Source organism: Myiozetetes cayanensis, unplaced genomic scaffold (assembly GCF_022539395.1).
Source record: "Myiozetetes cayanensis isolate MyiCay16 unplaced genomic scaffold, myiCay2020 scf29, whole genome shotgun sequence".
Lineage (NCBI taxonomy): Eukaryota > Metazoa > Chordata > Aves > Passeriformes > Tyrannidae > Myiozetetes > Myiozetetes cayanensis.
This window is the reverse complement of record NW_026087510.1, coordinates 4,350,975-4,472,870: the sequence shown is the minus strand read 5'-3', so window position 1 is coordinate 4,472,870 and position 121,896 is coordinate 4,350,975. Positions and strand designations below refer to the sequence as shown.

Here is a 121,896-nt window from a genome sequence, read left to right as displayed (position 1 = left end):
TTATGCTTTTTTTTTTCTTCCTTTTTTTTTTTTTTTTCTTTTTTTTTTTTTTTGCATCCTTCCCAGACCTGCTGGTTGGATCTCAGTTGACCAGGGGATGAGGGTCAGGCACAGCAAGTCCAATGCAGGAGCCCATGTCCAGCAGATGTTCCTGAGGAGGGTGTGCAGGGGGATGGGGTGTGGTGATGGGCACAGGAGGGCTGTTCTGTTGTTTCCAGCAGGTTGTGAAAAGAAAAGGACGTTAAAACATGCAACAAGGAGGAGAGGATTTAGAGCTTGTTGTGCAGGATTTGTCACATGAGAGAGGTCCTTTCTAGCCTTCATCTCTAAATCCAGAGGATGTTCCCCTCTCCCTGACTAAACAGAGGTAATAAGGTAAGACCAACCCCCATCCCCAGAGCCCAGGAATCCAGAGCCAGGGGATGGGAGAGGCAGGGCCTCAGCTGAGGTGAAACTCTCAGTAAAATTCCATCTGCAGGGAGCCAGGTTGGGCTTTCAGAGCCCTGACAGCAGCACTGGGGACATCTGAATGTGCCTGTGTTGTGCTTAAGGGCCGACATGTTTTTACGAGCAGTGGAATATATTCATCAAAAAGAAGCTGCTTTTTAAAATTTATTTACAGATTAGCAGAAGAAAGGGCTCCATGAATCATTTATCAGACCTGATGTTTTTTTTTCACCCCTTCTACGCAGTGAATAAAGAGAAATCTTGACAGAGCCAGACATTATTCTGCATCTCCAAAGATCTCCCAGTCATCTGCTCAGACAGAGGATGTCAAGAAAAAAAATGATGGGAAACCACCTGGTATCTCAGTGTCTTTGCTTTTTATCTCTCCTCTTAGCTTGCCCCACCCACATGGTATTTTAGATCTGGGTCTGTATTTTAAGGAGATTTGTCACACGTCCCTTTTTTCCCTCTTCTCTCTTTTTTATTTATTTATTTATTTCTTAATGTTCAGAGGTTTTGCACTCAGAGCAGAAATGGAAGCTGCAGTAATTTAGATGCCTTTTGCAATGTCTCTGTGTCCGGTGTTTTCTGCTCCCTGGTAAATGCTCACAGGTTTCACACCCGAGGGAGCAGACGGCATTATTCACGGGCCCGTGCCCACATACATTTGTGTGCCCAGGTGGGTTTACATCTCACGTGTTCCCTCTCTCCCCAGTTTGATTCTCATCTTTGGAACTACAGTGGGGTCTCTTTTGCTCAGCCAGTCCCAATGCTAATGCAGTTCAAGATCTGGAGCGGTCTGCCGTGCAAAAAGGCACTTTCCCAGTATTGCTGTCTCCTGATAAAACCCGAGTAATTCTAGTAAGATATCTCTGCAAATTCCACTGGGAGCCAAAGATTAGATCAATTAAAATGTAATACTTTGCTTTATCCCTTCTAAGTGGTTTGTTTGAGGCTCCTGTAGCCCCCTCTGTTCGGGAGCCCGGCAGTGGGGCTGAGGGCTCACGTCTCTCCCTGTGGTGGCAGCCAATTCCCCAGCCCTGGCTCAGTCCACAGCAGTCTGGCAGCTTCCTAACTAAAAGGCCTGGAATCTCTCCCCCCATGTGCTAAAACCCCATGTTTGTGTTGTTTTTCCAGGCAGTTCCATTGATAAAAAGCTGTTTTCTCCCCGGAGGTTGCATGGGTGAAGGTATTAACGAGGCTTGGACTAGCCCGGGGGCATTTAGTGAGCTGAGTGGCACATAAAATAGAAAAGGGTTGTTGTGTGAACACAGGAGCCTGCAGGACCTTGGGAAGAGAGATGGTGAGCTGTAAATCATAAACTAGACACTCAGCCCTCGGTGATCCTGAGGCAGGAACCTTTTTAACTGCTGCAGATCCACAGAAATCCTCACTGCTCCTGCCCTGCCAAGTCCTCTTCTCTCCTTGAACCCCCAGTGCCTCACCAGGTAAGTGACCGAAGAGGTGGAGGAAGAGGCAAAGGGAATAGCCCTCGTTTTGCTTTGTGTTTTTGGCAGAGGTCCTGAGGAAGGATTTGGAAGGGGTCTGAGTCCTACATAAGCTGGTGGAGATCCCACCAGCACTGGGAACTGCAGCTGTGGGCACTGGGGTAGACACAGGAATGTGGGTAACTGGTTTTGGTGGTTCTGGGGTGACGACTCTGAATGGCAAAGACATTCCCTTGGGAAAAGGAAGGGACCTGTGGGTGAGTCTGCTTGGAGGAGGCTGGCTGGTGGTTAATATGAAAGAGCAAATAAGCAAAGATGGACTTTGGATGATTTGGGGGGTAGCTGTAAAGATCTGGCTATGAAAAGGTGGTGTGAGTGATCAAAGTCCCCTCATCAGCTCATTTAATTTAGCTCTGAAAGTAATTACCTGCAAGATAGAGCGTTTCTCTCTTCTACTTTGCTTGTGCATCCAGTGACGGTGATGAAATTCCTTGCAGTGACTTTGACCAGAGGGAAAGGGTAACTCTGCCCATCAGGAGGAGAGGGAGGCAAGGGAAACAACCCAGTGACCTAGAGGTGTATGTGGGGGCAGACCCAGGAAAAGGAACTGCAAACTGCCATTAGAAGTGGTAAGAAGTAAGTCTGGGCTCATATGTGACACTTGCAAGTCCACTGAGTATCTGCTAGTGAGGAGCTGCAGCTTGAACAGAGCAGGAGAGACAGCACAGTGTGGCCAAACGCCTGCTGAACAGAGGATAAAGCACCCACAGTTCCAGAAACCCCATCAGGGTCTGATGGCCACTAACTGATTGAAAATAGAGAGCTGGGCTCTTCTGGGCACAAAGTGCCACTGATGAATTCAGTATAAATAGGCTCCTCTGGAACTCGACACCGCGCTGGGAAAATCAGCCCTGGATCAGCTGCCTCGGACAATGGGCAGGTTTGTGCATCCTTCAGGGAGGGCTTTTTTTTTTCCCTCCCCTCCAAGGGGGAATCTGCTGTGCTCCATTTGAGTTATTAGTCTGGTTTTGTGGCAGGACTGCAGCATTTCATCCCAGAAAGCGTTCCAGGCGGCAGAGGAGGATCTGCAGCTGTCTGGGGGGGACGTGTGGCAGTCCATCACCAGCACAAAGGGCCACACAGCAGAGGCTCCCCGGGAGCTCTGCTGAGCCCAGATCACTGGGAAAACGAAGGAAGCTTAATTAACAAAAGGCTTTCTCCTCTGCTGTGTTTAGGTCTGCAGTTATCAGAGCGGTTCTGGCAGTTCTCAAAGACTGAAATGACAGTAGTTGGCTGTAAAAGAGATAACTGTCAGATTAGCTGGGACATATCTCTGCTGAGGTTTTCTATATCATACCTATCTTGAAGCATCTCCATGTATCAAAGGGACTAGTTGGCCATTTGCCTCCACAAAGTACCCTTTCCAACGTGATAAATAAGGCTCTGTTACAATGGAAAGACATAACATTTCTTGTTTCTTGACTCAGGCTGTTTTGGAATAGTGGTTTTTTGCACTTTGGTCAATATGTAGAGACTAATTTTTTCTGTTGTTTTCGGTGTCTTGTGTACTGAGTGAAGGGTGCAAGGGACAGAAAATGTGTGTTGGGGTGTAAAGGCAGGGATGCTGGCAAAGCTGGAGGGTGAAAATGCCACCAAGGCACAGCAGGGAGAACAGAAGATGCCGTCCTAGGACACTGCTGTGGCTGCCCCACGCTTTGCTCAGGGTTATTTGTGGCTGTGGTGGCCCCTGTGTCCCAGCAGCAGAGCTATCACACCACCAGCTTGCTGGCCCATGTCAGACTCTGGGCTAAGCCTGCATCCCTTTCCTGCTTGGACTTTGTTGACAGGGAGATAAGGATGAAGACCTGCCAGGCAGAGGAAGGATGGGGCAGGCTTGGAGGCCACAACTGGGGCACCAGCAACACTCGCTGAGGCTTTGGGAACATCCCTTTGGGCCTCCACTCTGCTGTAAAATGGGGGTCACCTGAGCTCTTCCCAACCTCCCCATGTTTGCTAAATACTCTGTCAGACAACAGAACTGGAGGAAATTCTTTGGATTAACGTGTAGGACTGGAGGGGGCCTGGCAAAGTTTAATCTGCTCATGTTTGCAAAGGACTCTGAGAGCGGGTGGGGATTTGCCAAGTGTTTGCTAACATTAATGGTTAATTATTATGGATGCTGGCAGCCCACAGACACAGCCAGCATCGTTCTCCAGGCCTGGAATGGAGTTGTTACACACATAGGATGGGAAGAGGCAGCTTCTCCCTCTGTTTTGTCCTGTTCTCCCAGCCAAAGCCCCATTCCAAAATCAGACAGCAGTGGCACTTCTCTGTCTCATCACAGCAACTAGTGACGAATCCAGGGCATTTGGCAGAGGGAGAAACAGCCATTTCCATGTCTGGGCTCATTCCTGTCTGCTGGTGCCCTTTTTGTCTGGCTGAACAGGATGGGAATCATGGTCCAGAATGAGATGTGTCCGGAATGGGGCAGCAGGTGGGTGCCAGGCAGTGCTGAGCAGCAGGGGCAGATCCAGAGCTGGCTGCAGAAGGGCACTGAGCACAATCCATGCCCAGGTCTGCTGTTCCTGCTGCTCAGGCTGGGTCAGTGAGCACCTGGAGATACCACACTGAGGGGTGACAGGAGCTGGCACAGCAGATCACCTGTGGATTTGGGGGTCTCCCAAGCACACCAGGTTTAGCTGCATCCTGCAGTGAGTGCCCAAGAGAATCCACACTGTGATGGAGAGGGTGAGAGAGCAGCCAGAGGAGCGAGCCAGCCCCGAGTGTGTGGGATTTGATTTGCCAGGCATAATTCGATGGCCGGTCCCATTGCAGCAGTACCTGAGGAAGCTGCCTTTATCTAATAGAAGCCATCCAGAAAATGAAATCAACTGCATAAAAGGCTCAAGGTCCATTTGGTCCTATGAACATGCCCAGCAATTGCCAAATTAGGAAAATCCAATAGATCTTGAAGCGACACCGGCACTGATTTATTTTTGGTTTCTGCGTCCGAATGAGCAGCTTCAATTTCTGAAGTTTGAAAGCTGCATTGTCCCAGTCTTTTTGGCCACTGATAATATTTTAGAATTATGACTGTGGAGTAATGTTTGCTCTGAAAGGTAACTTTAAGGTGCATTAGTCTGGGATAATTGACAGAGGCTGAAGAAGTGATTTGGGGAGCGCTTGTGCGGAACCAAAGATCTTAGTGAACAGTTACCTTAAATTAATGGTGTGGGGAGAAACAGCTTGGAGTTGATCGGCTGGCAGGGGTGCTAAATGAAGTCAGGCTCTAAAGTTATTAGCAAAATATCTCTGAGACAGATCTGCTGGGGATTTACAGTCTGCTTGAGTCATATGGGGCCAAATGTGCAATGTGCTCTGAGCCCACGGGACTTCCCTGCTTGGGAGGGAGCAGGGAGTGCTCAGTACCCATCAGGATTAGGCTCAGGTTAGGCCAGAGTGGCTGACAGGGCTCACACCTTTAACTCCCTCTTAATCCCCACACGGAGTGAAAGGTCGTCTCCCAGCACTTAGTAAATCTCCAATTTTATTTCTCATTATTAAATCATGGAATTGGCCATAAATGTTTAAATTAAGCGAAGGGAAAGAGAGATTTGTGAGAAAATTGAAGTCTCTTTGAGGGGTTGAAGAATAATCTCCGGGGATGAAGAAAAGTTGCGGTTGCTGGACCCGAAAGCGAAAGGATCAAAAAGCTACAGAAACAGAGTAGAAAATTGCTTGGTTTAAATCCTCTCCCTCCCCCTCAAGCCCCTGGTGTTTTAAATATAGGGAAAAGTATTCTGATAAGCAGCAGAGTCTCCCAGATGCTCCTTCCTCTGCTGCTGCCACTCTCTCTGCGTGTGAGCCAGGGAAATTCGGTGACCTCGGTGTGTCCCTGTCCCCAAGTGTGACAGTGACACTCCTGCCCTGGGTACAGCAAGACCTTTTGGAACATTGTTAGTGTGGATTGGGAATTAATTGGGTTTAGATGCCTCACTCTGACTAGAATGAAGCCTGCTTTTATTACTTTTTTTATTTTATTAGCGTAATCAGTAATTAACTGTTTGATTTTTCGCAGACTCTGTTTGGATTCTCCATCTCAGGTAATTTTTCAGGTGTACATGCTCGGGTTTTTTTTAGCCTTCAGACCAAATGACAGTGAAATCAGGGGAGTCTGTGGCTTTTATTCTGGATGTAACACTGGTTCCCTTCTGGCCTTAGGATGTGCAAACCCATGAGCCTGCTCAGACCCCTGTGACAGTGGGTGACGTTAATTAGTGGTGAATTAGAAACGTGAGCAATGAGGGAAGGATTGAGACTGGAAGGTTTTTTTGGTTTTTTTTTTTTGAGGTTGTTTTTCTTGCTGAGGTTAATCAGGCCCAGCTCTGAAAGTATGAAAATAGCTTGGAATGGGTGGTTCTGTCACATAGCAAGGACATGCCAGTGAAGCAGCTCCAGCACTGGAGTATCACTGTTGGTACCCCCTGCACAACCAGACAGGGGAGGAAACAAGGGAAAAAAAGAGGTGATTCCAGTTCCCATGACCTCTTTAACCCTGGGGAGGGGGCTGTGGGAAAAAGGGGAGCCTGCCAGGGAGGGGCCAAGGGTGGTAAAAGCTTCAGCAAGAGGATACTTGTGTGCCAGGGAGGAGGAGACTGAGCCCCAGCAAACTTATTTCACTTGAACAATGAGGCAGCCAACGTGATAAGCACATTGAATCTGGGTTAGTTTGGGCCTGAATTCAAACTGGTCCCCGGAGGTGGAAGACTATACTGTGTTAACAATTCCCTGACCTGTCCAGCTCTGTTGAAATGGGCTCTGAAGTCGGCCAGGCACTTTCTCACACTTGCAGTGCTGACCCAGTGGAGGTTTCCACAGATATCTGTTCTCTCCAGTTTGATCTGTAACTATAGAAAGCAGCCACTGAAATGTGTTGCAAATCCAACTGTGGCCTGTGGTGCCAGTTACCAGCTAAAGTATGCTCTGTCTGCCTTCTAGCAACCAAACAGCACAGGTGAGCTGTGCAAAAAACAACACGAGGATTGTCAGGGAAAGAGTGTGACCTGTGAATGCAATGGAATTCTTTATCTCACTGAAACAGAGACGAGAAGTAGGGGAGGAAGGAAAACCAAATGGAGACAAAGCTCTCTCCAGAATGTATTAAAAGAACCAAGTGAGCCATTGAGAGCACGTGGGGGAAGTTTTTTAAAGGAGTGTTAGCAAGGCAATGTTCATCTGTGCTGGCCTGCACAGGAGTGAAATAAACACTGCATTGAGTCAACAGGGTAAAAAGAGAGAACACCAAAGTGATTTTCCCTCTGTTAGAGGGCAAACAAGGAAGGAAGGAAGGTTAGGAAGTCAGTCAGACTTTCTCCAGCAATATCCTGAAGACACCTGCCCCATGGTTTTTTTATTTAAAAAGCTGCTGTGCACCAATTCCAAGGAGAAGCAGGGAATGGGAGACAGAGGAGCCAAATTTTAGGAGTGGCAACAGCTTGGGGCACATCTGATTAGGTGACATGCTATGATTAAGCCTAACAGAGCTTTTAAGTTTGCAGCTGGGGCTACTGTGGTGATGTGCTGATGGCTCCAGCTCGGTCAATGGTTTGCTGAGCCATCCTCAGTCCAACCCTGGGGCTCCCAGAGTTGCCTCCGTGGCTCAGCATGAGTGGTCTGTGTCCCATGGGTGCAAACCCGTGATGTCAGTCCAAGCTGAGGCGGGGAACACACGGCAGAGCAGGAGTTAAGCCCGTCCCTCACCCCCTGGGCTGCTGCTGAACACATTTTCTGGTCCTCTGCCTGGGTAGCAGCCACAATGCTGCCATTGTGCCGTGCTGAGGTAACAGGACCGAGCTGTCCCGGTGATGTTACAGCCTGGGCACAGGGTGTGGATGCCCTGCAGCCCTTCAGCCATGACTAATGCAGCTCTCCTCAAACTCCCCTGCTCTGGCAGGGAGGACAGGCCCTGCTTCAGGCAGTTGATCATTCCCACCATGTCATCCTGGTCAGAGGGAGGCTCCAGCTCCTAAACCAATTCTTTTCAATTTCATTATTTTATTTGTAATTATTTTATTTACTTATATTTATTTTATTTTTATTTATTTTATTTTTATTTTTATTTATTTTATTTTTATTTATTTTTATTTTTATTTATTTTATTTATTTTATTTTATTTTATTTATTTTATTTTTATTTATTTTTATTTTATTTTAATTTATTTTATTTTTATTTATTTTATTTATTTTATTTCTTTTAATTTTATTTATTTTATTTTTTATTTTTATTTATTTTATTTTATTGATTTTTATTTCATTTATTTATTTTAAAAATAATTTTAATGATTTTTAAATAACTTCCCTTGTTTCCCTCCGCTGGACCCGCTCCAGTGTTGCCTAAAATGAAAGAAAAATTCTCAGGGCACTTTGTTAAGAGCAGGTCTTTAATTAAGGCCGTAATGGGCATAAAATACATTTAAGCACGAGCACACAGAATAACTGTGACAATTTTATAATACTGGCTCGTCATCATACCTAACATCATGGCCCTAAAACTGTACCCCCAGACCACCCTCAGGCCTTTCCCGGGGCTCTCTCTCTCCTCTCTGATGGTTTACTCCAAAGTTGTATCAAGCAGCGTGTGTGTGGTGTTCTCTGTACAAATCGGGTGTATTCGCCGAGACCTTTCCTTGAGAAGGACGCTGAGCGATTCGGCGCGAGGGGGTGGCGAGCTGTGAGGTGCTGAAAGCCGCACTAAAATCCCATATAATGACATTTTAAGGATTTTAAGGACCTCGAGGCACCAGGAGGTGCCCGGGAACGGGCGCAGTGCCCCGCGGGGCTGAGCAGAGCGGCGGGATCAAGTCCCCCCCCTCCCTCCCTTTGACCCTCCCGGCCACGTCTGGCCCGGGGACACTTTGGGGACACCGATGACGTCACGAGCGTCGCCGTTTCCGTGGCAACCGCGCGGGGGGGGTGTTGTTGGCGGCTCGGTCACGTGACCGCCTCCACCGCGCGGCGTCACGTGATGTTTTGGAGCTGCTTCCGGGTCGATGCGGGACGAGGCGGCCGGGCCTGGGTGAGGGGGACGGGGTGAGGGGGGACAGGGAGGGGACAGCGGGGCGACAGGGACACCCCGGCACGCCCCGGCACGCCCCGGCAGCGCGGCGGGGCCGGCGGGGAGCGGCGAGGCCGCCCGGGGCTGTGAGGGGCCTGTGCGAGGGCGGCGCGGGGGGGGCCCGGGGGAGGCCTCGGGGGGTCCCGCGGGCTGCCCGGGGGTGTTGGGCGCTCATCCCCCCCATCGGCAGCACGGGCAGGGGCCGCCCCAGCTCGCCCCGGGGGGGGATTTGCGACGACCCCCCACCACCACGGGAATTGCTGGGCCGGTGGTCCCAACCCAACCCCACCCCTTCTGGGGCTCCGTGGTTCTGTGATTCGCTTCGCTGTCTCTGGAGATCACATCAAAAATAACTCCCCTGAGCCGTGTCTCGGCAGGAGGACCGTCCAGCTCCTTCCAGCCCGGTGTTTTGTGTTGTCCCTCCATTCCCTGCGCTTTGTTTTTCCCCCGTGTACGAACGCGTCGGGACAGTGTTTGTTGTGTGGCTGCTCGGGATCTGCCCTGCAGGCCCTGGAGTGGCCCTGGAATTTCATCAGCGCGTCATTTGCGGGGCCATTCTCCTCCTCCTCCTGGGTTTAGGAACCCCGGGGTTATTTTGGGCTGTGGGTGGCTCCCCGTGCTGTCAGCAGGGGAACACTCAGGGACGTGCACCTCGCAGGTCACCCCCTGCCCTCGTGTTGACAGCATTCCCTCCAATCCTGTCATCCTTGCTTTGCTCCTGGCTCTGGAACAATTGTAGGGATTCAGGGAAGCCACTGATTACAGTGACTGTAAAAACCCCACAGGAGGGAACTGGAAAAGGTGACTGGCACTCCTTGGTGTTTCTGTCGTCTGACAGAGGCTCTGGTGTGCAAAACTGAGGCTTGGGGAGGAAAATGTTGATGATTCAAAGCTGTTGTTGTTAGTTTTACTTCTCAGCTCAGGATTGCTTTCCCACTGTAGCTGAGAACACCAGTTTTTGCCTCTGGTGGGATGTTAAGGTGAGTGGAATTTGCTCAGCAGACAGAGAGGACAGAAAAGCAGACAGAAAAGCCATGTGAAGGGCAGAGAGCTTTCTGCACAGGGGACTTCCAGGATTTCCAGACCAGGAGGTCTGAGTGTGTGTTTGGAGAGCACTGCCTGTCCATGGGATGGCCCTGAGCTCCCAAACCACTGTGGAAAGAGGCCTTTCAGCCCAAAGCCTTGGCTGTCAGTGCAGGTTGTTCTCGTACTGAGTAGAATATTTTAGATTAAATTTAAATGCCTTGTTCCTAACAGGGATTTCTTTTTTGATTCTGGATAGGCTGGTGACATCAATTGAGTTTGAGATATGAATCAACCCAGTTGTTGAGGGCTAAAAATAGTGTGGCTTGTTGTTTTTTTTTAAAGTGAGACCAATCCTTCCAACTGCTATTTGTGATATAGAAACCTTATGTATAAATTAAAAATTATAGCAGGCCTCAGTCATCTTGCTGCTTGCTCTACTGAAGATACCACTTTGTAGGCAGGTCAGCAGCCTGTGCTGTGCCAGGTCCTGTTTCCCTGTGCTGTTCTGTGTCGTGTTCAGATAGGAAGGGCAGGGTTATCTCCCAGCTGCATTAGGGCAGCTGCAGAATGGATTTGGCAAAACTCACCTTTTGGTCTGGCCAGACGATGTGCCTGGCAGTGTTTGGTGACACAGCAGAAAAGGGGACTTTGTAAACAGTTGTCTGAGCAATCTCTTGCCCACAAACAGCTGTTTTGCTCCTTCCCCCTCCTGGCTGCCCTGGCAGGGTGTCTGAGGGTTGGCTGTGGATTCCTCCCAGCCCTCCTGGGAGGTGCAGGAGAGGCCTTTGGCAGCCTGGGGCGTGTTGGAGCTGTCCTGTGAGGGCATGTGGGGTAAGGAGGGCTTGTGATGGTGTGTTTGTGCAGCTTGGGCCCTCTGGTTCTGGTTTCTTTTCAGGAAATGCTTTACTTTAATCTTGAATTTGAATTTGACTTGTTAGACTAATCCGTGCTTCAGAAATAAAACCCGTCACCCATCTGGCTGCTCTCTCTCCTGTGTTCTCAGGCACCACTGCTAGAGGTGATTATTGGTTTGCTGACTGGTTATATGCTCTGTTTTCTCTGCAGAAGTCCAAGAAGGGAGGATGGACCAGCCCAGTGGAAGGAGTTTCATGCAAGTTCTCTGTGAGAAATACAGCCCCGAAAACTTCCCCTATCGCCGCGGGCCTGGCATGGGGGTGCACGTCCCAGCGACTCCACAGGGCTCACCCATGAAAGGTAGGCTCCTGGTCCTTCTGAGCATCTGGGGGGGGAATCAAAGGAAAGGGGAATCACCCTGAATTGCCAAAAAAAGCACCATCACAATGTATATAATGTGTATTATAACGTGTTTCTTGGCGATGAGCTGAGAGACTGGGATGTGACAAAGTTGATGCAGTGGCTGAACTGGTTGCTGTGAAAACAAATGAGTTTCTCTGCAGCATAAAAGAATCAGAATCATGGAGGGGTTTGGTGCACATGCCAGTGGGGCCATGCAGTGCCACCAGCTTAGGTTTGATGCCTGCAGGGGCAGGAGCCCAGTGTCCACAGGAGGGGACAGATTTCAAGCACAGTGAAGAGTCACTGAACCTCCAGCCAGGCTGCTTTTGTGACAGGTGGCTCAGATGAATTTGCAGTGTGCTTGGTCTTCTCAAGGCACCAAATGCTTTCTGACCTAGTGCAGAAATCCCCTCTCCTGTGCTTCTGACCTTGTTGCCTCAAGGGAGTTCAGCCAGATGTGTGTCTGAAGCTCTGTGCTGCTTGTGGATGTCCTTGAGCCTCCCAGACTGCAGAATCTGTGTCACTGTCTCCTTTAAACTAGATCCATTTGACACCCTTTAGTCTTCCCTCAGCTCTGATGTTGGAATTTGGTTCTTGGATTATACAGAGGAGTGTGAGATTCACATTCATCCCACCAGAGCTGCCCCTTCTTTGTGCCACCTCTTGCCCATCGTGATCTGTACGAGTTGTCCAAACATCCACCAGGTCAATTTGTGTCAAAAGCAACCCCAAAGGGGAAAATAACCACAGAAATCAGCTGGGTGAAGTTCCCAATAACTGAGTTTGACAGAGGAGAGAAAAGAGCCTGAGTTCAGCTGAGGATAAAACGCTCTGTGTGTCACTCAAAAAGAACACAAACAGAAAATTGGCCTGATGGAATATTCAGTCAGTGCCCTCTCCCCAGGTAAATGAGCACCTGCTCACCTGAGCTGTTTGGGTGCTGGAAAGAGGGCACATCTTAAAAAGTGACTGAAACATGACCTAAAAGTACATCATGACCGATTCCCAAGGTGCAACACAATCCTTTAAAACCACTGATGAGCCAGAAAACTTGGAAACTCAGATCACTCCAGGTAATTGTCTGCTCCTGGAACCCTTTCTAATCGTGTAGCTGTCAGGTGTTAAGGAGACAGAAAAAGGGCCACCTATTTAGGAAGAAGCTGATTGTTAAATTTTAATAGATTTTGATACTTCTGAGAGGTGGGAAAGCCACGGTGTGTGTGAAGGAGTGTGAGAACTGAGGGCTTGGCTTGCCTTGCCGTGGATTCCTTGTGTTGGAATGGTTTCCTGTTACAAATCTACAGCTTTCTGTCGTGTTTTGGCCTTAGCACATCAAGCTGTGATTGAGGTCCAAGTCCTTGGTTGTAGAACAACCTTGAGAACATTTACCTGCCTAAGAAGGAATTAGAGCGAAACTGAAGCAGAAATGTAAAAGCAGAGTAGAGAGCTGAGCTTTCCCAGGATGTAGGAGTGCTGAACCCTCTACACTGAGCTTGGAAGGGGAAAGCTTAGGAAAGACATGCTTAAATACATCCCTGCTGTTACTAAGGGCAGGAGGAGAAGGGCTGAGTCTGGCAGTGCAGCAAATGCTCCACCTAGCCCTGTGTCCTATCTGCTGCAGCAGATGCCTGGGGAAGAGCACAAGCTCTGGCAAGAACTGATACGAGACACACCATAAATGACAAAGGACTGGCCTGTGGACAGAAATACGTGCAGATACTGAGTGGTACTGCAAGTGTAGAATCAAAAAGACCTTGTGATGATGCCAGTCATAAAACCCACGCTGACCCCGAGCTCCCTCAATCTGTGTCGATTCGGGAACAACCGGCAGATTTATTATTTTTTTCCCCACTTTTGGAGGTTCTGTCACTAAAATTCAGTGCTGACCAGGGGGCAGCTTCTCTTTTCCCCGTGTCCCAGATCGCCTGAACCTCCCGAGCGTGCTGGTGCTGAACAGCTGTGGCATCACCTGCGCCGGGGACGAGAACGAGATCGCCGCCTTCTGCGCCCACGTCTTTGAGCTCGACCTCTCTGACAACAAACTGGAAGACTGGCACGAGGTAAAAAATGGTGGCACCTGCATCTTTCTGATGATTGTCACTGTGGCTGCAAGCTTATGGAAGCTCTTTGTTCATTTGAAGGGGAGAGAGTTACGTTTTTAGTGGCTGCTTTCTCGTCTTTGAGGCTGATTTTTATTTACCTCGACAGCGACCGAGCGATAAATGGGGTGAAATTAATCCAGTTTGGCACTTCATTTACCTTGTGACTTACAGTCCTGGCCTGTGGGTGAAAAATATACATTTTTATGTTATTTTATCGTGCAAAGCACTGGAGCTGGCGTTTCTAACATCAAGAGGTTAATGGGCAGTGCAGTTTTTAACAGAGTAAGAACTGAGGGGGTCCAGGGAATGGCAGCTGATTCCCAGCTTTGCCGCTGATTTTATGATGGTGGGCGAGGTATTTATTCTCTCTCCACAATTAATTTCCTTATCTGCAAGACAGATTTAGTAACATTTACCACAAAGGGTATTTCTGAAGCCTCATTAATTAATTCTAAATGCTACTGTAAAATCCTTCAAAGCACTTGGGCGAAAGAAGCTCGATAAACGCAATGTAATGTGAGTAAAACAATCTCAGTCTGCTCAAGTGTCATTAAGTTCCTCACTGGATTATGCACTCCTTTTATGTCAGTGTTTATTGTTGGAAATAGGGGGGGAAAAGAAGGGGATGTCTTGTGGGGTTTTGTGTCAAACTCCTGTTGGTGTTTGCAGAAATGTCCCAGCTCAGTGGGGCTGACCTCACGTGTTCTCAGCAGCTGGGAGAGCTGCACACAACACTGGTCACTCATGAGCTCCATGTCTGGCACCCTGCTCTGTGTTCACCCTCTTCAGGCTGCCCTGGAACTAAAAACCTTCTGTGAACATTGGCCCTCTCCTGTGAAACAGGATTATGTTTTCATAGCCCATCCACAACTGATAAAAATCTCCCTTAAAAACTGCCCGTGATGGCGATTCCAGATCCCTGGGTGGCCTGTTCCTGTGCTTAGCTAATAACCTCATGGTCTAAACTATGTAATTTCAGCCTCCTGTGCTGCAATTTAAGCCAATTACTCCCTGCCCTGCTCTCAGCAGGCACAGAGGAGCATCCACTGCTGTTCCTTTATACCCTGAAGAAGGGCTTTCATGTCTCCTTTTATTATTTTAGCATAATACTGAAAAAACCCAGTTTTTCCTATCCCATTACATAGGCCAGTTTTGCTAAATCCTGTGTTTTTGTTGGGCTGATGTCACCCAGTTTGTCTGCTTAATTCCTGAGGCGTAGCACCCAAAACATGACATCACCCAGGACGAGGTGTGAAGCGAGGCAGGGTCATTACCTCATGTTTGCCACACTTGAATTCAGTCTCTGCATGAGGCAATCACCCTTTGCCAACAGCTGGGCCCAGTTAGTGACCTGTGTGTGTCCTGGTCTGCCCCATCTCCTCCCATCCCAATTGTTCTGTGGAGCAGAGCTCTCCAGACAGGTGTTCTCTGACTCATAATTATTTTCTGGACTAATGTCTTTCTCCCTGAATGTCAGTTCTTTGACTGTCCCTGAACTGAACTTCCATCCCAGGGGTTTTAGCTGGCTTTGCTTTGGCCTCTGGTCTTGTAGCAGCCTTTGCCACCCGTGGGATCACCCACAGATTAAAAAAGCACAGTTATTGTGGTCATGGAAAATGTAACGAGTGTCATTCTTCTACCTGCTGGCTTTGCATCGAGCTCTTCACTCACAGTGCTGCCCCAGGCACAAACTCAAGGGATGTGTTAAGGTGATGCCTCCCTGCTGAGAGAGGTGGATTTTATGACCTCTCCCAAGGGACTGACCTTCTCTTATCAAGCTGCTCAGGGAGTGTAATGAAGTGAACTGTTGAGGCAAATGAGCAATTAACCAATCCATCTTGATCAGGAATAGCTGCAGTATGAATTACAGGTAGATATCCAGAAGCTCTGTGTTTTTCCCCATATCATTCCTTCAGCTTGTGGTGATCCCCTTTTAGGAGGTGGGATATTATTGCCTGAGCTCCGATTACTGCCTGACACACATTGCTTTCTTTCTCTCTCTCTTTTTTTTTTTGTTGTTGTTTGTTTTCCCTCCCCATTAGGTCAGTAAAATTGTGTCCAACGTTCCCCACTTGGAGTTTCTAAACTTGAGTTCCAACCCTCTCAGTTTGTCCGTTCTAGAGAGAAGTTGTGCTGGGTCCTTCGCCGGCGTTCGCAAACTTGTGCTCAACAACAGCAAAGCTTCCTGGGAAACAGTGCACACCATCCTGCAGGAATTACCTGAGTAAGCCTGGGATGCTGGGTGTAGAAAAAGGGGTGTTTGCTGCAGGCAGGTCAAGGCTGGGTTGTTGAACTCTGTGGTAAGGGATGACAACGTCATTGATTAAAAAAAAAAAGGGATTTTTTTTTTCTTTGGCAGTTTGGGAACTGGCCAGGGGAATGTTTTACATTGTATTAAAAGCTGAATTTGTGTGGCACTGCAAAGCCTGGAGCTTCTCATCCGAATCTAAATGCCAGAGATGGATGGATAATCACCCAAAAATGTGGGAGGTGACCCTGTTTCCTGTGAGTCACTGCACCGTGAATGGTGCAGTGCATACCTGGGCCAGTAACTGAATGGGATGTACCTCTGTGGGTCTGGCCACTTGTCAAGTAATAGTTCATCCTGCTTTTCTCTGCAAAAGGGTTGATTTCTGTGGCTTGGCCATGGGCCACCTTGGCATTCTGCTCCCATGGATGTCCTGATTGGCTTCACTTTGATGACAGCTTTGTATGGCTTTGTGAGCAGAGCTGATGACAACAGAATATCCTGCGTGGCCAACCTCCACTTCCCTGGGACTGGGAGAGCCAGTTCAGTTGTCTGAAAACTTAGTGAGAATCTTTGGCAGAACCAGTGATGTGGGGGGAACAATTACAATCAGTGTTGTATCATAAGTGGGGAGCACTGGGAGCAGGTACCAGTCACTTTTGGAGTTGGTTTGGTGGCTTGTTTGGCACAAATGTGGAAGACAACCCCAAGCAATTTGTCACAAATTTAATCCTGGGAGGCCAGGGAAACACTTGGAGGGTTTTTTTAATCTCTGGAGAAGGTTTGTAGATGGGAGCAGAGATGTAGTGGAAACATTTCCACGTGGAGCTCTCAAAGGTTGCAAATCACTTTAAGGAAGTTGTGTTAAAATCATATAAAATTGAAATATCACTTGTCAAGGTGCTGACATGATCCTTCTGCCCCTGTGCAGCTTGGAGGAGCTCTTCCTGTGCCTTAATGACTACGAAACAGTGTCTTGTTCTCCTGTTTGCTGCCAGTCTCTCAAACTGCTCCACATAACTGACAATAATCTTCAAGACTGGACTGAAATTCGAAAGTTGGGAATTATGTTTCCATCCCTGGACACACTTATTCTGGCTAACAACAACCTCACCACCATTGAAGAGTCAGAAGATTCCCTGGCAAGGCTGTTCCCCAACCTGAGATCCATCAACTTGCACAAATCAGGTGAGAGCCTGGGAGCAGGATGGGTTTTGTTCTCAGGATGATCAGAGCTCCCCTCCCGTGTAGGTGACAACAAGCCCATCCCTGTGGGCTTTGCCAGCTGCTTTGGGTTGTCAGTCATTCTCAAAAGATGAGGCAGAGTAGTGTGGACTCCAAATGAGCTGGCAAAGGTTTTTTATGTGAGTGGTTTCCCCTCTGTTTCACATCCCTGCCTCGGGTGCTCCTGGCTGGAGAATGATAAATAAATGTCTGGCAGTGGAGGGGATGAAAGAATCCCGTCTGTCTTTTATTCCCTGTTTTATCTTGGGTAGAATGAGGGTCTGTGCAGGTGTGCAGCACATATCAAGCTGTCTGTCACCTGTGCTCAGTCATTAGGAACTCACCACAAAGCTGTGCTTGAAGCTGCTTTTACAACTTCAGCCCCAGAGAATTTTCAGCTCCAGAAAGAGAATGAGCCTTTGGAATATTGGGAAGAGCACCCTGTGCTCGGGAGAGCAGCAGCTCCAGGGCTGTGACGTGTTTATGAGGTGACACATGCACCACAAGCTCATCTGCAGGAGCACCTAATGCATCATCAGCTTTTGTTCTTCACAGCTTTGCATGCTGTGCAAGTGCTGGTTAAGTGTCAGGCAGGTAGCAGGTGCTTTATTAACATGCTTTACAATGTAAGCATCAAGGAATCCCTGTAATGAAAGCTTAAAGCTAACTAGAGGAGGAAAAGCCTGTTAAGCTGGATTTGAAAGCACTGTCTCACTGAGGAACAAGTGCTTCTGTGGTAAGTAGTTCTGCAGTTTTGATGCCAGGTATTTAAGAACTCCGGGTTCTGTGTTAGCTTTTTGATGTTTTGGGAGCTGGAAGTCAAGTAGAACTCCTCAAGGAGCATGTTAAACTTCTTGGGTTCTTTACACAAAGCTGCTGCACTCCAAAATTGTGTCGTGTGAAGACTCTGCAACGAATTATGTTGATCTCTCAGGGCTTTACTGGTGCTCAATCCTCAGGTTTTATTTACCCTCCCTGCTTGCTTTGTTATCCCAAATACCAGGGGCTGAAATCGAATTAAAGTCTTTTTCATTAAATGCCTGGATGGCTTCTGGGGCTGTTTTAGTGTTGGGTTGTGAGCAGGAACAGGACTCAAGGTGGTCATGAGTGCAAGGTAAAGCCACTTGATGGCTGTTTAGTGATGTCTGGAATGACATAAACCCTGATGAATTTAATACTGTACAGACAGCATCCCTTTATAGACACAGCCATCATAACTGATGCTGGCCAGTCCTCAGCAGCAAGGCCAAACACTGAGTGATCCATAAAAAACTAAGCCATGGAGATCATCTTTCTAGACTTGGAAAACAGCACAAGAGAATTTCAGCTACTCTGTCTTGTCAGCAAAACAAGGAGGGGTTTTTTCAGCACTTCATGAGCAAAAGGAACAGCAGTGGCACCTGTCATGTGTGTTCTTTTTGGCTGTGTCTTGGATACACAACGTTTTATCTGTGTTTGTTTACACAAACCTTTCCTTCTGAGCAGGTCTGCACTGCTGGGAAGACATTGACAAGTTAAATTCTTTTCCCAAGCTCGAGGAAGTGAAACTGCTGGGAATTCCTTTGCTGCAGTCCTACACCACCGAGGAGCGCAGGAAGCTGCTAATAGCCAGGTCTGTTCCTTCTTTGTTCTGCTCAGCAGGAGCTTGAGCTGACAGTGAACGGGTGGGAGCAGGTAATTGTGGGAAAAAGGAGTAGGAGATGGAGTTGTGTGTGAATTCAGAAAGATTTGGAGCTTGGTTTTGTGGTGTGGGGAAAGCGGGAGGAGCGGAAATGCTGTCTGACTTCTCTGCTTCTCACAGGAGTTTTTGGGTCTCAAACGTGCCTGTGCACGTGATGTGGTGAAATGAAAATGCTTCATTTTGAACGTGCTTGGAGAAGGTGCATGAAATTGGTGTCTTGCTTGCAGGTTGCCATCCATCATCAAGCTCAACGGGAGCATCGTTGCCGATGGGGAGCGAGAGGACTCGGAGCGATTCTTCATCCGATATTACATGGAGTTCCCGGAGGAGGAGGTGCCGTTCAGGTGGGAATTCTTTGTTGTGCAGTGGAGAGCAGGGGCAGGAGGGTGGGGGAGGCTGAAGGAGAGGTGATGTTACCTGGGAAATCCATGCTAACTGTTCCATCCTTCCTCCTGCCTTGGAATCCTCAGTCTGTTTTAGCTGAAGTCGTTATTTTGGTGTGTTGTCTGGTGACCTGTAGGATCACTCCTGAGCCAAATTCGGTCTGACATTCTCTGTGTCAAGTGCCATTAAACAACATGACTGTTCAGTTCATGACCTTCATTGTTTCCTGGCCCCTCTGATGGCTCCCTTCATAATCCACCTGTGTTTGGGAGCGCCCAAAAGCCCGGGCAGATCGTGCTCTCTGGTGCCAGGCCAGGGCATCTAATCCTCTTGACCATCTGGTGTGTGGAATGTGACTGGCAATGGGAAGCTGTCCTCTCGCTGTCAGGCCTGCAAATCACAAGCCTGATGGTTTTTCTTTGCCAGAAAAGTCTATCCAATGACCCGTTCATCTTGGTTAAACTAATGAACTTGGACAGATGCTGTTCAGTTGGTACCTTCTCTGTGCCAGCATCTACTTACTGCTCCTGTTGGGCTGAGGAAGGATCATGGACCATCAGGCCACTGCCTTGATGTGCCTTTTGCCCTGGAACCCTCATGTGCTTTTTGACAGCAGAGCTTTATGGGCCTTTTTTTTACAGAAAAGGGGTAGGACAAGGCTCTGTGTGTGACTCTGAGGGGACAGACAGAGGTGGGGACACACTGAAGGTCAAAAGTATGGCCTGGAATGGATGACAGAGGTGCAAATGGAATCTAGTCAGTGTTTACATGGGCTGGTCAGTGTTCCCCCCCCAACTTCATTCTTAGGTAAAATGCCTCCTATTTTCCTAAAGCTCTGGGTATGTGACCTGCTGGTACAGTGAGGGCATGGGAAGGCTGGAATAGGGGCTGAGGGCAGGGTGTTTTTTATGAATACTGATAGGTTCAGCGATTATAACATTTGCTAAAGGCATGCTGGGGTCAGTTCAGAGGCAAAGGGCACTCGTGTAGTCAGGGAGACAAGACAGCTGGTGATCCTTCTTGTGCCTTTTCCTGAGGACAAGTCCTGGCTTGTAATTTTAGAAGCCCTTGAAGCGTAAAAATCGGAAGAAATATTGGAAGCGATGGCAGCCGAGTCAGAGAATGCAGGGGAGAGGGAGGGGAGGCAGGGACTGTGAGCTCGTGGTGGTGCTCCCAAAATGGATTATTTTCCATAACATTTTATTTCTAAGAAAGCTGTTTCGTGTCTCTGGGCACGGACTTTGGGAACAGGCTGTGTGCACCCACATGGTTGCACATCCCCACACACCACTGGGGTCGCTTTCCAGGTGGCATCTCGTGTAAGAGATCACTAATATCTCACCCATCCCAGAAAACCAGGCTGATTTTGACCAGCCTGCTGAGGAAAATTACCTCCCCCTCTGGTTTCTTAACATTTAAACACTCTTGCTGCCTTTCTCGTGGTCAATGGCCCCTTTGTCTGAATCCCTTCATCTGTGCAGCATTTCCAGGAGACTCCTGCAGCTACTAAAGAGGGTTGTTCTGTCCTGGAGGGGTTGTGTGCCACTACAGGCTATTTTCTAGTGAGGCTGCAGATGGCTGACAGTGTCCCCAGTGCTGAGGGCTGGGTTTCAGTTCCTGGGCCCTTGGCAGCAGCCAAGGAAGGAAACCTGGCATTCTTTGCAGAGGGATTTTGTGTCTGTTTGTTGCTAAAGCTTCCCCTTTCTTTGCTCCCAGATCTGGTGTGGTCTCTCCAAAGGTGGTTTGTAATTAGGATCTAATCAGGACACACATGTTGTTGCTGGGGGGACAGCATCTGCATTGCAGTGCTGCCTGGAGCAGAGGGAGGACACACTGGAGCACGGAAAACTTCCCAGTGGGAGCAGCCCCCCTTGAGACTGCCAAGGTGCAGCTTGAGATAAGCTCTGTCAGGACAACCCCCCCACCCTGCTTTCATTCATGTCTTCCCAGGCTGCAGCTGGAAGGGATCAGGGAGGGAGGGGAATGGAAAGAACAATTTATCTCTCTGGATGCCGTGGGTTAGAGGGAGCACTGAGTGTACAATCCAATATTGGCTGTCTCCTGGCGTGACGTCGCTGTGTCTGTGGGTTTTTAATGACTCCTCTGCTTGTCTGAGCCACTGTTTATCTGCAGACTATCAGAGGCACTTTTAACCAGGCTCAGTTCTTCAGCATCCTCTGCTCTGGCAGCCAGTGTCTGCAAGGGTGATTAGAAAAGTCTCCAGGGTGCCTATTATCGGGGTACAAAAGAACCTTATAAGCAGTGTGCCTTCATCCCTATTGATCTGAGGGAAGCCAGTCACTCAGACTCCTGACTGTCTCTGCAGCTCACATCCAAGGGACAGACTGCAAAGCTGCTTCTGCCTTCCCTCGGCACAAGAAGATGTAAGACAGCGTTGCCTGACTCTCTGTGTGTTAACAGCACATATTTGGGTCATCTTAACCCACTCGTGGTGCTTCTCTCTCTCAGCTTGCTCGAAATTTGCCCCCCTCTTTATCCTCTGCCCACCATCAGCCCAGTTCACTGCAGTTGCCCTCAGTGCACCGATCAGGGCAGTGATTCTGGTTGGCCCATAAGAATTTTTTGCTGCTCTGTGGCAGCAGAGATGGTGAGAGTTAAAGGGCTGCCCCAGAGTGGGCCGAGGGCTTGGAGCAGCAAGGGGTGGGTTCCTCTCTCCCTCTTTCCCTGCTGAGAAATCCTTTTAAAAGGATTCCTCCTGAGAAAACTTGGAGGAAACTGTGCTGCAGAGAAACCCTCCCCGTTGGTGACACGTTGGTTGGCACTCGCTGTAGCTGCAGGTGGGTCAAATATGGGGGGAGTGTGTTGTCTGCTCTCAGCACTGATGGCTTTCCCAAACAAACAGCCCTGATCCTGTCAGCAGGATCCTGTGAGAGCAGGGCACCAGGCTGCCTTTGGCTGCTCTGCCCGTGAGATTTGGGAAATCCTAGTGCGTGGTGGCCCTTACCTCACTTCCCAGCAGACAGAGGGGCTGCTGTTCTCCAGGAACATTCCTGCCTCCGGCACGACTCCCTGGGGTCTCCCAGCCTGCCAGGTCCCATCACTGCTCGACAGGGGCCGTGACACGGCACCGATCGCATTCAGCTGGGCCTGGGATGGGGAACAAAAAGCGCTTTCTGTGCTGGGCAGAGCGGAGGGGCTCTGAAATGTTACCTTTCCTCAGCAGCTCTGCCTTTGTCATTTCACTCCCATTGTGTTTTGTGCTGCCATTCTGCCTCTTTCCCAGCCAGGCAGGGAGATGCAGCCTTGCCTGATGGGAGCAGTACCTGCTGAGGGAGAGACAGACTTTCCATTGCCAGGAATGGCTCCCTGGGATGGACCTTGGGAAGAGAACTTGGCTCCAAGGAGAAAGTGACAGTGGGGTGTGTGGCTCTGCTGGTAAAAATCCCATCTTGTTTTAGAGTAGGTGTGAAGGATCAGTTGGCAACAAGTCCCCTTTTTTGTTGTCACCTTGCAGTGGCTCACCTTGATTCGGTGATCTTGGTGATTGTCACGTTTGGGACCTAGCTGGCCCTTTGGAGAACAGCAGGGGTGTCTGACAGTCAGGTAAACCATGAAGCCACAGAGACTTTAGATTCCACAGGGAACCTAAACTGAGGGCTGTGTCCTTTGTGTGAGCACTGGCCTGGTTCTGGCACTCTTTAGTGAAGTGTTTGCACTGGAGCAGGAGCTGTAAAGTTGTGTGTGGCTTCCTCTCTTTCTTCCAAGTATCTTTTCATCATCTTGCCTGAAAAATTCTGGGTGCTCTGTGAAGTGTCCTGCTGACAGGGGACAAAACAGTGCTCATACCATCCAAATTTATTCCTAGGGAACCAAACTCGAACGAGGGTCAGTGTGATCTCATGTGAGGAACGTTCAGAACTTGTGAAACGTGCACTGTGCAGCTTGCACCATAATTGTGGCACTGTTGGCTTTTCCAGGTATCACGAGCTGGTCACCAAGTACGGGAAGCTGGAGCCCTTGGCCGTGGTGGATCTGCGGCCTCAGAGCAGCGCCAAGGTGGAGGTTCACTTCCAGGATAAGGTGGAGGAGATGTCCATCCGCCTCGACCAGACTGTGGCAGAGCTGAAGAAGCACTTAAAAACTGTGGTGCAGCTGTCCACGAGCAACATGCTGCTCTTCTACTTGGACCAGGAGGCTCCCTTCGGCCCCGAGGAGATGAAGTACAGCTCCCGAGCGCTGCATTCCTACGGCATCCGGGATGGGGATAAAATCTACGTGGAGCCCAGAATGAAATAACCTCTCTTGGCCACACACATGCCCCCAGCACACCCACACACACATGCATTAAGGAGTTTTTGCAAGGTTTTTGTTTCGGTTGGTTGGTTGAGGTTTGGTTGTGTTTCTGTAGCAGGTGATTTCTTAGCCCGGAGGAGGTGCCCTGACGTGAGAACCAATGCCCACCATCCACTGCAGGTGACCTTGAGGTGACAATTGACTTCAGTAGGTGTGTTTCAGTGTGGGCAATACCTTGATGTTTCCTTTGATGCTCCGGTATACTCGTGATTTGGCGTGAATGGTCAGTTGTTCAAGCTAAGGAATGCCAGGGTCCATAAGGGAGACAACAGATCGGTGCAGAATTTGACCTGTTGTTTTCTTTTCCTAAGTTTTTGGTGTTTTGCTCCACCAGAGCTCCCTTTGGCCTCGCTACCCGACTGTGGCTCGAGCTTGCTGAAGTATTTTCTTGCAGCTTGGTGCTGTCTCAACCTTTCGTTGTGCTCGAGTTCACAGACAAGATCTCCAACAGTATTTATTCTGCTTGATTCAGAGCTCAGGTACTTAGTGCATCCACTTCACTCCGCTGGTTTGGTTTCTAGGAGTGCACAAAATGGGGGAAAGAAAGAGAATTTAGCAGAAAGAAGCTTTCTTTTCAGAACACACGCCCTGCATCCACTTGTTTTGGGGGGGAAAAAAGGAAGTTTTGGTGGCTGTACCCGTCTCACACTGTGTCTGCAGCCTGTAGCACTGGCAGGCTGGGGGCAAAGGGACCCTTGGGCATGCTGCAAAGTGGATTTTGGAGTGTGGTGGGATGGGTGTTGCGTTGCAAGGGCTTTTAGAGTAACAGGTCAGCGAGGGGTTGAAGAGCTTCCCCCACTGGCCGTCATCCATCCTGATGCTGAAGAGATCCTCCATGCACTTAACCTTGGGCCAGCTGGTACTGAACGTGGAATGGCTAAAATTCCTCTCCAGGGAGGAGAGGAAGAGTGAAGTTGAAGTTTGTGTTTGTTGCTGTTGCACCAGAATTCAAACCTTAGCACTTTCCCCGGGGCCCCTGGCTGGGGGTCCCTGCTTAGGGTCGGAGCCAGGACAGTGTGTCGGCTCGGACCAGTTCCTACAAGTTGAGTAACAAAGCAACCAGACTCATGTTTGTTGTTCAGCAGGTTTTCACTATTGGCTTCCCCCACCTTGTGCTGCTGCTTAAGTTAGCCCCTGTTTTCTGCTGCAGAGCAGATTCCTGTTCAGTGAAATCCTTCTTCCTTTCTATCTCATTTCCCTTCCCTGCGTCTTCCCTTGTTCCTCTGCTCCCTGACAAGTTGAAGACTTTTCAGATTTCCTAGTTACAAGCAGCTGCATAAAAGTTTTTGAAGCTGTGCAGTGAGGGCTCTAGTTACACATGAACTCCTGACCTTAATTTTGAAATGCTCCCTTGTCCCCACGTGCACTTTCTTTCCCATGATGCTTCTGTCCACATCACCAAGCTCCTTTGATATCCCTGGAGTTGTGTATTTCTCTTCATATTTCACCTAGAAAGTGGGGTGGGATAGGATGGGGAGGGAGTGAAGTGTTATCTCATAGTCTTCAGGTTCAGGATGTGGGGATAGTTCAGAGGGGGGAGTAGTTCCTCATCCAAAGTAAGCATTAAAAACAGGAGGATTTAAGACAAATTATTAATGTGTGCCTCACCCCCCTGCCAAAAAAATACCAATTTCTTGGCCCCGTTGAGATGAGCAATAGGAAAGGGAGCAAGACTTTCCACAGGTAGCATAGAGACCACAGCATGCACCTGCAGGGCTGTGGTACCTGTAAAACTAAACAGCAGGGAGGTAGTGGCAGTGTAACATAAAATGATGCTTTTATAAGCTAGAGCTTTACTGAAGATGTATTTTCCTTTTTGGGCAGTGAAAGTAATTTGCTGCCTTATAGCAGAACTCTTAAGCCAACACTTTCTGTATGATATATATACATACCTACGAATAGGAAAAGTTGTGGTTAATAAGATATTTTGTTATAAAGCAAAGTTTTATGAAGATATGGTTGTTTAATATTAGAAGCCTATTTCAGCCCTTGACCTCCAGTGTAAGTAGGTTGTCCCTGAGTCGCTGCAGTGTCCGAGGTAAGCGACCAAGAGGGATGCAAAAGTATCTCTGACCTAATTCTGTAGAGCAGTGGTTGCCTCTGTGGGTGTATTTATGGCACTGTACCTGCTATTAATGAGATGCTGTAGCTCTTGACCAGCTTCCTCAGCACAATTAAGTGTCTCGGTTTCAGAGAAGGGAATAAACAGAGACCATTAAAGAGCTGAACGGGATGATAAAGAAAGACCCAAGGATGTGCTTTTAAGTTTGTTTGCCCACTAAAAATTGGCCTGTCCCTGGAGGGAATGGTGCCATCACTGCACCAGCTCAGAACTGTCAGTAAATCCTGGTTTTATGTGTGGCAGACCTGGTGGGAACTGGAAGATGGGAAAGGAGAAGAGCTACTGACACACAAGGTCAGCAAGTGCTGGGGATTTGGTGCTGACACCCAACCCAGCTCCCCTGGTCGGGCAGGTCAGAAGTCACAGTATCGACATCACCGCTTACTTTGCCACTTCTCCAGGGTAGGGTTTTTTTCTGGATGATGTTCTCAAGGCATTCACCTTGTGTGCAGCTTGTGGGACGCTCGTGGGGTGGAAACCAAAGATCTTGGTTGTCCTCCCGAGGAGAAGGAGTCCCATCCATAACCCAGAGGCAGTTTATGTGTCCAGGTGATCGGCTTCGGAAAGTAGGACCAAAAGGCACACAACTGATGGGGGGGAATACCCCAGATCCCTTTCCTTTTGTAATACCTGTTGGGAAAGGGGGTGTGTGCCAAGTTAGTGCTTAACAGGGGCCATGTCTTGGGGGAGAGAGGAGAGGGCTCCGAGTGGGAGAGGAGGTTTGGGATGCTGAGAATCCCGCAGGGTCCTGACGTGGCAGGAGGTTTGATTTAAACCCGTGCGGTGTCAGGAGGGGCTGTGCCCTGGTGAAAACATCCCTGGCTCTGCCACATTCCTTGGAGAAAAGCAAAATAGATGTGCAAGCTTCCCTAGCTTTTGTGTCCTTCTATCTGAGGGCTACTTTTTGTCAAGAGCTGTTTTGCTGTTCCTGCTAGTTCATGCATTTAAAGCCTGCCCCGGGCAGTCTGCGCAGCGGGCAAGCCCCTGGCTCGCCGGGAATTAGGTGACAGCTACATACCAAAGTGTCACACGGCTCCGTGTGCCGAGATTGGATGCTGCGCTCTCGTGGGTTTTTTTTTTGGATAACGTTGCTGTTGACTATCGGTGTTTTGACCAGATGTTTCAGGCGGATCGCTTAAGGGTTGGGCGATGTTATGAATATTCATTCATGGCGTGCCGGCTGCCCCTCTGTTCTCCCGCTGGCGTTTGTAACGCGGTTTTTTTGGGAGCTGCACACATCCTAGTGGCAGGTGAGAGCGTGGCCCAGGGTGGCTCGGAGGAGCTGCCCCTGGGGAGGGGCTCCCCATGTGTCCTCGCCTCCTCGGGTCTGGAATCTCTGGCACTGGCTCTGCCTTCCCGGTTGCCGTTGTCGCTTGTAAATGAGATTCTGTAGGTTCTGTTCGTGTGCAGATTTGAAAATGCAAACGAGGTGCTGGAAGCAGCCCAGAGGCTAAAATATGTATTCCTGGCAGCTGTGCCTCCCTCGTTTGGATGTGGCACTTCTGTAGAGAGACGCCTTCCCCAGAGCAGCGTTTGAGGGGCTTCAACCATCTCGGGCCTTTGCCTCTGTGATTGCTTTTCCTGCACTTACTGGAAATTTCAAATATAATTTAAACATGAAGATCTGTTCTTGCTCCCTGTTAATGTTGCATCCATGTGTAATTTCAAAGAAAAAGAACTGTAAGTCCATCTCGTTTTTTATCCTGGTTTCTCTCACGGGGGATATTCTTCCCGCTCCCATGACTTGCCTTTGGTTTGCTCGCAGACTTAGCGGTGGAATTCAGGCCAAATGGGTAATTGGTTTGGATCAGTTCAATAAACTTATGTAAGTTTTTACACAAAAAAAAAAAAAAGGTGTCCTGAGCTTTGCCCTTTTGTGTTGCCCTTGAAGCAAAACGTTCCCCTCGGTCTGACCCACGTGTTTAACTCACACCTTTGGTGCAGTGAGAGCTGCCGAGGTGTTTTTGTGCTGCTGGTGTTTGTGCTGAGAGCTCCAAGCACAGCCACCTTCCCTGTCATGGTGCTTTCTGAAAGGAGAAGGAAGATCTAGTCCTCTCCTGGACTGTATTTCTCCGTGGCCGTGATTCATCTCCACTTCCAGGTGAGGAACGAGGCTCGAGTTCACTGTTATCTGCTCCCTGTCCTCACTGGGACTGGCCTTGGGGTTAAAACAAGTTCCATCCTCGTGGCCTGCACCGAACAACCCTGGGGAGAGGCAGGAGGAGGAAGATGTCCCTCCAGATGGGGCAGAACTCCTGGCAAACTCCTCTCCCAGCTGTGCTGGGTCCCTTGAAATGGGAATGCCTTTGGTTGCTCTGCCGAGATGAAGCAGCCAGAGAACCTTTTTGTCTCATCTTTTGATGCTTGTTTTTTCTTGAGGTCAGGCATGAGAGGCAGGCAGTTTTCTGCTGGAAGGATTAAAAAAAGAAAAAAAAAAGGTGTTTGGTCATTCAGCTCTCATGTGTGTCCAGCACTGCACGGTGGGAACATCCCCTGCCAAAAGAAAATAGTCTGAAAAGACAAAGTCCTCCCCAAAGAGACAGTGAAGCCTAATCAAACTCCATCAGTGTGGTCTTGCCCAGGACCAACAGGACCAGAATATTAAACTGACAAAGGAGCAGAGGGAAACCAATTTTCACCAGTTTTCTCTGTGTTACAAAGCAGAAGGAGAAGAGTCAATTGATTTTCCTGTGGCTGGTGATGTTTAAAATGTATGGGAGGGAAGGGGAGAGCCAAGGGTGCATGGAGTGGCAGGCTGGAAGTAATGGGTCCCTTGGAATATCAGTGCTGCTATCCCCTGCCCTCCTAAAATAGTTGTGGGTTTAGAAAAAGTGTACAAATGAAATTAAAAATGAAAGATTCTTGTTAGCAAGGCCACGTTTGGAGGATGAAGAGGAAGCAAACTCCAGGATTTGCTGTGGAGGTGGTTTGTTTCCTGGTGCCCCTGATGTGCTGAAGGAAACTGCTGATGTAAGATGCAGCACTTTGGGGGTGAACTTGTTAAACACACTTCTAGGAACTCCCAGGCTCTTGGGGGAAAAAAAAAAAATCTGGGCTTCTCTAGTTCTTGCTGGGCTGCTGGCATTCCTGTGCCCTCACAAGGGGCAGGGAGAGGCTGTGCAGGGAGCACAGGAGGAATAAGTTAACTCCTATCAGGGAAAATAGGGAAAATAAAAGGCACCCACCCAGAGAGTCAGAAGGGAAAATCGTTGTGCCAGCAAGGAAAGCCTCCCTGGGAGATTTGGAGAGAGAACACTGGACTGGGTGAGTTTTTTTTCCTTTTCCACCTGTAAAAGCAGTTACAGAAAGTAAAGCAAGACCTGGATGGCAAAGTAGCTCCATTGAAAGTTCAGGGCAGCGCCTTTGAACAGCACTTTGAGCCTAGCACTGCTTAATGCTAATCCTGTAACTTTATATAGATGGGCTTTTTTTTTTTTTTCTCCTTTTACACAAAGGAGGAAGGGGCTCAGTTCTTCTGAGGGTTGGGTTTTCTTTCCCCTGAGCAGCCCAGCAGCGAGCCCAGCCCCGGCTCACTGGCATTTCCATCTCAATCCGCCTGAAGGGGGTGAGCTTTTGGGGAAGAAAGAGGCTCCTCTCCCTCTCCAGGCCAGAATCTGATCTCCAGATTAGCTTGCTGCTTATCAATAGAGGCAACAGTTGTGATTGCAACTCAACACTGCTCCAGCCCTGGAAGAGCATTGGTGGAAAGGGAGTTTTCAATTGGGAGAGCAAGGGACTGAGCCATCCTTTCAGTCCCCAGCAGGAATTGGCACGGGAGGACCGGCATGCATTCTCCATTGACATAGGACTTCGTCCTGCTCCACCAAGATTGGTCTAAAATTTCAGACCTGATCGCTCCTCTAGTCCACAAAACAGGTTGGTAATTCTTTTTTTTTTTTTTTTCCATACCTAAATGATTGTAGTTTCGAATGGGATATGATAAATGATGTGTTCTTGATGAAGTCTGTCATGTTTGCCGAGTGGTGCCAGTCTTGCTCTTGTCCTCAGACTGCCACACAGTCTCCACTAGTCATCCTCTGCCTGCTCTCTGTTAATGAACCCGCAGAATTTACAGTCCTGTCATCCTCCTTTCATCTTTCCAAGATAGGGAATGTGGCAAAACTTTTCCTTGGTGGAGGGGTTTTTAGTCAGTGGCGAATGTGGTGGCTGGAAGCAGGCTGGGACCAGCGCTGATGTGACTGCAGCAGTGAACAGGGAGGAACTTTCTGTCCGCTGTGTCCCATACTTTTCAAGCTCCCAGAAACTGGAATCAAGTGGGAATGATGTGGGACAGATGATGGGGTGTTCCCCCTGTGCACTCTATGTGTTGTGCATGTGTATCTGTGCCTTTAGGAGGTGTTGGATCTGCTGATCCACAAACCCCACAAAAACAGATCTACGGAGAACACAAAACACCGCTGGCTTTTCTAGGCAGATATTTGAAGCTGGGAAGGTGGAGAGGCTGATGTGAAAGCCCAGGCTGTGCACAATGCGTGGCTGTAGGCTGGTGTGTGAAGCTGGGCACGTACTTTTCCAACTGGGCACACACACGCTGGGAACATGGGAGACCTTCCCGGGAGCCCTGCCCGTGTGTGATCGCGGAATCGACAGGCGAAGAAATCAAAGCAGGTGTTTTAGCAATATTTTCTATTGGATTAATAATGAGTAACAAATTGCATTAGGCACAGAAGGAATTAAAGCTGGCACGGGGTTTCTCTTTCATTTTCCCAGCCCTGTGTCTGCTCTCCCTCTCTCATTGATCCCTGTGCAGCAAGGAGGTGCCCAGCTGTGTAAATGTTTGTGCTTCCTCCACGCTCATCCGAAGCAGTAAGTGGTGGCTGTGGTAGGAGCCAGCACAGAGGATTAGTCAAACAACAGGGCTTGAGATACCCTTAAGGATGTGTTCTCCAACCGCTGTGATGTATGTCTGGGTTTCTTTCCTTCCTGTAGGATGAACAAACAGTCGTTCCTGGGAACCTGCGTGGCCCTTTTGGTGATAACAGCCCAGCAACGAGGTGAGAATCTCCCTCTCAGGTGCCGGGAGGCCAAAATTCCCCAGCTCTGCTGTGCCCAGAGACCCCAGAGGGGGTGGAAAACACCCCAGCTCCTCGGCTTGGGGTTGTATAAGGACCAGGGGGAACTGAGTGTTTCCCGTGGGGAGGGACAGGCTGGGAATTTTAAGAGACGCTTGTGCATATCATTTATATGGCTGTGTGTGCACGTGGAGGTTGTGTTGGTCTGGCCAGTCACTATGAAATCAGTTTGAAAACACTTTAGTGTTAGGACTGCTGAGTAGGAACAGCAGTGTGGCACCAGCAGTGCTAAAGAAACTGGAATTAAGGAGTGTCTGCTGTGTTCCCTGTTTTAGAAATCAGCAAAATCCATGTCTCATAGCTATGCCTTGGCTGTAATAACTTTTCAGGTGTGTAACAGCTGTGAAATGACTTACTTTACTACCTGTCAGCCCGAAGTTTTGCCGTGGCCCTTTGGATATATCTGTGAAACCAGGCTTGTGGCTTGGAAACCATCACGTGCCACCTCCCTTTATGTCCAGAGGGGCACTCAGACCATGCAGAGGTCTCAGGAAATCAGGCAAACTGGCCCCATCTGAGGCCCCTGAAAGCCCAGGAAGTAAAAGCATGTCCTGAATCAGGGTGAACAGAGCTGGGATAGTTCAGATCCTGTGGGCTCGTGTGGGCCGAGATTGAATGTTGTGAGGACAGGGCATGGCTTTCCTACACCAAAATGGGGAGAGGGGAGGGGAAAAAGCAGAAAAATCCCCATTTCCTCTGTGAGGAGCACGCTGGAAACAGGGCATGAGATGACAGCAGACATTGCCTGAAGGACTGTCTTCTCTCTATCTCCTTCCAGCTCACACCATGGGGAGTCTGTATCCATTCTGGCAGAACGACACGAGAACACCCAAAGTCGATGATGGAAGCTCTCCCGAGATCAAGATCTCTGTCCCTTTCATCTATTTTGGAGTCCCCTACAGAAGCATTTATGTAAGTGGAGAAACAGACCTTCCCTTTACTCTTTTCCTTGCCATTAGGCTGTATTTTAAATGCTCTCTCCCTGTCATCAGGAACTGGAAGATTTATTAGCAACTACCTGACAAGTTCTTAGATTTCATGAACTGATAGGTTTTATGATTAAGAAAGTCAAAGGTATATTTAATGGGATAATGTCCATGGGAAAGGAATATAAAAGGCAGTAAATTTTCTTTGTAGGTGATTAAATGGTACAGCAAAGCTAAGGGCTTGACACGAGGGACATTTTTCCTGTTACATGACAAGAAACAAGAAAATGCAGAGACCTGCTGGGGAGGGGGGAGAGGGGCAGCAGTTTTCTGGGTGCCCGAGATGAAGACAAAGTGCTGCTGCTCTCAGGTGGTGGCACAGCAAAAGCCTGGCTAAGGGGACACCAACTCCTCCAGGCTGGGCTTGGACATCATCACAACCTTGCGCAGGCACCTAAGTCAGCCTGAAATCCTCTCCCCCCAGTCCTCTGATTAACCAGCGGGGTTTCTGCCGCCTGCAAAGCCTCGCTCAGGCCACGTGGGTCTCCCGGTGCAGGTGAACAACAACGGGGTGATCTCCTTCAACGCCCTGGTCAGCCAGTTCACCCCCGAGGCCTTCCCGCTGGCCGACGGCCGCGCCTTCGTGGCGCCCTTCTGGGCCGACGTGCACAACGGGATCCGGGGGGACGTCTACTACCGGGAGAGCACGGACCCTGCTCTGCTCAGGAGAGCCTCCAGGGACGTCCGCAAGCACTTCAAGGACATAGCCTCCTTCTCTGCCACCTGGGTCTTCATCGTCACCTGGGAGGAGGTCACTTTCTACGGCGGGAGCAGCACGACGCCGGTGAGAGGGTGGTTCTTGATGGTTCAGTGTGTGTCTGTGTATCTACATATCAATTGTGTAATTGTCCTTTGTGTGTAAAATTGAGTGTGTTTCACTGTGCTCCTCAGTTCCCCTCGGGCAGGGAAGCACCGAGGTCCTTCCACCTTTCTGTCTCGTGGGAGCCTCGCTCCCTGCTCTCAGATCTCCAGGGAAAGCATCATCCCCTCCTTGGTGCTGGCAGGCAGTGTGTCTAAACAGGGCTCTGACACCACTTAGGGGTGTTTGGCTTGATCACACACTTGTACTTAATTTTTTTTGTTAGATACAAATGCAGATATTTGTGATGACAGCTGACCTGCCTGCAGGGGAGACCGGTCAGACTGGCCAGAGTCACACTCGTGACTCAACCATCTTATTTTTGAGTTATGTTGTTGTTGAGGATGGGGATGGCAGTGTGGTGGTTTTTTAGGGCATGAACAGCTTTTAAATATCTGGTTAATATGTGAGCTGTGATTGCAGCTGATGTTGGGAGGTCCATGCTGGACTCCTGGCAGCTGAAGGCTTGGGCTACAGATGCAATCCTAGAATGGTTTGGGTTGGAAAGGACCTCAAAGCTCATCCTGTCCCACCCCCTGCTATAGGAAGGGACACCTTCCACTAGACCAGGTTGCTCCAAGCCCTGTCCAACCTGACCTTGAGCACTGGGGAGAGAGGGATCCCAGCTATTTTTTGGGACTAGGCTTGTTTAGGATTAGCAAGTGCCAAAAGCTGGTTTCTTCTGTCTCGAGGAGTTGGCTCTGATAAACAGTCCAGCTCTTTCCCATTTGTTAGAGAAGCTTGAGATTTAATGCATATTTTTTGCCAGTCCTGGCAGCACTTGCAGAAAAAAACCCCACATATATATTTATTTGCAGACAGGAAGCAATATAGTGATTCGTGTATTGCCTGAAGAATTACGTTTGCAACACGATGCAATTTATTTTGTTGTGGAGCAGCCTTCCTGCTCAGCAGCAGCAGCAGCAGCAGCAGCCAGGGCTCGGGGTTGGCACGTGGAACAGCACGATGCAACTGAAGCAGGAGATTCATCGCAATGCAGAAAAGCTGCAGGAAACAATTTGGGGAATGCGGCCTCTGGGACGCTGCAGTTGCTGCCTCGTGATGTCACCTGAATTTAGTTCGGTTTCTGAGAGCCTGGTGAGACAGCCAGGGTGCTCAGGGGCTGTGAGAGAACCGAAGGGGAGGATTTTTGGGGTTGGTGGAAGTTGCAGCCGTCTTACACCCGGCACTAGGTCACCTCCTGCTGCTCCTGAGCAGAGCAGGGTTTGCTGCCCCACCAGAAACTCTCAGAGTGCTCCTGGCTTTATGTGTGACGTGTTAGTGATCTCCCAGCACGGCAGAAGACTTGGCAAAGGTGAGCAAAGTGTGATGGGGATGCCAGAAGTAGGAGGCAGAATCCCAGGGGAAGGATGCAGGAGTGGGAATGGTGGCTCTCCCGCTCACCCCGGTGTGAACTGTGCCACTTGCAGCTGCTGGGAGGCTGCTCTGCCCACACCTCTCACTCTCCTGACAGCTCCCAAAGCCTGCTTTGCCTCTGTGTCCGAGATTCCTCGTGGCAGGAGCAATTATGTGCCTTGGAAGTGACCTCCCCTGTGGTGTGCAAGCAGGGAGTGCAGCCCTGGGCTCCCCCCTGCAGTCCTGAGGCATCCTCAGAGCCCATAATCAAACCAGTGGGTTTAGCACCAGGCTCCTTGTATTGCTCTTGATTAATTAGAAGAGAGGTTATCCCACACTTTGTCCCCTGCTAAAATCCTGCTTGCTCAGAGGCAGGAGGAGCAGTTGTCATGGGATGGTCCCAGTGCAGAGGAAGGGCAGGGATGGGAAGGACAGGAAAATGCAAAAAGCTGAGAGAAGTGATTGACTTTGTTCCCAGTGATGAGCTCTGCTGCTGGATCTGCGTGGATAGAGGGAATATCTCAAGGGAGGAGGCTTCTTCTGCCTTTTTACACAGCTATAAATGGAAAATGGGGGTTATGCTGCCCTCACCACCTGGCAAAGCGAGCTCTTCCCACCTGGAGCCCTGCTGGAATGTGTCTGGAGTTTGGGGGGCTGGAAATGCAGAGTCATTTCAAGGGAAAGGAAGAACACGAGCAGCAGATTTAGCAGGCAGTGAGGGGATTTGGCAGCCAGCAAAGTGCATGATATACATGGCTGGCTTGGGTGTAATCCACCTTTAGCAGTATTGTAGGATATGGATGTGGAAGGGAACTGGGAAGGATAATGCAGCGAGGAATAAAGCTGAGATAGGGTAATGGGAGATAACAGACCTTAACAACCCGAATCCTGCCCATTGCCTCTTCCCCCTGAGCTCATTCTCATGCTGCCATCTATTGGTGTTCCCTTGGATCAGAGACGGGCTTGTCGTCCTCCCAAGTGGAGGAAAAGGCAGGGATAGGAGCTGGTGGAGCCGTGGCAGCAAGCACAGGCATATTTTGGGTCTAATTCAGCTTCTGCAGCTCTTCACTGCGAGGTTCCCGTGTCTCACCCAGGCCAGAGGTGAAAGGACAGGCAGGCAGGGTGAGAAAAGCAGCATCACCCTGTGAACGTGCTCCTGGTTTTCCACAGGTGAACACTTTCCAAGCTGTCCTGATCTCAGATGGAGTGTCTTCCTTTGCCATATTTAACTACCACGAGATCAGCTGGACCACGGGAACAGCCAGTGGAGGGGACCCCCTGACTGGTCTTGGTGGGGTGATGGCCCAGGTGAGGCTCCTGCTCCCGTATCCCTGTCTCTGTAGAACTCTTGGAAAGCTTTCCCAACATGTCCGTGCTTCCTCATACCGCTTCGTCCCCCAGCATCTCCAGCACTCCTTGCATCCCACTGCTGGGCACAGTGGGATGAACACCCCAAAATCTGGTGGTGGCAGCAGTTCCATCTGCCTGAAGGGGGAGGGAGGTTCCTGCATAAGGGGAGTTTCCCTGCATTGCTTCCTCACTTTATCTTGGCCATTCAACCCATACCCCCTTAGATCTATATTTACAAACATATGTATATATACACACCTAGATCTGTAAATATACATCCATTCTGCTTGTAGCACCTGTTTAGCTTTTCACTCACATCCAGACTGCCTGAAAACTGCAGTCCCTGAGGAGAGTTGTTAAAACTCAAGAGGAGGGAGCAGAGAAGCGAGGAAAAGCAGCGTCGCTTTCCGGTGGCCAAGAGGAGTGATGGAATTTGCTCTCTCTTTGGTTTAGGCTGGTTTCAATGGAGGAAATCTCACCAACTACTTCGGCCTCCCGGGCTCCAGGACTCCAGACATAGTGAATATTGAAGAAACAACCAACGTGAACGTCCCTGGGCGCTGGGCTTTCAAAGTAGATGGCAGAGAAATAGACCCGGCCAACGGCTGCAGCCTGAGAGGTAAGGGAGGGATGGCACTGCTTGGTTGCAGATTTTGGGGTGCAGTGTAGCAACAGCTGACACTGTTGGGATCCTAGGGGAGAGGTGCTGAGTGCTCTGGGCTGCTGTGTTTTTGCCAAGGCATCCCCAGAAGCACGAGAGTAGGTGCAGTCACTGCAGTTGCTGCACCCAAATTCCAGTGATAAGAGGTGGCAACAGGAAAGACCTGGGGACAGCAATTTCCTCTGGCCCCCACATTAGGGAAGCTGGCCTTGTGGTCCCATCTCCCTTATTTCTGCAGGAGGAATAGCAGGTTTTCCCTGTACAGAGCCTGTGCCTGTGTCACACAGAGCAGGGGGCTATAAAGGCATCAATCAATGCACACAGTGACTGCACAGGGACTCTGCTGCACAGAGATTACTGCGTTGCCATTTGACCAATAAAACTCTCAGGAGCCTCCACAGTGCTCCAGGAGTCTTTCCAGCAAGAGAGGATTGTCATTTGTGAGTGGACACTGGAGACATGAGGCTTCTTTTTATCCTGGTCTAGGACTGTACCAGGGAAGGCTCCGAGGCTCTTGCAGCCACAGCAGGGTTTTAGGTCCAACTGCTGCAGCCCCTTCCAGCTGCTGACCCCAGGAAGAAAAGGCTGGGCTTTGCAAAGGGGCTGGAAACCATCTTGGGTTTGCAGGTGACAGAGGAGTGTGAGTAAATCCCACCACTGGATTTAAATTTCACGCTGAATGTCTGATTGCCCTCGATGAGAGGAGACGCAGCACGAGGTGTCAGAGCATTACGACACTCCTTTCCCAAATCCCCCACACCAGGGTGGCTGGCATGTGGGTCTTGCTAACGGGAGACATTTGTTGCAGGGAAGTAGAAAATAGCTTTTTTTTATTATTTTTTTTGGTAGGAGGCAGGGAAGAGCACAAAAGTTTAGGAGGGGTAAATTCAGGCAGCACACGGCGGGAGCCGCACGGCTGAGAAGTGTGAAAGATGGCCAGATGGAGCAGAGAGAAACTCTCCCGGGTTCTTGCCACCCTTGTTCTCCCGTCTTCTCTCAGCCTCTCATGTCTCTCACCAGAGACAAACCTGCCTCCCTTTATAGTGCCACGTCTGCTCAGCCTGCGGGATCACTCAGCGCTCCCGCTCTGGCTGGGGTGTGGTGTGGAAGGTACTTATCAGCAGCTCTTTTGCTTTCACAACTACTACGAGCTCTTTCTGAATGGGAGTAAATTGCTCCAGGGCTGCTGGAGGCAGAGTCACTTTTTGACCCGCAAAGTTGTGTGAACAGGGGAGTGACAGAGGTGACAAAATGCTGAAGGACAGCACAAGTGCAGCGACAGTGCTGGGAACAGCCTCCAAAAGGCATCAGCTTTACCAGTGGACTTTCCCTTTGGGAAGAGAGCACAAATGGCTCTTGTGCCCTGCAGTACTGAGGCAGAGTGAGAGTTGTGGGTGTCCAAAATGTGTGGAATAGCCATCAAGTTTTCCAGCCTGTGTGTTGCAGCACTGGCCCTGGATTCGTGACAGCGCTCGCAGCACTCCATGGACTAGAAGAGGATGGACCACACACTGAAAACAAAGCTTGGGATTGCAGCACTTTGCTGAATGGCACCTGCTGGGAGACTGCACAAAGAAAGCGGCCGAGAGGCCCAGTGGCAAAACACTTTGGTGGTGATCTCGACCACAGGGCCAGCAGAGCCCCGCAGAGGAGCGGCACGGTGCACTCGGCTCCTCTGTCTGGAGAAGGGATGTAGCGTGGGTTTTTTTCCCCTTTCTGTCTTTCTAGGGCAGTTTCTCCACCAAGGGGAGATCTTTTGGGACAACGCCAACTGCAGCACCAAGTGCCGCTGCCTGGACTTCGGCAATGAGATCCTCTGCCAGGAGGTGGCTTGCGGCCCCTTTGAGGCGTGTGAGACCAAGGCCAGGTTCTTCCAGTGCGTGCCGGTGGAGAGCAGCACCTGCGTGGTGTTCGGAGACCCTCATTACCACACCTTCGACGGCTTCCTCTTTCACTTCCAGGGTTCCTGCTCCTACCTCCTCGCCAGGCAGTGCTGGCCAGGCTCCCACCTGCCCTACTTCAACGTGGAGGCCAAGAATGAGAACCGAGGCGGCTCCTCCGTCTCCTGGCTGAGGGATATTTTTGTGGAGGTCTACTCGCACAAGATTGTTCTCCCCAAGGGCGGCTTCGGGAAGGCAAAGGTGAGAGCCCTGCTGGAAGGGGAGAACTTGCCAGGCTGGCTTCTCTGAGGTGGCAGTGAGGCTGTGACAACAGCTTGGAGAGCGTGGGATGGCACTTCTGGGCCTCGTGTGTCCCTGGGGAGTGGGCACGGGTGACAAGTGTGGTGGAAAAGCCCTGTGGCTTACAAGTGGCTGTCCTTCTGTGCGTGTCCCTAACCCTAAGACACCATAACATGGCTGTGTCCCAGTATGAGGGCTCTGCTATTTCCTGCGCTGGCTCAGCCTCCTGGTGTTGTCCCCGCAGGTGGATGACCTGGTGGTGTCCCTGCCCGTCTCTCTGGAACTGGGTGCAGTCAAAGTCTACCAAAGTGGCCTATCCACAGCCCTGGAGACTGACTTTGGCCTGCTGGTGACCTACGATGGAGAACACTACGCCTCCATCTCCGTGCCGGGCTCCTACATCAATGCCACGTGCGGTCTGTGTGGGAATTACAACAAAGACCCCGAGGACGACATCCTCCGCTCAGATGGCAGGTTGGCCACCTCCGTGCCGGAACTGGGGGAGAGCTGGCAAGTGCCACATCCCGAGAGGAAATGCTCCACGGGCTGCTTGGAAAACTGCAGCCTCTGCGACGCCGCCACCGAGTCCCTGTATTTCACCCCCGAGTACTGCGGCTTCATCAACAAGACTGGGGGACCCCTCTGGGAGTGCAGCTCGGTGGTGGACCCCACTGCCTTCGTCCACAGCTGTGTCTATGACCTCTGCAGCGCCCCTGTGCCCAGGGATAACGGCACTGGGCTGTGCCAGGCCATCCAGGCGTACGCCACGGTGTGCCAGTCCCTGGGCATCTCGGTGGGAGAGTGGCGGACACAGACGGGGTGTGGTGAGTGTCTGTTTGTGCTGGGAGCCTTCCCCTCTGGAGGAGAGGGGTGATTTCAGGGGTTTGCCTGTGTGTGCACAGATGAGGGGAAAGAAATCCAAGGGAGGGAGTTGGTGGAGGGATTCGTGGGAGAACGGATCAGTCCCTCTCCCTGGCATCAGACTCTTGCTCCAGCAAAAGGGTGGTAGAAGTCAGGTATGAGGTGGGAGCTCCATGTTGCTCTGCAGACAGTCAGCTGCCATGGTGAGAGATGGAGGATGGACTGGGACAGGGACAGGCTGATGGCACACTTCTCAGCCCATCCTCCTCAAATAGCTGCAGGCAGTTCAGTGGCTCTGGAGTGGTTTTGGAGGAGCCCCTCTTGCATGAGAGGAATGGCCAGGGAAGCACAGAGAGGAAATGGAGGGACCAATCCTACCATCAAAATGGAGCTCAGGGGTCTCTGTGTGTTGTCTCTGCTGTGTGTCAGTAGGAACAGGGTAATTGGCCCTGAACTGTGCCATAACATGGTCCCCCTGTTTGTGTCCCCTCCGCCCCACAGCGACGGCCGTGCAGTGCCCGGAGCTCAGCCACTACTCGGTGTGTGCCAGCAGCTGCCCTGCCACGTGCTCAGACCTCACAGCCCCGCTGGCCTGTGCCTCCCCCTGCACCGAGGGCTGCGAGTGCGACGAGGGCCACGTGCTCAGCCGGGACCGCTGCGTCCCCGCCCCGCAGTGCGGCTGCGACGTGGACGGGCGCTACTACCCCGTCGGGGAGTCCTTCTGGGCGTCCACGGACTGCACGGTGCAGTGCCAGTGCGAGGACGGAGGCGAGGCCAGGTGCTTCAACACCACCTGCCCCGAGGGAGAGATCTGCACCATCGAGAACGGCTACCGCGGGTGCTTCCCCCCGCGGGACACCGCGTGTTTGGTGGGGCAGAGCCAGGTGCTGCAGACGTTTGACGGCGTCGCCTTCCCCTACCCGCTGGAACAGTCCTACACGCTGCTCAAAACCTGCCCCGAGAGGCCGGACTTCATCGAGGTGGACATCAGCCAGAAGAAGGCCGGACCTGCTCCCAGCGGGCCGCGCGTGGTGCGGGTCCAGGCAGCCGGCCAGGAGGTGAAGATCGGAGGCACCCGCCTGTCGGACATTAAGGTAAAGGTGCTGCCCAGGGCCAGGGTGGGGACGTGGTGGTTTGTGGTGGGATCGCTGTCCCCTTGGAGGAGGGCTCGTGGGTCTGTGGCTGTGGACCAGACAGCGTGGTGGCAGGTGGAGGAAACCCATCACCCATGGTGAACCATCACCATGTGAGTTGTTGCCGCAGCACCACTATTCCTGTTTACTGAGTCAGGTGTCTCCTGCAACTTGTTTTTTTTCCCCTGGAAAAACATGCTCTGTCTGGGGACAAAAAGCAAGGAAACAGCTGTGTGTCCTCACTCAGAGGAGGCTCTGGGCCTCGGAGGGTGGGTCAGGGTTGGGAGGTGTTTAGTGTAGTCAGGGTGGAGGGAAAAACCACATCACCCTCCCTGAAGCGTCTCAATCTGCTTGTTCCTTGTAGTTGAACGGCTATGACGTGGAGCTGCCCTATTTCCACCCCTCTGGACGCCTGGAAATCTACCGTGGTGACAATGGCACCGTGCTGGAGTCGGAGGGGCTCCTGACCATCAGCTACTACGGCTCGGGGCTCCTGGAGATCCGGCTCTCCACCTCCTACTTCAACTGCACCGGGGGCCTCTGCGGCCTCTTCAACGGCAACGCCAGCGATGAGTTCAACCTGCCCAAGGGCAAATTCACAGACAACCTGGAGCTCTTCCTGGAGAGCTGGACCACCTTCGACGAGATCTGCAACGGGGAGTGCGGGGACCTCCTCATGGCCTGCAACAATGACTCGGAGCTGCTCAAGTCCTACCGGAGCCGCTCCAACTGCGGCATCATCAACGACCCCAGCAACAGCTCCTTCCTGGAGTGCCACAGCGTGGTCAACGTCTCGGCCTACTACAGGACGTGCCTCTTCCGCCTCTGCCAGAGCGGGGGCAACGTGTCAGAGCTGTGTGACTCGGTGGCGCGCTACGCCACCGCCTGCAAGAACGCCGACGTGGACATCGGCCAGTGGAGGAGCTACAGCTTCTGCCGTGAGTCCACCAACGCCTTTAAGTAGCCAGGGTGGGGAGAAGGGGGTTCAGAACCCACCACACTCAGGCAGGGTCTTTTTGTTGGGAATTTGTGGGTGTGCAGAGGTGGAGCAGGTTTCTTACGGGAGGCTGAAATTACAGCAGTGGTTTCTGAGCGTGCTGGAGCCAGCAGGGACACATTTCGCAGCGAAGCGATTTCAGGGTGGCGTTCCAGGAGGCAGCAGAAGTTTTATGATGCGGTGCAGGAGCGTTCCAGAGCTGCAGATGGTGTCTGGCGGTGCTGTGTGCCACCACCAGAGGATAATTTGCATAACACTGGTTTTTAGCTGGTTCTATAAACTTGCCGTTGGTGGGAGAACATTCATAATTCAGAAGAAGCAAATGTGAAAAATCCCTGGTGTGGAAGTACATGGTGGGAAGGCAGTGCCTGCCTCTGCCTCAGAAGTTTCAGGGAGGTGCCTGTTTGGGAGCCCTGTCCTTTTAGGTTGGGTATCAGAAAAAGGTTCTTCCCCCAGAGGGTGATTGGCACTGAACAAGCTCCCCAGGGCAGTGGGCACAGCCCCAAGGCAGACAGAGCTCCAGAAGCATTGGGATGATCCTCTCAGGCACAGGGTGTGTGACTCTTGGGGATGGTCCTGTGCAGAGTCAGGAGTTGGACTCGATGATCCTTGTGGGTTCCTTTTCAACTCAGGATATTCTGTGAAAATAGCAGGATGAGATGTCATTTGGCCCATGGCAGGACAGGGCTCTGATGTGAGGGCAGTGATGGCTGAGAGGAGAAGGGGTTGCAAAAGAAATTGGAAGAGACAATGGCCAGCAAGGTGCTGGGATTGTTTCCCCTCTGGCTTTTTTCCCCTACGAATCAGTCACCACTCACCCCATTCCCACTTTTTGCCTGTTCCTCACCCCGTGGGACTCACCCTCTCCGTCTGCCCAACCCTGCAGCTCTGGCCTGCCCGGAGAACAGCCACTTTGAGGAGTGCATGAGCTGCGTGGAGACCTGTGAGAGCCTGGCCTCGGGCCCCGTGTGCACGGACACCTGCACAGAGGGCTGCCAGTGCGACGAGGGCTTCGCCCTGCGCGGCACCCGCTGCATCCCCCGCAGGGAGTGCGGCTGCAGCTTCGAGGGGCGGCAGCTGGCCACCAACCAGACCTTCTGGATGGACATCTCCTGCCACTTCCTCTGCTACTGCAACGGCTCCGACAACAGCGTGTACTGCGAGAATGTCTCCTGCAAGGACGACGAGTACTGCCTGGAGGAGAACGGCCTCTACTACTGCCACGCCCGCACCGACGCCTCCTGCATCATCTCCGGCTACGGCCACTACCTGACTTTTGATGGCTACTCCTTCGACTTCCAGAGCAGCTGTGAGCTGATCCTGTGCACCACGATCTCCAGGCCCAGGGTGGAGCGGTCGGACACGTTCCCAGCGTTCACTGTCACGGCCAAGAACGAGGACCGGGACACCTCTCTGGCCCTGTGGGTGAAGCAAGTGCAAGTGGAGGTTTTTAACTACAACATTGTCATCCACCGTGCCTACAAATACACCGTGCTGGTGAGTGCAACGTCAGGAGAGGCGTGGTTGTGTCTGCCTGTGTGGCTCCCAAACCACAGAGTGATTTCTTAGGCACCGGGCCTTATGGTCTGCAGGGTTTTCCAAGGTTTGGGAAATGTGGATGCTTGGGTGCTGCCAGGCAGCTTTTGGAGGGAGCTTCTGTTCTGGCTGCCTTGTTTAGGGTGCAGAGGCGAGGCTGATGGGGACCTTTCTCTGGAAACACCAAACCACTCCCCTTTGTATCCCTCTGTGGCAGCTCTGATTGTCACTCCCACTCACAGTGCACCTTGTTTCCTTCCCTGCAGATCAATGATGAGCGTCTCTACCTGCCCCTGAAGCTGGGCCAGGGCAAGGTGAACATCTTTGCCTTCGGCTTTCACATCGTGGTCGAGACCGACTTCGGGCTGAAGGTGGTGTACGACTGGAAGACCTTCCTGTCCGTCACCATCCCGCGTGGCTTCCAGAACCTCACCTACGGCCTCTGCGGCCGCTACAACGGCAACCCCGAGGACGACCTGGTGGCCTCGGGTGGCACAATGGCCACCAGCATCGCTGACTTCGTCCAGAGCTGGGCCAAGAGGGACACGTTCTGCCGCGTGGGCTGCGGTGACCGCTGCCCGGCCTGTGGCAAGGTGGAAGGCTTCTGGAAGCCCCAGCAGCTCTGCAGCCTCATCCCGAGCCAGAGCGGGGTCTTTGCCAAGTGCCACAGCAAGATCAACCCCGGCTTCTTCTACAAGAACTGCCTGTTTGACACCTGTGTGGACGGGGGAGCCATGCAGACAGCCTGCAGCTGGCTGCAGAACTATGCCAGCACGTGCCAAACGCAGGGCATCGCCATTACTGGCTGGAGGAACTTCACCTCGTGCTGTAAGTGCCACCCTGCCTCCAGGTCCTTCTTTTTCTGGGGTGCCAGGGCTGGGGAGGCCCACAACCAGGCAACCAGTCCCTCCCATGTTGGGTGTGGGATCGAGTCTGGGACTCTCTATTCTTTACAAACTGCGTGTGGTACAGCAGGAGCAGGGGTGGAAAAGGGGAAACCTCAAGCTCAGGATGTATCAACCATCCCCCCACTGTTAAGCAGGAATTACATTAGTTGGCTTTGAAGCCAGGAGTACGTGTTTGCTCCAGTGAAGCCGCAGCCCCTTGTCAATGAGGTTGCGATGTGCTCCTCAATTAGGCTCCTGAGGATGGGGACTGCACGCCTCCCTGGCAGCCAGTCTCTCTGGCAAATCAGATGGGAAGTAATTGTCTTTGCTAACAAGACTGAAAATTAGATTTGTGTCGTTTTCCCTTCTGACAAGCAAGCTGGTGGCCCAGAGGCTGCTGACTGGCACCCTGCGTGGCAGGTCCGAGTTGTTCCCTTTGGGGAGCCAGGTTGATTTGGTCCAGGGAGCTAATGTGTGTGTGTTTTGTCCTCTGTCAGCTGTCAGCTGTCCCCCCAACAGCCACTACGAGAGCTGTGTGTCCCTGTGCCAGCCCCGCTGTGCCGCCATCCGGCTCAAGAGCGACTGCAGCCACTACTGCGTGGAGGGGTGTCAGTGTGACCCTGGCTACGTCCTCAATGGCAAGAGCTGCATCCTGCCCCACAACTGTGGCTGCTACTCTGATGGCAAGTACTACGAGGTGAGCAGCTCAAATCCTTCTCTCATGGCGTGCTTTCATCCTCTGGCTGATATTTCTGGGTGATATCGTGCCTGAGTGGGGATGGCAGTCAATCTGGGCTGGTGCCAGGGGGAGAGAGTAGAGGGGGTGTCTTCCAAGGTGTGCTGCATAACAACAACCATCACATACACAGCTGGTGATTTCTATCTGCAAAAATCATCACCCAGTTGTTGGGTGAGGGTGACCCAGGTGTCAAGCACAGGAGGGAACTGGTGGAGGCAGGATGGAGGACAGGGTGGTGGTGACTGAGAAGACTGTCTTTGGTGAGTGCCAGAGTCCAGGACTATATAACCAACTGTTCTAGGTATTCCACTCTTTGTTTCACATTAAATTTATTTATCTGTAGCTACTGGATGTCACTCAGGAGTCTGATGCAGCAGAGTGCTGTGCTGGTAGCATTGCTCATATTATAGCAGGTTGTATTTTGTGTCAGTGCATCTGTTCTGTGTAAGGTGTCTTTGCCAAGCCCCACAACCATAAGGAGCCAGTATTAAATATCAAAACCTTACATTACTGAATTAAATACTTAAATTAGGTAATCAAATCAAACCTTTTGATTGCCTTAGTGAAAAACACGTTACAGGGCTCAGCAGATAGACAATAGGTGACACACTGGGCTGCTATGTCAAGAACTCTGTTTGAGGTGCTGGGGTATTAACAAATAGGTTGGTGGCCAGCAGAGAGCAAGAAAGAGGTCAGGGAGGTGTTTAGCACTGTGTGGGTCCAAGAGGTGAGGAAGGCTGTGATGGCAGTGCAAACGTGCAGTTGTCTCGTGTGCGTGGGTAGCAGAGATGTTGCAAGGTAGGTGCAAACTGTTCTTGGCACCTTCTTCTCTGTCCTCATTGCCTGCTCTTGCTTGTTGTGTGGCAGAGGGGTGTAAACCTTGTCCCACAGAGGGCAGGGCAGGGATCCCCAGCCAATGCCATGGTGTAGTGGACAAGGTGGTGTTGGGTCATGGGTTGGACTCGCTGATCTCAGAGGTCTCTTCCAGCCTGGTTGATTCTGTCATCCTGTGATCCCGTGCTTCTCTTTCAGCCCAAGCAGCTCTTCTGGAACGGGGACTGCACCCGCCGGTGCCGCTGCTTCCGGCGCAACCTGATCCAGTGCGACCCTCGGCACTGCAAGTCGGACGAGGAGTGTGCCCTGCGCAACGGCGTCCGCGGCTGCTTCAGCACCCGCAGCTCCTTCTGCCTGGCGGCCGGAGGGGGCGTGTTCCGCACCTTCGACGGCGCCTTCCTCCGCTTCCCCGCCAACTGCGCCTTCGTCCTCTCCACCATCTGCCACAAGCTGCCCGACTTCTCCTTCCAGCTCATCATCAACTTCGACAAGTGGTCCTCGCCCAACCTCACCATCATCTCCCCCGTGTACTTCTACATCAACGAGGAGCAGATCCTCATCAGTGACAGGAATACTGTCAAGGTAAGGTCTCCACTGGGGAGTGGGGTACTGACTCCCAAATGGAGTGGGATGGCACTCGGGCACTCCCAGTAGTCTCCAGAAGGGCCCTAGACAACTGTTGCTGTTTTCACATCTGGGATGGTGGGAAGCGTTAGTGGGACCATTTTTGAGTGGCTGACACTCACACCCACAAGCAGAGGACGCAGGAGGGGAGATCAGCTCCGTGTCCTCCCTCGCTGCAGGTGAACGGCAGCCAGGTGAGCATCCCCTTCGTCACGGGGCTCTCCACCAAGATCTTCAGCCAGGAGGGCTTCCTGGTCATCGACTCCAGCCCGGACATCCAGATCCGCTACAACGGCTTCAACGTCATCAAGATCACCATCGGGGAGCGGCTGCAGAACAAGGTGTGCGGCCTCTGCGGCAACTTCAACGGCGACCGCACGGACGACTACGCGACGCTGCGGGGGAAGCCGGCGGTCAGCAGCGTGGTGCTGGCCCAGAGCTGGAAGACCAATGGCATGCAGAAGAGGTGAGTGGTGGGGCAGCCCTTCCCCGTGGGGTGGGAGCGGGGCTGGCCACACGAACCCCCCGCCACGTGTCCGGTGCCCACAGCTGCAACGAGCTGCAGTACTCGCAGTACGCCGCCTCCTGCGACAACGTCCAGATCCAGGAGCTGCAGAGCGACAGCTACTGCCTGAAGCTGACGGACATGAAGGGCTTCTTCCAGCCCTGCTACGGCCTCCTGGACCCGCTGCCCTTCTATGAGTCCTGCTTCCTGGACGGCTGCTACAACCACAAGAAGGTGCAGCTGTGCGGCTCGCTGGCCGCCTACGGGGAGGCGTGCCGCGCCTTCGGCATCCTGGGCACCGAGTGGATCGAGAAGGAGAATTGCTGTAAGGCAGCCAGGGGCCGGCTGGGTGGAGGGGAGAGGGGTCGGAGAGGTGCCTGCCCTGCGCTCCGAGGGTGAAGGTCGTGTTTGTGCTCTGCCTTGTGCTGTTTAGCAGGAGTGGTGGAAGATCCCTGCGTGGGCGCCGACTGCCCCAACCGCACGTGCGAGCTGGACAACGGCGGGGAGCTGTGCGGCTGCATCGAGCCCCCGCCCTACGGGAACAGTGAGTGCCCTGGGCATGGCTGTGGGGTCGGTGCTGAGCGGTGTGCTGGGCTATGGGATGTAGGACGGGCAGGGCACACCACAGGAGACAATCCCCACCCATTTCTATTGCTGGTGGTGGGGAGGAGTGCTGGTGGTGATCTGAACTTGTCTCATCTTCTCCTCCAGCCACCCATGACATCATTGATGCGGAGGTGACCTGCAAAGCCGCCCAAATGGAGGTGTCCATTTCCAAGTGCAAACTGTTCCAGCTGGGCTTCGAGCGTGAGGGGGTGCGGGTCAACGACCGCCACTGCCCCGGCATCGAAGGGGAGGACTTCATCTCCTTCCAGATCAACAACACCAAGGGCAACTGTGGCAACCTGGTGCAGGTGAGCTGGGACATGGGACCTGGAGAACTGGGAGTGGGGGCCAGACCTCCACAGCAGCCCAGCTTGACACCATGGTTGGGGCAGGGCCACACACTGATGAGAGCGATGCTTGGGAGCTGCTTTCATGGGTTGAGGGTCCACCCAGGGATAGGAGGAGAACAGAGTTAGGTCTTGTGGAGTAAGGGTTGTGGTTCCTCACCTCACCATTCCATACCCTTTCTGGCCAGGGGCAGTGGAGTGGCAGCAGGATCCTTAGTGTCACACAGCTTGTTTAGAGGCCAAGGTGTCTGTAGGAGCAGGGGAGGAGATGGCTGGCCTCAAACAATGCCCTGTGTCCCCTCTGCAGTCCAACAGCACACACATAGTGTACAAGAACACGGTGTGGATCGAGAGTGCAAACAACACAGGCAACATCATCACCCGGGACCGGACCATCAACGTGGAGTTCTCCTGTGCCTATGAGCTGGACATCAAGATCTCCCTGGATTCAGTCGTGCGGCCGATGCTCAGGTAGGATCCAGGGCCAACTGCACAGGTGGAGGAGGAGGCAGCAAGATCTCCAAAGCAAGGCACCAGTCTAAGCCAGTATTTTTTGTGTCATTAGTGTGATTAACCTGACGGTGCCGACGCAGGAAGGGAGCTTCACCACCAAGATGGCCCTGTACAAGAACTCGTCCTACAAGCACCCTTACCGGCAGGGCGAGGTGGTGCTCACCACCCGGGACGTGCTCTACGTGGGGGTCTTTGTGGTGGGGGCCGACTCCAACCACTTGATCCTGATGCTGAACAAGTGCTACGCGACCCCCTCGCGGGACAGCAACGACAAACTGCGCTACTTCATCATCGAGGGAGGGTGAGCGGCCCGGGGCCAGCATGGCCTCTTGGTTTCCATGGTGTCTGTTGGGGAGAGTGCTCGAAGGGGTGGTGGCATCACTTTTGGATTTTTGGCCAGTGATCAAGGTTTGGAAAGGGCAGGGAACAAGGCAGCCAGTGCTGCTAGGGCAGGATTAATTTGCTTAGAATTTGCTTAGAGTGGAGGTGGCCAGAGGTCCTGTGTGTGACAAGAGACCCAGATGTGCAGAGAAGTGACCTTCCTCATGTTAATGATGAGCAATGGGATGTCTGCAGCAGACAGGGGGATAAGGATCATGGCACAGGCATTTTGGGAAGTGGGAGTACAATGAAGTTGGAAGTGCCAGAGGGAGGTTACAGTGGCAGGGCATGACATCTCTGTTCAGACAAGCACACCACTGTGGGGCTCAGGGTGAGGGGGCCTTGCAGGGACAGGGGAGAGTGGTGTCCCTTGAGGGAGGGTCACAGGAGGGTCGTGGTGAGCATCAGTGCTTTGCACAGGTGCCAAAACATGAAGGACAACACCATTGGCATCGAGGAGAACGGGGTGTCCTTGACGTGTCGCTTCCACGTCACCGTGTTCAAGTTCATCGGGGACTACGACGAGGTTCACCTGCACTGCGCCGTCTCACTCTGTGATTCGGAGAAATACTCCTGCAAAATAGTAAGTGGGGCAAGTGCAGAGGGGCCCAGGTTGCTTGGTTTGAAGGGCTGTGTTGGAGTGCAGCAAGCCCAGTCGATGTGGCGATCAAGGATGTAGCTCTGGGGGTGAGAGCAGGAGGGCTGTGTGGGAGGGGCTCTGCAACCTGGAGACCTGAGCATGGTTGCAGGGTCCCTTTGGGAGCTGGGCTGGACTGAGGGGCACAAAGAGGGCCCAGACAAGGGTGAAGGTGACAGAAGTGGTGTTTATCCCCGCACAGAACTGCCCCCAGCACACGAGGATGGCCAGCGCGTTCGCCGAGGAGTCCAAGGAGCAGATCCTCTCAGTGGGGCCCATCAGGAGGAAGCGTAAGTGTGCGACCCCAGGGAAGGCTGGGGGGGGTGTTTTCTGCCATCCCAGTCTCGGGCAGCCAAGGACTGGGGTCTGGGAGCGCTGCTCAGGTGTCCCCCTTTGCCGTGTGTGCCCAGGATCGGACTGGTGCGAGGACAACGGGGGCTGCGAGCAGATCTGCACGAGCCGGGCGGACGGACCTCTGTGCAGCTGCGTGACAGGGACACTGCAAGGGGACGGCAAGAGCTGCAGGGGCAAGTACCAGGCTTGGGGCAGGCAGAGCAGGGGGCTTCCATGCCCGAGCTGAGGGGCTGTGGGGGTGAGCAGCGTGGGGAAGGTGGCTGGAAGGTGTGGTGTGTCACAGACAGGAGGGATGTGGAGGGCAGGGAGCCAGGTGTGTGCTCTTCCTGGCACCTGAGGGCTGCAGGGCCAATGCTGGCAGATTCTGAGGAGCTGGAAAGGATGATGACAGTGTACATTGTGGTGCAGGGTAGAGTAGATGCCATGGGTAGAGTTTGGGGGCTTGTGGGAGGGGTGCCCAGCAATGAGATCAGGCACTGGGAGGGTGCAGGACCGGCACGATTGGGGGGGCACTCGGGGTGCTGGGGAGGGAGGTACACATTGCACACGTGCCAGGGCCCCAGCTCACATGAGTCCTGTTGTGTTGGCAGCCTCCAGCTCTTCAGGGGAGCAGCGTGCCCAAGTGACCCCTCTGGTGGTGGCCCAGCTGTGGCTGTGGCTGCGGGCGGCTCTGCGGGACCTGACCTCGTAGGGGCGGCTCTGCCACCCCGCCAAAAACTGTTCTCGCGTCAGCCTCAGTCTTTGTAGGGTAGGAGACAGCCCCCCCACCGTGGCCACGCTGCCTCCAACCCTCTGCTGTGAGGAGAGAAGAGGGATGTGACCCGGAGAGAGAGTTTGGATGTGAAGGTGGCACGCGGCAGGCGCAGCGACAGCAACGGCAAGACAGAGCTGGATGTTTGCCCATGGGACTGTGGTTTGGGGGTGGTTTGGTTTTTTTTTTTTACAGGTTTCTATCATTGATGTGGACTCAAGGAGGGGTTTTTGCAGCTTTTCCCCAGGCTTTCCCTTACAGCTGCACTGTAGGTGGCCCACACTGCTGTCAGTGGTGTGGCACAGTCCGGAGTGTGTGTCCCTTTGCACGGACAGCTGTGGGTTTCCACAGCCCTTGGGAGCTGCCATCAGGGTTTTGGGAGCTCCTGGACTCAGCCAGAGGTAGGTGTTGGGGCACAGGCTGTGGGTCAGAGCAGTGCATTGCCACCACTGGATGTTGTGACACCTTGGGACCGTGCCACCCTCTGGCTCTCCGGTGCTGAGGTGTGTGTGCTGGAGAGCCAAACTCATCCCCAGGGGCTCTGGAAGTCTTGGTTTTGTGCTGCAGTGCTGACAAGTCAGTGTCAATATTTGGAAAGAGGTGCTTTCTGGTGGGCAGGAACAAGAGCCAGGGAAAAAGGGGGCTGGAATTCCCTGCTGTGTTTTTGTGAAGGGCCGCGGCAGAGTTGTTCGAGGGTCGGAGCAGGGTTGGGGTCTGCTTGCACAGGGCTGCAGCATTCGGGGTGCCTGGTGGAGCAGCCTTGGGGTGCTGGTGGGTGTGTGTGGGGGGCTGTCTGTGTTGGTGTCTCGTGTTTGTACTCTGTGAAACGGCTGCGTGGGAATAAAAAGTGCTGTAATCCTTCGTAAGCGCCGTGCTCCCGTGTGGTGGTGGCGAGGCCTGGGAGAGGCAGCCCGGGCTGGAGAGGGCTCTGGGCTTGGAAAGAGTCCCTGGGAGGGGTGGGGAGGTGGGTTTTGGGGTGCCAGGCAGAGTCTGCAAAGGGGGCACACCAGAGGTGAGGGTCTGGGTGGGGGCTGGAGCGTGGCTCTGGCAGGTTTGCCGTGGGCTGAAGGGGCAGAGCAGACTGGGGTTGTGGGGCAGGAGGAGGGCAGCTGGTTCCCCTTGCCTCAAGGTGGGTAGCAGGGTGTTGTGGGCCTCTCCTGGCCCTCTGCACCTCATGCCCTCTGTGGTTTAGCTCTCAGTTCTCTCCTTCATCCTTCTCTTCTCCCTCTCACTGCCTCTCTGGTGCCTCCTTCCCCCCTCTCTCTGTGCTCCCTTGCTCTCTCTGTGCCTCTTCACTCTCTGTTTGGTCTCTCCTCTCTGCCCTGCTCTCTCTCTGTGTCCCCCTCTCTTGGTGCTCACTCTCTGCTCTCTCTATGCCTCTCTGCCACCCCTCTCTGATCTCCCTCTCAGTGCCCACCCTGCTGCATCTGCTGGCTCTCTGCCCTCTCCCCATCCCTGCTCTATCTCCCTTTTTGCTCTCCAGGCCTCCTGGCTCTCTCCTCAGTTTTTTTGCCTCACTTCCCCCCCTTCCTTTGTCTTTTGCCCTTTATCCTGGCACCAATAAATGAACTCTGTGGCCAGAGGACGATGAGGAGCGTGGATGTGTCCATACCTGAGGTAGCTGACTCTGTGGCCCAAGGGCCTGTGTGTTTTTCCAGAGGTTGCCCACTGCAGGTGGCCTGTCTGGGGTGGGACAACCCATGGAGCTGATGGTGGAGAGGATCTCCAGGGGCACTGGAGGCAGCTGAGTGGTGCTGGCTGGTGCTTGGTAAGTAGGTAGGTAACCAAGTCATTTATTTAATAGCAGAGCGATGTGATGGGGGGTGCAAGTGGGTTGTGATGATGTTAATGACTTCCTGTGGGTTTTTATAGGTTTTCGCAGGTGTCCAAGCAGTGGTGATGAGCAGAGTGCCTGTCTGCAGGGATTGCAGTGTTGGCCAAGGTCTGTCTCAACCCTTTGTGTGACTTAATAGAATCACAGAATGGTTTGGCTTGGAAGGAACCTTAAAACCCATCCAGTTCCACCCCCTGCCATGGGCAGGGACACCTTCCACCAGTCCAGGCTGCTCCAAGCCCCGTCCAACCTGGCCTTGGACACTTCCAGGGATCCAGGGGCAGCCACAGCTTCTCTGGGCACCCTGTGCCAGGGCCTGCCCACCCTCCCAGGGAAGGATTTCTCCCAAATATCCCATCTAACCCTCTGACAGCCTTTCAGTCACTGGACTGCAGCATCTTGCCTTCACCCTGAGGCAAAGCTGGTTTTGTTACTTGAACTCCAGACTGTAAAACTGGTCCCTGGATGTCAATCTCTCTTTGATCTTAAGCTCTTCAGGTTGTAATTTAATATTTCAAAATCAACTTAATCATACACAGAGGCATAATTAGCAACTATTAGATGGCCTGGGGTAGATCTAACCACGGTGGCTCCATTGGGATGTTGTAAACTGGAATCCTAGAATTTCAAATGCTTCATCTGTGTATTGAAAAATAAAATTAAAAAAAAAAATCCAAACTCTGCTAAACTAAATATTCTAACTATGCATGTTTTCTTTCGCAGCCTTTTGTTGTTCCTTAATCCTTCAGGAGACATGAAAATAAGGTTGAATCAACAGCATGGTGAAGATAATTTAAACAGTGGAAGGAGCTGAAATTGTCTGGAGCAAGGTGACATTTCAACCTTTCTCATGTGTGGAACATTAATGGGTGGGACATTCTTTGTAGGATGTATTAAAACACTTAAATGTGTATATATATATATAAAATATATATTTTTATATATTTTAAAGTGTATATTTCAAAGTATATGTATCTTTTAAAGTGTATGTTTTAAAGTATATGTATATATATGATATATTTTTATATATAATATTTATATGTATTTATCTCAAAGACTAAGACCTTATCCTGACAAATTGTTTCTATTAAAATTCTCTTTAAAGAGGGTGAACATGAACTCAGGCTGACTTAAACAAGACAAAACATTTAATAATCACTAATTACTGTTTATAATTGTAGGAGGGAACAGCCAGTGAAGGGCAGGACTAACTTTTTTCCCACTGGAAAACCCCATTTTGATGCCCCAACTGCTGACTTGGCAGGTGGAATCTGCTGTGAGCTGGGCTTAGACAAGGAAAGTACATCCCAAGAGTTAATGCAGATTTATACAGTGAAGGACTTTTCAGTCCTGCTTCCAAAAAAAGCAGAGTTTTCACAAGCTGGATGTTCCAGGCAGACACTTGGCAGTGGTTTTGAAGAGCAAGGATGATGGAGAGTTGGATCAGAATATACACAGAATAAAGAGCTATGGTAAAATATACACAGAAAATACACAGAATAACAGGAAACAACTGCACCTGGGAAGCAGAGGAAACAAGGAGAAGTAAAGGGTGAAAAAGAGGAAAGAAAACCCCACATGTAAGTGGGTAAATACTTAGTGAGGCCACAGTAACAACAGGAACATCCCTGGGAGGAGAAAAAAATAAAACCACGAAGCAGGTCCTGATTGCAAGAATGAAACAACTCAGTGAGGAGGACATGGATGAGCTGTGCCCTGCCCTTTCTAAGGAAGAAGAAGAAGAAGAAAACACCACTAAATACTAAGAAAAAACATGGAAAAAAAGAAGATATCCTACTCCACCCCTGGCTTTCCTCACTCCCCCCTCATTTCCACACCACACAACCACTGCCCCCCATGGGCCAGCACTCCCTGTTTGAGACCTCGTGGCTAATTTAGGCCAAGTTCAGTAAAGATTAATTTGTTACCTGTGTGATGGTGATGAATAAAGCCTGAGCCTGGCTGTTAATGTGTACTGTCAATGATTGTCAGTCCAGTAAAGCCTGCTTTAAACCTTCAAACCCTGTGGGTGTGTTTGTTTCAAATATATCCCCAAAATGTGCAGCTGCTGAGGGGGAAGGTCTGCAGGGGCAGAGGGAGGTTGGGGTTCAGCTCTACAGGCCAGAGGACACAGAGCAGCAGAGCTTAGGTTGTTCTGCCCAAAATTAACACCATTTTTATCATTCCCAGGTAAAACTGGAGCAGGGGGAGCACCTCTGACCCCCAAATGCTAACTGGTTGACCTAAAGTAACTCCAAAATTACCTAAAATGACCCCAATGACAATGAGTAACCCCAAAATGAACTCAATGACCCCAAAATGAACTCGAGTAACCCCAAAATGAACTCAAGTAACCCCAAAATGAACTCAATGACCCCAAAATGAACTCGAGTGACCCCAAAATGAACTCAATGACCCCAAAATGAACTCGAGTGACCCCAAAATGCCCGATTTTTGACCTAAAGTAACCCCACAATTTTCTGCACAGAGTAAGTTTGACCTACAGTAACCCCAATGACCTAAAGTAACCCCAAAATGAACTCAATGACCCCAAAATGAACTCGAGTGACCCCAAAATGCCCGATTTTTGACCTAAAGTAACCCCAAAATTTTCTGCACAGAGTAAGTTTGACCTGCAGTAACCCCAATGACCTAAAGTAACCCCAAAATGAACTCAATGACCCCAAAATGAATACTTCGAGTGACCCCAAAATGAACTCAGTGATCCCAAAATGCCTAGATTTTTGACCTGAAGTAACTTCAAATTTTCTGCACTGAGTAAGTTTGACCTAGCAAGTAACCTCAATGACCTAAAGTAATCCCAAAATGAACTGAGATGGTAACCCCAAAATGACTCAATGACCCCAAAATGAACTCAGTAGACCCCAAAGTCCGATTTTTGACCTAAAGTAACCCCAAAATTTTCTGCACAGAGTAAGTTTGACCTGCAGTAGCCCCAATGACCTAAAGTAGCCCCAAAATGAACTCAATGACCCCAAAATGAACTCGAGTACCCCAAAATGAACTCGAGTGTCCCCAAAATGCCCGATTTTTGACCTAAAGTAACCCCACAATTTTCTGCGTAAGGTCAAAAAATCGGGCATTCGAGTTCAGGGTTCATTTGAGAGTCTGACTAGTTCATTACAGGAGTTACTAGCGTCATTGAGGCTACTGGTAAGTCAAACTTACTCTGTGCGAAGTTTGAGTCTTTAGGTCAAAAAATCGGTTTGGAGGTTACTGAGTTCATTTTGGAGTTCATTTTGAGAGTTCATTTTGGATGGTCATTGGGGTTACTGCAGGTCAAACTTACTCTGTGCAGAAGGTCTGTGGGGGTTAGCTTTGGGTCAAATGCATTTGGGTCATTGCAGTTCAGTTTGGGGCATTATTCAATGATCATTGAGTTCATTTTGGGGTTACTTTAGGTCATTGGGGTTACTGCAGGTCAAACTCCTGTAGCAGAAAATTTGGGGGTTACTTTAGGTCAAAAATCAGGCATTTGGGGTTACTCGAGTTCATTTTGGGGTCGTGAGTTCATTTTGGGGTTACTGAGTCATTGGGGTACAAATCTCTGTTCAGTTGGGGTTACACAAGTCAGGCATTACTGGGGTCACTGAGTTCATTAGATCTGGGGTTTAGTTGATTCAGTTCATTTTGGGGTTACTCGAGTTCATTTTGGGGTCATTGAGTTCATTTTGGGGTTACTTTAGGTCATTGGGGTTACTGCAGGTCAAACTTATTCTGTGCAGAAAATTGTGGGGTTACTTTAGGTCAAAAATCGGGCATTTTGGGGTCATTGAGTTCATTTTGGGGTTACTCGAGTTCATTTTGGGGTCATTGAGTTCATTTTGGGGTTACTCGAGTTCATTTTGGGGTTACTTTAGGTCATTGGGGTTACTGCAGGTCAAACTTTGTGCAGAGAATTTGGGGGTTACTTTAGGTCAAAAATCGGGCATTTTGGGGTCACTCGAGTTCATTTTGGGGTCATTGAGTTCATTTTGGGGTTACTCAAGTTCATTTTGGGGTCATTGAGTTCATTTTGGGGTTACTTCTGAGGTCATCATTTTGGAGTCATTGAGTTCGTTTTGGGGTTACTTGAGTTCATTTTGGGGTTACTCGAGTTCATTTTGGGGTCATTGAGTTCATTTTGGGGTTACTGAGTTCATTTTGGGGTCATTGAGTTCATTTTGGGGTTACTTTAGGTCATTGGGGTTACTGAAGGTCAAACTTACTCTGTGCAGAAAATTTTGGGGTTACTTTAGGTCAAAAATTGGGCATTTTGGGGTTACTTGAGTTCATTTTGGGGTTACTCGAGTTCATTTTGGGGTCATTGAGTTCATTTTGGGGTTACTCGAGTTCATTTTGGGGTCACTGAGTTCATTTTGGGGTCATTGAGTTCATTTTGGGGTTACTCTGGGTCATTGGGGTTACTGCAGGTCAAACTTACTCTGTGCAGAAAATTTGGGGGTTACTTTAGGTCAAAAATCGGGCATTTTGGGGTCACTCGAGTTCATTTTGGGGTCACTCGAGTTCATTTTGGGGTCATTGAGTTCGTTTTGGGGTCACTCGAGTTCATTTTGGGGTTACTCTGGGTCATTGGGGTTATTCTAGGACACTTTGGGGTTAGCCTTGGCTATTTGGGTCAATGTGAGGTCAAATTCGATCTCTGCAGAGAACTTTGGATTAGTTTAGGTTGTTTTGGGGCCACTGGGGTTGCCTGAGTTCAGTGTGGGGTCATTGGGATCACCTGGGGCCAAGTTCTCTCTCTGGGGACCATCTTAAGTCACCCCCCAAGTCTATCCACTGTGTGAAGTTCTACAAGTTCACCTCACAACAATCCCATGGTCCCCCCAGTCCAGTTTGTTCTCTGATCCTTCTCCCTGCTCTTACCATTTGTATGGATTTTTTTTAATTATTTCCCTTATTTTTGATTCCAGAAGATGAAGTTTCTTCTGCTCTTGGTGCTTCCACCCAGCCAGTCCAAACTGTCAGCTTTGCACTCTAAGTTTAGGATTTATGTCTTACTCCAGTTGACTCTGACCCTACACTGCTGAACATCACACCATGAAAAATACATTTATTTTGGTGGGAACCACGCCTGTGTCAAGAACTATAAAAATCTCTCTCCCTTTTAGCAAGAAGAGCAAACAAGACTGGTTCAGAATAATTTTTATTGAGAAATGATAACAATGTGAAACTTTTTTTTCCCTGCTGAACCTGATTTTTGACTTCTATCAGAATTTCCCTCACCTGAAAATGAAATTATTTTATATTAAGGGTTAAATAAAGATGATTCCATGAAGAATGAAGGGTCTGACTCTCTGCATGGTTTGCTCTGAGATGGGAACAGGAGAGAGCCAGGATTTCCTCAGTGGACAGCTATGGATTTTTCCTCATCAAGATCTTGCATCTGTCCCAGCTGGCTCCAAAATGTGCATCCAACACATGGAATATCCACCTCTGACTGCCTCCAAGATAGGAAGGACCAGGACCTGTTAGAGAGATAAATATTATTTTAGGACAGAATAACATCCTAAAATACCCCACAGTGTCCCTGGACCACCCAACCCATCCTGGACTTTGGTTTATTTCTTTATTGGCAGGGATTTTAAAGCCCCCCAGGGAATTTAAAACTGCACAAGGTTTAAAAGCCAAAAGTGAAATGGTTCTGCTGCACCTGAAAAAATAAAAAAAGTGGTTACAAGAGACTTGACTGCAGGTGATTTTTACTGTTACAAATTCCATTTGTAAGCACTGCTGGTACATTCAAAATGAAATAACTACAGATTTACCGGTGTAAGTGAATTGTAGGTCAAGATATAACTTTTATTCGGCTGCCTTGCTAAAAACCCCACTGGTAATTGTTTTCTCCCTTGTATTTGCACTACAAGGCTCTGTGCATATTTATGACAGCACATCCACACACCAGCAGCTGCACTATTGAAAGAGCTGTTAATAATAAATGGGGCTCAAATTTCCTCATGAATCAGTGTTCCTATTGTGAAACTCTTTTTTTTTTTCTAATGCCTACAACCTCAACAAAATATAATCTTCTGGGCTGGAGGTTCCCTTAATCCACGAGGAAAGCAGTCAAAGGGGTTGGTGTATCTCAACAAAACTGAGCACGGGAGAACATTTTTTGCTCATGTTTGGGGAATAAAAAGGAGAAAATCCAGCTAAAGATCTAATTCCCCTGATTTTAGTGACTGAGGTGGTGTCAGAAATATGTTTTGGTGGATCACTCCACCCCTCCCTCCCAGGGTGGTTGAGATAGAGGCCCACAAGAAGACTTGATAAAAGACCTACACACCTTAGAGCTCTCCAGGTTGAAGTGTTCCCAGTGCTGTGCTGCCCACTTGAAGCAGGAGGTCCCCATGGCTGCAGGAATCCGGGCAGAGACGAGCAGGAATGATTTGAGCCAAGCCCTTGCTGTGCTTCTCTCTTGGAGTCCCTGCCCCAGGCCCTGGAGGAGGAAAAATGTGAGCTTGAGAGGTTGGAGAAGACGTCAGGGAGGAAAAAATTCAGGTTTTCTGGGTGCAGAGGAAAGTAAATAGAACGGCAAAATGGTTTGGGTTGAAAAGGGCGTTAAAAGCTCATCTCATTCCACCCCCTGCCACGGGACAACTTCCACCGTCCCAGGTTGCTCCAAGCTCCATCCCACCTGCCCTTGGGCACTTCCAGGGACGGGGCAGCCACAGCTTCTCTGGCTTCACCCCCGTGGCAGGGGCTGGCACTGCATGAGCCTTGAGGTCCCACCCATCGCGGACCGCCCCCAGGGATGTCCCGGCGGAGGGGACACCGGACACCCAAAACCTCACCCCCAAAACCTCATCCCGGTATCCCCAGGGAAGCTCCGCACGCCCCGCCCCGCCCCCAAAACCCCGCCCAGCAAACCCCTTGGGTCCCGCCCCAAATTTTTGGACCCACCCTCCTAAACCCCGCCCCTTTTTGGCGGTGACATCACCGCCCCGCGGTGGCGCGAGCGGCCCCGCCCCGCTGACGTCACGTGGCGCTACCGGGCGCGGCCACGCCCACCCCGGCCACGCCCCCTTTCCCACCCCCAAGCGCCGCTCCGGGACCCTCGGGCAGGTAACGGGATGGGGGATGTGGGGAGGGGGCACCGGGGACAGGGCGGGGGCACCGGCCCCGCTCCCCGGCTGCGACACCCGCGGGATGTTTCGTTTCCACCGCTCCCAACCCCTTCCGCCACCTGCGGATCCCAAAACTGACCCCCCGTCCTTCCTTCCCCACCCACCCTGCCCGGCTCTCCGCGCCCAGGGGATCGCCCCACGGCGCACGGAACGGACCCCCTGTGCCCCATGTGCTGCTCGAGGTCTGGTTCCCCCCCCAAAAAAAAAAAACCCACATCCTGCTGCCACCCGCGTCCCGCTGTCCCCGGAATGGGATGCTGTCATGCACGCCCCCTCCAAAACAGCAACAGCGGGCAAACGCAGGGGAGCCCCCCACTTTCTGTGCTTTATACCCCATAACCTGGACTTGCCTCTCAGCGATCTGGACAGGCGGCTGACCTACTCTCCCCTCCCAAAAAATCCACCACTGCACCCTGGCTGCCACCCCACCATCCGTGCCCTTTGGACCAGCCCTCCGCTGCCCAGAGCTGGGCAGAGGCCGGGAAGACAGGGCTGAGCTCTCCTGTCACTCCAGCCCTCTCTGTTCCCCGCAGGAGCCACCATGGATCTGGTCCTGGAAGCCGCCGACCACCACCTGCTGACGCCCTACGTGTACCCCGCAGGGTGGCCCGAGGGTGAGCCCTGCCGCCAGCTCCTCAGCCTCTTCGTCATCACCAACCTGGGCGCCCTGGCCCTCTACCTGCTCTTCGGCACCCTCAGCTACTACTTCATCTTCGACCACGAGCTCAAGAAGCACCCCCAGTTCCTAGAGGTGGGTGCCACCCCCCGTGTCACCCCCTGTCAGTGTCCCTCGCCCCATACTCTTCCAAACCGGGCCCGTGCCGTGGCGTGGGTTGTCCCTCTGTGTGTCACAGCCCCCTCTCTCAACCCTCTCGCCCCGCAGAACCAGGTGCGCCGGGAGATCAGCTACGCGCTGCGCTCGCTGCCCTGGATCAGCGTGCCCACGGTCGCCCTGTTCTTCGCCGAGGTGCGGGGCTACAGCAAGCTCTACGACAACATCGAGGACTCCCCGTATGGTGAGACCCTCCCCCCCTCCCAGCCCCCTGCCAGGGCAGGACCTTCTGCCCACTGCCTGGCTGGGCAGCGTGCCCAGAAAATCCTCCTGGGCACCTCCTGCCCCATCTGTTAGTGGAAAACCCAAGGTCTCTCCAGGCCGACATGAGGGGGCACCCATAGACCCTTGCTCAGGGTTGTGCCCCCACTGCTTGGCGCACACCCCTCTCCACAAAAGAGATCCTTCCCTTCCCTGGGTGCAGCTCCTGAACAATCCCTGCCTGACTCGCTTTCCCTGAGTCACGTGAGACTGTCTGACCCTCTCAACACATCTCCCCAAAACACCTGACACAGCTGGGGCATGTCTCCCACCACGAGGGCCACTGCACCTTCCTGACCCCCCTCCTGCCCCTCTCGATGCCCACTCGTGCCCCCTCTAACACCCCTGCTCCCCTAGGCTGGTCTGGCGTCTTCCTCAGCATGCTGTCCTTCCTCTTCTTCACTGACTTTGGCATCTACTGGATACACCGGGGACTCCACCACAAGCTGTTCTATAAGGTATGAGGTGGGATGGCAGTGGGATGGGGTGGCAGGCCCTGGACAAGGGTCCTTGCCCTGCTCTGGGGCCGTGTCCAAGCTGCTCCTCCCAGGGGTGGGAATGGTGGAGTTTGACCCGGTCACCTCAGCTCGGTCCACAGCGTGACGGGAGCTGAGGTGGGAACGTGTCCCTCTCTCACTGTTTGGGTGGTGGTGGCCCAAAGAGCAGCCCATTGGGCTGCGAATCTGGGATTTTAGGGGATCACCTCCCTCGAAAGGGGCCACCCTGACGGCACACCCCGTCCCCGCAGCGCTTCCACAAGCCCCACCACCTGTGGAAGATCGCGACGCCCTTCGCCAGCCACGCCTTCCACCCCGTCGACGGCTTCATGCAGAGCCTGCCCTACCACGTGTACCCCTTCCTCTTCCCCCTGCACAAAGTCACCTACCTGGGCCTCTACATCTTCGTCAACGTCTGGACCATCTCCATCCACGACGGCGACTACCGCGTGCCCCGGTTCCTGCGGCACGTCATCAACGGCTCCGCCCACCACACCGACCACCACCTGTACTTCGACTACAACTACGGGCAGTATTTCACCCTCTGGGACAAGATTGGCGGCTCCTACAAGAGCCCCACGTCCTTTGAGGGCAAAGGCCCCCACGACTACCTGCGCAAGCTCCGGGAGAAAGACGCCGGGGCGCCCAATGGCCTCCCGGCCTCCAAGACCGAGTAGGCTCCCCCTGGCCTGCCCCCTCTCCAGGATGACATTCCCTGGCTGGATCTTGTCCTGTTCCTCCCTGGCCACTTGTGGCTGTTTCCCCACGGACAGAGAGCCCCTGTCCTTGATGGTGTGACCAGCGTGGGGCGATTCGTGCTGAGCCCGACCCTGACCCCAAAACGGCGGCATCCGGCCTCGCTCTGCACCACAGATCTGCCCTGTTCTCCCTGTTGATTCCCTTCCCAGCTACCTTTGGATCTCTGTTAAGGTCCCCTGCGCTGCTTTAGTGCTGTGCTGCTGCTTTACAACAACAATAACATGGCACAAACAGGACAATAACGTGGCACAAATAGGACAGTAACACGGCTCGTGGCAGGGTCCCCGTTTGTCTGCTGTTGCCATCGTGGAGTCCATCGGGACAGGCTGTATTTTGCAAAAAAAAACAAAACAAACAAACAATGCCCACCTTTTGGGGGTGTTGTGGGTCCTCCTGATGGCTCCTCGATGAGCCAGGGCTCGGTGGGACTCCTCGGAGGGACTCGACGCGCTGTCCTCCTTCCTCTCGCCTGGGGACGTCCCGTGGGGTGTGGATGGGACACAGCCCAGAAACAGCCCACCTGTAGGACACAGAGGTACTTTTGAGTCCTGCAGGTCCCTCGAGCTCCCTGAGAACACTGAGGGAGGAGGAACAGACACCTGGATGTGAGGGGCAGGGGCTTCTCCTCACTCGAGGGTTCGTGGCTTGCCCTCCTGAAGGCCCTGGGTGTGTCCTGCTGAAATCTGGTCCCGCTGCCTTTGGGTTCGCCCCGTGTTCAATAAATCTCACTTGCCAACTTGGCTGCTGTTTGGTCCCTTCCTGTGGAAGCCAGTTTCTCCCCTGCAACACCCGTGGCAGGCTTACCCTGGGCAGTGCTGGCAGCAGGTATGTGCAGCACCCCCCCCTCCCCTCTTTATCTGAGCAGGGTTGGGGACAGTATCGCTGAGCAGCCTCCCCATCTGCTCCTCCTGCAGAGGGACTCAACCCCTCTACTCTCAGGGTATGGGTGAGAGCCACAGAGGCCCTGCTGACACCCCTGTGTGGCTCCAAGGGGGTGAAGGTCCTGGCACTGGCTGGGCAAAAATCATACAGGGGACACTGGCTGCCCATCCTCCTGCCACGCCCGTGGGAGCTGCGGCACAGTCAGAGTGGCCAGAGCCACCTCCACTCCCCCAAACCTCCTTACACATAACCACGTCCCTGCACGGTGACTCCTGCGATTCCTGGGCAGGGTGTGGCTCCAGGTCACACCACTCCACCAGGTGACAGCTGTCCCATGTCCTGCCAGCGCCATCCCACACCGGGGCCAGGCTCTGCTCTCACCTCCCCACGTGCACAGGACCCCTGGCCTCTGTTTGCTCATTAACCTGGAGCCCAGAGCTCTGCCCAGGGGTCAAGGCCAGGCCCAGATCGAACACAGTGACAACAGTGCTGACCTTGGCCAACCCTTGGGAAGAGTCCTGGACTTGTCATCAACCCCTCCTCCCACCTTTGCTAAGCCCAGTGCCTGGGCACTCCATCCTGCAGCCCCCGGGGCGAGTGGTGACCCCTCGGCACAGGGATCCTTTCAGGAAAGTAAACCCCTATGAATAAAATAGCATCAAACTCGTGGTGCCCAACACCACAACGCCTGAGAACAGGGGAGATCGTGTCCTCCCGGTCCCACACGTGCCACGCCGAGGCCCCTGGGACAGAACACACGCTCCGCGGTGGCCTCGGGGCGCTGTGGCACGGGGAGATGCTGTTCGGCGTGGGGGGACCCTGGTGCTGCTGCTGCTGCCACAAGGTGGAGGTGTTGCTCGAGACACGCCATCGCAGGAGCTGCACCTGCGTGGATGGCCTTCCTCCTCCTCCTCCTCCTCCTCCTCCTCCTCCTCCTCCTCCTCCTTCTCGCCACCCCAACGTGGGGCAGGAGCAGCTCTGCCAGAGCACACTCGTGGGGTGTCCCTGCTCCTGTTCCACGCCCCCCATCCCCACGTGCCTCACCTGGCTAAGTGGATTTCCCCTGAGCCCCAGCTTGGTCTCTCTGTCTGCAGCATTCACCGTCCCACCCCACAATGAGTGTTTGCTTCCCTCCCTTCACCTCCCAAGCGATGCTGCCCCTCACAGCAGGCAGTGCAGGCTCGTGGGGCCTCACACTGCACACTGCACAGCATTTTCAGTGACGCCCTGGGCACAAAAGGTGACGAGCACAACAATCAGATGCCTCTGGTGACAACCCTGAGCCCTGCAGGAAACACCTACACACCACCACCCACTCCTGATGAAGGCTCTGAGGCCAGTGCCATGAGTGGGATAATGTCTTCAGCATCCCTGTTTTACTGCCTGACTCCAGCAACGCACAACAGGTCCTTTAAACAGCTCAGTCCTCTCTCTCTCTGTGAGGAATGGCAGTTCCAGCCCCTCAGCCCCCTAAACCCTCCAGGATCTCCAAAGCTAAGACAGGGAAAGGTCTCAAGGAAGAGGTGAAAGAAAACCAGGGGGCCAGGGGCTCCTTGCCTTGCTCTTGGAGTTCACAGCTTTTACTGCTGATGAAATCCAGATGGACTTTAAAATAAACTCTGCTCTGTTCCCTCTCCCCTCTACGGCAGGAGACGGGCTCTCTTTTCAAGAAACAAAAAATACCTTTGGCAAAGGAAACCTGTGTTTCCCTCCACAAAGAAAGAGCCATTCATCTGCAAGCATTTACCAGCTTCAACCAGGGAGCTCCTGGCTGCAGCTCTCTCCTCATGCCCACCACACTGACCTGGCTGGAGGGATCCCACGGGGGAAAAAGGGGACCCTTCTTGCTCAGAGCACCAAGCAGAGGCTGGGGGGAGGAAAGCAACCCCCCTCCAAGCACCCATTTCCTCCATTTAGAAACTGCTGCAAAGCCAGTTCCTCATTTCCTACTATTTCTTGTTCTGTTCTTCCTCTATTCCTTATTTTTGTGTTCTTTTTGGGTCGTTCTCACCGTGTCTGCTCCGTAGAGAAACTGGCTAAAGGGATTCCCAGGCAATAAAACTCCCTCATTGACTCTGCCCTTACCCACAGTGACCTCCAGTCCTCCAGAGGGACATTACACCGAGTCAAGACCTCTAAAAGCTTTATTAGGAGGGCTTATAATTGTATTGACTCGATAATTGAAATACACTAACTGGGTTTCTAGGTGAAAGCACCTCGGGGAGAGCTCTGGACAACATTCCTGCTATTAAAGCAAGTGAAATAAGGGGGAGCAGAACTGTCTCGGGGCTGTCCATGGGATTTATAGGTTCCCACTCCTTCCCTGCTGGGCCACATCCATTTTCTCTGATGATTTCCTGACAGCAATAGAAATTCTGGAATGGTGCACAGCAGATGAGGCAGAGGAACCCATCAGTCTGTTCTCAGCACCCCTGAGACACCAGAGGCCAGAACACAGGTAAGACCTTTTCTCAGCAGCAAGACTATGCCCAAAAAACCACCTCTGGTTTAGGGAGACAAGCTGGGGCTGAGCAACAGGCACAGCCCAACTCTCCTGTCATCTCCCACAGTCACTTGAGCCCCAAATCCTTGTTCTCCCTTCCCACCCCTGATCTGTAACACCCAACACATACATGAGCCCCAAGGAGGGACAGGGCAAGAGGTGGGAAAGGTGACAGGAGGGCCTGGAGGGGACCCTGGGGGTCTCTGGCTGCCCACTCCCACCAGCAGCCTGGGTTGAGACAACAACTCACCTTCCCAGCTCTGCCCAGGTGAGAAGGCGGCAGAAATTGAGATAAAGATGCCTAAGGGCTACCAGAAACATAAACTGTGAAATTTGTGCCTTTTCCTCTCTCCTCTTGACATCTATCCACACCTTCACCTTCCCATCCAGAAGCAGACACAGCTCTTTATCCACCCAGCCCACCCTCTGAGCAGCAAGGACCTGAGCCCACATTGCCATGGTTCTATGTTTCACACCACTATGATTCCATCAAACCTCAGCCTGGACACTTGCACGGGCAACTGAGCTGCTTCCCACTCATCCTGGGGTGCTTTAGGCCCCCATCCTGAGCTGGGTGGCACGGGAAAAGTACAGCAAGGCTTTTTTTTTTTTTGGAACACCTCTCTCATCCCCCGGAGAGAAGCAGCTGCAATGGGTTTGTTTATTTCACAGAATCCCAGAATAGTTTGGGTTGGAAGGGACCTTAAAGATCATCTTGTTCTACCCCCTGCCATGGGCAGGGACACCTTCCACTATCCCAGATCGCTCCAAGCCCTGTCCAACCTGGACACTTCCAGGGATGGGGCAGCCACAGCTTCTCTGGGCAACCTGTGCCAGGGCCTGCCCACCCTCACAGCCAAGGATTTCTTCTGATACCCAATCTAAACCTACTCTTCATCACTCTGAAACCCTTCCTCTTTGTCCTGCCACTCACAACCACTTTCACCGACTCCAGCACGGTCTCATTTACTCCGTCACAGTTTCAATCTCATTCGCTTGACTCCTGCGGCCGCTTCATTCCGCTTTTTCACTCCGTTTGACACAAATCAACTCGAACTTATTTCGCTCCGCCGGGGAGGAAGGCGGGGTGGGGGGGAGGAACCTGAGCATCCTCCGGAGAGGAGCCGGGGAGGAAGAGGGAAAGGGAGAAGGAGAGGAAGAGGGAAAGGGAGAGGGGAGGGGGCCCGAGCATCGCCGCGGGGGGGTCTCGGCGGCAGCGCTGCCCATGCACATTCTCTCCGGGCGGCGGCGCGGCTCCCGCTCGGCTCCGGCTCCGGCTCCGCTCCGCCCGGCCCCGGCGGCACGAACATGGCGACACGGAGCAGAGCCGGGGCTGGCCGGGCCGCCCTGCGCCTCCTGCCTCTCCTACCGCTCCTGCTGCTGCTGCCGGCGGCGCCGGCCGCCCGCTCCCCGCTGCTGCTGCTCCGCTCCCCGCATCCCCCCGCCGCATCCCCCGCCGAGCCCCCGCGGGGCCGCCGCGCCGCGCCGCGCCCGCCCGAGCCCATCCAGGTGTACGGACAGGTGAGCACGGGGGGACACGCGAGCCGCCCCCGCAGCGAGCACCGCGTCCCGTCACCCCCCACCCCCGGCCGCCCCATCCTTCCCTCGGGTGAGCGCTCGGGGGGGATGCAGGGAGAGGGGGGCGGAGCGGGTCCCGCGTGGGGAAGGGTCGGTGCGGCGCTCGCCGGCAGCTCGTTCGCCGCTCCATTCGGGTTTTTTAGGGGCTGCTCTCCCCCCCGCCCCCCACCCAGAGCCATCCCGCGCGGGGGGCACCGTCACATTCGCGTCTCCACTTGGCGGTCCCCGGCCGAGATGCTCTCCCGGCGGGAGCAGCCAAGGGCACGCGCGAAGGGATGCGGGGCCGGTCATCCCCGCCGGGAGCGATTCCCTGCGGCTGGGAGCGGGCGGGAGGTGGGCAGCGGCAGCTCTCTCGTGGGGATGATGCTCGTGATGAATGAGCATCCCTGCGCTGGGAGAGCCGGGCAGAGGGAGGGTGACTCCGGGAGAGGACATGGCTATTTGTGAGGCACCGCGTCCTTCTCCCTGCGCTGCGTGTCTGAACCATCCTCCACTGATCCTTGGAAAAGAGGGGGAGAGGAGTTGCTCGTCGCAGGAAAACCTAGAAACTGCTATTTCTGAAAGTATTCGGGCTCGATTCACTGGCAAGTTTTGCTGCCAGGACCATAAAGGCTCCCCCTCACCCCCTCTTTTCCAGGCAACCATCACTTTAGGGGTGATGAGGACTTACACTTGGACTTTTGGGTGCCTGCTATGGAAAGCTTCAGCTTTGAAGAGTCTACTCTATTTTTTGAGTATCCACATGCTCGACAACATTACGCTGCCCCACTTGACCCTCCTTGCTCACTGTGTCCCCTCATGTGCCTAAAATGCTGCTGGGGGAGGAACCAGCCCATAGAGGGACAAGGCACACTCAAGGAGAGGCTTTGAACCTTCAGTGACATTTGCATTTGCCTCCTAGGTTAGTGCTTTCCCTCTGGGTGACCTATAATTTCCCCTTTTTGCTACTAGGAGGATAAGAAGGAGCCAGTCACGAGGCAGGGCTGGCCCTGGAGCTGCTGGAGGGGCACACACAGGGCTGGTGCTGCTCCTAAAGCCCTTCTGTTCCCTTGTTTAGGGAAAAGCTGTTCCTCCTCCCCTTGAAAATCTGCTTCGCCTCCTCTACCTCCTCAACGTTTGGCTGTTTTTAGCACAACACAGCTACCCCATTTTAGAAAAAAATACCATGACACTTGTCTCTCATCTACAGAAAGACATTTGTAGCACTTTCCCTTCTGTCTCCCCGTGGCTTTCATCCAACCCACCTGCCAGGTAGAGCTGCTTTGGCAGGAGCAGCCTCTGTCACCTGGACATGGAGCTGCAGATCCAAGAGGGTGCAGTAACCCTGTCGCTATCCAGGACAGGACTAATGGGAAGCAGTGGGAGTTCAACAGTTTGCCACTGTTTGGGCTTTTCTCATTGCCTTAAGCTTTCAGAGGGGATTTGCCTGGAGAATGGAGCTGCTTTTTGCTGGTAGAATAGCAAACAGAACCTGTTCCTTCTGCTGCTTCAGGGCAGGACACATAAATAAAACCCCAGGTATGTCACCAGGAAGAGTTGTTTGTCACTAAACAACAGTTCTCCCAAGTGCCACAGGGCTTTAAATCAGGGTCTGCTTTAACAAAAGGGACAAGAAGGAGCCTGTGTGTCCCAGCCTGTGTTACAGATCTGACCACACAAATTACTAATGCCCAGTAAGCCGGAATGCTGTGCAGCTCAGTGCTCGGGGGTCTCGTGCCTTGTCACAAGCACCTAACAATCCCCCCTCCCCCAAGTCTCTGGCACTCTAATCCCAGCAGAAAATCATGCAGCCAAAGCAGTCCTCTCTCAGGGACACCATCCTAAGGGGCAGTGCTTGGACCGAGCATCCTTGTGCAGTCCTTTATCTGGGACACATCCTGCTCCCGTGGGTTTGGCAGGTCACTTGGCCATATGCTGGGCACTGGCTCATGCCTGAGACTCCCTGCCCTTCTCTGGCTCTTGACTGCAGTCCTATAACAGGCTCGTGGGACAGCTTAGAGCCCAGGCTGAGCTCAGAGGTGAAGGAAAGCAGCTTCACCTTGTTGCTGCTGTGGGTGATGTCACCAGGGGATGGAACTAAGGAGAGGAAGAAAGTCCAAACCCTTGGTGGCTCCTTGGGAGCCAAACACAGCTTACTCAGCACCATCAGGAACAGGCTCAGAGCCCTCTGGCCCTAAACTCCACAGACACAAGCACAGGATGCTACTTGGATTCCCCACCTGGATCCTCACCCACCGCCGATCCCATCCTTGCTGGGCAGGCTGCAGCAAAACTTTTGGGATCCTCAGCAAGTAACAAGAGCAGCAGCCTAAACCCCTATTCTTTTGTGGCTTTTCCTTGTTTTTTTCTGACTCTGAAGCTGCAGCAACCAAGAGACCAAACACACGACTCTGGAGACCGTCAGCTCGGAGACAGAGTGGGTTTTGTTCGCCCGCTCGGCCCTCACCTCCACGGGACTCGTGGGGAGGGTTACAATGGACAGACTGTTACAAAGCAGGCACTGACACGAGGCAGGACTTTTCTAGGACGCCACTGACAGCAGAGAAGCACCCCCAGGGCAAGACAAGTGCTGCCTGCAGCCCCTTGGGTGCTCTCTAAACCTCTTCCAGCAACCGCCCTGCCCTCCTCTTCCTGGCACGAGCCACTCATCTGGAGCCCACCCTCCTGTCCCCTAACAGCCTCTGTTCTCTTGCCTACACATCCCTACTCAGACCTGGAGACGGGGCTTGGCTCCAGGATTTCACATTTCCATGGAACATCCCCACCATCCCACATAAATCCTGTCTCCTGGGTGAGAACCAGCCACGAGCCGCATCGCCTGCCAGGACTTCGCTCAGTGCAGCAAACAAGGAGAAGGAAAGCGGCCACTTTGGCTGCCTGCGTGTGTGCACGGTCCAAGGGTGCTCTGGGCCTGTGGGGAAGGCTCTGTAGGGACTGTTGTGTCTCAGCCACAGCACACAGTGAGGAGAAGTGTTGGGGTAAGAGGCCAGCCTGGGCCAGCTGGGTCTGAGGGGTGAGAGAGGGGAGCACAGTGACCAAGAGCATTTACACTGCTGAGCTGCTAATACAGGTCTAACCTTTACCTGCAGACATCCCTTTCCCTTCTCTGGAAAGGGTTTATCCAAAGCCACCCCCAAAATCACGCAACTCACAACAAATCTCTGCCTTAAACCACGCTGGGATAAAAGATATCCCACTGCTGGTGGCACCAAGTCTTCATCATTTCCAGGCCGTTTACTGTGACGTGACCTTTCACCAGCCCACCGCTTGACCTTGACACTGCCCACCCCTCTGTGCTGATGAAGACCTCAGATAACCTCCTGACAACATGCAGGCTGGCAGAGAGCCTTTCTCCTTGCAGAGGAGGCAGAAAGTGCTTCGCAGGGTAAATGCCATCCAGCCCTGGGAACGCTGGATCAGTCACGCTGCATCGCAATTGAACCGTACTTAATTTTGACCTAGTTTGCCAGAGCCCTTCCCACGTTAGACTTTAACCTTCTGGAGGTGCCCTGGGTGCTGATGGCACGTCCCAGCCTCATCCTTCCTCCTTCACTTATCAGATACCCCTCCCCATCGCTGTGTCTGTCCCAGTCATCCCGGGAAGGCTCTCTGCTCCCAGCACTTGCTCTTTGCCCGAGCTTGCCAGGAGACACAGATCTCTGGAAGCCACTCAGTTCCTGCTCCTGGCACCGTGGTGGCTGGGAGAGGTATTTGTGTTTTTATCCATTGTTTCCCCTTCAGCAGGTCCCTCTCAGATCGTGGTGTCCCAGGGGGCATCACTTAAGCTTTCCAGAGCTGGAATCACTGGCTCGTGGCACACTTTAGACCTCTCCTGCAGCCTTGGTTATGGGGGAGTGGATTTCATCAGCACTTAGCCAAATCTGCTGGGGCAGCCTCCATTCCCATCTCATCCCTCCCCCTCCACCAATTTAGGAGAGCCCATCTCCAGGACCTGCTTGCTAAGGGGCCAGGTTATTTCTGCTTGTTTCTGGGTTCCTGCCCGGGCTCTGATCTTCCCCCTCCCTTACCTTTCCCTTTCTCCTGGAAACAACAGCTAAGGGAGAGCTCTGTTGGTGTAGCAGAGAGAAAACAGCCCCGCGAGCAGATGATTTCAGCATTAACAAAATTAAGACAGGCCTGGCACTCTCCGAAATGAGTCACCCGTGTTTCATATCAGTGATTTCAGACCCTGGCATTTTCAGTCCGAGCCACAAGCAGCGCCACGGCAGGCACAGGCTGTATTTTAAAATACCATGGCAGGGCTAGAAGCAGATGCTCGGGAGCAGAGCAGAAGGTGCAGTAATGAAGCTTTAGTGGGAGAGCACGGGGGGAACGCGGCGTGCCGGGAATGCAGGAGCCACCCATGACACTCATCCCCGAGGCTGGGCTATTGCATAAGCCTTGCCAGGGGGGAGGCAGAGGAAACAGGGACAAAAAGGCCTGTTGTTTGTCCACTGAGGTTTCCAGTGAGCTGGAATGATGAGGAGCACGGTGAGAGCACCTTTCCCTTTAAAGCCCTGTGCTTTGCTTCTGACCCCTTCCACCAGTGGCTTTCTTTAGCCCCATCCTCATTCCTCCAGCTGCTGGGGACAAAATGTTTAGCCCATCCCTCCCCTGCAAGCAGCCCTGAAGCCTGAAGGTCTGAGCTGATGGCAAAACTTGGTTTCAGCAGCTTCTCACAGGCACAGAGGCCCCTTGCTCTCTGAGAAACCTCACTCACCAAACCATTAGTAATAACCTACCACCTATTCAGAAATTTCCTAGGAACAACATTTTTTTTTACAGGCATCCCATTTTCAGCTGTGTAACCAGGATGGGAAAACACACAAGTGATGCCTAGGAATCTTTATTTTGCACACCCCCAATTTTACAGCCCTGAGCAGTCACCGTACGACGCCTCCTGATTAACCGTGAGCTGCGGTGCCAGACCTGTGGCTGGAGCATTAATCCCCAGCAAAGCAAACCCAGAGATGCACACACAGTGAGCTCCCAAGCCCACTCCACACCAAGAATAGCCCCTACTGCTGTCCTGTCACTTGTCACCACTGTTAGCAAGCACACAGTATTTCTGCTCGTGGTTCGTCACAGCCGAGGGTGCGATTTCAGCACGGGGAAGTCACACTTCCCACGCAGAGCGGCTCTCTGGGGGCTCCAGGGCTGGCATTTGGAGTGCTCTGGTGATGGAGTAGCTCCAGCAAGGTGCCCCTGCCACAGTCACTCATCTCCTGGGCATCCTGCAAGGTGCTGGAGCCCTGGGGCTTTCACTAACACTGCAGTTTGTCACGTGCGAGGGTTTGAGCCTCCTCCACAGCCAAAATCCTGCCCCAGCCTCTCAGTCTGGGCACAATCAACAGAGGGGGACGTGACAGGAAGGGAAGCTGGCATTTAGGTATTTCAGATGCCAAAGAATGCGGATCAGGGCGCTTCCCCCCAGCCCCAGATGCTTGAGGAGCTCAGCACTGCACACTGCACACCTACCAGCAGCCATCCCCTCTCTAGGCTCAGCGAGGCAGCACTTCCATCTCAGCATCCAGACAGCATTCCATCTGCCAGCACTCAAACTCCAGCTGCATGCCTGAAGCTCATACCTGCTCTGGGGCAGCAGCTCCAGGGGCTGTCTTCTCCTCATCCCGTTTCTGCAGGGCATTCGTTTGTTGGCAGATACTGTTAACAAAAAATAAATACATAAGCGTGAGCAAAGCTAGCAGCATTAACTACTTCAACTAGAGCTACAAGCAGCCTCTGCTGTGTCTTGGCTCCAGTTTTCCCCTCCTGGACTTCATTTGGCACCTTACATATTAGGAGGACAAATTAGAATTTCATGCATATTTCATATACACTTAATCACTTGGCAAAGACCAAAACACTTCCCCATTAAGTGGAATTTATGCTAAACGCTGTTTCCATTAGGCGCCAGTCACTGCCTGTTCATAGGTTAAACCAGTTCCCAGGGAAGGCTGGTGCACTGTTAGGGGAGGCTGTGACAGAGGGCTCCTGCCAAATGAGCAAGCAGGGCAGGGTTCCTCCTGTCAGGGCTATCAGCAGCCTTATTGCAAAGCTGTTCCACAAAAACCATCCTCATCAGCAGGACATCGGGTGCCTCTCACCCAGGGCACAGGGCAGTGCTGCTGCCTCGACAGCAAAGACTCGGGGGCCCATTTGTTGCCCCCCTGAGCCATTTGGGTCCCCACAAAGCTCTGAAGGGCCACAGCAGGGCTGCAAAGCAGCCGACACAAACGTGTGAGGCTCCTAAAGCTGAGACACTGCTGCACCAGCCCTTCCAGGGGGACTTACAGCATCCTCGTGCTGGCTTCTCCTTCTTTACACCCTTTAGTAAAGACGTGCCCCAGCAGTCCTCAGCTACTCCAAACCTTTCTTCTGAGCACTCAGTGCTGCCCTTCCTCCCTCCTACCAGAGAACCAAACCCTGCCTGTGTCCAGTTTGCCTTTTTATAGGGACTCTGCCCTAATCAGGCTGCCTGAGTTCACATGGCTTCTAAGGAGTAACAAAACTCAGCTGGCTCCCCTGAATCCAAACGCAGTGTTCCTGGTTTTTCTGGGGTTTCATTAACACTTCCAAGTCTCCATGCTCCAAGAAGGGGTTTCACTGTCTCCTTTAACTACAATTTCCAAGTCTCCCTACTCCAAGAAGGGGTTTCACTGTCTCCTTTAACTACAATTTCAAAGTCTCCCTACTCCAAGAAGTCTCACTGTCTCCTTTAGCTCACTAGCTTACTGTTCAGGTTAAAACAAAGTGCAGGTAGGAGTCTCCTTTGGTTTTCCTGCTTTTGAAACTCCTAGGGTCAGATTTCTTGCAGTCAAAAAAAAATAGAAAAGTGCTATTAAAATTGACTCAGAGGTTGTAACAAACCCCTCTTGGCTGAGGGGAGCTACAGGGTTAAGTTTTGGGGTTCCCAGCCGTGTCTGGGCTGAGGTCACGCACAGCTAGGAACCCCAAAAAGAAAAAAGCAGCGCCCAAAATAACTAACCGAGAGAGATGCAGGAGATTTTAAAAGGGGTTATCCTGCTTTCAGAGGAGGGGAGAGGGACTGGGAGCACAGAGCTGCCGTGGATTCCAGACCCGAGGCAGTCTGCCGGCTGTCTCAGTGGGCAGCAGCAGTTCCTCCTCCTCCGCCCCGTTTCCCGCATCCTCAAACAGCGTCGCTGCTTTTTTTTTTTTTTAAATCTTTTTTTTTTTTTTTTCCTTTTTTTTTTTTCAGGCGGGCACGCAGGGCTGCTGCTGCCTTGCTTTGTAGCTGGTGCTGCTGCCTGACCTAAATCTCTGCCGGGTTTGCCCAGTGGGGGGGTCTCTGCCCGGGCAGGCAGGCACCCACCCCAGGAGCATCAACCCCAGGGGCTGCTGCCTGATGGCTTTTCATTTGATTATTCTTTTTTTCCCCTCCCCTTGTGTGAGCCTATTGCATAAGAGGGATTTGGGGGCTCCTGCTTTGCCTTGCCCCCCTTTTTCTGGAATAAAGACCTTGTTTTTCCCAAGTGTTTTACTCAGACGCTGGCGGAGGTTGGAGCAGCCCCTTGCTGATCTTGGGGTCAGCGGGAGCCTCAGGGTATCAAGCCTAAGAAGGGCTTATCCCTGTATTTTTACAGCTTCCCAAGGCCCTGAGCTCAGGGGTTACCAGCCATCAGCTGAGCCGTGGTGTGTGCGAGGGCTCAGGCACGCACGTCCTCTGCTCCAGCGACCGGGGCACCGACCTGCGGCCACTGCTGAGCTGCTTTTCCAGCAAGGCCTGGCTGTCCCTGCCTGCTGGTGACAGTCCCTGTGGGTTTGCCCTGCACCTCCAGCTCCCACTGCGGCGATGCTGTCAGAGCTTCCCCATAGAAACCAGCCCTTTGGGGCCGGAGCTGTCACAGCCCTGCCAGAAACAACACACATGGGAATGACGGGGCCATGCAGGGCTGTGCGTGTGCTGGAAACACTGGGTGGGATCACAGAGCAGCCTGAGTTGGGAGGGACCCACAAAGATCAAGTCCGACTTCTGGCCCTGCACAGGCACCCCAACAATCTCCCTCTGTCCCTGGGAGCTCTGGCAAGAGCCTTGGTGCTGTGCCCACTGCCCTGGGGAGCCTGTTCGGTGCCCAACCACCCTCTGGAGGAAGAATCTTTTCCTAAGATCCAACTTAACCCTGCCCTGACACAGCTCCAGCCGTTCCCTTGGGTCCCATCACTGGTCACCAGAGAGGAGAGACTTCGTTTCCCTGTGGCACTTCTGCCTCGTCAGCCTGGATTTGAAAACACTTCTCAGCCCTTGGTTTTAGTTTTCATTCTCATCATCCCCCAAATCCCATTTCTCTGAGGAAGAATAAAGGGAAAACTAACCTTATTAGGCACATCCTGCCAACATGTTCAGGAGAGATGCTGCTTTGAATGGGTTTCCTCAAAGTCTGTGTGTTTTCCAAGCGGGTGTTTGCTCTCTGAGGGTCCCTCTGAACGAGGCTGTGGCTCAGGGTGCCCTTTTCCTTGGCATTGCAGGTCAGCCTCAACGACTCCCACAATCAGATGGTCGTCCACTGGGCAGGAGAGAAGAGCAACGTAATCGTGGCCTTGGCCAGGGACAGCCTGTCTTTGCTGGGTCCCAAAAACAGCGATGTAAGTGATGCATCCTGGGCACCTTCTCGGCTTCTGGGCCAGGCAGGCTGATGGTGGCTGCTGAGCTACAGCCTGACTCGCTCTTGTGTGCTGGGAAACAAAAGAGAGGCACAAAAAAATAGTAATTCCATATCTTCTGTGTTGCCCCACGGGTTCAAAGCATGCTCAGGCAATCTCTAAGGCTTCCCCCACCTTGGAGTTTGCTGATTTTATTTTAACCAAATCTGCCAGAAGGGCACCCAGAACTTTGCACTCCTCACTCTGGGGCTTCTCCTGTGCAGGTTTATGTGTCTTATGACTACGGGAAGAGCTTTAAGAAGATTTCAGAGAGGTTCAGCTTCGATGGGGGGAACAGCAGCGAGGTGGCCATCGCCCAGTTCTACCACAGCCCGGCCGACAACAAGAGGGTGAGGGGGATGTGGCACCTGGGACAGCCAAATTCTTCTTCTCCAGACTTTGCCCTCCCAAAGGCTCCCCTGGGGTGCCTACCTTTGTTGCTGCTGGTGTGATCCCTGCTCTGACCTGCTGCTTTCCCTCTTCCTTGTCCGCTCCTCCACTCCCAGTATATCTTCGTGGACGCCTTCGCCCCGTACCTCTGGATCACCACCGACTTCTGCAACACAATCCAGGGCTTCTCCATTCCCTTCAGAGCAGCTGATCTCCTCCTGCACAGCAGGAACCCCAGCCTCCTCCTGGGCTTCGACAGGTCTCATCCTAAAAAACAGGTGAGCACTTGTGCTGAGGTGGGAAACCGGCATCCTGCCTCTGCCCTGCTGAGACATCCCCTGGCCTGTCACGTCCCCCACAGCTGAGAGTCACCCTGCCTTGTGCCAGGGCCATGTGAGTTCATGCTTTGACTGTTCAGGGTGTCTGATCTCAGATTGATGCATGCAGAGCTGTCCCACTTTGGCCAGGACACCCCCTTCCCTACAGTCTGTCTGGCTCCTGAGCTCTGGAGCAGCGAGGATGAAGTACCTGCAGGGTGGTTGCCTTATTTCCCAGCCCTTTTCCTTCACTGATGCTGCTCCTTCATCCACATTGCTCCTGGCTGTATTGATCCCCCCAGCTCTCGTGGTCAGAGCTCTCCCCAGAGCTCTGGCAGCCGAGGCAAGATGACCTCTGCAGTGTTTCCTGTGGTTTGGCTTTGGACCTTGCACAACAAACTGCTTCCTGAATACAAACACTTCTGTTTTCCCTGGAGCTACTGGGTAAAGACTGTAAATAGTCACAGCACCTTCAGGTAGACACAGGCAGCACAAGGAAAACCTGGAGGTGAAATAACCAGGGTAGCACACACACAGTCTGTGCTGTTTCCAGTCCGGTCTGCCCTGTCTGAGATTGGGTCTCTTAAAGGGCTGGGTCTGTTCATGTCCCAATCCCACTGGCATCTTTGTCACGGCAGATGACATTTCAAATCCCACCTTTGTCATTGCAGCTCTGGAAATCGGATGATTTCGGCCAGACCTGGATAATGATTCAGGAACACGTCAAGTCCTTTTCGTGGTACGTATCCCGCCCGTGGACACGGGACACCCAGGGCTGCTGCACATTCCCCTCTTGAAAGGGGATACCCACTGCCTTCTGCATCACTCTGTGAGCACAGAGGTGCCACCACCACCTCCTTTGTCCTCCCCAGGGGGGTTGAGCCCTACGACAAGCCCAACACGGTGTACATCGAGCGCCACGAGCCCTCCGGCGCTTCCACCGTCATCCGCAGCACCGACTTCTTCCAGAGCCGGGAAAACAAGGAAATAATCCTGGAGGACGTGGAAGACTTCCAGCTCAGGGACAAATACATGTTTGCAACGAAGTCTGTGGTAAGTGTGACGTGAGGAATTCACTGCTGAAGGGGAGGGTTGGGTACAGAACCACAACGGGGCAAGAGCATCTGCCAGGGGTGATGCTGCTCGCTGCTGCACCTCACAGCTCTCAGACCTCACATTTAGCTTGTCACAGAGGTGTCACCAGCCTGCCTGCAGCTGCCATCCTCCCCCCTGGGCTCGCACTGCCATGGACAAAGCAATGCCTGCCCGTGGCACTCGAAGCTCTGGTGTTTCCACGCTCCTGCCTCCTGGCAGGCTGGGCAGAAGTAGGTCAGCCTGCAAAGTGCTGGGACCCAGGGAAAATCCACAGGATGCCTGGGAAGGATGTTCTGGGTGGGGGTGGCAGGGAAAGGGGGGATGTGGCTCAGCAGCTCCGTGGTTGGGAGGCCGCTTGTCAGAGACGATTACCATCAAACGTGGACTAGGTCCAAGTAGCCTAATGTGCTGCAGCCTGCAAAGAAAGCTGGTTTTCCAGTTTGCTTTCCTAAGAAAAGGGGATGTGGGTGAGCAAAAGCTGTCTTTTGGTCCCCCTGTAGCCAGGGCCCCCCTATGGTTTTTACAGTTTCAGACAAACCTGAAAGAAAAGCAAGAAAGTGTCTGTGCTTCCTCTGAGGGCAGGTCCTTTCTAGATGATTGGAAACACGATGCCAGAGGGATAAAGTCCTGAGCCTTCTAGAATTCAAGGAGCAGTTTTCTAGCATTGCTTTCCACCCCCTGAGTGTTTAAAGAAGGAGCCTTTTCCATTTAGGGGTGACTGCTTGCAGAAACACGTCAAGTCTCCTAGGCAGTGTCACCTCCAGCTGCCTGAGCGGGCACAGTGGTGTCCAGCACTGGCAGGGGATGTGTTTGCAGAGCAATTCCAGTTTCTCAGGAGTCTCTCTTGCAGGTAGTACAGCCTGTAACTCCCAGGGCCTGGCCCCTTGGCTCTGTGCCCGGTCTGTGGTTTGCAGGAGATTTTATCTGGGCTTGTTGCTGGTGCTGGGTGAAACACACTGGAGGTGGTTTGTGTCTCTGCAGAGAAGCCTCTGGGCTTGCAGGCAGCATCCTGGAAGCACAAGGCGAGTTTGAACTCAACTTGGGGGTTCTTTGGAGCTTTTTCTGCTTCTGGAGCACTCAGGGGTCACAGTGGGAAGCACGTCCTGCTTTTCCCTGCAGCTCTAATGACTGGTGTTACACTGAACATCAGTGAAATCACCCAAGGCAAGGCTGCTGGGAAACACTGAGACAGAGGGAGGCTGGCTGCAACCCCCTGCTTTGGCAGTCACATTCTCAGGTCTGAAATCAGGCACTTGCCTCAAACCTGGGCCGCAGCAGGAGCAGCCCTGGGGAAAGGACAGGCTGAGTGGCAGAGGCTCCCAGGGCTCTGACTTCTGCTCCTTTCCGTGGGAGGCACGGTTGCTTAGCGATACAGAGCCTGGGAGAAACCAGGCCGCTTATTTTTGGAGCCTAAATCTGGGTTTAGGTTCTTGCCACTGGCATCCTGTACGAAATAGGTTGCCCCCCAGCTTTTTGCTTTCTTGGCTCCGCGCTGGGGCTTTTTCATTTTGAGCAAATCTTTAAAAAAACAAAAAAAAAAAAGGAAGGACGGAGGACAGTCTGCTCTGGCTAAGCATAAGGGGCAGTTTGCCTCCTTGCTGAGCACTGGCTGTGGCAGTTTAAGCTCCCATCATCACTCCCAGCGGCCGCCACGCTTTGCCCTCGTGCAGGGAGGGGGAAGTCCTGGGCACTGGGTTATCGCAGCCTCTGGGGATGAGGGGGATTTGGGGGGTGAGAGCCACTCCTAACAGGTCCCTGTGCTCTGCACAGCGTTTGCTTGGCAGCTCAGAGCCGCCCTCAGTCCAGCTCTGGGTTTCCTTCAACCGCAAGCCGATGCGCGTGGCACAGTTCGTTACCAAGCACCCAATTAAGGTAAGTGGTGCTTTCTGAGCAGCCTCCTCTCTCCCTCCCGTGCCAAGGACGCCCTCCAATATCAGCAGCAGTTTGCTGCCTTCCACCAGGCACTGCAGGAGTGGGAAGGGACCTCGTGTAACCCTGCTGGGGGGTTTGGCTGAGGACAAGCTCGCGTTAGGGGGATCTTGTGGTTCACAGGGTGGTCCTTGGACAGTCAGCCAGCTTCCTCCAGCACTGGGGGTGGAGGCTGGCATAGCAAAGCCCAGATTCCCAGAGAGGGGCTGATCCCACTGCTCTGACTCTGCTTTTGGGGACCTTACCTCTTCCCGTGGCGTGGGGTGCCAGGTCACCGAGCACACTCTGGCTCCACTGGCGTGGCCTGTGGCATCCAGTTCTCTGCAGGGGGAGGATGCCCAGGGTCTGCACAGGGTCTGGGGTCCACGATCCAGATGTGCTGAGGTGTCCGCAGGCTGGTGAGGATGCAAAAGGGCACGAGAAGCAAGTCCTTGGTGTTACACAGAGCAGTTTGGCATCCCAGCCTCAGTGGGTCCAGGCAGAGAGATCCATCACTGATGGGGCTTTGCTCCCAGTGCTGCTTCTGGGGGGCTTTGCCAGGTGGGTTGTGCAGGGCAGAGGACAGGAGTCACTGTGGGAGAAACACAAAAGAGAAAAGCAAAGTGAAGAGAGTGGAAAAACCACCAAAGGGTGGGGGGAAGAGTGCTTTCAGCTAGGTAGGAGGAAACTAAACCAGCCTGTGTGTAAGCCCTGCCTGTGTGTGCACACATATGAAGCCTGCTGGCCTGTTCTTTGTGCCCCAAAGGAATATTACGTTGCTGACGCCTCGGAGGACCAGGTGTTTGTGTGCGTCAGCCACGACAACAACCGGACCAACCTCTACATCTCGGAGGCAGAAGGCCTGAAGTTCTCCCTGTCTCTGGAGAACGTGCTGTACTACAGCCCAGGGGGAGCTGGGAGCGACACCTTGGTCAGGTAACGCGGGACCACCTGAGGTGGCCGAGAGCGTCGGCCAAAGGGCGTGTCATCTCTGGCCGCGTTCGATCCAAGAGCTGACACTTCCCCCGTGTTTTCCGATGCCAGCTCTGCCTTTCCTCCCAGGTACTTTGCCAACGAGCCCTTCGCGGACTTCCACCGCGTGGAGGGCGTGCGGGGCGTGTACATCGCCACGCTGATCAACGGCTCCTTCAGCGAGGAGAACATGCGCTCCGTCATCACCTTCGACAAGGGCGGCACCTGGGAGCTGCTGCAGCCCCCGGCGCAGACGCGCTACGGGGAGCACATCGACTGCCAGGTAGCAGCGCAGGGGTGGAAATCCATCCCAAAAGCGCCCTCGGGGAGGTGGTTTGGTGGTGGGGGTTGATGGTTGGATGTGGCGATCGTGGAGGTGCTTTGCAACCTTCAGAGGAGGCTGAAACATCAATCCCAACACGAAGTCCTTTCCAAGAGGAGAGGTCCTGGTGGGTGCCAGCTGTCCCTGAGTCAGCAGTGCCCTGGCAGCCAGGAGGGCCAACCCTGTCCTGGGGGCATCAAGGAGGGATTGTCCTGCTCTGCTCTGCCCTGGGGCGGCCTCACCTGCGAGATAGGGACAATTTTTTGGGGACACAATACAAGGAAGGTGTTGAGCCATTAGAGAGGTTAATGCCACATGTGGTTTTGCTTTCCCAGCTTTCCCAGGGCTGCTCCCTCCACCTGGCCCAACGCCTGAGCCAGCTGCTGAATTTCCAGCTCCGTAGGATGCCCATTCTCTCCAAGGAGTCAGCACCAGGACTGATCATCGCCACCGGTACCGCTTCCCTTCCCTTGGCTTGGGCTTGGTTGTTGTCAGGACACGAGGAACTTGGCAGCATCTAGTTCGTACAAGCAGGTTATAAAATGCAATTAAATGATGCATTTTGCTGTCCTTTCTCTGCTGCCAGTCCCCATACAGTAATTACAGCATGAACAGTTTACTGCAGCGCAGTGACGTGAGAAACCTGCTCTGCTCTGATCCTCTTCCCTGATCCACGAGAGGGGTTCCTTGAAGACTCAGAAATTCCTGTTTGTCTCGCTCTTTTACTGAAGAACGCACACATTTTTGTTTAATCATGTTTACAGCCATGGGTTTTTCCCCATCTGCTTTTAAAACGTGTAATAATCTTTAAAATATTTGCTTTGGAAGGGATTAATTTACAGTGTGAAAAATCGGCTCCTTAATCAGAGACAAAAATAGTTTTGGAGGTGTCTGGCTTCATTTTTAGCAATCACTCTGCATCCCTCAAGAAGGATGATTTCTCCCATTTTTCCTAGGCTCCATTGGCAAGAACATGGCAAGGAAAACCAATGTCTATGTCTCAAGCAGTGCTGGAGCAAGGTGGAGAGAGGTAAGGCTGCTCTTGTGCTCCCCAGATCAGCCAAGCAATTAGAATGTTGGCAGCAATAAACATAAATGACATTAAAGGTGACCTCCACATGAATCCAAGAGCTGGAAGGTGCTGAATGTGCCTTAAAACCAAGGCAAAATGGTGTTCAGGTGAAGGACCAGGCGTGGGTTGGTTGAAGGTGAACCTCTTGGTGTAAGTGGTGGATTTAAAAGCAGGAAAGCTCTCTCCTCTGTTTCTCTCTTTCACCTGGCTGGATTTGCCCTCAGCATGGGTCACCTGGCCTCTTTTAGATGGGGCTGACAGCCAGGACTTTGTACGTGGGAGTGTCTGGAGAGGCTCCGGCGCCTTCCAGAAAAACGGGATGTTGCCCTCGGTTTATGGGGAGCTTGATTCTGTTTACTGAGTGGATATTCTGGTTTGTGGCAGTATTTGTGGTCTGCCTGTGCGCTCTGCAGCCAGTGTAAATGTGGTATTTCAACATCTGCAAGCTATTTAATCCTGGGAATTAAGCAGCCTCCTTCTCCTCCTGCGAGTGCTGTGTGGTCTGGGTGAGGTCTGGGCAGCTGCAGCGGCTGTGGGGACACACCACGGGTCTGGCTGCTGCCAAAGTGACTGTGGTTCTCCAAAATCCTGTGGGGAGCAGCCACAGGGACCCTTGCAGCCAGGTATCCAAAACCCAAGACTTTCAGGTGCCAGCCTCCCCTGGCTCAGCGGGATTGCCTCGAAGAACAATTAAAATGTGCCGAGGAAAGCGCTGACCCACAGGGAGCAGCACCCAGCCCTTGACTGACCTGGGCCCTTTGTATCCTGAGCAAAGGTGCAGAATGACCCAGTAGCTCCTCAGCTGAGAAGCAGCAGCCCAGCTCCTTCCCCCCCCAAGCTCTGGCAACAAGCAGCAGGCTGGAAGGCTTCATTGCTCTCCACATCACTGGTGTGGTCCCACAGCACGGAGAAGAAAGAAACAATACAGCCAGTGCCCTGTGTAACAACGTCCCCAGGCGTGACAGCACGTCCTGTGAGCAGAGTCAGGCGTGGACATGCTGCCTGTTTTCACCCAGAGCTGCACTGAATAGGAAACCAAAGGTGATTTTGTGGTGGAGGTGAGCGTGAAATACAAATTTCTTTCCACGGGATGGATGTATAAATTGTCTTCAGGACTTGTTTCTGCATGTCATGGCCCCACTTCTGTCTGAACATTCAGAAGACCTTCCACAGCCCAAGAACTAACAATTCTCTGCAGTTTGAGGAGGTACTGAATCTCTGCCAAGTGCTGGGAAAGCCTCTCAGACATGACAAATGAGAGGGGCAGCGATGGACTCTGATTTCATGTCATGGCACTTCTTCCATTGATTCTTTCCTTGCACCCAGAGCTTGAGGAGCAGAGTCCAGAGCTCAGTGCAGCACTTGCACTCAGCTATTGGGGAAACTGGGCTGGCTGCTCTCATCTGCAGATGTTGTCCCATAAACACTTCAATCTCTGGTGCCTCCAGATACTTGGTTTGGCCCAAGCTGAAGCATTAGCTCAGGTCAGGAGGTGTTTTTCTGACAAAGCACGCTTTCCAGCCATTTTCCCTCAGCTCAGCACGGCTCTGATCAGCCCTCAGCACTGTTTCTCTTCCAGGCACTGTCTGGACCCCACTACTACACCTGGGGTGACCACGGGGGCATTCTCGTGGCCATCGCCCAGGGCACCGAGACCGACCAGCTCAAGTAAGTGTCGGGACACAGGGATTGCTCCTGGTGCTCGGGCTGGGGATGGGAGAGAGTGCCCTGCAGCAGGCAGGAAATGCCCCTGGCACCTGTCCCAACCTTCCTTCCGCAGGTACAGCACAAACGAAGGGGAGACCTGGAAAGTGTTCACGTTCTCGGAGAAGCCGGTGTTTGTGTACGGGCTGCTCACCGAGCCGGGGGAGAAGAGCACCATATTCACCATCTTTGGCTCCTACAAAGAGAATGGCCACAGCTGGCTCATCCTGCAGATCAACACCACGGATGTGCTGGGTAAGGGGACAGGTGGCAGAGCCACTGCTGAGGGTGGCTGTGTCCAGAGGGGCTGCGGTACCACCGCCCGTGCTGGGGTGCTCTGTCCCTCGTGTCACTGCTGCTGAGGGCACTCGTATTCCCTGTGCTCTGCCCCTATCCCTTCCCTCCTCACCGAGGAATTTGTTAAAAAGGGAAAAAAAAAAAAAAACAGAAAAATTCCTTCTGAAGGCTTGTGCCCATGAATGTTTTATAACCCATTTCAGCTTTGATTGCGAGGCAGCACTTTAATCAAAGCGCAGTTAAACCCGGCAGAGGAATTTACTTGACTAAAATTTATAACTGATTCCCCTGACGTTTTGTTGGGAACGGATCTGTTTGGTAACTAGAACGACTCCATTTAAATGAGGCATCACAGATTCACTGTCGCTGTCACAGAGCTGCTTGTTGCCTCCTGTCACCGCGTGCCGCTGCACGCTCCGAGCTGGAATGCTCTTGGCTTTGCCTTTTCCTTTGGGACAGGGCTAGAGCCTTGCAGATTGGGGGAATTCTGTCATTTTGGGACAGTGGAGGGCGGAGAGGGAAGAGAAGGGGTGGTTAGTGTGGTGTGGGGCTGGATGCCTGCCCTCCTGGGGGAAGAACAATCCAGAGGATTTTTCCTGCTTTAAAACAGGCTGTGGGGCTGAAGACGTGGCAGGTCCAGGATTCCCACCTTTTGGGCTTATTTGCCTGGGGGGCTGCAAGGACTGCACCTTTCCATACCCTCACCTTGTTTCTTCTCTTAGGGGTCCCTTGCACAGAGAATGACTACAAGCTGTGGTCACCCTCTGACGAGCGAGGCAATGAATGTTTACTGGGGCATAAAACCGTTTTCAAGAGGAGGACTCCTCATGCCACCTGTTTCAATGGGGAGGATTTTGACAGGCCTGTCATGGTCTCCAACTGCTCCTGCACGAGGGAAGACTTTGAATGGTAAATACCAAATAATTTCTTTTAGTCTGGGTTGTAAGTGTGAGATAAGTTATCTGTGACCAATCGCTCAGAGTGAACAAACATCCAATTTATGTGGCTCTGAGTGTCGCTGCCTCGTTTTATAGCAAGGAGGAAACTGAATGGACTGAAAACATCCTTTCATTAATGACAGGGTGTGAGACTTAATTAATGTCTTTAGAGCCTTTTGGGAGCCTCTGAAAGGTTCCCTGGAAGAGGAAAGTATTGTTACTCCTTCACCTTTCAAATGATGGCAGACAGTTTCTCATCACATCAAGGGATCCTCCACCAAAAAGCTTTGTGACCCTTCAGACCCAGGGATGCAGCTGGCCCTGCTGTATCACTTTGTCTGCAATTTGCACATTACTGACTCTGGGTTAGGATCAGGAAACATGCTCTGGCAATGTGGTGCAGAGGTTTGGGGTTAGAAAGTGAGCTGCTTTTCAGGGACTGGGCTTTCAGTGGAGCTCACAGCAGACTGCTCGAGCCCAGATCTGCCTGTCTGATGCTGAGACAGAGATTAAGTCTGGCTCGCCATGAGCAGACTGAGAAAAGGGCTGGTGGGATCCAATCCCTGCCTCGGAATCGCAGCTCCCTGCAAAGTCAGATTGACACAACCCCTTCCACAGCATTTTCCAAGGAACAGCCGCACTTTAACTCCCTTTTTACCCACAGCACAAGCCAAGAGACAGAGCAGTGACCTAAGCCAGCCAGGAGAACTGGGGCTTGCAGCCAGGCTTTCAGAGCACACTGGCTCAGCTCTGCCTTGCTGCCTCATCTTCCCCAGCCTGCCCAGCCACTGGCAAACTTATTTGCAAAATGTTCTTGAAACGTCCTGTCTGGCTCTGAGAAATCATATGCAGCTAAATGCTGATAATAAGTGAATGGTCTTCTGAGACACTCTGGGTGCTTAAAAATTCTGTGCAAAAATAGAGCAGAGTAATAGAATAGCATGGCTGCATTTTTTCCTTCTCCCTTACACCTTTCTTCTCCTTGCAGTGATTTTGGCTTTAAACTGAGCGACGACTTATCATTAGAAGTTTGTGTCCCTGACCCTGAATTTGCTGGGAGACCCTATGACCCACCAGTCCCTTGCCCTGTTGGCTCAACCTACAAGAAGACTCGAGGGTATGTGCTGCACTTGGGAGGGCAACCTGATCTCCCAAAAGCTGGTATTTATCCTACTGGTGATTCAAAAAACCCCAAACAACCACAAAACCCACAATGAAAACGCCCCACGAGTGCAAGTAAACAACTGGCGTGTTTGGACATACGTTGCAATTAAACACTGCTGCTTAGTCAGGCTGCACAGGATGGTCTGTTAAGAGTTTCCATGAGATAAACTGTGTGTGTTTGCAGCTACAGAAAGATCTCTGGGGACACTTGTGCGGGTGGAGACATCGAGTCGCGGCTCGAGGGGGAGCTGGTGCCGTGCCCGCTGGCTGGTGAGTACAGGGCAGGATTGCTCTGGGCACAAGGGCTTCATTCATAAAACCCCTGGCTGGTGCCTCAGAGACCATGCAAAAACTCCTAGAGGGCTCTCAGACAAAACCTGTGTGACACAGGAGCCTTGGTGGGTTACGAATCATCAGCTCCTGTCCAGCGGCCAGAGAGCAGCGTCAGCCCACGGTGCAGAGCCCTCTCTGCTCCTGAGCCCCTCAGGGCAGGCTGCAGGCAGGAACCCTCTTATCCTGGTCATGTCCTTGCTGTAGCTGGTTTGAACCCAACCAGACAGACAAGAATTAGATCAAAGATATCCCCATCCTGGAGAAACCCTTGGGAAGGTCCCACCCTGAGACAGCCACTGTATGCAGCTGAAGGATGGTTATTTGGGGCCAGACCAGGGTAGAGCCTGCCCTTCAGCCCTCATGCCTGCCAGACTTCACCCCCACCCTTATTTTCCCCTCTCAAACATACAAGGCACTGAAGCAGTCTCATGCCCCTGTGCTGCCAAAGTTATTTGCATTCTGCTCATTACAGCTTTAATTTAATCTGCCGTCACGAGCTGCGTGATCAGCATGCTGCTGTGCTGCAGCTCCAGAGCCTGAGGCAGGGCAGGGGCTCATGTGAGGGCTGGGACAGCTGAGACCACCAGCATGAGGTTTCCCTGCACTGCCCTAAGATTTTTCAGGGTGCAAATGACACTCCAGGTGTGAAACAGCCCAGGGAAGCCTTCCCTCTGCTGGGGTTCTTGCCAACGCCGCGCTTAGTTTTACTCCTCGTTCAGAGCCCGACACGTTTTTCACCCCTCTGAGCCCTCTTGAGCTATTTGGAGAGCTGTGCTGGTCATGCTGAGAAAGGGCCCTGCTGATTGCAAAATAAACCTGCTGTCCCCACCGGGCTGCCCTTTGAAGTGCAGTGTTCCCAGAGTATTTGCTGATCGTCTTCAGATACGTGTTGGCTCGCACCATGGTAACACTTTCATGTACAGTATCTGTTTCATATCTCCGTATAATCTCATTAGGGATGCACAGCCAGAGTTACTTACTGACATTAGCTTTACTCATTAATAGCATTATTGGACTTGACCAGCAGTGTTGCTAATGCCCAGGAGACTTTGTCCCGGCCCAGGATCCCATTACGCTGGATTTGACACAATTCAGAAACAAAACCCACCCTGGGATGTTCCCTGTGGTGCCAGTGTCCCTTAGCACTTGCAGATTTACATCACTCCCACCTTTCTGATGGGGTTTTTGAGGGAGAGGAGATCAGTATTTTGTTTCTCGTTGTGGGAAGGAAGGGATCACACTTTTGCTGGCCTTACCTCCTCCTCCTGGACCAGACAATGGCCACAGTGTGTCCCTGGACCCATGTTCTCATTAACCTAATCCCAACTGAGACAAAGCATCTTTGCCTCCCTGAGGTGCTTAAAACCGGGAGTCAGAAAATAACCTGCTAGCTTTTTTTTGCCCCTTGAGTAGCCTAAAATGGCCACTAAATCAGGTTGTTCTCCTGGCTGTTGTTGCAGAGGAGAACGAGTTCATTCTCTACGCCACCCGCTACTCCATCCACCGCTACGACCTGGCCTCGGGCGTCAGCGAGGAGCTGCCCCTGGCAGGGCTCAGAGGAGCAGTTGCCCTCGACTTTGACTACGACCACAACTGCTTGTACTGGGCTGATGTCACTCTGGACATTATCCAGGTGAGCTAGGGGGTAGGGAGGGGGTCTGGCTGCCCTTGGCATCACCTCCTTGCACCGGGGTGTTTCACCCACACCCTGAAATACAAATGTTTGCCTTGGTGCTGCTCCCCTCCCAGCTGTCTGTCTCTGCTTGCCTTGCACTCCTGACCATGCTCTCACCTTCAGCCCGAGGAAGTTCCTCATCTTTTATTCTGATTATTATTATTTAATTTTTTTTTTTCAGCGTCTTTGCCTCAACGGCAGCTCTGGGCAAGAAATAATCATAAGCACCGGGCTGGAGACAGTGGAAGCTTTGGCTTTCGAACCCCTCAGTCAGTTGCTGTACTGGGTCAACGCTGGGATTCCCAAAATTGAGGTACAGCTCAGCCCATCTGTGCTCTGGAGACATGACTGTGGCAGTGCACATTTTATTAGGGAGCTGTAATCACCTGCCACAGATTTCGTGCCCCTTTAAAGCCAGTGTAGTAAACACAGCCCTCCTGGCTTTGTTTTTTGGCCCAGGTTGCCAATCCAGACGGAGACCTGCGACTCACTGTCCTCAACTCCTCCATACTTGAGCGACCCCGAGCCCTCGCCCTGGTTCCCCGAGACGGGTAAGAATGAACATCACAAGTGGGTGCCCTGGTGTTCCCCAGGGGAGCCATGCTGATCCTTCACCACTAACAACACAAGGGAGAGGGCTGCATGGACGTCTGGGAAAGCCAAAATGTGAGCACAGACACAGCACAGCGTGTCCAGCTCACAGGCCTTCCCCCTGGAGCCCACTCTTGCCGTCACATGCCCGACTAAGCCACCTCGGAGCAGAGATCACAAACTGTTTATTCTTTCCTGCCCATACCTATCTACTGGTAAATAACTTTTCCTGCCAGTAGAACTGGTCTGGTCAGTGGACAAAGCTGCAGTGATGCGTGAGAAACTAAGCTGAGCTCGAATTCAGGAGCCAAATCTAAGTTGTTGTGTCTTTCTGAGCGGGGTTTTGCTGGGGCTGCAAACGCAGCTCTGACAAACCCGAGCTGTTTTCAGGCATCTGTGCTAAAGTGAAGCAGTTCACAGCAAGGTGAACCTGCAGCTGCACTCACACCACGGAGCTTGCAGCTGAATGAGCCTCTGTGCTGCTCATAGAGCTGCTGGTGGCATTCATTAGGATTGCAGAGCTCCCTTTTCAAAGGCATGGCGTGCAGGAGAATGCAAAGCGTTCAAACCTCTGCTTCTGCACCCTGCTTCCCTTTGATGAGCTGTTCTGGGGTGATTTGGAGTAACCTCTCTGCCTGTTGTCAGGTTGATGTTCTGGACGGACTGGGGGGACTCCAGAGCTGGGATTTACAGGAGTGACATGGACGGGTCCCTGGCTGGGTGCATCGTTTCGGAGGGCGTGCGGTGGCCAAACGGCATTTCCGTGGATGACCACTGGATCTACTGGACCGAAGCCTACATGGACAGGATCGAGAGGGTGGATTTCAATGGGATGCAGAGATCTGTCATCCTGGACAGCCTCCCTCACCCTTATGCCATTGCTGTGTTTAAGGTTTGTTTTCCCGTTCCCATAGCATGCCGGCTCTGAGCTTGCACTCTCAGTGTCCCCCCAACATCCAGGATTTAGGGTGGCTTAGTGCAGGTACTGCTTGACAAGCACAGCCCCAGTGCTGCTGCTCCTGAAACTAAAATCCAAGCCTGTGTTTCAGAATGAGATCTACTGGAATGACTGGTCCCAGCTGAGCATCTTCAGAGCATCCAAAACCAGCGGCTCGAGAATGGAGATCTTAGTCGGCCGATTAAATGGGATCATGGACATGAAAATCTTTTACAGAGGAAAGACAACGGGTGAGTGTGCAGATGAGCTTCCCTGCCATTTGGAAATGTGTTCATTCCCAGTTTCCAAAGGTTCCCAGGCCACCAGGCCCTCCTGGCCATATCCCCCAGTCCTGCAGGGTTGGAAGCTCTCAGGCACAGTCGTGAGGAATGAGTTCCATGAGCGTTCTGTGCTGCTTTTTAGCTGCCAGGAGAGAGAATCCAAATCAGGGAGAGAGCTCATAGGGCAGGCACCTGTGGTGGCACCTCAGTTTAGGTCACAGACCACAGCCTTTCCAACCAAAGTGCTGTATGGATTAAAAAATAATCATGCATCAACTTTGTCCTCCAATTAGTCCTCCATCTGAGCTGTGATAAGGCAGCAGCATCCCCTGTGTAATGAAAATGCTGGTTTATACCCATTTTCAGAGGGGAACAAGACCATCAAAGGGCTCTGTAGGAGGCTGGGAAGAGGTTTAAGCTCCCTGGAGCAGATGGCTCAGTGCATTCCTAAAGGCCCCTCAGCACCCAGCACTGCAGAGCGAGCTCCAAATCCTGGGCTGGCAGGTGAAATTGGGTGTTCCCAGCCCTCTGTCCTGACAGTGCTCCCCTTTCCTCTCTTCCCTGGCTCCAGGGGAGAATGCCTGCATCTCCAAGCCCTGCAGCCTGCTCTGCCTGCCCAAGTCCAACCACGGCAGGAGCTGCAAGTGCCCCGAGGGGGTGTCCAGCACCGTGCTGCCCACAGGGGAGGTGAGGTGTGAGTGTCCTCGTGGCTACGTCATGAAGAACAACACTTGCATGAAGGAAGGTAAAAACACTCTGTTCTTGCTTCTGCTTTGTGCTGAGAGGCATCTTCTGCTGCTGGGAGAGGTCAGTGTGACCTTCTCTCCGTCGAGGAGGAGCGGGGCCCGTTTCTAAAGCCCAGCTCTTGTCTTGGTTTTTCCCTCCTGCACCAGAAAACACGTGTCTGCCCAACCAGTACAGGTGCTCCAATGGGAACTGCATAAACAGCATCTGGCAGTGTGACAACGACAACGACTGCGGGGACATGAGCGACGAGAGGAACTGCCGTGAGTGTCCTGTCCCAGTTTAGATGTCTGGTGTGTTGGCACCACAGCTGATGCTCTACGCTGCCTTCACAGCCAGGGACAGCAAGAGGGGGTGTAACTCACCTCCTCTGATTGACATCCAGCTGGATGGGTTGGCCAATATTTCCCCCTCGAGCAGCTCAGGGGTCAGCCTCTAAAATTCCATGAGACTGATGCCAACTGTCTCTCACAGAAATTGTCTTCTGAAGGTAATTGAGGGCACAGCCAATGCTGAGGAAAGGAGTGCACATAGAAAGTGACTTCTCTCTGCAAGGGTCTCTTGTTGAGCTGATAAATCGAGTTCACACGTTAAAGATGGGAGGTCACATTTCCGAGCAAAATTAGGGACTGCCAGTGTGTGCAGGAGGGGCAGATGTTCCACAGCTTGGAAGAGGTGAAGGGTTTGGATTAGGGCACCGTGGAAAAAATACCACAGTGTAAAGTTAGGAATCACTGGGGGACCAGGTGTTCCTGGAGAGATCCTGTTTATGCCCATTTTGTACCAATAAGGAACTTATTTTCCTGCCAATATTGACACACCAGTCAGCAGAGTCCATGTGTGAGTTCATTGCCTGGTTCCTGGCAAGGGAAAGCCTCTGTTGGTACCCATTCCTTGTCAAGGTGATGGCACAGGGATGCTGCCTTGGATAGCAATGCTCATTTCCAGCTTTTCCCCTCCTTTGGCTGCCCTGTCTCCTCCCACCACCCATGGTTTCAATCACCTTCCTGGGGAGCAGGCAGCTCTACAGCCTCAGCTTCTTGCTCCCTTGCTGGGATTGGACATCAGGAGCACCAGTCCTGGCCCCCAGACAGAAAACTAACCCCTCTCTGCTCTGCTTTACTCAGAGTGCCTAAAAATGTCATTAAAATACAGGAGGAGGAACTCAGGCAAAGCTCACAGGATGCTGTCTTTCTCCCTTCACCTCCCTGCACTGAGTACACACACTTAGGCAGCAGAAACCATTGTCCAACCACCACCTTAACCTCCTTCTCCTCCTCCTTCCCCTCCCCTCTCCTTCAGCCACCACCGTGTGCGATGCCGAGACCCAATTCCGCTGCCAGGGCTCGGGGACCTGCATCCCACTGTCCTACAAATGTGACCTGGAGGACGACTGTGGGGACAACAGCGATGAAAGTCACTGTGGTGAGTGCCCTCACTGCAACCTCCTTCCCTGTGCAAGGGTGGAAAGCTGCTCTGCAGCATCTGTGCTGCTCAGAGCTGCTGGATCTGGATGCCTGTGGAATGCTGCTCGTGGATGCTTAAAGGCAAAGGCAGTCGGATCCCCCTGTTTATCCAGGCTAGCAGCTGCCTCCTCATCATTTACTGGCTGCTGGGAAATGGGGGGCAGGACCATCATTAACTGGGTGCTGGGAAATGGGGGAGCAGGACCATCACATGCTGGGAAATGAGGGACAGGAGAAGAGAGTGAGGCCGTGTGCTGGTTCTTCTCCTCTCTGGGACGTTTCTGTGTCTTTGTCATCCAGCTGCCCCACTCTGCCCCTTGAGTGCTCCCCGTGACCTGGAGCCAAATATTTTGTTTGCAGAGGCCCACCAGTGCAGGAGCGACGAGTTCAGCTGCAGCTCAGGGATGTGCATCCGCCTGTCCTGGATGTGTGACGGTGACAACGACTGCAGGGACTGGTCTGATGAAGCCAACTGCACTGGTGAGTGCTTTGATGGGACCAATAACCCTCTGCTGCAAACACTCTCTGCTCACAGCCTGTGATACATTGGCCAGCACCTCCTGCCTCGGTTTCCCTGCTTGTTAGAGCACCCAGCAGAGCTCACCCTCGGGGTGATGTGATGCTCCAAAATCTCTCCTCCAGCGCCTTGGGCCTCGCTGGGAATTTGCTGACAGCTTTGAGGTGCTCACACAGCGATCCAGCTTTGCTTTCCACTTGCAAGGTTGCACCAACAGGCACTGGAATGGGAAGCAGCTCTGTGGCTGCCAAGCAGCCAGAGGATTCTTCTGGCAGAAAGGGCTCCCCTGTTGCAGGAAGGCAGCAATCAGGCCAGTGTGCACTGGCAGCATTTCACAGCTTCAGTCTGTTCTCCTGCCATTAAATATTGGTGCAGAAAACAGGCGCGTTCTTTGCAGCTTCTCCACGATTAATTGATCTGAAGAAGAGGCAGATTTAGCTCAGGAATTGTCTTCTAGCAGCCCCACTGCTTCATGGATTGAAAATCTAAGGGAGTGCCCTAAGAGGGAGTCACACATGGAAGACCTGCTCTTGTTTTACTTTCAACTCATACTGATGCAACCTGGCTGCCAGAAATAATATTATTCCTAGTTTGTGTCTCCTGTGCAGCAAGTCCTGTGAGCCTCACTCTGTCTTTGCAGTTTAAAGTCACAACACTCAACAACCCTCATATCACTTGCAGTGTGACACTGATGTTCCTCAGCAGCCTCCTGAGGTTAACACCCACACAGAGCCCTTTTCTCATTAGAAAAGCCAACAGATAACAATGTTTTCTAGTGGAAAAGACCGATACAAACAAGCAAACAAAAAAAACCCAACAAACCAACCAAGCCAAAACCCCCAAGTATTTGCATGAGAAGAGACTTCTGAGAGTATCAGTCCATCAGTGAAAGACACAAGGTTGTATTTATAAAGCAATACACAGGGTACTTCAAGGTACAAACTGTGGTTTCCATGGCATGGGGTGGAGATCTGATGGGCTGATGGGGCTGGGGGAGCCCTTTGGGGTGCACTTTGGGATCCCTTGGGAATGCTGGCAGCAGCATTGCTCCAGCTGCAGCCTGGAGCCTTTGGGACAGACAGAGGCAACAGCTGCTGTTTGGGGCTCTGGCAGGAGGATTTAGGAGATCCCTTTCAGGCCTCCAAGCTGTGTGTGTTCACCCCTGAGGCACTGGCTGTGCCTGGAGCACACGGGGTTATAGCCCTGGGGATGCCGGTCATTGGTATTCCAGGGAGCGAGGCTTTGGGAGAAGGTTTAATTTATACTGCTATCACTTATCTCTCATATGAGCTCCTCCAGAGAGAATTACCAGAGGAAAGGAACCTACTTCAAAAAAAAGCACATCGGGTTTGTGAAGCCCTGAAGTTGAAATTATCTGAGAGGATCACAATTATTCGAGGAACGTTCCGTCTGACTTCACCGGCTGCAATTATTGCGCTTATCTAAAATAATTACATTTCAGGCTGAATACCTAATAGAATATTACTGCCACAAGATTGTACTATTTGGAAATATCTGCAAGTGCATGTCACTCTCTAACCTGAAACTCGGTATCATGCAATTTAATTAAGCTGAACATTGCTTCTCTCAATAGAAGAGCAGCGTTTGTCTCTAAAGTGACAACACAGGCTCGGCTTCCACCCAGTTGCCCCACGGGCAGATATTTCCCTGACAGGAGCCTCAGGAAAGCTCCCCAAGGAGAATTGTATTTCTAGTTTGCTTTGGCAACTCTGGAAAGCCTTGTTTGCCTCAATTAAAAGCTGTCACTGAGTTTGTTCTGCCCGGCACGGGGGGACCCTGATGCTCTGCCAGGACTTCCTTGACCTCTGTGACATTTCTTGCCATCTCTGGCAAGGTGCCACCACTGTCACCTTTGCCTGCACACACCAAGGACTGAGATTAAAGGGAAAAGAGGCTCCTGAGTGTGGGAGAGCTTTGGGAGGGCTGCAGCCTCCAAAAGCCATCCCTGAGGCAGGAATGAGCCATTCCTCACAGCAGGCTTGTGAGCAAGCATGGCATGGAGAGGAAAAGACCTGGGAGAACCTGGGACTCATGGAGTTCTCCTGCCTGGGGTCCATGGGGTGGTTGCTCGTGCTCAGTGCTGGGACCTGCCATGGCACGGGGTCCTGGTGCAGGTGGAGGAAGTTGGGTGTGTGGTGGTGTGACCCGACTCATCACGTGCCACAGCTCAGCAGGGACGTGGTGACAGCCCACAGGGGACACCCCACACTCAGGTGTCCCCCTGGCTCTGGTTTCAGCAGTTTATCACACCTGTGAGGCCTCCAGCTTCCAGTGCCAGAACGGCCACTGCATCCCACAGCGCTGGGCTTGTGACGGCGACGCCGACTGCCAGGATGGCTCTGATGAGGACCCCTCCAACTGTGGTAAAGTGTGCTCTGTGGGTGGTGAAGCGTGCTCTGTGGGTGGTAACGTGGCTCTGCCACGGGGTGGGAGGGATTCCTGCGTGCCCACTGAGATAAACCAGCAGCAAACTCAGGGGGATGATCCCCATCCCTCCAAAAGCAGGCACAGGGTGAGGGTAACTGGGGCTGCGCCGTGGCTTTTTGTGGCTAACCAAACCAGCTCAGAAAAACCCACCAAAACAAACCACACAGCATCCACCCAATTCTGAATTTCAGAGAAGAAGTGCAATGGCTTCCAGTGCCCCAATGGCACCTGCATCCCAACCAGCAAACACTGCGACGGCATCAACGACTGCTCTGACGCCTCGGATGAGCAGCACTGTGGTGAGTACCAGGGCCATGGGGCCCCAGCAGCCAGGGCTGGCAGGCTTTATGCTCTGCCAAAGCCTGTCTGGCTGGGAATAAAGCCCTGGAGAGATAATGGGAAAGCCTTAGTTAGCATTCACCAGCCCCTGGGGAAATCGGCGGGTCAGCGAACGGCGCAGTTGTCAGGCTGGGACAGGCAGGGAGGGCACTGCCAGGGGCTGTGGTCAGGGAAGTGACCACATCCCCCTTTTGGGTTTGCACCCTGATGCATTATCGGGTGAAAGCAGCCTGTGCAGGCACACAGCTCATGTGCAACTCAAGACACTTCCCATTTGCCTTGAGAACGTTCTGTACGTTCCTGAAATCCCCTCAGGTCTGTGCAGACCCCAGGGGGTGGAATTCCTGCTGCCAAGGACAGCAGAGGTGCCACCCCCGCTCTCTCCTGACCCTGCAGAGCCCCTGTGCACCCGCTACATGGATTTTGTGTGCAAGAACCGGCAGCAGTGCCTGTTCCACTCCATGGTGTGTGACGGCATCATCCAGTGCCGGGACGGGTCAGACGAAGATGCCAACTATGCTGGCTGCTGTAAGTGTGACACTGGGCATCTCTGCTGAAGGAGGGTTGGACAGAGAATGAAACCAGAGGCATGGAGAGAACCAGGGTACCAGAAAGCTGCCAGATCTAAGAGGTGGCTCTGGAGTGTAATGCTCTGCTTATAAATCCGTGATTGCCTCTGAGTGTGCTCCTGCTCAGTGATGAGCTTCCCTCAGGCCCTCTGTGTGTACACTAAACCTGTCCATGCTGCCCTGCAGCCCAGGACCCCGAGTTCCACCGGACCTGCGACCAGTTCAGCTTCCAGTGCCAGAATGGGGTGTGCATCAGCCTGGTGTGGAAGTGCGACGGGATGGACGACTGCGGGGATTACTCTGACGAAGCAAACTGTGGTGAGCAGCACCCCAGGGTCTCCTGTCCCTGCAACTCCAGCCTCCTAAGAATTCCAGGAGCACGGAGTACCAGCTTCTTCACGTTCTACACGTGTGTACACACGTATTCCATGTGCACATCACAGTGTGTCTCATGTGGAGATCAGTGTGATTGCCCTCGTCCTGCAGGTGAAGCTCACTGAAAATCCAACGCAGCTGGCACATCTTGTGCTTGACTAAGTCCTGTGTGACCACATTTGCCGCACAGACTCCCAGCCCAAAGCAGACAGGCGGTTTCCAGCCAAACTCAATATTTACTGCTGTTCCCTGGGTGGCTGTGGGAGCTGTACCCAGCCAGGCGAGGCAGCTGCGTCTTCATTTCAGACTTGCAGGGTTTGCTTCTCCCTTTCTGCCGTGCTCTGGTGGATTCTGCTGTCAGCTCTGGTTCTGAGATCATGGGTGGTGTCTGGCCACAGTCATAACAGTGGTGGCAATGGGCTAGTGAGGGCTGGGGGATGCTGGAGATGAAGAGAAAGGCTCATGCCTGTGCTGGGGGATATTCTCAGGGCCAGCCTGAGGTGCTCCCACATCTCAGCTGTGCTGAAAAACGCTGAGGTAACTCTGGGGCTCACAGGACTCTCCTCTCCTTGTCAGAAAACCCAACAGAGGCCCCGAACTGCTCCCGGTACTACCAGTTCCAGTGTGGGAACGGGCACTGCATCCCCAACCGGTGGAAGTGCGACAAGGAGAACGACTGTGGGGACTGGTCTGATGAGAAGGACTGTGAGGGTAAGGACACACAGTGCTCTGCTCTTCTCTGGGCTGTGACACGCTGAGGGACCACTGCCAGCATCAGCTGCCTTCCCACGGCGCTGCTTGGGACAGCCCACAGCAGCCCCTGTGCCTCCAAAATCCCCCATGAACGGCCTGAGTGTGCACCCTTTCACTCTGTGTTTTTGGAAATCCTGATTTCCAAGATCTTGAAACCCTGATTGCCAAAGTCAGGAAGTGTTTTCACCGGCTGTGTGCAGATGACAGCACCGGGCTTGTGATGCCTCTCCTGCTCCTCGGCTGGCAGTGGCTCCGGGTGCACCGGGAGCGGGCACAGCTTGCAGCCCGTGCACAGGGGCAGGGAGCTCAGGTTGGCTCTCCCCTGGGGTGTTTTCAGGTTCTCCAGTTCACCCCATCACCACGCTGGTCCCACCGACGTGTTTGCCAAACCATTTCCGCTGCAACAGCGGCTCCTGCGTCATGAACAGCTGGGTCTGTGACGGCTACAGGGACTGCACCGACGGCTCTGACGAGGACGCCTGTCCCACCCCACGTGAGCTCTCCTCTCCCCCACCCTCCCCCTCTCACTGAAGGATCTGATAGCTGTGTCAGGGCAGGGTTAGGTTGGATATCAGAAGAAGGTTCTTCCCCCAGAGGGTGGTTGGCACTGAACAGGCTCCCCAGGGCAGTGGGCACAGCCCCGAGGCAGCCAGAGCTCCAGGAGGGTTTGGATGATCCTCTGGGGCACAGGAGGTGGTGACTCTTGGGGATGGGCCTGTGCAGGGCCAGGAGTTGGACTCGATGGTCTTATTCTGTGACCCTGTGATCCCTCTCTGCCTGGGACACTGCTCCAGCTCCACGCGCAGCCTGAGCAGGACATTCCCTGCAAGGCAGTGGCTTTTCCAGCCCTCTGCAGTCAGGAGAGAGGATGGCTGAGGCGCCATCCCAGCATCCACCATCCACCTGCTAGACGGGAAGAGATTGCCATCTAGTGGAGTCGGGACCCGGGGACGGGTTTTGGTCCCTCCTGGTTTCTCCACGCTTTGGGTGGTTTCCTCCCTTGCTCTGTATGCAGGACCCAACGTGACAGCCACCTCGCCGGCGCTGCCGGGGCGCTGCAGCAGGTTTGAGTTCGAGTGCCAGCAGCTGCACAAGTGCATTCCCAACTGGAAGCGGTGCGACGGCGTGCGGGACTGCCAGGACGGCACGGACGAGAGGAGCTGCCGTGAGTGAGGGCAGGGGACAGGGTCCCACCCGGCTCCTTCCCTTGGGAAGCTCCTGGTGAGGAGAGGGGAGCTGCTCAGGAGTTTTGTTGCTGGGGAAATCCTTGCGGTGAATGCAGATTTATAGAAAAAAAAAAGGAATTAAAAGCTCAAGTAGTGCCACTGCCATTAAAAGTCCAGTTGTTGTTTTCCATGGGATGAGCTGCAGGTTCTGCTGATGCCACCATGCCAGGACAAGACACCCCTGTGACTGACACATCAGCCTGAGCTCCATCCCTGACACCCAGTGCCTGCTTGGGAAGCAGCTCTGGCCCTGCAAACAGCCCAGTGAGGGAACTTCCCTGCCTTGAGTCCTGAACTGTTCTGCCTTTTGCAGCTACCCAGAGCACCCTGTCGTGCCCTAATGGTTACAAATGTGAGGATGGAGAGGCCTGCCTCATGCTGACAGAGCGCTGTGATGGATACCTGGACTGCTCAGACAGCAGTGACGAGAGGAACTGCACTGGTGAGCAGCAGCCCCCTCCCATTTCTCGTGCCCTGCTCTGTCAGCACACAGGGGTGCTCTCCTGGACACGAGACCTTTCACTCACAGCATCCTTGACTTATCTGCCTCTGTTCAGTTGTCCAAGCTACTGCCTCATCCATTTATCACTGGGACAAACTCCACATCCAGCTTCTACACTGGCAATTTGTCTTCCAGTAGCCCCAGACACTGAAAAAAACCCAAATCATTTTAGGAGGGTTAGGAGCAAGGCTGTCTATTTTACATGGCCCACAGGGGAAGCAATAGTCTCCTGCTCTGTCCCCCTTTGCAAGGTGACCCTGGGAGATGTGGCACGTGCCCTGCTGCCATCGCTGGCCCTGCCAGGCTGGCCCTTGGTGGCCCTGTGGAGGCAGGGGGGGCACAGCCTGCCCTGGGCAGATAATGGTGATCGATCACTCCCTCTGGCCACGAGCTCCAGCTGCCCTCCCACTGAACTGCTTGGGGGCTGAGCATCAATCAGGTTTAGTTCTTTAATTAAATATTGATTGGGAGAGGCTGGTGGGTTCAGGGGAGGGGGAAGGAGCTGCTGGGATGCACAGCTTGGCTGCTGTGCCAAGGGGAAAGCATCTCTTTCCCCTTGGGCAGCTTGTCCTGCCGTGCCTGCCCATGGGCCCACTGGGTTTCATTTCATTTCCAGCTGTTTAGGGAAAGCAAAGCTTATCTCAGGGGGGGAAAGAGGTGCTTTCATGGTGCAGAATAAAGACAACCAAGACATTTGAGGTAGAACTAAGAGTACCAGGGGTAAATTCCTGCTCTGAACTGCCTTCTGCGAGCCTGCTCTTCTCCACTGATAACCCCCACCTAAATTACACACCTCATCAGAGTGGTGCACACACTCCCTTCAGTCAGTGCTGTTGTTTGTGGAAGAGAACAGGCCTTTTCTGGGCAAAAGGCCTGTTTCCCTCTGGCAGACTCACTTTCCCCTTTGCCTGCTCAGATGACACAATCGTGTACAAAGTCCAGAACCTCCAGTGGACGGCTGATTTCTCCGGGGACGTCACCCTGACGTGGGCCCGGCCAAAAAGGATGTCCTCCACCTCCTGTGTCTACAACATCTACTACAGGTACCTCAGCCCCTGCACTGCATGACCTGATGTGTTGGGTAAAAGCCAGGAGAAGCACGAGCACAGGTATCAGGGTGCCTGTGTTTGCTGCAGAGAACTGTACAGAATCAGGCCTGAAAGATGCAGAGCTGCTTAATCAAGGTCTGCTTGGAAAATCTGCTGAGATTTGGGAGCAAAGGACGCCCAATATAGGTGTAACTAGAGGGCATTTGTGACAGGCTGTATTTGTTTCCTCCATGACTGTTTACTCTGACAGTAAAGTAGCTATAGCCTTTTTTTCCCCCACTTGGGTCTTGCCTTTGTGTGACCATTAACAACAAGAACAAAGACAATAGAATAGCAGTTATAGAAAAGCTCAGAGGCTTTTAAGTCACCAAGCTATGGCTTAATTTAGGCTTTCCAATGGCAATCTTTTCAATCTGATAGTGTGGCTTTACCAAAAAGAAAGCTTTTAAAATACATAAATAAATAAATGGTTCCCACCCTCTGGGACAAACTGTGCCACTGAAACCATCCTGACCCGAGGTGTGCGACTCTCTCATGCAGGATGGTTGGAGAAAGCATTTGGAAGGTTTTGGAAACCCACAGCAACAAAACCAACAGCGTTTTGAAAGTCCTCAAGCCTGACTGTACCTATCAGGTGAAGGTCCAAGTGCAGTGTCTGAGCCGGGTCTACAACACCAACGACTTCATCACACTGCGGGCACCTGAAGGATGTAAGCAGAGCTGCCCAGCTCCTGGCAGTGCCCTCATTCATGCTGCTTTGGCTTAGAAAGTGGATACCACGCTGGTATCCCTGTCATGAAGTAAAAAAAGGCCTTTCCATAAGCCTGGGATTTGTGCTGGACTGGGAAAAAGGACCATCCACCCCTTTGTCCCAACCTTTCAGGGCAACCCTGATTCTCCTTGTGGGATCTGGACACGCCACTGTGACTGCCACTAACTCCTCTGTTTCTCTCCCTAGTACCAGATGCTCCCTTCAACCTCCAGCTGGCCCTGAAAAAAGAAGCTGAGGGGGTGGTGGTGGGCAGCTGGAGTCCCCCCGTGAACGCCCACGGCCTCATTCGGGAATTCATCGTGAGTCCTGCTGCCCCGTGGGATGGGGACAGCTCAGTGGGATGGGGACAGCAGCACTGGCTGGCCTGTCTGAACACAGGGGGTGGGCCTGCAATAAGACACTCTGTGGAGGAAATATTCTGAGAGCATTGGGCAGGTGGGGAGGAGAAATGCTGCAGGGCTGCAGCACAGCCCTGGGATTCGTAATTTCATGCCTGGCTCCCTCTCTGAGCTGTCCTACTCCTTCCTGCTGACATTTGGCACAGAGAAACCCTGTGGTGTTGCTGACTGGGGAGCCCTCATCCCTTGTTTTGGTGCTCCCAGGTGGAATACAGCAGCAGTGGATCCCAGGAGTGGTCATCCCTTAGAACCACCCAGAACTCCACGGAGATCAAGAACTTAGAGGTCAACACGCTCTACACAGTCAGAGTGAGTGTTTCCCAAGCTCTGTCCGTGAATGTTCTCACCACTTCTCACGAAATATTCTGAGTCCTGGCACAGTTAAGTACTTGCTAAAAAGATATCTTGTTAAAATCCTGCCCTTTAATGCCAACCCACACCAGGGGCTTGGCATTTGCACTGCTAATGTATACAGTTTCAAGGCCTGAATTAAGGCCCTTGATTTGCTCCTTCTCCCAGAAGGCCAGGCTGTATTATAAAACCCTCACTCCTAATTGCCCATTCCAATGTCACTGCAATTGCACTGGATCTGGGCCAGAGATAAATTTGGTCCTTAGTGTATCACTGGGAAAAGAAGCAGAGATCTGCCTGTGGGGAATGTCTGCACAGGGGAGAGGTTGGGTAATTATAGACAGAAGCAATAAGGATAGGAAATGAAAGTCTGCACAGTCAGCCCTGGGAAATGTGTGCTTTGCCATTGTCCATCCTTCCTGTGCTGGGTGAGTTCTTGGGAAGTTCACTGGGAGGTGGGATAAACGTGCCCCCAAAATTATTCTCACAGCTGGTTGGAGCCAGTCTTTCCTCCCGTGGTATTCCTTCCCAGTATAATCTATTCCCAAATAACTCCTTAGAACTGGATTTAGTGCTTGCACGGACTTCACTGGCACAGTTCTTACCTATACTATGGCCCATGGAGTCCAAAGTTCCTTATCTTGATGGGCTCCTCAACGATCTCCTAAGAGACCAGTTATCTGCAAAGAGGCTGCACCTCCCTCCTCTTAGATTCCTTTAATTGACTTTAAGCAGTCTGCTTTATCTCTGTATTAAGCATTTTACTGCCAAGTAATTAAGCTATTGTTTGCTTCAAAGTCCTTTTCCCATGAGCTCTGCCAGGTCTGTAACCTTGCTCTAACCTCATCCTCCTTTTGCATTATACAACGTTGCTCGTGTTAACTCACCCTCTTCTTTGAAAAGGTTGCTGCAGTAACTAGTCGAGGAGTGGGAAACTGGAGTGATTCCAAGTCCATAACCACCATAAAAGGCAAAGGTAAATGTTGTTGTTTCAGTCAAATCAGACAACACAACAGAAAAAGCAGAATATCAGAAGTGTCAGCATCAGCAGGCACAACCACCTTCTCGTCCTTTATTCTCCCTGTTGAGCCTTTTACGCTGTTTTAACAACTTTGCTGTACCATTTCACTCTACTTGAGCTGCCTCAAAGTTCAGTGGCACATCTGGCAGGGCCACTGACTCTTCCTCTGAACTCTGTGGCACAGAGGATGGATGTACTGCCCTGGAACTGGGCAAGGAGCCTGTACAGAAAGTGCCCCTCTCTCCTAGACTGCAGATGGATTCCCTCTGACTTATGCAGGACAGATCCTGCCTTCAGATTGGCAAGACATTACCATCAACTCCTTTGCTCCACTGGCTCATCCTTCTCCCTTTTAGGTTATGAGTATGATGGTTTCTGTATCTCCACCAAAAAACCATTACATGCTCCCCAAACTATCACAACACTACAGCCTGACAGTGGATACATTCAAACAGCACATTAAACCATTTCCTTCCCAACTTTTTTTTTCTTTTTTATTAAATACCTTTTGAAACCGTTTGTATTCGTGCCAGATTTTTCATCCAAACTCACATCCCCACGTCAAAACCTTCTGCTAATTTGTTAGATAAAAGTGCATCCTCCCTGTGCTGACATAAATAAGGGAGAGAAAACACCGGGCTACTGAAAGTGCAGGATTCAGATAATGAGAATTACCTGGTGGTTAGAAAAACAGGGGTAAAAAGAACAGAAATAACTTTCACTTGAGGTTTCTCATGAGTGTTTGACAGCTGTCCCTGCCAATAGCTCCTCGCCAGCTACTCAGAAGCTGTTAACTGGGATAAGAGCTCATCCTGCTGGGCTCAGGAGTGAAATCCCTTTGCCCAGACCTCTCTAGTTCCACCCTGCACTTGGCAAGGCGCAGATAAGGCAGCTTTTAGGTGGTTGACTTTAAAAAATGACGGAGGTACAACATGCCAGTGACTTCCCCGGGTACATGGGAAGAGACAGGCAAGGGTGGGGCTGGGAGGATGGGGGTTTCTGCTCTGAGACCTGGGTTAAACTAACCCCTAAACTAAAGCCTGTATTTTATCTGTCCCCTCTCAATAAGTATTTTTATTTCTTTATGCTGTAATAACAGGTCTTTCTCTCTTTCCTTCCAGTCATCCCTCCCCCTGTCATACACATTGAGAGCTACAACGAGGACTCCATAAGTTTCAGCCTAAAAATGACCACTAATATCAAGGTAACATGTTTTCACCTTTCCTTCAGGGCCTAAAATACAAGGCCTGCCCTGGGTAAATGGTGAATAGTGGATGGGATAAGCTATCACCACTCAAAGCTTTGCTGTTCCTAGATATTTCCTGCCAAATCACTTCTTACTACTCATAAACTGCCCTGGGGCTCTTAATTAAGATGGAAAATACAATGCCAGGGGTGGCTCTTTCACTGTGTGAATCACAGTGAGCTCATGTTGTGTGTCCTTGTGCTTGACAGGTCAGTGGTTATGTTGTGAACATCTACTGGACATTCGATACCCACAGGCAGGAAAAAAGGACTCTGATCATAGAAGGAGAAAAGTCCATCCAAAAAGGTAAATTCTGCACAAAGTGTAAAATTCTGCTTTAGCCAACACCAGACAGGCAGGTTTATGGAAGGCTATAGGTTTATCTTTTCCTTTTTTTTTGCAACTAGTTTCTGTTTAGGAGGGAGTAAATCTGGAGAGGACCAACCAGCAAACCCTTAGCCTCTGTTTTTAGGATTTGGAGATTTCAAGCAGATTTGGGATTTACCCCCATTCTCGTCATACAGGATTTTATATGTGGTTCTGTTTCTGACATTCAAAAAGGAGGAGAAACAGAACAAAGATTTCTTGGGCTTGTATACAGTACATGTGGGAAAGCATCCAGACAGAGAAAAGCACAGGCTGGGTTAGATCCCAGAGCCCCAGGTATAAAGAAAATTACTCAAAAGCAATGAAAGCACAAACCAGGAGAGGCAGGGTCTAAGACTGTCCGATGCTGCTGACCCTCCCCTCGTGCTCTCACCCTGCCCTTGCAGTGCTTTGCCTCACCCTAATAGTGCACGTTTCTCTTCTTGCTCAGTGGCAAATTTGACAGCACACACCCCCTATGAAATTTCTGCTTGGGCTAAGACGGAGCTGGGTGACAGCCCTCTGTCTTTTGTGCATGTGGTGACCAGTGGGACAAGACCTGCAGCCCCAAGCCTCAAAGCCAAGGCCATCAACCAGACAGCAGTGGAGTGCAGCTGGACCGGACCCAGGAATGTTGTAAGGCACCAACTCTTTTCTCACCAGCCGTGGCGGTGTTTAGCTCAGAGCCTCAAAACACTCTCAAAATCTTAAAAGGGGTAATTCTGTTGGCACTGAATTCCAAGGCCCTGAAAATTTTATGCCCAGAAATGAAGGAAAGCACCTGCTGCCCTTTAAGCAGAAGCAAAGAAAGGCTCCTTGTCTGTTCAGTGGAGTGGAGAAGTGGTTTAAGTACAGAGAGCGTGATGCTCCAGCAGTCTTTGAGTTGACTGCTGTGTTATCTGAGCTGAGCCCAGGATTTCCAGGTGGGGGAGTGCAGAACTCAAGAGGGCAGATTGAACCTGAACTTGGGCAAGAGGGAGGAAAAAGCAGGAAAGAGGGTCTTTGCTCTGCGTCCCTAAGGAGTGAGCAGCGATGCTCTGGGCTGTGCCAAGCTCTGCTGGGGCTTTCCTCCACAGGTCTATGGCATCTTCTACGCCACATCCTTCCTGGAGCTGTACAGGAGCCCCCACAACAGCACCACGAGCGCCCACAACATCACGGTGCTGGTGCAGCGGGACGAGCAGTACCTGTTCCTGGTAGGCCCTGTTCCCACTCCCCCCTGGGCATGCACTGGGGGCTGTAACTACATGAAAGCACAGCACTTATCCCCTTCCAGGTGCGGGTGATGTCCCCCTACCAAGGGCCACCCTCTGACTACGTTGTGGTGAAGATGATCCCCGACAACCGGCTGCCCCCGCGGCACCTCCACTCCGTGCACACCGGCAAGACCTTCGCCGTCATCAAGTGGGAGTCACCCTATGATTCACCTGACCAGGACATGGTAACACCTCACAGAGCCCTCTCCCACCCCTTTGCATGCAAAACCCTGGCTCAGAGGCAGATCCCTGCCCTGCTGCTGATGGGGAAATCTGAGTTCAGGCCTGCCCTACATGTAAATAGTCACCATCAAGGTGCTGACGCCTCCAAAACCCTCATTTCCATCAGCCCAGGACTGCAATATTCATTTAAAAAGAGTCAGGTCTGGGATATCTATTGCTGAGAGAGACTGAAAGCACCCGTGGGTGTGTGATAAAACACTTTTCTGGGCTTTGGCTTTGCCCAGGAGAGTAAAGCTGGGCTGGGGCACTGCCTCCAGCTCCAGCCCCAACAAAGCCCAGTTGTGTTTTCTGGCACTCTGGCTTAATGGTCAGGTCTCACTCCACTCAAGGCAAGTAATTTTCCCAGCAAGCTTCCTCCTCCTATTCTATTCCAGAGGCTTCAACAGCAAAGGTTTGAAGGCATAAATCTTCCCAGCAGAACTGGAAACCTTGACAGGGCAGGAGTTCTCACTGAATCCTTGTGATTCACTGAGAAACACAACCTGAGGTTTTCCTCCTGCCCTCATCTGTTCCAGTAACTGCACGTTCTGTGTCAGTAAACACTGATCTCGGGCAGTGATCCAGCAAGAGGCTTGGAATCTCACTTCCCAGGCTTTCTGTAAGGGACAGGAATGCCTTAAGGCAGATTTTGCCCACTTGTCTAACGTCCTACCACTGTATGAGATTGCTGGCAAGTCTGCAGGAAAGTGAGATGTTGCCCTGTGTGTGCCTTTCCTCCCCTTCCAGTTATATGCCGTGGCAGTCAAAGATTTAGTCCGAAAAACAGATAAAATCTACAAAGTGAAAACCCGCAACAGCACGGTGGAATACACCATCAAGAAGCTGGAACCAGGAGGGAAATACCACGTCATTGTTCAGCTGGGAAACATGAGCAAAGAATCCAGCATGAAGATCAACACAGGTAAAGGCCACCCCACCCCACCCCACCCCACCCCTGTGCTGGCTGGATGTGCCTGCATCACTTAGTCCTCTCCCACAGCCAGAGCCCAGCTCTGAGAGGCTTCCCTGGAGCTCCCAGGGAAGGGGATTAAACCCCCAAACAACAGCAGTGGAGAGGAAGCCTCTCAAATGGTATCCAGGGAGTTTTGCTCCTGCCACATGGGGATGGGAAAGACACCAGTTTGGCTGGCTGTGTACACACCATCAAGTACCATTGTGGTCCTACCATAAAAACTCACAAGCTGCTACCACCAATTTACACACCCCGAAATCCCTTTTGCAAGCAGGGTATTGTGCTGATCCCTAAAAAACACTTAAGTTTCAGAAGTGAGCGCACTGCTGTAAAAAGGGAAGTGTCACCAGTGTTACAACCTCACCTGCTGCCACCCTGTCTTTGTTTGCAGTTCCACTGTCTGCACCGGACGCCTTAAAAATCATAACAGAAAACGACCACATTCTGCTTTTCTGGAAGAGTTTGGCCTTAAAGGAGAGCAATTTCAATGAAAGCCGGGTAAGTTGTGCTGTCCCTCCTGCCCTACAGAGAGTGTTTCAGGCAAACCTAGAGCAGAGTCACTGCAAGGCTCCTTTATCTAAAATCCACCTCAGTGTCCTTCATGAGCCCTCTGGGCAGAGCTCACTTACATTCCTGTCACGACTCAGGCACCAAAGCTGATAGATCCAACCGGTCACCTTTTGGGAACACGATTATCCTCTTAGAAAAGGACAACTGTGTGGGAAGGCTGGGAATAAGACACTGCCCTGCTGGCTGGGAAGTGTATTGGTGGTGTCTGAGAACTGTTGTTATCTTCCTGATGTCCAACCTGAACCTCCCTGGGCACAGCTTGAGGTCGTGTCCTCTCATCCTGTCACTAGTTACTTGGGAGAAGGGAGACCTCTCCTCCCTGAACTGGCCAAGGTCAAGGCACACACACAGGGATTCTTGGAGGAGGCTCCCCCTTGCTCCCTCCCAGCTGACAGCCCAACAGATTAAATCCAACCCAGATCCAGGAGGAAAAACAAGTTTCGAAGCCCTTTTGGAAGGCGCAAACCCGCCCTCTGCAACCGAGCGATTTGGGGTTCGTGTCTCTCTCAGGGCTACGAGATCCACATGTTTGACAGCCTGATGAACATCACAGCTTATCTGGGGAACACCACAGAGAACTTCTTCAAGGTGTCCAACCTGAAGATAGGCCACAACTATTCGTTCAGTGTCCAGGCCAGGTGCCTCTACAGCGGGCAGATGTGCGGGGAGCCGGCCACGCTGCTCTACGACGAGCTGGGAACGGGTGAGTCCCTGGCTTTTCCCACAGCCCTCCTTAACAAAGGCTCACGAAAGCCTCACAGACTCAGGGATGGGAGCCCCACACACCGGAGGTGTGCTGTGGGCACCAACAGCACTCCTCTCCCTCCCTCCCCGCAGGTGAGGACTCCTCTGCCGCCAAATCCGGCAGATCCACGGACGTCGCTGCCATCGTGGTGCCCGTGCTGTTCCTGCTGCTGGTGACCCTGGGGATTGGCTTCGTGGTGCTGTACATGAGGCACAGGAGGCTGCAGAACAGCTTCACTGCCTTTGCCAACAGCCACTACAGCTCCCGCCTCGGCTCGGCCATCTTCTCCTCGGGGGATGATTTAGGTACGTGGCCCTCGGTGTCCTGGGGTGGGTTTGGGGACAGCCCTGAGGAACATGACATCCCTTGGCGTCATGGGATGGATCTGGGGACAGCCCTGAGGAACGTGACATCCCCTGGTGTCGTGACAAGGAATTTGGGGACACCTTTCAGGCCGTGAAAACAGTGCAAGAATTCTTTATCATGCTTCGGGCCACAGTAGAGATTAAAATCTCTACGGTTTGATTTTGTCCTAAGAGTACAAAGCTGGCCTAGAATACGTCATAGGATCGTTGAGGTTGCAAAAGACCTTTAAGTTCATCAAGTCCAACCCTCAAAAGTTTTCCCAGCCCTAAAATGCTTTCACTTAAACCGCTCCCTCCAGTGCAAATCAGTTAAAACCTGAATATAACACAGAAAAACCAGGCATATAAAAACCAGCACGAGGAAAAACCACAATATATGGTTTTTAAGAACACCCTAACACAGCTGTCTGGGTTTGTTTTTCAGGGGATGAGGACGATGAAGCCCCAATGATAACTGGATTTTCAGATGACGTCCCCATGGTCATCGCATGAAGGCGCAATTCTGACTGTAAAAAAAAACCAAATGGTGTAAATATTTTATTTGATAAAAATAGTTGATTGTTTATTTTAAAAATGCACTTTGAGTTGCAATACGTTATTTTTATATGGGCCAAAAAAAATAATAATAATAATAATAATTTTAAGAATACACTTTGTAGTAATCAACTGTGAATTGCAGACTAGGTTGGTTGAGTAACAAATTGCTTTGATTTAACATTAATTTAGTCTTACAAGGCTATGCTTGCTGGGCATGCTTTTAAGTCTGTGAGATATTTTCCGTTGACTAAATTGGCTACTCGTTTTATTTTTCTAAGACAAGAATAAATTTATTTAAAAAAATAAAAAATTCAGGAGATTATATATGTAGAGAGAGATAAGTAATATAGTCCCTGAAGGTTTTGCTTTTACTTTAGGAAAAAAAAAAAAAAATCCTTTGGACTTTGTTTTATATGGAAGTATTTTTGTTGTGTTAATTTATTGGGAAATCTGTTCGTGAACAGATTTCCAGAGTCGTCAGACATTGTACACATTATTGTGTAGAACATGTGCCACTTTATCTTGCAAGGCAGTAGTATCTTGGCATCCCCATCATTGTTCTTGCCATGGTAATAAAAATCCTTATTTTTTACATAATTTTTTTTTTTTCCTCCCTTATCAAAAAAAGACCCGATCTTTGAGCAGCCTCAGAGCCCAAGCCCAGACACTGCAGCACAAACTTCATGGAGGAGTTTGTCTTCCTGCTGCCGTGCCTGGAAGCCAAAAGCACCCTCACCAAGGGTCATGCAGAGCCTTTTCTGTGGGGGTGACAGCCCACGAGCAGGATGTGGGGTCTGATTATGCCTGGGCAGCAGCACAGAAAGGTTTGGGGTGGAAGGGACTTCAAAGATCATCTCGCTCCCACCAGCCCAGGTTGCTCCAAGCCCCGTCCAACCTGCCCTTGGACACCTCCAGGGGTGGGGCAGCTTTTGTAGCGCTGTTGCAGTGCCCAGACTTTGCAGTTCTGCCCCTCTACCTCCAGGTTTGCAGTGACAACCCCATCACACCCTCCCCTGCTGCCCAAACCCCCCTGGGGGGAACACCTGCAGCCACCGAGCTGCTGCTCGTCACCCGTGGCTTAATTAACCTTAATTAACCTGCAGTTTAGGTCTGTAGCATCACTGACAAAATCTGCCACTAGCACCTTAAAACACCCTCCCCAGGTAATCAGGGCACCTTTCCTCCTGGAGCTTTCCCTCAGATGCTGGCACGGTGGTGGGACGGAAGGGGGAGCCTCCAGTGTGCAGGACTGGGAAAGGCTTTGCTCCAGGTTTTCCACAGCCACACGGAGCAGTAATTACTGAACATTTAAATTCATTTGCTTTGCAGCAGGGATTCAATCCTCCCCTCATTAGCATTTCCTAAAAGCAGCTGTAGTTGCACCTTCAGCTTTAGGAAAAAAATTAAATATATATATATATATATAAAATATATTATTTTCCCATCACCAGTCATCTCACGTTTCCAGTAGACATAATCCTGGCTACAGAGCCAAGCAGTAGAAATGTCTGCATACCACTGTTGAGCTTTTTTTAGGGTTTTTTTTTGGTTGTGATTTTTTCTTTTTGTGATAGCAAAATGTGAATCTCACCACTACTTGCCAACCCAAGGGCCACGACAGGGTCAGATGTTCAGGGCTCTCACCTGTCCGTGCTCTCTATATATGCAAAACCTCTCGCCACTAAATACAGCACACACTGTCTTGTCACACTGTTTCCTTTGCTTAAAACAAGAGTATTTTTTGCTGTGTAAATTAGGTTGTAATTGCAGTCTTCCTACAGATGAAATGAGAGAGGCCAACTATGTTTTGATACGCAACTGATCTGTTTAATTTCACAATAGGAAACGTGTAAAAAGTTGAAGTCTGGATGGTTTGATACTCTATAGAAATACTGACTCTATTTTCAATTACTGGTGTTAGCATTCCTGGTGACAGATTTTTTTCCCCCCCCCAAAGCTGGGACCAAACTAGAATCAGGTTTTTATAAGTAGCAGCAAGCTTGCAGAGTTGCAATATTTTTACCTTGTTAGTGGGTCGGGTGCTGTTCAGGAGTTAAAATTTTGAATAAATCAACCCAGCACACATAGCTCTGTTTGCCTGGAGTTACAGCTACATTGAGAGACCAGAATCTGACCCAGAGGCTAAACTAGTCTTAAAAAAAAAAAAAAAAAAAACAAACATAAATCAAAAATGTGATACAGGAAAGGAAGCTTAAAAGCAGAGATAAAGAGTACTGAACTCCTTCCTTGTAAAGCAAATCTTTTTGGCACAGGTAACTGGAAAATTTTGGAACAGTATCCCAGGAGCTGGTACCTCTCTGGTGAGAATTAGCAGGGGTTAAATCCTGATACTTTACTCCCCCAGGGGTGAATCCTGCTCCAGTGGACAGTACTGTAACACTCCCCAGCCCTCCCAGACTTTCCCTTCACTGCAGAAATCACCACTGTGCTCTCAGCAACTTCACAGGGCTAGTGTATTTTATATATAGATAGATAGATAGATAGAGAAGTCTAAGCTCCAGGTGGGGATTGAGCAGATTAGATGCAGTCCTGGGTAAATTGTATATTTTTATGAACTTTTGAAGCACGGAAATCTTGTTCACGGAGTCATATAGGGGGTGGGAGGGTTCTGCTGTATATAGGGTCCATGGATGTGGATGTATATTTTGTTCTGGTTTCCTTTCAGTAGCCTTATGCAATGTGACATGACTCGTTGCCCTAATTTTTGGGAGGTGATTTGGGTTTGCTTCATAGGGAACCCAGTGAAATGCTTGGATCTGTATGTTAAAAAAAAAAAAAGGGTATAGAAATTACCCTGGTTAGGAGGAACTTAATTCCAGTTCATTCGTGTTTGCATCCATTTCAGATTTCCCACAGATGCCCGTGGGTACTCTCAAGTCCATTTGAAAGGCTGAACACAAAAATCTGGTGGGGTTTTTGGACCGTGGATTGCTTTGGGTTTTTGAAGGCTTTTTGGGTGTTTCTTTTGGGAGGTGGTTTGTTTGTTTGTTTTTTACCACAAAGGAAAAGGAGGTGCCATTTTCCAGCCTGGAGATCTGACCACCCTATTGAAGGTCAAAAAAAAAAAAAAAAATGGATCTTTTCAAGCCTGAATAAATCCCAGCTGTTGGTTGGAACCTCTGTAAAATCTCCCTGCACCCACCTCCTCGGAGCCCAGCACCCACTCCGGGAGCCAGCTGAGACAGGAGCTTCCACCTCCTCTGGGGTTTGGCTGACAGCCTGCACCCCAGGTAAACACTCAGAGGAATTTCAGAGAGGGGTGAAACGTGTCATGTTGTCCCCAGGGGAAAAGCCTGCCTGCAGATATTGAAGCTGCAGGAGAGCCGGCGTGCTGTGAGTTCACGCCCTGTCTAACCCTGCCATAACTTGTTCCATGTGCTCCTACCTTGACACAGCGTCAGCAGGAGGCAGCTGCAGAGCCAGGGCTGGGAAAAGACTATTTTCCTTGGGCAGAGATCAAGTTACATATGGATATATAGGAGCCCAGACCCAGCCAGGAAGGGGAGGAGAGAGCAGAGAGGCAAAGCTGGCTCCCGACATCCACGCCATCCATCACCTTTCGGCCTGGTGGCCAAAGGACCTTTGTGGTTGATGGTCACCTTGGTGGTCACCACGTTAGTTCACTCATCCTTGTTTCCAGAGTCACCAAGAGCAGCCCCAGCCTCACATAAACCACCAGGGAAAGGCCACCTGAGCCAGCAACCCTCCCAGGGCCCATCCCAGTCTGGGCTTGGGATCTCTTTGTAGGGCTCTGTATATGAGTCTGTGTGTATGAACGTGACAAACTTCACCTCCTTTCTCTTGGAAATGTGAAATGTGTTCAGGAAAGACCAAAATAACCCTTTCTGAAACAACTTTCGAGTCTCCTTCAAATGGACTTGAGAAGGGAAATGGTGCAATGGCTTAGTTGCTTTTGGACCCAGAGAGCATCTTCATTCCTGGAACTAGCTGTAATATTATAATTAATCCTTCAAAACATGCAGCAGTCTACAAGCAGCCAGGCTCTAATGAGATTTTTAGAGGTAGTGTCAACTATTAATCTGGTTCCTTAAGTGAAGTTTAATATTATACCATCAGAATTGCTACTCTGTGTCTTGTTTGTTGGGTTTTTTCCCCATTCACTGATTTTTGCTATGTATTATTGCACAATTTTGAAGGAATTTTTGTCTGTCAATTTTTTTTTCCCCCCACTTAATGATAATAATAAAAATGGATTGGGTAAACAAAACAATTTCTGAGATTATTACCTAACCTCTGTGTGTCTAGTGCAATGCAAAAGAGGCTTTTCTCTGGATGTATTTTTGGTTTACATTAGAAGGATGCATTGTATAACTTACCAGGATCATAAGTCCTGGGGTGTAATGGATTAGAAGGGACATTTAGGGACACCTTCCACTTCCAAGCCCTGTCCAACCTGGCCTTGGACACTTCCAGGGATGGGGCAGCCACAGTTTCTCTGGGCAACCTGTGCCAGGGCCTCACCTCTCACACAGTAAAGAATTTCTTCCTCACATTTCATCTAAACCTGCTCTCTGCCAGTTTGAAGCCATTCCCCCTTGTCCTGGCACTACAGTTCCTGGTGAAACTGCAGAGATAGGAGAAGGATGATCAGAATCAGGAAAATGGATTTTCCCTACTGTTGCTGGAATAGGTTGATCCCCCTGGGAGGCTCAAGAAGTTACACCTCGTTCCCAGGCACCTCTAACTTTCTGTTAGAGGAGCCAACGTGACTCTGAAGCTTCAGTGGTGTCACTGAGAAAACTTTTATTCCATCAAGATTTTCTTCCTCCCCTGAAAAACCTGCAGATCTTTACAGACGGGAAAGATTTCCCCCCTAATCCTTTGTTTACCACCTTTCAACATGGCAAGTTATAACATTTTTCCCCACATGAGAACCCATCAGGGAGGAAGATTCTGGTTGCTGGAGGAGCTCTGGTTGGAGCACGTGGCACAAACCCATGCAGGAGGCCTGGATCCAGGCTCCCTTCACTCTGCTGCTCCTGAAAATCCACTTTTCCCTCACAAATAACACCAGGGGATGCAGGGAGGGGAAATGTGGATCCTCCCTGCAGGAGCAAGGAAGCCAGGTGGAAATGCAGCAGGGCCAAGACTGGAAAAGCCCTTCCCAGCATGGGTTAAGCATTCCACAAAACAGACAGGCTCTGATCTTGAGGGAGAGCAGCTGAAGTTCTGGCTCGCTGCTCCTCCTTTGAATAAGCAATCCCAGTGTCTTGTGCCAGACTCCTGAACGATTGTGTTTAGCCTTTCTCGGCAGGAAAGACCAAATAACCGGGGATATTTCACTGCAGAACTCAAGCTGGATTTTGGGATGGAGCAGCCAAGAGCTCCCAGATAGCCCAGCCCCTGCTCTAAGGAAGGAAAGAGAGCGTCTGTGGGAAGGAAAGACTCATGCTAACCATCAACATCTTGGCTCCTGCCACAGACCTCTCAACCTGCCAGATGTGGGATGCGAGAGAAATGGCATCTTCCAGGATGTGTGGTTTATTTCTTCCCTGTAAATTATAGGCATGCAGGAGCCCACATCCTCAAACTCTCAGAGCTGGGCTGACATCCTGCCCAGCAGATTTGCTCTCCCCAGGCCCTGCAGAGCAAAGCAGGGAGCAGCCCTGGCCTCTGATTTGTCAGAACACCTGAGTGGGGTTGTGCTGGAAAAAATCCCACAGCTCTGGAAGATGATGGAGGGCCATAAAAAGGGCCTAGACAGTGATTTGGGAAGGAAGGGCAGGAAGACAGTCAGTGAATGGGAGCGTGAACTGAGTAGGAGTTAATGAAATACATCCTGAAGCTGGTTACAACCTGACACTGGCTGTACAGGAGGGGAACGTTTCAGAGATGGAAGATCTGAGGCAGAGGTGGAAACCACTGACATCCACATCACCAAGCCTCACATCTCCCAGGTGGTTCAGCCAAAAAAAAAAGAAGGCTTGTTTTCCCTGAATCTTTCTGTAGCCAGTGGAGGGAAGCAGACACCCTCTAAGGAGGAATTCAGAACCTGAATGGGAATTTAGGACCTGAATGAGCCATTCTCAAACATTTTTCTACACATTTTCATTCCCCTTCCACTGCAAGAATGTCTGCCTGTGTATTCTGTATTTCCCCAAGCCTGATATCCCAAAGGGCAATGGTAAGAAGATGAAGAAGAGGTTGGAGGTTCCTCCTGGTCTGCGCTCTATGTACCCTTAGCCAGGATTCATCCTTGCCCAAAGCTGAGAGGGTCACTCCAGGCTTTGCCTGCAGCCAAAGATGAGGCAAAGCAGTTCAGAGAGTGCTTCCCCTTGTCTTAAAATAGGTCAGACTCTCTTTGCTATAAAAAGAGAACTCAAGGCAACCACCTCGCAGCGAGGCTTGTGACTGTTAAGACACCACAGCCTACGTGAAACGAATCCCAAGCCCCATGATCCGGGTGAGAACATCCCCCCTGCAGCCAGCCAGCCCCCTCCTGCTCCTGAGGCACACACCCCCTGCTGCAGGCTGCAGAGGGGACCTCGCCAAGCATCTCTGCTTTCTCAGCACCCCTTTCCCGAGCAGCTTCCCAAGGCTCTGCTCGTGCTGCCAGCACGGCAGGTCCTCCCCAACCGCTCTCCAGACTCCCCCGGGGAGGGCTGCTGGCCTGGCATTGGGTTAGGCTGGCTTTCTGAAAGGGCACAGCTTTCCTTTCCCCCCCTGCCATGGCTTCTTGAGATCCCTGGGAAAGCCAGAAACAGAAGCCCAGAGGCCAATTCCCAGCTGTGTGTTCAGTCACAAGACCAGCTTCGTTTTCAGCCCCGTTCCCCTTTGCAGCAGCTCTAAGGAACTCCCAGCCAGGGTGTCTCTGTGCCCAGGAAATCACCATGGCAGGCTCAGGGCTGGTAAAGACAATAGCATGTTTGGCTCATCCCTTTGGATCAGCCCCATCTCCAAACGTACTTCTCCTCCTAAACTCATTTAACCTCCCAAACCAAGAGCCCCCAAGGATGGCGAGCTGTTTGTTCCGAGACCAGATCTCCCGGGAGAGCAGGCACAAAAGAATAGAAGGCAGCCCGGAGAGAGATGGAAGAAGGGGGGAAAAACCGAGCGAGGGATTCGAATGCATCGCCCTTGGAGACCATGCCAATGACCTGCTAGAGCCCAGCCATCATAAATAAATAGGCTCCGTTTATTGTCTGGCCAAGCACGGTAATGCTTGAGCCGGTTCCAGCGGGTGGGGCCACGGCCGGCATCCTCCGTGCTGAGGCAAAACAGATGTCGGGTCACCCAGCGCCGGTTCTGTCGCGTGATTTTGTGCCGCATGCGGCTGATGGAGGATGGAGGGGGGGTTTGTTAAGGGCCAAAACCCCTAAAACGGAGCCAAAAACTTCCGCCGTGGTGGTGAATCCCTAAGCGAGCGGCAACAATGCCCGAAACCCGCGGCAATGAAAGCGCCGCGTTCCTCTCCTCCTGCGGCGCAGACACACCAGCCAGCCCCCAGAGACACTCACGGGAGGGCTGAGAGGGGGGTGTGGAGCCGGGAACACGCTCCATCCGCACCAGAACACATAATTCACTCTTTTAACCTGGTTTTTTTTATATATATATAGCTGATTCGGTCCAAAGCAGCAGTTCCCAGCTGACCCCACTGCCACCCGTGTGCAGTAGATGGCAGCAGAAGCTTTAGTCACTGGCCACCAAACTCACCAGGATCCCTCCTCCTCCTCCCCCCGCCTTTTTTTTTTTTTTTTTTTTTTTTTTTTTACTTTTTACTTTTGGTGGCCTCAAAAATTATTAGTTCCAGATGAGCTCCTGCCATTGTAATAGTCCATTTAACCCGATCCGCTCTGAGCAGAGTCAGCGCGAGTTCAAATGCGGCGTTTTCGCGTGTAAACTATACATCAGAGGCATATTTCTGCACGGGCTTTGGGCATTCCTCGTGCAGAGGGAAAGGGGAAATGCAGAAGGTTAAACCTCACACACACACCGTGGGCAACAATGGCACTTTGTCAAGCCAGCGCTGCCAGAGCAGAGCTGAACTTATGAATTGAACCAGGAACCTCAGGACTGCTTCTCCCTTTGAAGATTAGCACTAATAAGCCAAACCAGTGGGTATTTTGTTTTATAAGGAAGGAGCATTTCAAGTCACGTACGCTGCTATTGTTGGACACAAAACATGCACTGTCTCTGCCTGCGGTGACTCCAGCGACTGCTCCACGCTTGTCTTTTGCCGGGATTACCTTTATTTTTGTAATAGATTAAATTTACCTCCCACCATCTTCCAGGCCTATTAAAACTGATGACGTTTCCCAGGGCTGGTTACACATATATATGGTTTAAAAAGCCCCTATATTTGTACTCTTCTACCATCACATTTAAATTTTGTGCCTGGCGTGGATTCTGCATTCAGAAACAATCACCAAAACTGTTGGAATAAAAAGCGCTTCCCATATAAACGAGTTACATACAAGAGGTGCACTAAATGATTCGTTTCTAGTAAACCAAGACAGCTCTAGCACAACACATGGAATATTTCATGTTGTTTGCTTTTGTAATTCACTGTACACACAGCCTTTAATCTGAGGATCTCCGAGCACTCTGCACAGTTTAATTCAGGCCCACAACTGCCGTGTTGGGGAAGTACATTAAGTGTTGTTATGCTGATTCTTTACAGATGGGTGGACTCAGGGACTGAGTTCTGTGTTCCAAACTCCCCTCTCCCCATCCTGGATCGGTCCTTAAAGCTCTTCCATGTGGCCTCCGCAACTCCGACAGCCAGAGAAAATATATGGGCTTAAAACCCCAACCAAACAAGAAAACCTGCCTTCCTCGAGGGCTGAGCCTTCCAGTGACATGCTGTACCTGCAGAGCATCTGACCACGTTCCCACTCCACCAGTGTTGGTGGAAAACTGCTCTTCTGCCATGTGGATCAACACAGTGTTCCAAGCTGGGCTGTCCTAAATATCACCATCCTTCGTGCAATGGGTTAAACCTAAACCCATGTACTGACATGACCTCAGCAGCGGGTCAGGAGCCAGACCCCATCCCAAACTTAAACCTGCTGGGCCCCCAGATCTTTTGCTGCAGAGCTAGGAAGAAGAACATCCCAGCTTTTGGCTCCCAAACCCCCATTTTTCCACGGTATTCTCTCCTGCGGGATCTGCATGGAAACCACTCGCAGCGTGGAAGCCGCAGGACAAATGAATGGGAATTCACCCTGCCAGTGATATCCATCATGAGGCACAGCTCTGTGCAGGGGAGGGGCAGGCTCAGCCCTAACCAGCTGCACATGTACAGTGTCTGCCTCACCCAGCCCTTTGCCTGGGGGGTTAAACAGTTGCTAAGCCTTGGGAGTGGGGCTGTGCTCCCAGGGAGCAGCCGAGTCACTCCGTGCTCCTGCCCTCACACCTCACCCACTCGAGGCCACGACTTCCTCGACGGCCTTGGGAACGGGCAAGCCACCAGCCCTGGCCAGGGCAAGAATAGGTACTGAAGTCATTCGGCTTTTCCCAACATTGTTCCAGCTCTGGCTGCAGAGCAGATCTCCATCTCTCCCTTTTCCCCGTTCCTTCCCCCTCTCCTCCGCGAGCTCCTTTGTTCTCGTGTTTACAGCGGCATCGATTTGCTGTCAGGGAGCAACATGGCCTTGGAGTTTCTGTACACACAGTCAAAATCCAGCTGGCTGGAACCTGCCCCTCCTGCACCCTGACTCCCTGAGGTGGGCTGCACTTGGTGTTTCAGATGTCAGAGCTCCTCTCAAACCCTGTGGAGAAAAGGGGCAGCAAAAGCCGTGACCCCACACAGAGCCCTAGGGGAACAACACCTGGGCAGGGCTTGGTCCTTCTGCTCCTCTTTTTTACCAGCTCAGACTCTTGGGAGTGATCCTGTGTAGGGCCAGGAGTTGGACTTGATGATCCTTGTGGGTCCCTTCTAACTCACTGTATTCTGTGGTTCTGTCATCTGTAAGGTTTCAGTCATATTTTCCTATTATGGCTTGATAAAATCACCTCCCTGCTGCCTGCACAGAAGTTGGTTTTGCAGAGTAAGCAGCCCCAGGACTGCTGTCCTCTGTGTATTTTCAGAATAGATGTGAAAAATGTAAGGACAGGGCATGAATCTATCTCTCTCCTGGTCTACCAAGATGTCATCCAGCTTCTGGGGCTGTCCCAAAGCAGGGGGGAATCACTGCCAGCCCTGCTAATGCTGTAAAGAGGACCATGGGCTCCATCTCACCTCATGGGGGCACCTGGGGGGAAAAACTGCCAGTGGTCCCTATGCTGGATGATGCTGTGGCAATTTCCATGACCTATCAACAAGTCCCTATCTCGCTCAGCCTCCAGCCAGAGTTGCTCCAAGCCTCAAGTCTGAGAGTACCAGCCCTCTGCTCAGCTCTATTTACTGCCATTCACACCCCTCCCAGTCAAACCTGTGGCATCTCAAGTCCCTTTAGTGGCTTCCCAGAAGGCTGAAGCCCCCACTTTTACTTAGTTCCAGTTTCCAAATCCCCTCTCTTTTCCAAGCTCTGTTGCTTTCACCTGCTTTTGTTCAGCCCTCCTGTGAAAGGAGGGATTTGAAGGGTGACAGGTCTGTAAATATATCATATTGTCTGCAGAGGTTAAAAAAAAAAAAAGGCAGAGCAGAAAGAGTGATGGATATACTCTTCCCCTCCCTGCACTTGGGACAGATGAAGGAAGATGGCAGATAATTGCTCTTTATTGTGCCCCGGGTTCACCTGAAGATGAAGGAAGTGATAAGATTTCAATTAATGTCATTTAAGGTTCCCTGCAAGCTGTCCCGTTCCTTTCTTGGCTTCCCTCCTTCTCTGAAATTGTGGTCCTCAATGGCTGCTTTTGTAACCCCACGGGAGCTCCCTAAATGGGCCACATCCTCACCTGGTGAGCACTGTCAAGGCACCATCAACATCAGTGGAGCACTGCTAATTTAGACCAGATGACAATCCCCCTCCAACCCCACTCTGGATTTATTATAGGGCAGCACAGATAACATACTTCATTATACAAAGCAGGGATCATTTTCCAGCTCGCCTAAGAATGAACTGAGAAGCTTTTTCTAATCAGCTTAAACTGATCAAGATACCCCAGGCACAGAAAGCACCATAGCCAGGTTTCTGTGTAAGACACCTTACGCTGAGCTTTCTTTACTTTCCCGAGTAATTGCATCGAATTCCTTGGGGTTGCTGTCTTGAAAAGAGAGAACTCAGGGAGCTGCAGCCCAGGGAGCTGGCTCCTTGCTGAATAACACACACACGTGCGCTGGGGGCAGAGTGAAACCTTCGCTTGATATTTGTTCTTGAAAAAATAAAACAAGGAAAAAAAAAATTAAATAAATGGCCACACAAAGGCTGCTCGTGAGATTTTGTGTGCTGGAAACATTTTGGTCTCGTTTTTCACCTAAAGCCAGAAGAAGGCACTGAATCACCAAGGTGTTCCAGAACAAGCCCCAACATCTTGAAAACGTTCACACTGTTCCCCTTCAGATTTTCAAAATGTCTCCTTACAAATATCTGCTGGCTTGCAGTCACAGCGTCCTTCTTTCTGGTTTGGAATAAACCAGAATTTCCACGTTAAAGAGCGACTCCCGGGCTTCACAGACTTCTTGACTCAAATAAATTATGTGTATGCATTTACTGTTGCAAACAGCAGCGAGAAACCACCGACAAACATCCACCAAAGCGGCGCAAATAGCTGAAATTCCTCCTCCCCCCCCCCCCGCAGACACACTAATGTTTATTGTACCCCAGAGCATCCATTTTCGCTCCTCTCCTATATATACACGCATGACGTTTCCATATGTTCTTTAGCTCAGCTCCCCTGGTAACATCCCACCCTCCAAGGAAGGGAAGGCGGGGGAAGCCTGGAAGCAGTGGGGGGGTTCAGGGAGTGACCCCGGGTTGTGCGGGAGCAGGGAGGGGATGGAGAGTGCGAGCCGAGCTTTCCTTCCTTCCTCCTCCTCCTCCTCGTGCACCTGAACCGCGTCCTCCCGCTAATGACAGACTCTGCGGCGAGGACCTGACAGAGATGCCACAGTAAACAGTGATTTTCCTGCCGCCTGTGCATCCGCTCTCCCCCCCCAACACAAACCCCAAGCCCGTTCCCTGCAGCAAACCTTCCCCTGCTCCTTTTTTCTTCTTCTTTTTTTTTTTTTTTTTTTTTTTTTACAATAGCCATTACCAAGGTGTGAAATCTGCGGGAGGGGGGGAGGAAAGGCAGGTTGGGAACGGGAGTATTGCATCTGTGAATATGATTACAGTGCTTAAAACGTGTGAAGTCTTTTCGGATTTAATGAACCAGAATGTGGCTTTCATTTTGGCTGTGCATATTTTGAACTCTAATATATGTTTATTTAGTCTAATTAATTGCCTTTTTTTTTTTTCCTTTCCTTTTTCCCCTCGAAAAGATACCTGTTCAGCTCTCCCCAGGATTTTTGCAGTCTCCACACAGTGTGTCTAACAAAGGCTGTGCAATAGATGGACTGAGACCTCACAGTTCCTGGGTACTGCACTGCGTGACGGGAGGAGGAGGGGACAAGGCTGATTTGAGGAGAAAACACTGCTCTTCAACAGATTAGAAAGTCATTTTCTCCTCCTAGGTCGATACTGAGGCGTCACATACATCTACCTGATCTGGTTTTCGCAGCTCCTGTCGTTTGAGATGGAAAAGTCAGGTGGGGGGGCGAGGAGTTCTGCAGAGATGTGGGATTAAGGAGACACAGGGATGTGTGAACGCTGCACCTCGTGGCAGAAAGGCAGGGGGCTACAAGGGATTTACTTTTGTCCTCTGTGATTTAAGTCCTCCAGCTCCATATAGGAAAATAACATGGCAAAATAAACCGGGAGGAATCCCTTGAGTATCAGCAATGGATATCCCAGCACATAACAAAACACACTGAGCTTTGAGGAGCAGGTAGCACAGAGTGGCAACTTGGAGATGGAAAAGCTGGGCCCATTCCCAGGAGAAATCCTTCCCAGTAGCTCCACTGGTTAGCAAAGACTAAGGGCAATGCCAGCCAGAGCCAGAGCAGAGGGTGGGAATGTTCAGCTGAGCCAGTTTGTTACGCAGCAGATGATTAAGTAGGTGATATGGTACACATAGAGCACATATACAGTAAACACTGAGCACATAGCCCTTCAGCTCCAGACCTGTTTGTCCTTTTAACTGCCTTTGTCCCAGCAGGTGATGACCTGCTCAACATCCTTTTTTATTTGCCTTTTCCACTGTGATGTAGCAGACAGGACCTCAAGTCCCGAGGATGAATCGATCGCGCTCAGGCGATCGCCATTGATCACGGACAGCAGGGATCCCACTGTGCTGGTGGACAGAGGGATCCATAAGCCCCCCACCAGCCAGGGAAAAAAGCCCTTGAGCAGTGAGGATTTGCAAGGCCACATCCCCTGTGCGCTCCCTGCAGACCGGGGGCTCAAATCTGGAACTCGCAGTTACCGAACGCATTTTCCTGCCCTCGAAACCCTTCAACCCAAACATCAAACAGGACTGATTTTTTTTTTTTTTTCCTACTATGAAAAGTTTTTCAGGACAGGAAAACCGTTTCCTGTCCAGACCAGACACCGGCTTCCTGCAAGCTCTCGGGCAGATCATGTAATCCTACGCCCCTATTTGTAAAACGAAGATGATCGACTGCCTTTGTCTCCTCTACTTAAACCTACAAGCTGTAGTCCTTAATACAGACACGTGATCAGGCATAACTCTGCCCTGATCTCATACAGCACTGCAGTAATACTCATAAATAATGACAGAGTTACGAAAGTAGGATTTACAGTAATGCGTCAGAGCACAGGATGACAAAATCGCCTGGGTTTACTCTTGATTTACATGAGAATAAACAAGGCCAGACTTTTGCCCTAATTCTGCAACAGGGCCCAGGGCTGTGTGTCTGTGTTCCATCTTCTCACCCCCGCAGCCTCTTACGTGGAAAATCATTTATTTTAACATGATGAACTTAAAAATTGAAGTTTCCCCCGGCCAGGTGGCTCTGTGGGCTCTGCTCAGAGGTGACTGGGCTGTGGGTGATGGACAGGGATGTGGTGACAGGGCACTGCTCCATAAGCCACATTTTGGCAGCCCTTCTGCACCCATGTGCACCCCAACAGCAACAGGACACTCAACACACCTCACCCTCTGGGGAAACCCCTGTGAACCCATCTGAAATAGCTCTGATTTGGGAGGACAGAGAACTGGAAGGGTTAACTGGCTGCTTCAAGGATGAGCTCTGGTTACACAGGGAAAAAAAAGTTCTTAGAAACATTTTGGATATGGGCCACAAACACAAATGCTCTGAAAGTGGAATTGGTGGGGGTCAGACCTGGTGCTTCTGGGCTGGTAGAAATCAAATGGTTGGTTTGTAAGTGATCCAAGGACCAGTGGTGTTTCTGCCCGGGGTTGCAGAGAGAGCTGTCCTCGAGCAGTGTGAGGAGCTGTGCTGGGCAGAGAGCAGCTTGGGGCACTTACTCCTTCCACCCTACAGCCCAGAGGCCTTCTCAGCAACCTGAGGCTCACAAGGTGAGCCTGTGCCAGCCTGCACGGTCCCTGCTGGCATTCCTGTGGGTACGACC

General features: G+C 51.9%; 5 protein-coding genes and 1 long non-coding RNA gene across 17 annotated transcripts; 5 read left to right on the top strand and 1 right to left on the bottom strand.

Annotated features, from left to right (window-relative positions):
* The first annotated feature begins 1,807 nt into the window (after positions 1–1,807).
* TBCEL (tubulin folding cofactor E like) lies at positions 1,808–27,178 on the top strand. Of its 2 annotated transcripts, none has more exons than XM_050322925.1 (8): positions 1,808–1,895; positions 11,100–11,249; positions 13,212–13,351; positions 15,436–15,617; positions 16,573–16,829; positions 18,351–18,477; positions 18,774–18,890; positions 22,869–27,178. In XM_050322925.1, the coding sequence occupies exons 2-8, from the start codon at positions 11,117–11,119 to the stop codon at positions 23,185–23,187; spliced, it is 1,275 nt and encodes a 424-aa protein (XP_050178882.1). In that variant the 5' UTR covers positions 1,808–1,895; positions 11,100–11,116; the 3' UTR covers positions 23,188–27,178. The 2 variants fall into 2 exon arrangements, with proteins under 2 accessions (XP_050178882.1, XP_050178881.1); XM_050322924.1 differs by lacking the exon at positions 1,808–1,895 and adding an exon at positions 8,868–8,969.
* Positions 27,179–28,885: 1,707 nt separating this feature from the next.
* Positions 28,886–50,471, top strand: TECTA (tectorin alpha). Of its 2 annotated transcripts, XM_050322922.1 has the most exons (24): positions 28,897–29,242; positions 30,317–30,381; positions 31,238–31,371; positions 31,942–32,229; positions 34,831–34,968; positions 35,464–35,629; positions 37,400–37,812; positions 38,096–38,675; positions 39,214–39,806; positions 40,210–40,783; positions 41,729–42,339; positions 42,645–43,206; positions 43,763–43,962; positions 45,037–45,420; positions 45,642–45,928; positions 46,012–46,292; positions 46,401–46,511; positions 46,679–46,881; positions 47,228–47,391; positions 47,486–47,734; positions 48,235–48,397; positions 48,654–48,741; positions 48,862–48,978; positions 49,396–50,471. In XM_050322922.1, exons 2-24 carry the CDS (start codon positions 30,318–30,320, stop codon positions 49,494–49,496), a joined length of 6,471 nt encoding a protein of 2,156 aa, XP_050178879.1. In that variant the 5' UTR covers positions 28,897–29,242; position 30,317; the 3' UTR covers positions 49,497–50,471. The 2 variants fall into 2 exon arrangements, with proteins under 2 accessions (XP_050178880.1, XP_050178879.1); XM_050322923.1 differs by lacking the exons at positions 46,679–46,881; positions 47,228–47,391; positions 47,486–47,734; ... (2 more) ...; positions 48,862–48,978; positions 49,396–50,471 and having other exon boundaries at positions 28,886–29,242; positions 46,404–46,511.
* A 112-nt stretch (positions 50,472–50,583) lies between these two features.
* On the top strand, positions 50,584–53,411 carry LOC126644046 (uncharacterized). 4 transcript variants are annotated; one of them, XR_007629843.1, is made up of 4 exons: positions 50,584–51,324; positions 51,429–51,498; positions 52,114–52,259; positions 52,572–53,411. It is a non-coding gene; the product is annotated as an uncharacterized LOC126644046 (long non-coding RNA). The 4 variants fall into 4 exon arrangements; XR_007629844.1 differs by having other exon boundaries at positions 50,584–51,332; positions 52,114–52,220; positions 52,655–53,411; XR_007629842.1 differs by having other exon boundaries at positions 50,584–51,332; positions 52,114–52,220.
* A 3,130-nt stretch (positions 53,412–56,541) lies between these two features.
* On the bottom strand, positions 56,542–71,785 carry LOC126643989 (uncharacterized). Of its 6 annotated transcripts, XM_050322787.1 has the most exons (5): positions 71,723–71,738; positions 71,439–71,515; positions 61,257–61,407; positions 57,698–57,850; positions 56,542–56,879 (listed from the first exon to the last, which is right to left on the bottom strand). In XM_050322787.1, the coding sequence occupies exons 1-5, from the start codon at positions 71,723–71,725 to the stop codon at positions 56,784–56,786; spliced, it is 480 nt and encodes a 159-aa protein (XP_050178744.1). In that variant the 5' UTR covers positions 71,726–71,738; the 3' UTR covers positions 56,542–56,783. The 6 variants fall into 6 exon arrangements, 5 of the variants coding, with proteins under 5 accessions (XP_050178744.1, XP_050178745.1, XP_050178743.1 ...); XM_050322788.1 differs by having other exon boundaries at positions 71,439–71,785; XM_050322786.1 differs by lacking the exons at positions 71,439–71,515; positions 71,723–71,738 and adding an exon at positions 71,329–71,353.
* SC5D (sterol-C5-desaturase) lies at positions 58,439–61,627 on the top strand. Its single transcript, XM_050322789.1, has 5 exons — positions 58,439–58,476; positions 59,072–59,289; positions 59,422–59,554; positions 59,989–60,089; positions 60,380–61,627. Exons 2-5 carry the CDS (start codon positions 59,080–59,082, stop codon positions 60,803–60,805), a joined length of 870 nt encoding a protein of 289 aa, XP_050178746.1. The 5' UTR covers positions 58,439–58,476; positions 59,072–59,079; the 3' UTR covers positions 60,806–61,627.
* Positions 65,512–108,746, top strand: SORL1 (sortilin related receptor 1). Of its 2 annotated transcripts, none has more exons than XM_050322783.1 (48): positions 65,512–65,793; positions 74,338–74,454; positions 74,736–74,861; positions 75,018–75,179; positions 75,890–75,957; positions 76,091–76,271; positions 78,084–78,185; positions 78,988–79,157; positions 79,284–79,476; positions 79,851–79,968; positions 80,472–80,545; positions 82,167–82,255; positions 82,368–82,546; positions 83,311–83,497; positions 84,515–84,643; positions 84,875–84,960; positions 86,484–86,656; positions 86,880–87,011; positions 87,158–87,249; positions 87,935–88,181; positions 88,339–88,477; positions 89,079–89,252; positions 89,401–89,514; positions 90,554–90,676; positions 91,078–91,197; positions 93,496–93,618; positions 93,874–93,981; positions 94,418–94,549; positions 94,777–94,908; positions 95,542–95,676; positions 96,056–96,211; positions 96,734–96,883; positions 97,258–97,386; positions 98,363–98,489; positions 99,036–99,205; positions 99,454–99,566; positions 99,870–99,974; positions 100,920–100,992; positions 102,159–102,241; positions 102,493–102,589; positions 103,101–103,285; positions 103,726–103,845; positions 103,926–104,090; positions 104,875–105,049; positions 105,492–105,598; positions 106,181–106,373; positions 106,508–106,720; positions 107,205–108,746. In XM_050322783.1, the coding sequence occupies exons 1-48, from the start codon at positions 65,581–65,583 to the stop codon at positions 107,270–107,272; spliced, it is 6,567 nt and encodes a 2,188-aa protein (XP_050178740.1). In that variant the 5' UTR covers positions 65,512–65,580; the 3' UTR covers positions 107,273–108,746. The 2 variants fall into 2 exon arrangements, with proteins under 2 accessions (XP_050178740.1, XP_050178738.1); XM_050322781.1 differs by having other exon boundaries at positions 93,493–93,618.
* Positions 108,747–121,896: the final 13,150 nt, after the last annotated feature.

Coding starts and splice junctions, on each gene's coding strand:
- TECTA (XM_050322922.1), top strand. CDS start 30,318: ATGAACAAACAGTCGTTCCTGGGAACCTGCGTGGCCCTTTTGGTGATA. Junction 38,676..39,213: donor GCGGACACAGACGGGGTGTG/GTGAGTGTCTGT, acceptor TCCGCCCCACAG/CGACGGCCGTGCAGTGCCCG. Junction 39,807..40,209: donor CCCGCCTGTCGGACATTAAG/GTAAAGGTGCTG, acceptor TGTTCCTTGTAG/TTGAACGGCTATGACGTGGA.
- SC5D (XM_050322789.1), top strand. CDS start 59,080: ATGGATCTGGTCCTGGAAGCCGCCGACCACCACCTGCTGACGCCCTAC. Junction 59,555..59,988: donor CATCGAGGACTCCCCGTATG/GTGAGACCCTCC, acceptor CTGCTCCCCTAG/GCTGGTCTGGCGTCTTCCTC. Junction 60,090..60,379: donor ACCACAAGCTGTTCTATAAG/GTATGAGGTGGG, acceptor CCGTCCCCGCAG/CGCTTCCACAAGCCCCACCA.
- LOC126643989 (XM_050322784.1), bottom strand. CDS start 61,937: ATGGGCAGCCAGTGTCCCCTGTATGATTTTTGCCCAGCCAGTGCCAGG. Junction 57,851..61,256: donor ACCCACAACACCCCCAAAAG/GTGGGCATTGTT, acceptor TTCCTCCTCCAG/GGCCTGGGGCAGGGACTCCA. Junction 56,880..57,697: donor TCAACCTGGAGAGCTCTAAG/GTGTGTAGGTCT, acceptor TCTCTCTAACAG/GTCCTGGTCCTTCCTATCTT.
- SORL1 (XM_050322781.1), top strand. CDS start 65,581: ATGGCGACACGGAGCAGAGCCGGGGCTGGCCGGGCCGCCCTGCGCCTC. Junction 89,253..89,400: donor CAACACTTGCATGAAGGAAG/GTAAAAACACTC, acceptor CTCCTGCACCAG/AAAACACGTGTCTGCCCAAC. Junction 93,619..93,873: donor TGAGGACCCCTCCAACTGTG/GTAAAGTGTGCT, acceptor TCTGAATTTCAG/AGAAGAAGTGCAATGGCTTC.
- TBCEL (XM_050322925.1), top strand. CDS start 11,117: ATGGACCAGCCCAGTGGAAGGAGTTTCATGCAAGTTCTCTGTGAGAAA. Junction 13,352..15,435: donor AACTGGAAGACTGGCACGAG/GTAAAAAATGGT, acceptor CCTCCCCATTAG/GTCAGTAAAATTGTGTCCAA. Junction 18,891..22,868: donor GAGGAGGAGGTGCCGTTCAG/GTGGGAATTCTT, acceptor TGGCTTTTCCAG/GTATCACGAGCTGGTCACCA.